This window comes from Pleurodeles waltl, chromosome 2_1, assembly GCF_031143425.1.
Source record: "Pleurodeles waltl isolate 20211129_DDA chromosome 2_1, aPleWal1.hap1.20221129, whole genome shotgun sequence".
In the NCBI taxonomy this organism is placed as follows: Eukaryota; Metazoa; Chordata; class Amphibia; order Caudata; family Salamandridae; genus Pleurodeles; species Pleurodeles waltl.
Window position 1 is genome coordinate 338,556,797 of NC_090438.1, and position 144,179 is coordinate 338,700,975.

The 144,179-nt window shown below is 44.3% G+C and overlaps 1 protein-coding gene across 1 annotated transcript; it reads right to left on the minus strand.

Annotated features, from left to right (window-relative positions):
• Positions 1–16,550: 16,550 nt before the first annotated feature.
• Positions 16,551–63,565, minus strand: LOC138264725 (uncharacterized). Its single transcript, XM_069212566.1, has 5 exons — positions 63,434–63,565; positions 53,138–53,254; positions 50,285–50,440; positions 43,993–44,142; positions 16,551–17,790 (listed from the first exon to the last, which is right to left on the minus strand). The coding sequence occupies exons 1-5, from the start codon at positions 63,483–63,485 to the stop codon at positions 17,660–17,662; spliced, it is 606 nt and encodes a 201-aa protein (XP_069068667.1). The 5' UTR covers positions 63,486–63,565; the 3' UTR covers positions 16,551–17,659.
• Between the last annotated feature and the right edge of the window lie 80,614 nt (positions 63,566–144,179).

Here is a 144,179-nt window from a genome sequence, read left to right on the forward strand (position 1 = left end):
GCAGATTTAAAAAAACAGGCTACCCTAAAAGTCAACAGTGAAAACTAAAGCACCAAAATAAACATAAATCAAGTAAAATAAATTATCCCCTTTTAATTTTACAAACAGAACACCCACCCATTTCACCCCCAACAAGCCCACCTCTCTCCCCAAACAAATGGACCCATAGCCAAAAGTCAAAAGTCCACAATGAAAGTCCCCAACGAAACTCCAAAGTCTAAAACCTAGTTCAAACTTGGTTTCGATCCTCCCTCCCCGAAAATGAAAAAAAATAAAATAAAAGCCTCAGAAGAAGGCACTCTTGGTGTGAGTCCAGAGCTGGTTTAGGCTCCACTTGAGCCTACCCAGCTGGCTCTCTACCCACCTGTCCAAGTGGTCTAGCTGTTGCAGGATGGGCTGCAGTAATGTCCTCTGTAGATCAGGAGGAGGGTGGAAGCAGGTCCTGACAGCTGGCGGTGGCACCGGCAATAGAATGGCCTGAAGGCTGGAGGCTGGGACTGGATTGCTGAACTGGGTCCCAGGTCAGAGGCAGCTTGTATTTCCGCTTCTTCATCCTCCAGAACCACCAGCTGCCAGTATTTGGCCCGGAGGTCTGCAGCCTCAGCCGCCAGAGACGGGCCGCTATCTCATTCCTGGTAGGTGGTACTGGTGGACCATCAGGAGTAGCTATATAAAGAAAAGCAAAAACAAAAAAGACAAATTGCAAACAATGCTCTGTACAAACACTTGTTTAAAATTGAGTAGTGGGTGGCACAGTAGCATTACATTGCTGCTCCCTTAGGTACATTGTAATTTGTCGTTATAATTTGGGAGGGTCAAAGGGCAAATTTGATTTTTTTACCCATAAATGCCTCACATAAAAAGCACTCACTGTCGGGCAGAAAAGAACAAAGGCAGAATAACACCAGATTTTTTAAAAACAGTGATTTTATTTTTGTTTCTTATTAAAGCTTTTCTAGTAACTAAACAGAAATGTTTAGTGAAAAATAAAATTAAATTACCTTTCATCTATGAGTAAGACATTATGCACTATGGAGTACAAGATGTTGTGCTGCTAAATTAATGGAGGCATGCTAGCCAACATTTCAGGTATGTTGCAACTGTTTGCAGCTGGGGCAGCTGTAGTTGATAAGTATCTATTTTTAATTTCAAAGACCCTGCTCTTCTCCATATGCCTTTCACTTTCTACCCTGACTCCAAAGAGGCAAATGAAGAATAAATAAGGTACTAGATCACACATGTCACATATTAAATGTGGATATTTTTATTCTCTCTGCCGTACGTAGGCAGTGGGGAAAATGACGCACTGCACTACAGGGAAAGGAACAGGCTATGTAGATTGTATTTGTCATGTTCGTCACAGAGTATCCCTTTCACCAAACTTGAAATCAAATCTGGCACTTAATCCCACTTTTCTCATTGGCCTCGCCTACCACCACAAATTATTTTGCTGGACAGTAAGGAATGAAACTTGACTTACTCTACTGCATGGCAAGGTAGAGGGATTAGGCAGGTAGGTAGAGTTTTTGCTATAGAATAGAGAGGTGTCACTGACCATCGAATCGTCATGTGCCTAAGCTTTGGCTTATTCAGTCACTGTAGTAGAAGCAAGTCTAAAGGGAAACATTTTAACAGGTGTAAAATAATTCTATTATGGGAAACCATGAAATACATTTTGGAATCATTTCACATGGGCTTAGAAATGTGGCACATGCCAAGAATGGATTTCAGGTTTTTGGTAGGCTGGGACGGAAGAACTTAGGAGATAATAAAGGAGTGAAGTACCAAGAGGTGACTGAGTTGATGAAGGAAAATAAACCTTGTGTGTTTGACTTGCAATGCTTAGAAAACTTTGCAAATGTGGGATTAACTGAAGCAGAAACACACCTCATAGCCAACACTGCATTCACAAATTGGACCATACTGCATTTCGGTCCTGGGTGGCAAAATGCCATGGACAGGGAGGGGGTTGATAAATTATGATGGGTGGGATACATATCTGACTCACTTAACAAATACAATAAATCAAGGGATTAGAACAAAAATCAAAATACCCCCCACTTTGAAACATAGCTTTGATAACCAGAAAACAAAGTAGGCGATGAAGATGAGAAGCATACCCCTCTCCAGAAGAGCTCTCCTGTTTATTCATCAAGCAATCAGTCAATCATTCTTTCCTTGTTCCTACTATATTGACCCTTAGCCACCATGATTTCAGCTTTACTTCCATCAATTCAGTATCCACTCTTTCTGTCAATCATCCTTCCCCATTCACCCATTTACCCAATATTCACTCAGACATCCTTTCACCAACCCCACGCATCCTTATCTTTCACTCATTTCACCCATCCTTTCTTTTAACCTTTCGTTCTTTCCGGTTTCTATCAAGCCATGATTTTAAGCATACAATATATAAGCTTTAGCTGAGTTGCAGCTAAAAGAGGCCATAACTCAACCACCACTGTAGCTGGTAAAATGGGGGCTCACGATCACAGGTCACAATAATGCCCTTGTAGCTAGTGAGTTTAATATTAATTGTAAATAAGCAAGCAATGTGACTACCACCGCCTGTCCCTGCCGCCGCATGTTGCCCTCCAACTTTCACTCCTCCTGCAGCGGCACTTGAGCCAGTGGTACTGGTCGATGGTGTGGCTAGAAAAAAACATTATACATTTTTTAGATGCCACATAGGACTCCCCTTAATACTTTTAATCAAAGCAATAGAATTGCAATACATCACTACAGTTTGGTTAGCAGCACTGCAGTATTTTCAATCAAAAATATCACTTTAGGCCTTTTGTTGGTTCACAATTTTGGTAAAGACAGGTAATCAAGCCAACCAAAAACTACTCATAATGGAGGGGCAGAGCTATAGCCTATCATGATGTTGACTCTGAATCATTGAAGCACAATGAAGGGGTGGAATAATAATGGTCAATGAGAGACATATATAGTGCTTGTTGGTAAATGCAATGGGACCTCATACTTTCCAGCCATGCTGCACTGTCACAGGAACTGCCAGCATACTGTATAAATTAATTACACAGCACAACATTGGAGGTATGGGGTGGTCCATGACCATGGCTACTCTCTTATTAACTGTTAGAGCATGAGCAAGAAAAATAAATCCTTTTCAACAAACATACGTGGTGAAAGTTATTTATAACACTAGCTTACTGGGGCCTGCAATCTTCACCGGAAAAAATGTCTGCTATAAAAAAAAATAAAAAAAAAGGGAAAAAAAATTACTTCAGAATAACAGGAATTAAACAAAATTTGGATAGTGGAGTTGAAAAAAAGAGACAGTATAAAAATATAAACAAACAAAATTAAAAGTAGTATAATAGTGGGCAGAGGTAAAAGTTAGGCAAATGATAATAATAAATAATAGGAAGTATTGTGATGAGCAGAGCCTACAGTATTGGCGCCTCCTCCCCACCCTTGGGTGCTCATGTAAGAAATAAATAAGATAAAAAACTAGATTAGTGATACAGTTAATCTCAACAAAAGTATTATACCAGACAAATGCAGTTACATTGTACTTATCTAAATCAGATCACTTATGGTACTAGAATTGACTGCCCTTGGGTGCTTATGTAAGAAATAAAGAAGATAAAAAATATAGATTAGTGGTACAGTTAATCTCCACAAAATTATTATAACAGGCAAACACAGTTACATTGCACTTATCTAAATCAGATCATCTATGGTACTAGGATTTACTATTTTTGAGTTGGCCTCACTTCTAAAATCCCTATTTCAAATTTCCTTAACCAAAACTTCATTTAAAACTAATGCATTGCAATGAATCATCTTTGATTTGTTTCTCATTTTAAACCCAAACCCCTTGATGGACCAACTCAGTCTCCCTTTTTTTGCAATGCATAGATGCATACAAGTACTACACAGTGTAATATTGATTGGGACTGTACGAGCTACATAAAGCAAGTCACAGAGAACACTAACTCACTGATATCACTAATTTACTATGGTGACAGGAGAACAGAGGAGTATGCATTGCAAAGGATTCTTAAATAATCAGCCAAAGCGAGTTCTGACGAGTACGATGAGGTAGAGCCCACCACCTGCCCAGCTCAAACTGGATAGCTGTAGGAGGCTGGCTTGGTTTGTAGTGGGTACCAAAGGTACTTACACCTTATACCTGGTCCAGTTCTCCCTTATTAGTGAAATGTATTCAGTGTCTAGAAGCCAGGCTCACTAGAGGTAGTGAGGGCTAGTCATGCAAAGCGAATGCAATACCATTGTAGTTACACAGTACTTACACACATGAAAGACAATATTCAGTATTACCAAAATAAAGGTACTTTATTTTGGTGACACAGATGCCAAAAATACCCTAGAGACTATACTCCCTTAGGAGGTAAGTAATACACACATTATATACACACTAGAATGCAGTAAAAGATGTAAAAAATGTTAGAAAACAGTGCAAATAGTGAAAATCACAATAGATAGCAATGGGCTAGGGGGAACACAAACCATATGCTAAAATAGTGGAATGCAAAAGTCGGTTTCACACCTAGGCAAGTGTAGTGTGTAGAGGCACTGGAAGTGTAAGAAAACACCAAAGGTAAATAATAGACCCCATCCCAGAGTCCAGGAAAGCAGGAGTAAATCACAATAAGTTTCCTAGAACACCCAAGAACATGTAATAGAAGATTATGCAAGAACCAGAAGAGACTGCAAGACACCAACAATGGATTCCTGGACCTGAAGACCTGTGGAAGAAGGGGACCAAGTCCAAGAAGCACTGAAGAGTCCCAGGAGAACAGGAGCCCCTGCTAACCGGGCTCAAGGTGCAAAAGAAGAACCACCGGTGGAGAAGAACAGTCAGTACTGCACCCAAGAAGATGGATGCAGGTTCCTGGTTTGTGCAGATGATGTACTACGCTGGATGAACGATGGCAGTCTGGTTTGCGTCACTGGATTCCGCCAAAAAGCATTGGCACACACAAAGCATGCTGTTAGTGTAAAATGGCGCAGCCCGGGACCAGGAGGGACCTGGTGACCTCTACCCAGGAGGGGGAGACATAGGTGGCTCTCAGCAACTCAGAGAGCCCTCAGAAGACCAGGCAGTACGCACAGGAGTCCCACAGCACGGGGACAAAGAAGGTTCAAAAGGTGGTCCATGCAGCACTACACCAAGGTATCCCACGTCGCAGGAGAACCACTCCGGAAGCTGTGCATCACAGAATAGATTGCTGGGGACTGTAGCTGCACAGTGCAGGAAGAACTTTGTGGAAGGATGCCAACAAGCATTGGTAACTAAAAAACACACGTACACAGTGGTACTGTCTTGCGTGGGGAGGCAAGCTCTTACCTCTACCAAGTTGGACAGCTGGACCTTAGGACCATCGGGACCACTTCAGTCCACCACCCATGTTGCTGGATCCATGCACTTCTTCAGGAGAGCGGACCCAAGACACAGGTCGTTGCTTCAGAGAGGTGTCTGCTGAAGCAGGGAAATGACTCCTTCACTTCAAGGGAGATTCTTTCATTCTTCTCGTGCAGGCTGAAGTCTGAATGTCCTCTGAGGATGCACAACCTGGAAACAGTTGTAGTTGCTATTAGGAGCTGAAGATACAATGTTGCAGAAGTAGTCTTTGCTTCTTTGCTACAGTTTGTAGAGTTCCTGGAGGGTCCAGGTGCAGTTGTCTAGTAGAAGGTGAAGTAAAGGATGCAGAAGATTCCTGCTGGAGTCTTTTAACCTGAATGTGAGGAAACACCAAGAGGAGAGACCCTAAGTAGCCCTTACGGCGGGATTGGTTAGCTACACAGAAGCACCTATCAGGGGAGGGTTCTGATGACACCTGCTGGTACTGGCCACTCCCAGAGTGCCCCATCACCTTGGACTCCAAGATGGCAAAACCCAGGGACACTGTGGAGGAGCTCTGGTCACCACCCCTGGGGTGGTGATAACAGGGGAGTGGTCACTCCCTTTTCCTGAGAGTGTGTAATTATACAACCAATGTTAGAATCAACATTGGGGTATAATTCCAAGATATTATACACCTTACATGGCCATATTCAGAGTTACCATTGTGAAGCTGGACATAGGTATTGACCTATGTCCGGTGTACACGTAAAATGACATCCCGCACCCCCTAAGTCCAGGAAAAATGGTCCTGGATGATGTGGGAGCACCTCTGCTAGTTCAGGGGTGTCTCACACACAGGTGCTCTGCACCCACCCTTCAGGATTGGAAGGCCTGACATATAGGTGACTTAGAAGTGACCTGGTGCAGTGAAAATTACAGTGAAAGGTTGCTTGCACCTTTTTACACAGGCTGCAATGTAACTTACCTCTAAGTGTGAGCAGCATGCTATTTGGAAAAAAAGTTAGCACTGTAGAACCCAAACACAAAAAATATAGGTGATACTCACAGAGCCCTGGAATCTCGACGCCTAGCAAGTCAAGCAGGTCTTGCTTCGAGTATAGGATATTCACCCAGCGATGTGTCAGCTGCTGGGTGATGTGCTGGACCTGACTGGTGCACTGCACACCTGCACACCCTCCCGCAATACAGCCAATTCTCCCACAGAGAGCAAACATTTCCAGGCCTGCTGCCAGCATGGAGGGGAGGTGGTGCTCAATTATAAAAAACAGTGTTGCCACATCTATCTCACAAAAAACAGCCCAGGCTGCACAACTCGGCGGCACCGCTATCCACAGGGTAGGCATCTGCTGTTGGTTGTTCAGGGGCTCTGCCGCTTTCCTGCTCGCTTCCCTGCTCTGCCATGGTGCTGGGTGGGGTGAAGAAAAGAAACAGGAGAAGGAAGGAAGGAAGAAATAAGAAAGTAAAGGGAACAAAACAGCAATACAAAAAGACAGAAAAACATGAAAACAATAAAATAAAACATAAAAATACACAGACACAAAAACACAGACTAATACAGTAAATACAAATTAGGGGTAGCTTAATGAGGAGGGCAGAGGATTGAAAAGATAAGAAAGAGATTCCCAAAAAATTAAAAATAGGCCCAGCACCATGAACAGAGTAAGAAAACAAGACGGTCCTGCCCATGCGAACCACGTGATGCCGTGTGCGTGAGATTTTGAACACAAGGACGTTTTCCGTGTTGCTTTCTAAATAAAACTCACTGCGAACAGGCGCAACAGGAAACTCCACCCACCCGCGGAACACAGCGTAGCATGGCAGAGTTTTTAGACTACTTCATGAGTCCCACATATCATGACTCTGCAAACGTAGCCCAGGCCTATGAAGGACTCCTACTCTGCTGCACTGCTGCCTGGCTGGCTCCTGCCATCCTGTGCTGCCCTGCTGCCCGCTGATCTCTTGCCTGGGTGAGAAGGACTGGGCCTGCATCATGTGAACTCAGAGTGACTCCTAAGGCTAGATGACAGGCCTCCTGATCCAAAGTCTCAGGTACATAAAAGACTTCTAACCACCCTTCTTCTGCACCTGGACTCTGCCATCTGTAAGTCTATCCTGACAAGAGGTGCAACCCCATTCCTGGACCCGTGGAAGTGAGCATAAGGGTTTTGCTTCAGTGGAACTGACACATCCCCTACTGCAAGAGTAGAAACAATTTGTCTCCTTGCTGCCTGGAACAGAACCATTGCATCATCTCTACACCGTGGGTCAGAACCAATGCAACCTCTTTGCCTCTCCAGCACTCTGATAGAGCAAAAATGTGCCATACAATAGTAGATTTGGTTCAGCACAATACAGCAACTTCCCTTGCTGCAGTGCATTCCCTCAAAGTTTAGTAAATCTTCCTCCTGCTATGAGGAGGTTGTGGCCAAGGCGTCAAGATGGCGGACGCACTTTCATAGTGCTCCGGACCCCCCCGTCATCCGCCTTGAATCTACCCGAAATCCTCCTACCACGTGAGCGGCCCCTCCCGTCGGGAGGACATCCGGACCGTCTGCCAGAGGTGAGCTGTGAAACCAGACCCGGGCCCAACCCGAAGACCTGGGTGGAACTGGAAGTCTGCGGCCTGTGGTCGGCGGTGAGAGGAGCTGAGCGCACCTGGGACGCGGAGGCCGGGCGGGAGTGGAGCCTGCCGAGACGACCCCGAAGCAGGGGAGCGTGGGCGATTCCCGACCCTCTGTCCCCTACCTTCCTTCCTTTCTCCACTCTCTTCGACGGACGAGGAAGAAACTGGGGTCGTGCCGGGAGAGGCGGGCCCCCCGGCTGCGACCAGTGGTCGTGACAGGCGGCAGGGCGGAGACCGGCCCAAGGCGAGACCGCAAGGAGAGGAGGCCGGGGTGAGAAGTCGCCTGCCCTGCTTCCTGCTTCCCCCGGCGGCCGGAGAGGTGGCCCGGGGTCGGCACCGGGAGCAGCTGAGCCCTGGCTGGAGAAGCGCGATTTGGGGCACAGACTGGCCCAGATCACGGCCGCAGAGAGAAATAGCCGGGCCGACCAGAAACAAACTAACGCCCATAGAAGGGAGCGATCCGCCGCCAAAACAGCCACAGGCAAAGGTATTGGAACTGGGGCCCCCTGGGACTACAAAGGGGTGGAGGGAAGAACACAGGTACCCCGGTAGGGGGGGCCCCTCTCGGTGGACACCCTCCGCCCCCACGGTCTCCTTCCCTTTCATCCTCCCCCCCCCGGACATGGGGGGAGAGGAACACCTGACGCCAGAGCCACTCCTCGGGCCCCCCAGCTCCATTGCCTTGCAATTTCTGGACCGGGGCCACCCAGCTGCGGCTCACCCCTACAACAAGAACCCTCTGGGCGACAGACTGGAGATGAGGAGCCGAAGGCCCCTACGGTGCGATTAACGTGAAACCTAACACCGGTGGACCCGCCCTGGGCCCGAGCACCAAACCGCCGGTGACAGGGGGAGACAGAGGTGGAAAGCCGCCACAATCTACTGAACGGAGAGAGACACTAGGCGCCTGAGACCGGGGCCGTAAACGACAACAAGATCCTAAGCGAATACTGCTCCTGATTCTGACATTGAAAACGCAATAATAATCATGGGCAAAGACAAAGCGGCAAGACAATCAACAGCCCAAACACGTATAGAACAATATGCTGCAAACGCGGCGGGGACCCGGGCGGAGACCCATGCCCCGAGCGGAAACGAAGACCAAATGCCGACCTCCAGAGAACTATAAACAATCCTCCAAGCCATCCATACGTCCTAGGCCACGTTAGAGGCCAGAGTTGGAGAGGCCAGGGAGGAGGTGACTCTAGTGCGCCAAGATCTTCGCAATGCCACGGCCTGAATCACAGAGGCGGAAACCAGAATATCTACGGTAGAGGACGCAATAAAGGCCCTTAGAACACATGTGTCCATATTCACATCTCGAACATCAGAGCTGCACCGAAGAGCTGAAGATGCCGACAACAGGTCAACACGTAACAATCTTAGACTGGTTGGACTCATGGAAGACATAGCCACGGCGTCCCTCACTACATTTCTGGAGGAATGGTTCCGCTCCTGGATCCCGAAAGGCCACCTCACCCCGTGGTTTGCCATCTAGCGAGCCCATAGAGCCCCACAGATGAGGCCTCCGCAGGGGACCCCGCCGTGACCGGTAATGCTCTGCCTCTTTAATTTCAGAGACAGGGACATGATTCTAGAAGAGGCCCGTGCCAAAGGAGACCTCCTCTGCAATAGAGGTAGAGTCCTCCTCTTCCCTGACTACACTCGAGATGTGCAACAAATGAGACGCTCCTTCCTGGACATCAAGCAAAAGCTAAGGGCAATGAACATTCAATACCGAATGCTGTTCCCTGCGAAGCTACGGGTAGTCCATGGAAACAAGACCCACTTCTTCGAACAGCCAACTGCAGCGTGGACATGGCTAATGGAAGAACTACCGCTTAAACCGACTGGCGAACAAACCGAATGGTCTCTGAGTGGAAACAAAACCAACTACCGGCCAAAGCGGACAATCACCAAGGGTCACCGCACACGGTCAAGAAGACTCAGAGGGGGACTGAGCTCCCGCTCGAACTCCCCACTGGTGGCCGCAACTCCCACATCTAACAACCCGAAAGACCAGAGCTCACCACAGAGATTGGAAGAGAATGAAAGAGACTTGGAACAACAGAGTCTGTCCCGTGCTGGAGATTACTCGCCGGGAACCATAGACTTATCCTGCAGCCCTATAATATAACTTGGACACTAGAAGGGATTTTCCAAACGGGGAGAGAGGGGGAGGGAGGGCAAAACATACCAAAATAAGGATGTCAATGACAACTAATACCGTTAAATGCCTTCAATTCATTGATCCGACATTATGGAGAGGTCCACCACTGCTCAACCAGTTAGTTTCGGTTACTACCTCGCCTGGTTCAAGGCGTGAGGTTCATGGGTAAGGGCGACAGATGCTTCTGGGGGGAAGTATGGGGTGGGGAGGAAGTTGGAGGGTTCCAAAAGATACTGTTCACTATCATATTGACAGGTTTATTGTTTCTAAGTTTGGCCAAAATACAGGACAACCGACAGACAAACCATAATAACATAATAAAGCCCTCGGAGATATGTTGGGAGACAGGGAAGAGAAGGACACCCCAAATCTAAAGCAAACATACTCACGGGGTAGATCCAAGACAATCTTACACACAGACCCTAATGTATCCAACACAGACCATCTCATGGAATGTAAATGGATTGTTAGATAAAATTAAACGCACTGCAGTATTTACCTTCATACACAGACACCAACCCGAGATACTCCTCTTGCAGGAAACACACCTTGCTGGAGAACACTGCCCCTTCCTTGCGAGAAGAGGATTTGATAGAATCTATCATGCTGGGTTCATGCGGGGCTCGAGAGGGGTTAAGATCCTTCTGCACCGCTCCTTCCCTTTGAAGGTGATGCAGACATGGAAGGACAAGCAAGGCCGATTTGTGGCCATTACTGGTACAGTAAAGGGGTGGACAATCAATATAGTCAGTATATATATTCACCCAATGATACAACGAGGAACCACTAAAGAACTGACCCAGCTTCTGTTGGACCTGCCCTCAGGGCTGACAGTGATGGGGTGACTTTAATGCAGTCCCGGACCCAAGACTAGACGTGGAAGTCCCAATAACCACTCACAGACGAGATATGGTGACGGGCCTTACGAACTGGATGACAGCAATGGGACTCAGTGATACATGGTGTCCGCGACACCCACGACAAAAGCAGTACACTCACACCTCGCCGGCACATGGCTCACAGTCCCGAATTGACCTAATACTACTACCCAGCATAGACTGCAATGCCCTATCACATATTGAAATACTAGCAAGTGGCATATCCGATCACGCACCACTCCAACTAGTTCTAGGCCGGGCCCGACATAGGAACCATCCCATGTGGAGGCTAAACGCCTGGTACCTACAGGATGAAGAATTTGTAGAACAGCTACAAAAGGCGCAGACCGACTGCTTTAGCCTGAACGAGGGATCAGTGTCTTCTCCTGGCGTCTTGTGGGCCGCGGGGAAGACAGTCCTGAGAGGGTCAGCTAGAGGCCTGATAAGAAAGCTAGAAAGTCTAAAAACTCAAACTATTAAATTACTAGAGAAACAAGCAGCAGAGCTAGAACAGGCACAAGAAAGGAATCCCATCGAGAGATGGGCAAGACATTTATCCCTGATAAGGGAGGAAATCAGAGACCTGTCCCTAGAAGCAGCAAAAGCTCTCTGGCGAACGAGCACAGCAGGAATATATGGATGGGGGGACAAAACAGGGAAATTACTACACTGTCTGATCTCCCACCACAGGGCCTCGCCCATTATCTCCGAAATATGGGACAGAGATCAGGGCAAGGTCGAGAAACACCAAGACATAGCAGAGGCCTTTGCCCGCTAATACAAAACACTATACAAGGCCTCGGACGCAGTTGACCCAGCCCACGGCCATAGACTACCTGACACAATTCCCCTGCCCCAACTGCCTCCTTCAGAGATGCAGATCCTAGACGAGCCTTTGACAGAGGAAGAGATAAACAATGCCATCTCGAGACTGGGAACTGGGAAGACCCCAGGTCCCGATGGCTTCCCGTCAAAATACTACAAGAAATATAGGAAGGAGCTAATACCACACCTGATGGCCCCTTTCACAGAAGTGGAACTACAAGGGCGTCTCCTGGAAGGGCTGGATGAGGCTACCATAGTGGAGATTCACAAATCTAACCCTCCGTCAATGCACTGTGCAGACTATAGACCGATCTCATTGATCAACTGTGAGGTCAAAATCCTTCCCAATATACTAGCAACGCGTCTCAAAAGAGTGTTACCACAGTTGGTTCATATAGATCAATGTGGATTCATGGCAGCCCGCGGCACCCATCACTGTATCTGCCGCCTTCATGTAGCCCTTGACAAAAGACATAGGGGGTCATTCTAACCGTGGCGGTCCGAGACCGCCAGGGAAAAAATGACCAAAGCACCGCCAACAGGCTGGCGGTGCTTTTTTCCCAATTCTGACCGCGGCAGTACCGCCGCGGTCACACCGCCGGGGTCGGCGGTTTCCCGCCGTTTTTCCACCCGGCGGAGCTAATCCGCCAGGGCAGCGCCCCGTTACCGCCAGCCTGTTTCTGGCGGTTTGCACCGCCAGGAAGAGGCTGGCGGTAAGGGGTGTGCTGGGGCCCTGCCATGCCACTGGCATGGGCAGTGCAGGGGCCCACTAACAGGGCTATGGCCAGCTTTTCACTGTCTGCATAGCAGACAGTGAAAAGCGCAACGGGTGCAACTGCACCCGTCGCACGGCCGCAACACCGCCGGCTCCATTAGGAGCCGGCTTCTGTGTTGCGGCCTCATTCCCGCCGGCCCAGCGGGAATGTCGGAATGGGGGCCGCGTGAGTGCGGCCGCATTGGCGGGCGGCAGTAGCCGCCCGCCAAGGTCGGAATGACCCCCATAGACTACCCTGAGACTTAGCACTGCTCTTCATTGACTTCGAGAAGGCTTTTGACTCTGTAGACTGGAACTTTCTATTCATGGTGCTGCAGAAAGCGGGACTGGGACCATGGTTCTGTCAACTGACCCAGCGCTATACGCAGACCCCTCAGCCCGGGTACAAATTAACAGAACTGTATCAACACTCTTTGAAGTCAGAAGGGGAATGAGACAGGGATGTCCGCTGTCCCCCCTCCTTTGCCCTAACTATCGAGCCTTTGGCCCAGATGTTCTGAATAGATCCAGAATATTGTGGCTGGAAATGGGAAAATGCTACAGAAGGTAGAATAGCCCTATATGAGACGACGTACTTCTTTACATGGGCACTCCAAGCGTGTCTGGTCCACACAGCCTCCAGCTCCTTAAGAGCTTTGCAACGGCTTCGGGCCTGAAAATGAACCCCGCCAAATCAGTACTAGTACCCTTGGTGAACACCCAAGACTGTTTTGACTGGCAAGACACAATACCCCTCCGCAGACTGAGCTTTAAATACCTGGGCGTCTGGGTGACCCTCCTGCCGGAACTGACCTGGGCAAAGAACGTAGACTCGCTGCTAACACGAGTCAAGGCTAGACCTACAAAGATGGCAGGCTCTGTCACTGAACATAATGGGAAGGGTGGCCTTGTATAAAATGATGATCCTACCCAGACTACTATATGCCTTCCAGAACTTCCCCCTCCCCATCCCACGCTCATGGTTTCGGACCCTAGAAACAGTCACAACACAATTCCTGTGGGGAGGAACCAGGCACCAGGTAGCCATAAAATACTGCAGGAGAGGAACACACGAGGGAGGCCTGGGGATGTCTGATCCATAACTATACTACTTGGCGACTCAGACCCTAATGGTACATGACTGGTTTAATGGAGGGTGGACGGACCCGACATGTCAGGTGGAGCTGAACACTCTAGGCTTCCCACATATCCTAGATGCGTCATATGGTGCACCTCTCCCCCATGGCATGGGCGAGACAACAAGAGCTGTCCTCCTGGCGTGGAGGGCTGCACTGAGACACACCCAGTGGAACGCTATAATCACCCTACAGACTCCGTTGTGGAGAGGGAGGTGGTTGAGATCCACCGCCGCACTAGAGAGATTTGCAGAATGGGACCTATTAGGGATCTCACTAGTGGGCAATGTCTGGAAGGGAGAAACACTAAAATCCTTTCAGGAGCTCCAGACAGAGTTCCAACTATCCCGAAAACCAGTTTTTTAGATATCCCCAACTCAGACATGCCATAGGAACACAACTCCCCAAGGGCCCGCTACCAGAATTCAATCCCCTTGAAACCAAACTACTAATGGGAAACATAGGAGGGAAAGGGGTTTCACAACTATATAAAATGCTGATCAATAATACACCAGGAGACATGAACTCGATGAGGAGCAGGTGGGAGAACTGGACCGGGGCCTTCGAAGATTCGGAGTGGGCGGAAGCACTAGAAGCCCCCAAGACCTTAGTCATATTGGCAAAACTACGCACTATACAATTTTATTACCTACATAAAGCATATTTAGCACCTAACAGGCTCTCACGGGCTGGACTATGCACAAATAGCCGCTGCCCCCGATGTGACAGGGAACAAGCAGATTTTTTCCATATGGTCTGCCCTACAGATCTATTGAGGTAAGGTTCTGGGGGACTTAAATAAGACAATAGGGACAGAGCTCCAACTCTCTGCCAGTATGGTACTACTGGGGATTATGGAGGGGATGCTGAGGTCGCGGACCAACCAAACTTTCATTGGGACGGCATTGCTTGTGGCCAAAAGAGACATAGCCACGACATGGACCTTGTCCACTGGCCCATCCCTGCAGAAATGGAGAAAAGGAGTAGACTGGTGTGCAATCCAAGAGAAACAAATATATGAGTTGAGAGGATGCCCCTGGAAATATGAGAAAATATGGGGCCTGTGGCTTGGGACACTGTCATAGATTGGACTGGGCTGTCCTCCTCCTCATCGAGCGAAACCAGAATAACACACGCGCTCTCCCCCGTGGGGAAAGGAAAGCGCATATACATGACTAATGTATAACACAGAACTGCCTGGTTGTACCTGCACTAAAAGGTTGTTATTGTCAAACTTTTCTGAAAACAAGAAAAATTGGTTATAAAAAATATAAAAAAATCTTCCTCCTGCTATGAGAAGTCAAAGGACATGTAAAGCAACATTCTATGTACAAACACTCGTGGCACATCTGGAGGGCTGCAAAAAGAACTGATGATGGATGGAATGTCAAACAATGTCAAACATTTACCCCCCCAATCACAGACCATACCAGTTTGAACCCAGCGATATGCAAATCAGTCTTGACCCTGATCCCCATACGAACAGTGCAGCCCGAACTGCCAGGCCAGGTCCTCCTTGGACCAGAATGAAGCATCCAGGGCCTTGTTTTGGATTACCACCCCCCATCAGCCAGGCTAGCTTGAATCAGGAGACATAACAAGCACCAGATCCACGTCTGGGCATACCCCTTCCACTTAAGGTGATAAATGCAAAAAGAACAGATGATGAATGGAATGCTTCACAATGTCTAACATTCACCTCCAGTAACAGATCTGGTCCTCAATCCATGGTGGCCTGGAAGTTCGGGCTGGACTGCCCTCAAGGTGAGCAGGGAAAGACTGATTTGCATTTGGATGGGCCCTGCCTGGGGTGGCATGATGGAAAAAAAATGATGGATTACAATGCAACCGGAGTAAGGGCCAGTGGCTGAGATTAATTCATGCATTCCATCCATCACCTTTATGTTTTTATAACTGTGTAGCTGAACATGCACTAATTACAATGTATAATATGAACGGAGTTAGAAAAGCCCCCTTCATAACCAAGGAATGGGTGGCGGGGCAAGTGAGCCAGTCACAGCAATGTCATAACTGTGTACTTTCTCTCTTTAAGGGTCAGTCTAGCAGGTATTGAAGAGAGCAAATCATTTGTTTTGAAAGCTGTGGTAAGTAAATGTCTGAGCTGAGCTGAGATAGGAAACTAGGTGAAGAGGCAAAGACCCAAGCAAAGAGACAGGTTATTCTAAAAGGGCATGCAGAGCATAAAGGTGAGCGTCAAGGAGAAATTGTGGAGCAGAACCTGAAATGGCAATAAGAGTGAAGATGAACTGGAAAAGAAAGTCCATGGATGTTTCAAAACAAGAAAGGAGCTGAAAAGAAAAAGGCAGGCAGTATACAAAATTGGGAAAAGAGGGATGATGTTTTGAACGAGCATCTAATGGGTGATGTAAAACAAAGGGGTGTTGGAACTCATTTGAGGGAGCAGATGCATACAAAGAGAAATAAGCTTCAAAGGATAGTTTTTGTGCAGGAAGTTATTTTTTCTATGGCACAAGTGCATTGCTATTGGCGGTAGGCTTTCCAGCGTGTGCCAGTGCTGCGAGAGAGCAGAACAGTGCCATATCTTTGTAAATATGGCACAGTTCTGCCCTATCCACGTAGAGTAGTGCAGCAACTAATCTTGCTGCATTGTGCGGGGGTAAATTATCCCCATGGTCCTCATTCCATTGTGCTCATAGCACTGAAGAGCTTTCTTTTATCCTGATCTTGACATCAACTGTTCTATGTTGCTGTGTATTTACGTTTATTCTGTCATAAAATTACAACACTTAGTTAGAAATAAAAGATATAGCTCCATCACAGAAGTAGCAGTGTAAGCAAACGTTTATTTATTTTTTCAACATGAAGTATGAAACAGTTCTATGCTGTATTTCTATTATGGGTTTTGCCACAGCACATCACCTACTGGTTGCTGGATTACAGAGAACATTCAAATTTAGGATATGAAAAAATAATCCTGTGTTCTAATATTTAGAGATCACCAACAAAGGGAGAATGCTTTGTCTTTATTTGATGTTAGAAAAGGTATTCATCTCTGAATTCAAGAACCAGAACCCAATCCAGAATTGCTGGGAACACCTCGTAATGTCTCACTAATAGATTGTCCAGAGAGTGAGCACTGATTGGAAGAATGAAGCACATAAACTCAGACCCCAATAGCTGATTATCAGAATTCTGCTTCAAAGCGTCCAGCTGCATCCCCAGATAAAAAGGATAAACCTTTTTCTTGATGGCTTTGGGACAGATCTATTCATATTTAAATTGTGCTTAGTGGTGGAAAGGAAACCAAAAAAATGAGGGGGGTCTGAAGTAAAATAGTTAACTTGTGTTTGATGATGCTGCAGTTTGTTACAGTGCCTACGTCTCCCATGTCAACATAAAAACGTGATATGTAATTTGTATGTATATTTATTGTCAGGATATACATTGATTGTATGGCCACATACATTTAAAGTAGTCATACCCTCAGGTAGTGTTAGAAGGGATTGCTATTTTAAATATATAGGTAACCGTTGATTTTTAATGTACTTCATGATTACTCATGAAGTCAGCATTAGTAGCCCATCAGAAGGAGCTATATCTCTGATCACGAGTCAATATCTTTGAGTGGGTGGTTACAGGGCCTGGGCTAGCATCACTCAATGCATTAAGCAGAAGAACCCTCGGAGGTGCCAAGGCACCAAAGATGGCTGGATAGAGATGCCAATAGTCTGCAAAGAACATGGTGGCCTTAACAGTACATTGTCTTTTTGGATTATGTGTACGAAGGAGTCTGGCAGGCATTTATCTGCTTCATTCTTACAATGTTGTGCCTCAGAAAACCAGACTCTGAAGTCCGGGTACTTGTAGAGTTTAGGGGTGGTGCTGCAGTCAACTACTAGGGTAGGTGTGCATCGCAGATGTGACCGATGATCTCAAAGCGTCTCGGCAGGAAAACACAGTAAACCATAACTGCTGGCTTGTGTTCCAGGCAAGTTGGAAAGTCCAAATTTGCAGAAATCTGGAGTAGTGCATGCTTTCCCGCTATACTGTCTCCCGGGTTCACCTATAGAAAAAACACACAACAATGAATTATTAATGCTGACACATCAATATTTTCTGCATTTAGGAAGGAATGTATTCCCTTCCCAATCCCCACAGTCTCAGATTGTCCACTAAGAAACACAGTGCTGATTATTGGAATCCACCAGACCCAGGTTTCAGGGCCTGCGATTCCAGGATGGATTGTGAGTGTCGCAGAAGGCCCCTAGGTGACTGTGGTATAAGAATTAAGAGTACTCCATGGGGCAAGGACAGTGACAGTCTGACTAATAAATTGTAATTTAAGCTTTTTATTGTCAACAATAAACGTAACCATTCATTTTAATTTTATACGATTAGCTAATAATCCATGTTAATCTGTACTGTCTTTTTAGTCCATGTTTACCCTGTTCTTTTACAATGAATTCTGAACACTTTGCTTTTTTAAATCAACTGAATACCAAGACCCTAGTTAGCTCAGTTGTTTTTATGTAAGTGCAATCATGACCTGTATTAACGTCATTTCAGAAAATGCATTTTATTGTAATTTCTGTATGTCTTTGTACAATCTCTGCGGTTGGAACTGGGCATTCTGCCATAGCGTTCAATATGCTATTTCACCTCAATAGTGTGTCTAGGAGTGTGATTTCATAGAAAGTAATCCATCACTATGATTATTTCTACCATTATCCTCTAGGCTACCCGTGTTGCAAAGTGAGGATATATATGAGTCATCTGTCTTTTTGCAGAGGCTACAGCAGCATCAAGTGAACCCTTGGTGCCTGCTGGTTCCAACATAAAATTTGAAAGAAGCTGTCTGGGTTTTGCCACCTTGGAGGAGTTGCACGATCTGACCTGCATTTAGGAGATTGTCTGGGGGAACCTGTCCTCTCAAATAGCTGAAACATGCACACATGCCCAAAATTTAGGTATTGTTTCCTTGGTGCTGTTGGCCATCAGGTGTGCTATTGCTGCGTCTCTCACCAGTAGTGAAGTGCAGAACCTGATATGGTGAGAATGTAGCTCACTGTGCTTCCATAGAATAAACTGTCATGATGAGCACCACCACTGTTAGGAAATCTGGATCATCTTCATCCTGCTCTATTGCCACTCATTCCCATTTGTAGTATTTCATTATTTCAGTATTATTCTTGTATGAGTTCTCTTGTGATGTCCTCTATGATGGGTATGTAGTCATAGCAGAAAAGTAAGAACTTTAGAAGATGAGGGAATAATATTGTTTGGCATCAACTTACCTGTCCTTTCATTTCTTCTACCAATATGCAGGACATACACAAATAAACTGAAAACCAGTACCCTTGATTTATCACACTTAGGTGCAGTTTTTAGGCTTTGGGTTGACTGGCATTTGAGAGTTTTGGGAAATAATCAAATGTAACATGGCATATTATAATCTTTATCAAAGACATTATTGGGTTGCTTCACCTGATGAAGCTTTGACCTCTATTCCTAAATTTAGTATGGATTTGACACCCTTTTACCCAGCAAAAGAACCATCCCTCTGAGTTTCAAACATTTTGGTAGCTATACATAATCAATATTTCAATCACCTTTAATTCTCTGGATGATTAGGCTAGATGGACACCTTATGAGTAGGGCTTGGTGAATTTAATTTCTCAAATCAGCGAGACTGGTTGTTCAGGGCCTGATTCACAGACGTAATCTAACACTTTAGTGTAGGTTTACAAATCTTTGGATATTCACAAACTACAATTCAATAGTAACTTTATGGCTTCAGAGAACACTGCAATTGGTGAGGGGGACTCTGCACACAAAAAGATAGGCCTATTATACCCTTTTATGTACGGAGTTCTCCTTCCCAAATGTGGAGTCTGTGCAATCATGAAATTACTATTAAATCATAGGCTGTGAATACAAAAAAATAATAAACTTAAACAAAACTGTAAGTTTAACTTTGTGAAACAAGCCCTAAGTTTCTTATATCCCTATTTGTCACCCAACCTACTTAATGGATTAATATGCCCTTCCTTCAAATTCACCTGTGGAGTGGATTCTGACCCAGAAAAAAATTAAGTAAATTGATTCTGCCTTTTAAAGGGTCTCCACAATATTTTAACCATCCCTACACATTATAGTAATGAGCTGGTGTCCAGTGGGTACCCTCCTTTTATTGATGAGCTTAGTTGTCAGAGCAGTATTTATGCAACCTTGAAAAAATGCTTGACTTACTCTAGTTTAGTTAGTCCTATTCATGTATCTGCTGATTTAGATTATGTAAAATTGCGGCACACATCCTCAGCATTGTTATGTATGGAAGTTTGCCTACTAGCTTCAGGAATATGAACCACCCTTTTACCCCCCATCTTCATACAAGCAAAACAGGCCCTGGCACATGTAGTGCCCTTTACTAGGGACTAGGGAAATATGCCAATTAGGTACATGCCAAGTAGGTATATTCCAATTCAAACCATGATTTAAGGAGAGGGCACATGCACTTTAGTACTTGTCAGCAGTGGTGAAGTGCTCAGAGTCCTAAGACCAACAAAATAAATCAACAAAAATGTGAGGCAATCAGGCAAAAAGTTTGGGGGAAGTTAACCTTAAGATTGTCAGGTATAACACTTCCCCCCCAGCTTAAAGTAGGGAGAACTAGCCAACCTCCTGGGAGCTTCATCACTAAGGCGGAAGAGCTTAGAGAGACCATTAGCAATGGTTTGGTCTGACACAATTCTGTGTTTCTCTGTAAAGTTCATTCACTTTAGAGAGATGGTCCACCACAACAAATTTAGATTCTCACACCTCATTTGCCTTTATCACCTGAGGGGCCTGTGGTCTTTCTGAATCCAGAAGTGAGTCCCAAACAGGCATGGTATCAACTTCTTCAGTGCCCAGACCATATTAAAGGCTTTTTTTCAATAGCACTCCACCTCTATAACCAGGGCAATAACCTCCTGGAGATGAAAGCTACAGGCTGGTCTTGTCCATAAATGTTTAGCTGTGACAGTACTGACTCTATGCCATGCTGTGGTGCATCTGTTTGAACAATAAATTCCTGGGTAAAGTCAGGGACATTGAGCACAGTCGCTGTGCAAATAGATTTGTTTAAGGAGTCAAATGTTTTGTTCCATGCCTCAGTCCAAATTGCATATCTGGGCTGCTTTGTGGAAGTTAGCTCAGTAAAGTGAGCAGCAATGGTTCTAAATCCATTGACAAACCTCCTATAGTGCCCTCTGAGGCCCAGGAAGGCCCTTACCTCTGTTTGGGTTTTTTCGGGGGCGGGGGCTGGGCCAAGATAGTTGCTATCTTGTCCTGAAGGGGCTACATCTTACCCCTTCCATCAGGTGTCCGAAGTACACCATACACCCCTGCCCTATCTGACGCATGCTGGCCTTAATGGTTAGGCCTGTATTCCACAGAGCCTGAAGCACTTCCTACAGGTTAAACAGGTAGTCCTTCCAGCTGCTACTGAAGACAGATTTGTCATCCAAGTAAGCAGCACTGAAGGCCTCCATACCAATTCAAGACTTGGTTCACTAGCCGCTGGAAGATGGCAGGCACATTCTTGAGTCCAAAGGTCATCACTTTGAACTGTGAGCGGCCCTCTGGAGTGGAGAAGGCTGATCTCTCCTTGGCTCTTTTAGTTAGGGCAATCACCAAGTATCCTGAAATAAGGTCAAATATACTCAGGAACTGGGCAGCCTTTGATTGGTCAATTAGCCCATCAGCCTGGGTAATAGGATGAGTATCAGTCTTGAACCTGAGTTCTGCTGTAGTGCCTGGTGGAACTGCTTTTGGTATCAGAACCTCAGGGATGGCCCAGGGGCTAATGGAAGGTTCAGTCACCCCCTCTCCCAGCATTTGAGAAGCCTCATCCTTGGGATGGCCCTCTTCTTATTATACACCCTTTAGATTTTATTCTTGATGGGGGACTGTCGCCTCTGTCATAATCATGGGTACACAGGTGGGTAAACCCAGAACTGAGGGAAAATAGAGAGAAGAACTGTCCCAGCAATTGGTGACAATCCCTCTGCTGTTCTGAAGTCAGGGTAGGGGTGAGGTTTATTACTTCCACTCACCCACCCTCCTCTTTGGAGGCTAGGAGGTCATGGAAAGGTTCACTCTCCTCTTCCTCCCCACCATCTGTCACCAGCAATATGGTGACCTCAGACCTCTCATAGTAGGATTGGAGGTGGTTGATATGAAGGACACTTAGGAGGTATTTGGGGGTCTTCACACCTACAAGTAGGTGGCCGCTCCCTTCCTCTCAAACACCTTATTGGACCCAGTCCTGTAGGGCCCTGGCCTCCATTGGCTCCATACCCACACTTTTTGTCCAGGCTGAAATTTCACAGTGGTAGCCGCATGGTTGTACCAGTGCTTCATTACCTCCTGACTTACCTCCAAGTTTTCAGAGGCTTGCTTCCAAAACTTGGCCATCTGGCTCCAGATGGCTAACATGTAGCTGACCACATCATGGAAAGGTCTCTTGGGAGCTTGCTCCCATTCTTTCCTGACCAGACTGAGGAGTCCCCTTCCAAGGTGCCCATACAGCATTTTGAAGAGGCTAAAACAAAAGACATGCTAAGAAGACATCCCATTTACAACTCGTGGGCTCTGGTAGGCCCTTGATCATGCCTTTGAGGGTCTTGTTTGATCTCTCAACAAGGCCATTGCTTTGTGGATGGTAGAGGGCGGAAAGAATGGTACATCAGAACTAGGATCAACCTGTTTCCAGAGGTGGTCTGGGGATCCATGGGCACAACAATGTTATTGCCCACCCTTTTAAATGGGGTCCCAATGAGAGCTAAGATATTCAGGAGAGCTTTCAACGTCTGCCCTGTATACCTGCTGGCCTTGTAGGTTAAGCAGGTCTTGGAGAAATCATCTGAGGAAACCTTCATCTGGGGCCAGTAAAAGTGGAGAGCAAACCTGGCCAAGGTCTGTGTCCTGGCCACGATGTCCTGCCAGAGGTATCTCATGAGCCAGCCACAGTAAAAAGGCCATGTAGTGCTGGGGAACCATCAGGGCCCTTGTTCCCCCATAGATAGGTGCCTTAGGCTCACTAAAAGAGCCTGTCAGGGTTAAATTCTGTTCCCTCATGTCCTTCACGGTTGGGCACTCTCCCTATGCTTGACATAATTCCTCCTATGTGGTCCTCCTTCTACTTGCCACCCATGAAGTTCAAGCATGTCACCAAGGGAGACAATGCCTTTCTCAGTGGCCTCTGGGGCAAAATGGGGGAAAAAAGCCAATTTAAAAAAATGGGAAGAATTAAAAAGAATTGTAATGGTCTTCAGATATGAAACAGTAGTGTATACCAAGTTACTGTATGGCAGTGTACAAACACAAGTTCTATCTCATTGCTGATCACCAATGTTAGAAATGGGGGCCATATTTATGGAAAAGTGACAGAGAGCAACACAGCATCTCATGTTTCTGCACTACACTGCATCACAGGGAAAGGGCAGAAATGTGCTGTATTTAAAAGAATGCTGCACATTCCTTCCTTTTCACTTGTGGTGGTGCCCTTTTAGCAGCCTAGAACAAGTGCAGGCACCCTCGTAATATGGTGTAAATGTGCCTGCTTTAAATGCAGGATTGTTTTTGTGAAGGAAGAGATACCTTACTGCACAAAAACAAGCCCAAGAGGCAGAATGCAGCATATATAGAAAGATGAAGTAATGAGAAGAATTAGAGATATTTATCCTTGTTACACCTCCCTGGGAGAACACAGCATTTTGACATGGACCAGTGAGAGCTGCTGAACAAAAGTGTCCTGATCCCGGTTGCATTGATGGAGGTGCAGGGAGCAGAGGAGGCGATGCACATGTGTTGTTGCCCACAGCAAAGGAAATGTGTTGATTGTCCCCACGCAGGCAAGGAGATGCAGCAATTTTCACCCGTACATCAGAGATGTGGTTGTACCAAGCTGCCATGGCTTAGAAGGCGATGCGCCTGAGTCAACCCATACAATAAAGCAGATGTGTCAGTTTTCCCCATGCGGAGGCAGCTATGTGGTGACTCAGAGGTTTAGCAGTTCTGAAGGCAATGTGCCAGTTCTGACCTTGCAGTGGCACTGATACAAAATAATTGACCCTTGCAGTAGTGGTAATGCATTGGTTCCGATCCTTGCAACAGTTGGCAAATTTTAGGTGCTATAGCAGGTGAGTTAGAAGTCTTTTTGTGTCCCTGATACTTCACAAGGACAGGAGGCAAGCGAGCAAGTCCTTGGAGTCACTTTTTTTTTTTAGTCCTCATATTACAATAAAAGTCAGGAGAGCCTTGCCATGTATCTGCCTTTGTCAGGTCCCAACCCTGAGAGAAGACACCTGAGATGCTGCCTCCATCAACATAAAGTGAAGAGATACAGAAGGGGTGGGGTCATCTCCCCTCCTCTTCTCAGTTGCGTCAAATTAATCATTGGAATCTTACCATGATCACCTAGAAAAAAGTGGTCCCGTACCTATCTATTCAGGAGAATTGATTCTATAGAAGGTCAAAAAAGGTTCCCACATTCTCTGATGTTTGGACTGGCCTTTACTACAGTCGCGGTCAGAGACTTTCTTCACTGACAATAACCATTCAATATGAGTGGGGGGACTGAATATCCACTTGGAACATATGTCCCGCCGTGCTATAAAAATTAAATAGAAAAAAAGATGTGCCAAGGGTTTCATCAGATTATCATGCATATTTCCCCCAAAAACCCTCATATAGTCCAAATATAATCATTGGTAAACTAATTTCTGCTTGACCGTTTATAATGGATAGAATTGTCTTACCCACATTTTCCCAAAAGTTTTAAATTCTCGGACACCACCACCAAAGATGTATGTCATCTGCACCCTCTAATCCACACTTTAGGCAATCACTCCTCTTTTGAAAACCCATTTTAGCAAATTTTCTAGGAGTCCAATAGGCCCTATACAAAGTGAACACATGATTCCTCCTCAAGGAGGCAGGTTTCACCACAGACCAAAGTGTCTTAAAAGATGTTTGACAGAGGTGGAAAAGGTCAAATGTCGGTAAGTCAAATTTCCACCCCTCTACAGGTAGGGAGAGAGAGGCATCCTTGGTCTGTATTAGTATCCAATACCATCTTGAGACTTTTTTCTTTAGCCTCTGGGTGCCTATGATTTCACGTTCCCAATCCGTGACAAGCCCACCCTCAGGCTCTGCCAGGTTTTTGACCACTTATGACCAGATAAAACTAACTACCTCCCTCTGTAACTTTAGTAGCCAATCAGCTTTAAAAAACAGGGGGAGGATGTTAAAAATTAATGGAAATTTTGGGAGTATCACCTTTTTTATTAAATTTGTTCTGCCTAAAATCGAAAGTTGAAGTTGCGACCGTCGGGTAAGAAGCCTTTTAGTTTCCCTAAAGAGAATTAAAAAAATTCACCTGGGCCATCTCTGCCAGGTTTTTGACCACTTTTACCCCAGGATAACGAATTTCAGCTTTCTCTAATCTACTGTCTTGTGGGCCATTCCAGGTCATCACTTCAGATTTACCAGTATTGACTAGGTAACCAGAGATTTCCCAAAACCTTGCTAAAGTTTCAAAAAGTACTGGGAATGAACTCTGAGGGTCCCGCGTATAAATCAATAGGTCGTCTGCATATAAGGCTTCCTTCAAAACCCATCCTTGATACTGAAAGAGTATTATTCTATGGTCTAATCTGATTCTCCTGGCCAACGGTTCAATATATAGATTGAAAAAAAGGGGGAGAGGGGCCATCCCTGTTGTGTTCCTCGTTCAATTCTAAACTGAGAGGATAAGGAGACATTGATGAAGACCCCAGCTAGAGGTGTTTTTTAAAAGGTTTTAACCCCTTCTGTGCCCAGGACGTAATGGTTACGTCCTGAGGCACAGTGCTGCTGTGCCCAGGACGTAACCATTACGTCCTGTGCACAGAGCCCAGAGGGAGCGCTCTCGCTCCCTCTGTGGGGTTCCCCCCCACCCCCCCAAGTCAGGGATGGAAGGGGAAGCCCTTCCCCTCCCACCCCGACCCCCCCCAACGCCCCCTGTGACGTCAGCGCGCGAGCGCGCGCTGATTAGTCACAGGGTCTCCCCCATCGCGCTGGAAGCAGAGCTTCCAGCGCGATTGAAAAAGAAATGCTTTTGCATTTCTTTTTCAATCCCATGGGGGAGGCCCCGAGAGGCTTCAAAGGGAAGGAAATGTATTTCCTTCCCTTTGAAGTCTCTCACAGGTTTCAAAAGCCAGATTGCTTGCAATCCGGCTTTTGAAACCCCACTAGACACCAGGGATTTTTTTTTTTTTTCAGTGAAATTGGCAAAAGGGAGCGACCCCTTGGGCAAGGGTCGCTCCCGGGGGGGCATTTTTTTAGGAAGGCCTTTTCTGCCCCCCCTGGGGGCAGATTGGCCTATTATTAGGCCGATCTGCCCCCGGGGGGGGCAGAAACCTCTAGGCACCAGGGACCTTTTTTTTTTTTGTGATGATTTCTTTTTTTTTTAGGTGGGGAGCGATCCCTTAGGCAAGGGTCGCTCCCCTACGGGGCAATATATATTTAGGCCATTTCTGCCCCCATTGGGGGCAGATTGGCCTATTTTGATGAGGCCAATCTGCCCCCAAGGGGGGCAGAAACCATTAGACACCAGGGAGTTTGTTTTCGCGCACGAATTTCACGCAACGGGAGCGACCCCTTTGGCAAGGGTCGCTCCCAGGGGGGGCATTTTTTGGGGGAAGGCCTTTTCTGCCCCCCCTGGGAACAGATCGGCCTATTATTAGGCCGATCTTCCCCAGGGATCTTTTTTTTTTTTTTTCTTTTTGTTATGTTTTCTTTTTTTTTTAGGTGGGGAGCGACCCCTTAGGCAAGGGTCGCTCCCCTAGGGGGCAAATTATATTTAGGCCATTTCTGCCCCCCTTGGGGGCAGATTGGCCTATTTTGATGAGGCCAATCTGCCCCCAAGGGGGGCAGAAACCATTAGACACCAGGGAGTTTTTTTTTTGCGTGAATTTCACGCAAGGGGAGCGACCCCTTAGGCAAGGGTCGCTCCCTGGGGGGGGGGGATTATTTTAGGCCATTTCTGCCCCCCTGGGGGGGGTAGATCAGCCTATTTTGATTCGGCTGATCTGCCCCCAAGGGGGGCAGAAACAACTAGGCACCAGGGATTTTTTTGTTTTTCTGTTTTACAGATGGGGAGCGACCCCCTTGGACAAGGGTCGCTCCCCTGGAGGGGCAAAATGTATTTAGGCCATTTCTGCCCGCTTTGGGGGCAGATCGGCTGATTTTAGGTCAATCTGCCCCCAAGGGAGGCAGAAACCACTAGGCGCCAGGGCAAAATTTTTTTTTGTGTTTTTTGTTTTTGTTTTTAGAGATGGGCAGCAACCCATCAGGCAAGGGTCGCTCCCCTGGGGGGCAAATTGTATTTAGACCATTTCTGCCCCCCTTGGGGGCAGATTGGTCGATTTTAGGTCAATCTGCCCCAAGGGGGCAGAAACCACTAGGCACCGGTGATTTGTTTTTTGGCGCCAATGTCACGCAAGGGGAGCGACCCCGTAGGCAAGGGTCGCTCTGGGGGGTGGGGGGTGGGTGTTCGGGGGCAAATTTATTTTAGGCCATTTCTGCCCCCCCTGGGGGCAGATCGGCCTATTATTAGGCCGATCTGCCCCCGGGGGGGGGCAGAAACCTGTAGGCGCCAGGGCAATTTTGTATTTTTTTTGTTTGTTTTTTTTAGAGATGGGGAGCGACCCATCAGGCAAGGGTCGCTCCCCTGGGGGGCAAATTGTGTTTAGACCATTTCTGCCCCCCTTGGGGGCAGATTGGTCGATTTTAGGTCAATCTGCCCCAAGGGGGCAGAAACCACTAGGCACCGGGGATTTGTTTTTTGGCACCAATGTCACGCAGGGGGAGCGACCCCGTAGGCAAGGGTCGCTCCGGGGGGGGGAACGGGGGGGCGTTCGGGGGGCAAATTTATTTTAGGCCATTTCTGCCCCCCCTGGGGGCAGAAACCTCTAGTTGCCAGGCCAAATTTTTTTTAGTGTTTTTTTTTTAGTTTGTTTGTTTTTTTAGAGATGGGGAGCGACCCATCAGACAAGGGTCGCTCCCCTGGGGGGCAAACTGTGTTTAGACCATTTCTGCCCCCCTTTGGGGGCAGATTGGTCGATTTTAGGTCAATCTGCAGCCACTAGGCACCGGGGATTCGTTTTTTTGGCGCCAATGTCACGCAGGGGGAGCGACCCAGTAGGCAAGGGTCGCTCCGAGGTGGGGGGGTGGGGGGGTTTGGGGGGGCAAATTTATTTTAGGCCATTTCTGCCCCCCCCAAGGGGGGGCAGTAACCTCTAGGCGCAAGGGCAAATGTTTTTCTGTTTTTTTTTTGGTTTTTGTTTGTTTGTTTTTTTAGAGATGGGGAGCGACCCATGAGACAAGGGTCGCTTCCCTGGGGGGCAAACTGTATTTAGAGCATTTCTGCCCCCTTTGGGGGCAGATTGGTCGATTTTAGGTCAATCTGCCCCCAAGGGGGCAGAAACCACTAGGCACTGGGAATTTGTTTTTTGGCGCCAATGTCACGCAGGGGTAGCGACCCCGTAGGCAAGGGTCGCACCTGGGCAGGGGGGGTTTGGGGGGTCAAATTTATTTTAGGGCATTTCCCCTCCCCCTGGGGCCGGCTGAGCTAGAGGCCAAAATCCACATGTAGGCACTTTGCAAAAAACACCTCTGTTTTCTGTGAAAAAATATGTTGCGTCCACGTTGTGTTTTGGGCCATTTCCTTTCGTGGGCGCTAGGCCTACCCACACAAGTGAGGTACCATTTTTATGGAGATACTTAGGGGAACGCTGGGTGGAAGGAAATTTGTGCCTCCTCTCAGATTCCAGAACTTTCTGTCACCGAAATGAGAGGGAAAAGTATTTTTTGGCCAGATTTTGATGTTTGCAAAGGATTCTGGGTAACAGAACCTGGTCAGAGCCCCGCAAATCACCCCATCTTGGATTCCCCTAGGTCTCTAGTTTTCAAAAATGCGCTGGTTTGCTAGGTTTCCCCAGGTGCCGGCTGAGCTAGAGGCCAAAATCCACACGTAGGCACTGTTTTCTATGAAAAAATGTGATGTGTCCACGTTGTGTTTTGGGCCATTTCCTGTCGCGAGCGCTAGGCCTACCCACACAAGTGAGGTATCATTTTTATCAGGAGACGTGGGGGAACGCTGGGTGGAAGGAAATTTGTGGCTCCTCTCAGATTCCAGAACATTCTGCCACAGAAATGTGAGGAACATGTGTTTTTTTAGCCAAATTTTGAGGTTTGCAAAGGATTCTGGGTAACAGAACCTGGTCCGAGCCACACAAATCACCCCATCTTGGATTCCCCTAGGTCTCTAGTTTTCAGAAATGCACAGGTTTGGTAGGTTTCCCTAGGTGGTGGCTGAGCTAGAGGCCAAAATGTACAGGTAGGCACTTTGCTAAAAACAGGTCTATTTTCTGTGATGTGTCCACGTTGCGCTTTGGGGCGTTTCCTGTCGCGGGCGCTAGGCCTACCCACACAAGTGAGGTATCATTTTTATCGGGAGACATGGGGGAACGCTGGGTGGAAGGAAATTTGTGGCTCCTCTCAGATTGTAGAACTTTCTGCCGCAGAAATGTGAGGAACATGTGTTTTTTTTTAGCCAAATTTTGAGGTTTGCAAAGGATTCTGGGTAACAAAACCTGGTCCGAGCCACACAAGTCACCCCATCTTGGATTCCCCTAGGTCTCTAGTTTTCAGAAATGCACAGGTTTGGTAGGTTTCCCTAGGTGGCGGCTGAGCTACAGGCCAAAATCTACAGGTAGGCACTTTGCAAAAAACACCTCTGTTTTCCTTCAAAAATGTGGTTGTGTCCACGTTGCGCTTTGGGGCGTTTCCTGTCGTGGGCGCTAGGCCTACCCACACAAGTGAGGTATCATTTTTATCGGGAGACGTGGGGGAACGCTGGGTGGAAGGAAATTTGTGGCTCCTCTCAGATTCCAGAACTTTCTGCCACAGAAATGTGAGGAACATGTGTTTTTTTAGCCAAATTTTGAGGTTTGCAAAGGATTCTGGGTAACAGAACCTGGTCCCAGCCACACAAGTCACCCCATCTTGGATTCCCCTAGGTCTCTAGTTTTCAGAAATGCACAGGTTTGGTAGGTTTCCCTAGGTGGCGGCTGAGCTACAGGCCAAAATCCACAGGTAGGCACTTTGCTAAAAACAGGTCTGTTTTCTGTGATGTGTCCACGTTGCGCTTTGGGGCGTTTCCTGTCGCGGGCGCTAGGCCTACCCACACAAGTGAGGTATTATTTTTATCGGGAGACGTGGGGGAATGCTGGGTGGAAGGAAATTTGTGGCTCCTCTCAGATTCCAGAACTTTCTGCCACAGAAATGTGAGGAACATGTGTTTTTTTAGCAACATTTTGAGGTTTGCAAAGGATTCTGGGTAACAGAACCTGGTCCCAGCCACACAAGTCACCCCATCCTGGATTCCCCTAGGTCTCTAGTTTTCAGAAATGCACAAGTTTGGTAGGTTTCCCTAGGTGGCGGCTGAGCTACAGGCCAAAATCTACAGGTAGGCACTTTGCAAAAAACACCTCTGTTTTCCTTTCAAAAATTTGGTTGTGTCCACGTTGCGCTTTGGGGCGTTTCCTGTCGCGGGCGCTAGGCCTACCCACACAAGTGAGGTATTATTTTTATCGGGAGACGTGGGGGAACGCTGGGTGGAAGGAAATTTGTGGCTCCTCTCAGATTCCAGAACTTTCTGCCAAGGAAATGTGAGGAACATGTGTTTTTTTAGCCACATTTTGAGGTTTGCAAAGGATTCTGGGTAACAGAACCTGGTCCCAGCCACACAAGTCACCCCATCTTGGATTCCCCTAGGTCTCTAGTTTTCAGAAATGCACAGGTTTGGTAGGTTTCCCTAGGTGGCGGCTGAGCTACCGGCCAAAATCTACAGATAGGCACTTTGCAAAAAACACCTCTGTTTTCCTTCAAAAATTTGGTTGTGTCCACGTTGCGCTTTGGGGCGTTTCCTGTCGTGGGCGCTAGGCCTACCCACACAAGTGAGGTATCATTTTTATCGGGAGACGTGGGGGAACGCTGGGTGGAAGGAAATTTGTGGCTCCTCTCAGATTCCAGAACTTTCTGCCACAGAAATGTGAGGAACATGTGTTTTTTTAGCCAAATTTTGAGGTTTGCAAAGGATTCTGGGTAACAGAACCTGGTCCCAGCCACACAAGTCACCCCATCTTGGATTCCCCTAGGTCTCTAGTTTTCAGAAATGCACAGGGTTGGTAGGTTTCCCTAGGTGGTGGCTGAGCTACAGGCCAAAATCCACAGGTAGGCACTTTTCTAAAAACAGGTCTATTTTCTGTGATGTGTGCACGTTGCGCTTTGGGGCGTTTCCTGTCGCGGGCGCTAGGCCTACCCACACAAGTGAGGTATCATTTTTATCGGGAGACGTGGGAAAACGCTGGGTGGAAGGAAATTTGTGGCTCCTCTCAGATTCCAGAACTTTCTGCCACAGAAATGTGAGGAACATGTGTTTTTTTAGCCACATTTTGAGGCTTGCAAAGGATTCTGGGTAACAGAACCTGGTCCCAGACACACAAGTCACCCCATCTTGGATTCCCCCAGGTCTCTAGTTTTCAGAAATGCACAGGTTTGGTAGGTGTCCCTAGGTGGCGGCTGAGCTACAGGCCAAAATCTACAGGTAGGCACTTTGCAAAAAACACCTCTGTTTTCCTTCAAAAATTTGGTTGTGTCCACGTTGCGCTTTGGGGCGTTTCCTGTCGTGGGCGCTAGGCCTACCCACACAAGTGAGGTATCATTTTTATCGGGAGACGTGGGGGAACGCTGGGTGGAAGGAAATTTGTGGCTCCTCTCAGATTCCAGAACTTTCTGCCACAGAAATGTGAGGAACATGTGTTTTTTTAGCCAAATTTTGAGGTTTGCAAAGGATTCTGGGTAACAGAACCTGGTCCCAGCCACTCAAGTCACCCCATCTTGGATTCCCCTAGGTCTCTAGTTTTCAGAAATGCACAGGTTTGGTAGGTTTCCCTAGGTGGCGGCTGAGCTACAGGCCAAAATCCACAGGTAGGCACTTTGCTAAAAACAGGTCTGTTTTCTGTGATGTGTCCACGTTGCGCTTTGGGGCGTTTCCTGTCGCGGGCGCTAGGCATACCCACACAAGTGAGGTATTATTTTTATCGGGAGACGTGGGGGAATGCTGGGTGGAAGGAAATTTGTGGCTCCTCTCAGATTCCAGAACTTTCTGCCACAGAAATGTGAGGAACATGTGTTTTTTTAGCAACATTTTGAGGTTTGCAAAGGATTCTGGGTAACAGAACCTGGTCCCAGCCACACAAGTCACCCCATCCTGGATTCCCCTAGGTCTCTAGTTTTCAGAAATGCACAAGTTTGGTAGGTTTCCCTAGGTGGCGGCTGAGCTACAGGCCAAAATCTACAGGTAGGCACTTTGCAAAAAACACCTCTGTTTTCCTTCAAAAATTTGGTTGTGTCCACGTTGCGCTTTGGGGCGTTTCCTGTCGCGGGCGCTAGGCCTACCCACACAAGTGAGGTATTATTTTTATCGGGAGACGTGGGGGAACGCTGGGTGGAAGGAAATTTGTGGCTCCTCTCAGATTCCAGAACTTTCTGCCAAGGAAATGTGAGGAACATGTGTTTTTTTAGCCACATTTTGAGGTTTGCAAAGGATTCTGGGTAACAGAACCTGGTCCCAGCCACACAAGTCACCCCATCTTGGATTCCCCTAGGTCTCTAGTTTTCAGAAATGCACAGGTTTGGTAGGTTTCCCTAGGTGGCGGCTGAGCTACAGGCCAAAATCTACAGGTAGGCACTTTGCAAAAAACACCTCTGTTTTCCTTCAAAAATTTGGTTGTGTCCACGTTGCGCTTTGGGGCGTTTCCTGTCGTGGGCGCTAGGCCTACCCACACAAGTGAGGTATCATTTTTATCGGGAGACGTGGGGGAACGCTGGGTGGAAGGAAATTTGTGGCTCCTCTCAGATTCCAGAACTTTCTGCCACAGAAATGTGAGGAACATGTGCTTTTTTAGCCAAATTTTGAGGTTTGCAAAGGATTCTGGGTAACAGAACCTGGTCCCAGCCACACAAGTCACCCCATCTTGGATTCCCCTAGGTCTCTAGTTTTCAGAAATGCACAGGGTTGGTAGGTTTCCCTAGGTGGTGGCTGAGCTACAGGCCAAAATCCACAGGTAGGCACTTTGCTAAAAACAGGTCTATTTTCTGTGATGTGTCCACGTTGCGCTTTGGGGCGTTTCCTGTCGCGGGCGCTAGGCCTACCCACACAAGTGAGGTATCATTTTTATCGGGAGACGTGGGAAAACGCTGGGTGGAAGGAAATTTGTGGCTCCTCTCAGATTCCAGAACTTTCTGCCACAGAAATGTGAGGAACATGTGTTTTTTTAGCCACATTTTGAGGTTTGCAAAGGATTCTGGGTAACAGAACCTGGTCCCAGACACACAAGTCACCCCATCTTGGATTCCCCCAGGTCTCTAGTTTTCAGAAATGCACAGGTTTGGTAGGTGTCCCTAGGTGGCGGCTGAGCTACAGGCCAAAATCTACAGGTAGGCACTTTGCAAAAAACACCTCTGTTTTCCTTCAAAAATTTGGTTGTGTCCACGTTGCGCTTTGGGGCGTTTCCTGTCGTGGGCGCTAGGCCTACCCACACAAGTGAGGTATCATTTTTATCGGGAGACGTGGGGGAACGCTGGGTGGAAGGAAATTTGTGGCTCCTCTCAGATTCCAGAACTTTCTGCCACAGAAATGTGAGGAACATGTGTTTTTTTAGCCACATTTTGAGGTTTGCAAAGGATTCTGGGTAACAGAACCTGGTCCCAGCCACACAAGTCACCCCATCTTGGATTCCCCTAGGTCTCTAGTTTTCAGAAATGCACAGGTTTGGTAGGTTTCCCTAGGTGGCGGCTGAGCTACAGGCCAAAATCTACAGGTAGGCACTTTGCTAAAAACAGGTCTGTTTTCTGTGATGTGTCCACGTTGCGCTTTGGGGCGTTTCCTGTCGCGGGCGCTAGGCATACCCACACAAGTGAGGTATCATTTTTATCGGGAGACGTGGGGGAACGCTGGGTGGAAGGAAATGTGTGGCTCCTCTCAGATTCCAGAACTTTCTGCCACAGAAATGTGCGGAACATGTGTTTTTTTAGCCAAATTTTGAGGTTTGCAAAGGATTCTGGGTAACAGAACCTGGTCCCAGCCACACAAGTCACCCCATCTTGGATTCCCCTAGGTCTCTAGTTTTCAGAAATGCACAGGTTTGGTAGGTTTCCCTAGGTGGCGGCTGAGCTACAGGCCAAAATCTACAGGTAGGCACTTTGCTAAAAACAGGTCTGTTTTCTGCGATGTGTCCACGTTGTGTTTTGGGGCGTATCCTGTCGCGGGCGCTAGGCCTACCCACACAAGTGAGGTATCATTTTTATCGGGAGACTTGGGGGAACATAGAATAGCAAAACAAGTGTTATTGCCCCTTGTCTTTCTCTACATTTTTCCCTTCCAAATGTAAGACAGTGTGTAAAAAAGACATCTATTTGAGAAATGCCCTGTAATTCACATGCTAGTATGGGCACCCTGGAATTCAGAGATGTGCAAATAACCACTGCTTCTCAACACCTTATCTTGTGCCCATTTTGGAAATACAAAGGTTTTCTTGATAGCTATTTTTTACTCTTTATATTTCAGCAAATGAATTGCTGTATACCCGGCATAGAATGCAAACCCACTGCAGGGTGCAGGTCATTTATTGGCTCTGGGTACCTAGAGTTCTTGATGAATCTACAAGCCCTATATATCCCCGCAACCAGAAGAGTCCAGCAGATGTAACGGTATATTGCTTTCGAAAATCTGACATTGCAGGAAAAAATTACAGAGTAAAACTTAGAGAAAAATGGATGTATTTTTCACCTCAATTTCAATATTTTTCTTTTTCAGTTGTTATTTTCTGTAGGAAACCCTTGTAGGATCTACACAAATTACCCCTTGCTGAATTCAGAATTTTGTCTACTTTTCAGAAATGTTGCGGTTTCTGGGATCCAGCATTGGTTTCATGCCCATTTCTGTCACTGACTGGAAGGAGGCTGAAAGCACAAAAAATCTTAAAAATGGGGTATGTCCCAGTAAAATGCCAAAATTGTGTTGAAAAATTGGGTTTTCTGATTCAAGTCTGCCTGTTCCTGAAAGCTGGGAAGCTGGTGATTTTATCACCGCAAACCCTTTGTTGATGCCCTTTTCAGGGAAAAAACCACAAGCCTTCTTCTGCAGCCCATTTTTCAATTTTTTTTAAAAAAAACGAAATTTTCACTGTTTTTTGGCTAATTTCTTGGCCTCCTTCTGGGGAACCCACAAAGTCTGGGTACCTCTAGAATCCCTAGGATGTTGGAAAAAAAGGACGCAAATTTGGCGTGGGTAGCTTACACGAACAAAAAGTTATGAGGGCCTAAGCGCGAACTGCTCCAAATAGCCAAAAAAAGGCTCGGCACAGGAGGGGGAAAAGGCCTGGCAGCGAAGGGGTTAATTGTCTCCTAAGTTATTATGTTCCATCACTGCCTGCAAAAAGCGCCAACTCACCCGATCAAGGGCTTTTGCAGCATCAATTGTTAAAATGGTGAGAGGCTTATTAGTGACAATAGAAATGTCAATTGCAGAGATCAAATCATGAACCAAATCATTTAAATACTGATCTTTCATAGAACCTTTCTGGTTGTTATGAACCAGATCACCAATCACCTTATCTAGTCACCTTGCAGGTACTTGTTTAAAAATGTTATAATCATTATTTAGTAGTGAGATGGGCCTATCTGACTCACATCTCCTAGCATCTTTCTGCGGTTTTAATATTAAGGTTATGATGGCTTCATTCCATGAAAGTGGAACTGAGGTAGACCCTATAAATATCGAGTTCATTAATTGAGTTAAAACTGGAACAAGCTTTTTTTTAGAAGTTTATATAATTCAGCCGGGACCCCATCTGGGCCCGAGGCCTTCCCTTTTTTCAGACCAACAATAACATTTTCTTTCTCTTCACATTGAATTCAGTGATAAAGGGCCTGAATCTTGTCTGAATCTTACCTTGGGAAGTGGTCCTCCCTGAGCCAGTTTTCAATCACATCCACCGGAGCCACAGCATCTTCCTTATATAGTTCTGAAAAGAATTCAACAAATGCTCCTGCAAAACCATGCTCTTCTGAGGACTGCCTACCCGACCCATCAATTATTATACTTTTAATATTGTTTCCCAGTATTATCACACCTGGTTTTCCAAGCTAATAATCTCCCACATCCTTCTCCGTACTCAAAATGTGCCAGTTTACTAGCTTCCCATTTACTTCTCACCATTGATTCCGAAAAGGTCTCAAGTGAGTTTTTTGCTCCCAAAATATGATGCTGTAAGTCAGCCTGTGTCATTGCATCCCTGGCAGTATCTATCTGGTTTTATAGGCTGCATAACTAATCAATCTCCCACAAATAAAAGCCTTATATGTCTCCCATACAGTAGTTATCAATGCCAAAGCTAAATTGGTCTCAAAGAAGCCCTTAGAGTCCCTTTTCAGCCATTGTATGACCTTATCCTCCCCCAAAAGGAATCTATCTAGTGTCCATCTGTGGTGTGCGTGTGGACTTGTAAGGGATATGACCAACTGAACTGCTGAGTGGTCCGAGAGGTGAGCTGGCTGGTGGGAGACACCCACTAATTTATCACGAATTCTCAGATCTATCAGAAAAAATAAATTCTAGAGGCATGGCCATCATTTTTGTTTGAAAACGTGAACTCGTTAGTCTGCCCCATTCTGATTGGCCAGGGTTCAACCACGCGATCATTCTTGATTATATTGTGGAGACAGTTCCTCATTTTAGCTGTGTTGACAGTTGGTCTAGTAGTAGATCTATCTACAGTGGGATTAAGCAAAACATTGAAGTCCCCTCCAATTATTATCTAATTCATGGCTCTATCTGACAATTGCGCAAATAAATCCTAAGTGGACCAGGATCATCCACATTGGGTCCATAGTAGGAAACCAAAGTATGCACAACTCCTGCTAGCTTAATATTCACCAACACCTATCTCCCCCTAGGGGCAGCACTCACATCTGTCAAATGACCTTGAGTCCCATTTTTCACAATAATTGCTACTCCTTTCACATTACAAGATTGTTGAGTGCAGGTAAACTGAGTTTTCTTCCTTTAACCTGAGTGCAGTTTCCTTGATAATTCCTTGTTTCCACTGCTTTCACCTTGCTCTTCTCTTATTTTCACTGCGTTCTCCTTACTTTTTCCCACATTTTTTGAGTGCCTTCCCCTTGCTCTGCTATCATTTTTACTGCTTTCTCCTTGATTTCCCCCCAATTTGTGAGTAACTTCTCCTTGCTCTTTTATCATTTTCACTGCTTTCTCCTTTCTTTTCCCCCCTGTTTTTTGAGTGCCTTATCCTTGCTTTTTTCATTTTCACTTCTTTCTTATTTCTTTTTCCCAGATTTTGAGTGCCTTCTCCTTGCTCTTTCCGCATTTTCACTGCTTCCTCCTTGCTTTCGTCCTGTCTTTTGAGTGCCTTCTTCTTGCTTTTCCATAATTTTCACTGTTTTTCCATGCATTTCCTATGTTTTGTGGGTGCCTTCTCTATATTTTTGCCTCAGTGCCTCTCCGACCTGCGGTCCGTTTTTTCCTGCCTCCCTTCTAGCCACCCCACCAACTTCCAGTGCCCCTCCTTCCTTCTGGGACCTACTTAATGGAGGTTGCAGCATGAACCCATTGAACAGGTTCCAGATCCAGCTCTTCACATGCTTCTTTATCATTCTTGCTCCTGTCTACTCCCTGCTTTCCCCCCCAGTTTTTTAATTACCTTCTCCTTGCTTTTACCTTATTTTCATTGCTACCTCTTTGTTTTTTCCCCATCTTTTGAGTGCATTCTTTGTTCTCTTTCCTTGTTTTCACTCCTTTCTCCTTCCTTTCTTCCCAATTTTTTGAGGGCATCCTTCTAGCTATTCCCTTTTTGACTGCCTTCTCCTTCTGAAGGCCCCTCAAGACCTGGCTGTTAGTATGAGCCTCTGGGACCTGCAAATGCCTGGATACCCTGTTGGGTGATTATCCACGCTTCATAAATCCTGATTGATTGAACAATTGCTATCCAGTGACGCTTTGAATTGGTTGAGAGTTCACAAAAGGGCTTTGAAGTGCACAACAGTCCTCCCTTCTTGCCCTGGCTCCAGACTCATTAAAGGGGGCTACACTACCCTTTGTGTGGGACAGGACATTGCCTATTCAGGTGTGTCAGCCCTTCCCTGCTGATGATGGCCCATCAGGATGTTGATGTCCCATCAGTCACTCCTAAGCTCCAACATGTGTGGCTGTCTAGAGGGAATGCACATGTCCAGCTCCCACCCCATCCCAGATATATATTGGTGACAGACTGCAGGCACACAGGGTTAAGAGAAGGAAAATCCCAACTTTCTAAAAGTGGCATTTACAAAATTGTAATGATAAATTCAACTTTGTCATTAAAGAGGATTTATTATTACAGTTTCATAGGTACTAAAGATGACAGGTTTACGCCTTCCATTTCAGGAACTACAGCTCATTTAATGTAATAAGGAATCTCCAGAGTTATCTTATGGGAGGGGCAGGCCGCACAATAGTAAAAACTGAATTTAAGAGTTTTTCACTACCAGGACAAGTAAAACTTAAAAATATGAGTCCTGCCTTTTAACTACATTGCACCCTGCCCTCCATGCTACCCAGGCCCTACCTTAGGGGTGATGTACATGCAATAAAAGGGGAGTTTAAGGCTTGGCTTGGCAAGACGGCTTAAATGCCAAGGTACATGTTTTAAAGTGCTACTTGAGTGGGTGGCACAAGGAGTACTTCAGGCCTACTAGAGCCTAAAACAAACATTCACATGAAACTCTGTTAGTTAAATTATGAGATCAGGCAGGAAGTTCTGCATTTGAACCAATCAAGAGCAAATATCATGAATTTCGACATGAAGATGGTGTAAAAATCTGTGTAATAAGTGCCCCCAATATATATAGTTAGAAAGTGCAGCCCAAGTGAAAAAAAACACCAAATTTAACAATTAGGATAACCGTTTTGTACAGTCATTAGTTCATTGATACAAAAATGAAGAGAGACACATCTAATAGTTAGACAGGTACAGCCACAGGACAATTGCCCTTGAGAGATAAGCACTAGAAGAGTATGTCTTTTTATATGTCAATGGTATTTCAATCCCACCTTGAATGCAGAGCAGGGGTCTCATCAGGACACAAGATGACCTGGGAGATGGTTGCCCAAGGTAAGGCTGGATTTTTTTCTAAGTAATTACAGAAGCACAGTTTCATCCAAATGGGATCTTAATACTCAGTGTTATTGGTGAGTCAGTGAATCAGTCAAAATTAAGGTACTCACAGAGCAGGTTGATAAGACCAACGGCTGCAGACTTCAATTTACAAAATGCTGAATCTATGATTAGGTAAAGCTTCCAGTGTGCGCAGATGCATCATCTTCAGTGGGAAATCCATGGTCTATGGATTACCCGCTGAAGACACCGGTCATCGTGTGTCCTGATGGGACCCCTGTATTCAGGGTGGGTTTGAAACGCCGTTGACATATAAAAGGAGATATAGCAAAAAATGTGAGGAAAGAAGGCAAAAAGTTTGTGGTAAGTGCCCTAAGGCTGTCAGGCCTAACATATGTGGGTATCAGACATAAGAACCAACCTTCTACCCACCATCTTCATGCATTGAAGGTACAGCGGCCATTTGGGTCAGAAATGTAATCCCTGGTTTTGATTACTCTTTCAACCAGTCTCAGGTTTTCTTGTCTAGCAAAGTGGAAACCTAGCCATGCTCAATATTATGTTATAGAGCACAATATTTATTTCCAAGCACTGACTGGACACACTTTTTATTTTAGTCCTGAGACGTCCTACACATTATGGGGGTCATTACGACCCTGGCGGATGGCCGTATTTTGGGGAAAGGTACTGCCAACAGGCTGGCGATATCTTTCCCTAAAATATGACATTGGCGGTTTGGCTCTAGCCAAACCGCCAATGTACCACTCTGTCCACCAAGATGGTAATAGCCGACGGGCTGAAGACTTCAGTCTCCAGCCATGCGGCCGGCACAATCCCACCATCAGGATTATGACCCTGCCTACAGCCATGGTTTTCGTGGCAATCTTTCTGCCACAAAAACCATGGCGGTAGGCACTATCAGTGCCAGGGAATTCCTTCCCTAACACTGATAGGTGTCTCTCCTGCCCCCCTCCCCCTCCCCCTCTCCAGATTCCTCCCACATCTTTCCCCTCCCCCTCCTGACACCCCGACATAAAAACTCCTACACACACACACACACACACATACACACTCATATACACATGCATACCCACATCCACCCACGCATCATTACATTAACATACATTGAAGCACAAACGCATTCACAACACACAACGTACGCATACACTCACATTCATGCATTCACACAAGCATTCCACATAACTCAGGCACGCATGCACGCATACAAAAACAGACACACACACACCCCCCCACACACACACAACATCCCCACACCCTCCCCTTTTGGAGAACCCTACTTACCTGCTTGCAGGGGGTCCTCTGGCTGGAGACAGGATGCGGCGCTGCTGCCAGCAGCAGCGTCCGCCAGCGGAACACCACCAGGCCGTATCATGGCTCATGATACAGTCGACGACGTTCTCCTGCTGTGGCGCTGCTGCTGATAGGAGCGCCACCTTACTGCAGTCCCCCCCATGACCGTAGCCGGAATTCCGCCATCCTTCTGACGGAATTCGGGCTACGGTCATATTATGGTGGACGGTAGGTAGCCACGGTGACGGTCTTTTGGAGGCCGTCGCCCTGGCGGTAAGGGGATTTTTCTGCCATTGTTAAAATGAGGGCCTATGTGTCCTTAACAATTTAAAAAGTGGATTTGATGCACAATGAGCTTACATAGCTGTGTTTGTTACTGGCTCCAAAACAAAGCAAATTTCAAGGACCTGGTTTTGTTATCATGAAAATGTAATTGTTGTGTACTTCATACTCATAGTGATGTTGTGCTGTGTCATGCGATCATGTCATGGCATGTTATGCCATATCATGTTATGTTATGCCATATCAAGATATGTTATTAGGAATTTACACATTTGTTGTAATAGGTGGTCTTCTGGCAGTTTTGTGTAGCCATTTTAGTTATAGCTCCATGCATGTTAGTTAACAAACTAGGCCGCTGTGCACTTTGACCTAGATATATTTTATTCGGCCTTGCATTGGTATTATTACAATAACCAGTTTTACGGTCTTGTTTTATTTTCATCTATCTAACTGTTTTTGCTTAGCCCAGCACTGTGTTCCCAACAAAGACATTCTTGATCACTTTGTGCTTCAGTCAAGGCTACAGTTTGGTACATTGCCTTGCCGGTGAACGTGGTCGAAGTTTAGTCTCCAACATTCGTAGAAAATACACATCCTTACGTAGGGATATTTTCTTAGAACATCAGCTGTGTTATTATAAAAAAACTTCCTAGTCCCATTACATGTTAAGAGGGAGATTCCAGCCAGGGAACCACGACTGTACTGTATGCTGGTTGCTGAATGCTTCGCTGCAGATACTAACGCAGACTACAGCCCTTTGCTCAGGTATGAGGGTTGATGTCCTCCTGGGGGAACCTGAAAGGCAGAATTAGAGCTTAACATGCTTTGCTCAGATTATGATTTAGATAGGAAATAGTCCATAGATTCTAGTGACAATATGATAGCATTATTCTCATGCTTCACTCTCCTCGTCACCATTTTAATATTGTCATGTTGTGTAGTCCTGGTTATTGTAGCTCACGCTTTGCTATCTAAAATGCAGTCGTTTTATTAAACCAGTCTTTAAAAATCATACTGCTTCTTACTGTCATTTATATATGAGACCAAATTGTGAATGAGAGAACCAGATGCGACCTGAGTGACCACGACTTCCCTAAGAAGTATAATATGTCATGCACTCAGCTGCCCAATCATCTCTATCACTGCTAGTTAGCTGGAGCAAAACCCAGATTTAGAGCGACAGGTGTCACCCGCAGTGGGTCAGGCTCAGTCTCTCACACCGTGGGCGATCTTGCTGCTCCAAATCCAGCAGTCTCATTAGAATAATGAAAGCCTATGCGACAGCAGCAGACACTGGGCATTCACAAAACAGTAGGTGTCAGATTAAGAACTGCAGCATACATGTTAGAGGAACAAAGCTGAGGTTGTGATATAAGATGAACATTTATTCAGAGGAATGCATAGCCATATCTCCTAAATATTTTATTTTGGTGCACACAGGAGCAGATTTATTAACCTTTCAGGCAACGTAAGTCAGCAAGGTGACTTTCTGCTCTACCTTGCATGAAAGGGAGAGTGACACAATTACCAACATCTACTAAGTTTTGGTGCACTTCTGCACACTAGAGTTTCCCTAGCATCAATACAGGCATGCTTGCTCCATGGTGCAAGCGTGGCTGCATTCCAGGAAGGATTGTTTTCATGCAGGAGTATACAAAATCAATTAGAGACATTTGTTTTCTGTGTATTTTGTGAAATGTAGAACTCATGGGAAGAGGAAGTAATGAGGCACAATAACGATATTTCTTCTCTTTATTCCTCTCTTGGGTTGGTGCACCAAATTGGCATAGAGTCAGGTTTACTGTCTTTAGTAAATCTATGTTTGCATCAAAAAACATTGGTAGATACGGGGGATCGTCTGTGCTCCACCCATGTAACAACTATCTGATGCAGTGTAATGCATGCAACACAGCACAAGGCAATGCATTACATTTCTTTCTTTTTTCAAAGCCATGCAAGGCAATGCAAATCTGCCCTTTTGTGGATTTGTAAATCTCTATTAATATTTTGCACTGTGGATGCACCAAAAAAGTGTGTTGCAACCATGAGACAAAATATTAGTAAATCTGGTAAATCTGGGCCATAGCCTTTAACTGGTTACATTGACAAACACCAACCAATGTAGTGAAGACTAAGCTAAGAAAAGACCCTGATTATTTTGTTGTAGTGCAGTGCTGCAGCAGCCATCTGGGCTTAGAATGGATGTAACAAGACAAACACATTAAAGACGTTTTAGATTCTGTTTCACGAACCCTGAGACCACCATAATGTGTACCTTGGTTTAGCTTGCCTATGATCTTATACAGTGTTCCCTTTCTATTTGTTCTAAGTGAATCATGTAGAAATACCATACGCTTACAGATACATACATATACACATTTATGGAAGATTTATCTAGAGTCGTTTGAACCCCATTTTTTCATGCTTACGTAAGACCAATGAGAAAGACCACTTAGATAACAAAACCAGTATTGATACTAAATGAAAACAGCTTGATCAGATATCGGTGGTATTTGGCCAATGGAACATGATTTGTATCATGTATTTGGTAGAATGGTACACTCTAAAGATATTCAGTGTTAGTGTTGATTGGGCAAACAACATTATGGCCGAATATACAAACCATTTTACCAGTCGCAAACGGCCCATTGGGACATTTGCAACCAGTAAAATGTGTATTGCCATGCACAAAAGGCAAAATGTGAGTCATTAACTTACTACTGAATTGCAATTTGCTTCTCCAATTTTGTAGGTCGGGCGTTTTGAGGGCGTCCCTTCCTAATACCGAATCGCACTGGCATGTATGAATGTTTTGCAACCAGACTGTGGTTGCGAAACATTCATACTTTACTGATTCCGTAGAGGAGGCAGTAACCCATTCGGAAATCAGAGACCCTCTTCCCCTTTGTGAATGTGGGTGAAAACATTTTTTTCAGTTTTCTTTTTGTAATGCATCCCATTTTCCTTTCAGGAAAACAGGCTGCATATCAAAAAGAAAGATTGCTTTATTTAAAAATCAATCACAGACATGGTGGTCTGCTGACCCCAGCAGGCCTCCATCTGTATGACTGTAGCCATTCACAATGGGTCGCAAATTGTGACCTGCCTCATGAATATTTATGTGGAAGGTCAATTTGCGACCCACTGTAAATCATTTAATGTGTCTGAGACATAGCAGTTTGCAGTTTGTGATTACCTAACTGTGAATTGTAAAGATTCACAATTAGGAAATTGCAGACTGGATTCTTTCTACATCTGGCCCTTAGTTTGAAGGAAATGATTGGAAACCAAGTAGTTTGGTGCAATTGAATATATAACAAAAAATTACAAACATCTGCATATCTCACCAGGTCTGGCAACAGTTCCATAGAAGCTGCTACAGGTGGTCTGTTTCCCGATGCATTGAACTTTCCCAGTCACTGTGCATTCATCAGTGGATTGGTCATTGAAGCACTCTTCACATTTATATCCATTAAGCGTCTCTTTGACAGCAGGCACTGAAACAATCCAGGACAGGTATTCAGAAGCATAGCTATGTTGATAAAAGCGGGCTAAGTCATGGCAAAATCCCCACACCTATATGTTAAGACAGACCTCTTTCTTTAAAACTTGGGGGCCAGATTTTTCAACTTTATGTTTTCCCACACACACACATTCACATACACGCACACCCCAACCATGGAACAGGATGCAACTTATTCTTGGGCTTTAGTTTAAAAGAGTCTCTGCCAATGTGTTGTGTATTTTTAAACACCTGTTGGCACATGTTACAAGCAACAGCACACAGACTTTCCAGACTTTTTTTTACAATCAACTTTTATTAATTTTAAAAGAGAAACCATGCTAAAACCATATAGTTTGTTCATCCACCACATACATATATCTTGAACCAAGGGGATAATTACATAATTTGCCTCATTAACCAGTACCTACTCCATTACTAAGTCCAGAATAAGTCCACCACTGACCCCATATTGTGGTATACTTACGTAGGCAGCCCCTGACCAGATAGATGGGTTTGTCTAGTTTGGAGTACCAGACCATTGCAATATGCCAGTGTGCAACCTTGGAGGGTTGTTTGGCATTCCAAGGGTCAGCAAAATCCCATTTAGCAAGTAGTGTGTCCATGCCCAGCAAGACAGAGAAATGTTAAAACATCTGCAAAGTGTGCTCCACAGCTTAGGCAGCAGACCATCACAGACACCACTGTGGACACAGTAGGAATCTTATTTCCAACTTCCAAAATGAATGATCCTATCAGGAAGTGAGTAAATGATTTTTGGATCTCTGCTTTCTTGTTGACAACTTTGAGACTATGAGCAGGTGTATGGCTAACTGCACCACATAAATGCCACCTGCCCTTGTGTGGAGAAGGGGAAAAGTGATAGCACAAAATGCAGAAGGCTGTTTCTTTCTATTCATCTCTAGCCTGTCTTTCAATGCAGCTTCTAAAGGCTATGATGTCTTCACTGGTAGCTGTTCAAAACATCCAGAACCTAGTGTAAGAAGTTTTTAAATCCCCCTTCTTCAGAACCACCCTGAGATTGATCTCTCGGTTGAAGACAACACACACACTACATTATAACCAGAACAAAAACAACCTGATGCAGACAGAGAAACTGTCTGCAGTTGTGGACTGCCTGGTGCTGTATTTAGAGCCTCAATCAAAGAAGACTCATCATTTCAGTGTCTACGGTCCCTATTCAGAGTCAGGACTATTCTTTAATGTGGGTGACACAATTTCATTCTTAGGTTAATGACAAAAGCCATGGGGAAAGCAGATAGGGAGTTACTGCACAGTAGACTAAGTAAAGAAGACAGTCATTCTTAGAGTGCCTTTACAGGGTAAATTTTATCTAAATTCCAAATATTGGAACTGTTAGAAGAGCAGTCCCATGATATTTTAATGCATGTTATTATACACCTTATTTTCAGGAGAAACTAAAGGATCCAGACAAGTCATTTCTCTCACTAAGACAAGGAGTCTCTTCTCCTGTAAAGCTTCATGCATAAAGAACATAAACCGTGCACCCGAACATATTTGTTCCCATTAGTACCTTGATGTACAAGCAATCCATGGCTACTATGTGCTATACAGGGAGTGCAGAATTATTAGGCAAATGAGTATTTTGACCACATCATCCTCTTTATGCATGTTGTCTTACTCCAAGCTGTATAGGCTCGAAAGCCTACTACCAATTAAGCATATTAGGTGATGTGCATCTCTGTAATGAGAAGGGGTGTGGTCTAATGACATCAACACCCTATATCAGGTGTGCATAATTATTAGGCAACTTCCTTTCCTTTGGCAAAATGGGTCAAAAGAAGGACTTGACAGGCTCAGAAAAGTCAAAAATAGTGAGATATCTTGCAGAGGGATGCAGCACTCTTAAAATTGCAAAGCTTCTGAAGCGTGATCATCGAACAATCAAGCGTTTCATTCAAAATAGTCAACAGGGTCGCAAGAAGCGTGTGGAAAAACCAAGGCGCAAAATAACTGCCCATGAACTGAGAAAAGTCAAGCGTGCAGCTGCCACGATGCCACTTGCCACCAGTTTGGCCATATTGCAGAGACATGGCCAAGGTAAGAAAGGCTGAAAGACGACCACCACTGAACAAGACACACAAGCTGAAACGTCAAGACTGGGCCAAGAAATATCTCAAGACTGATTTTTATAAGGTTTTATGGACTGATGAAATGAGAGTGAGTCTTGATGGGCCAGATGGATGGGCCCGTGGCTGGATTGGTAAAGGGCAGAGAGCTCCAGTCCGACTCAGACGCCAGCAAGGTGGAGGTGGAGTACTGGTTTGGGCTGGTATCATCAAAGATGAGCTTGTGGGGCCTTTTCGGGTTGAGGATGGAGTCAAGCTCAACTCCCAGTCCTACTGCCAGTTCCTGGAAGACACCTTCTTCAAGCAGTGGTACAGGAAGAAGTCTGCATCCTTCAAGAAAAACATGATTTTCATGCAGGACAATGCTCCATCACACGCGTCCAAGTACACCACAGCGTGGCTGGCAAGAAAGGGTATAAAAGAAGGAAATCTAATGACATGGCCTCCTTGTTCACCTGATCTGAACCCCATTGAGAACCTGTGGTCCATCATCAAATGTGAGATTTACAAGGAGGGAAAACAGTACACCTCTCTGAACAGTGTCTGGGAGGCTGTGGTTGCTGCTGCACGCAATGTTGATGGTGAACAGATCAAAACACTGACAGAATCCATGGATGGCAGGCTTTTGAGTGTCCTTGCAAAGAAAGGTGGCTATATTGGTCACTGATTTGTTTTTGTTTTGTTTTTGAATGTCAGAAATGTATATTTGTGAATGTTGAGATGTTATATTGGTTTCACTGGTAATAATAAATAATTGAAATGGGTATATATTTTTTTTTGTTAAGTTGCCTAATAATTATGCACAGTAATAGTCACCTGCACACACAGATATCCCCCTAACATAGCTAAAACTAAAAACTACTTCCAAAAATATTCAGCTTTGATATTAATGAGTTTTTTGGGTTCATTGAGAACATGGTTGTTGTTCAATTATAAAATTAATCCTCAAAAATACAACTTGCCTAATAATTCTGCACTCCCTGTATGCTTTCCCTTGTATTGAAATCTGTAGAATTCTCACAAAGCTCCTAGCTTATCAGCGTGCGTTGCATGATAAAGCGATCAAGATGTTTTTGCTTTTTTGACATAATAGTTTATGTCTCAATCATTAAGCAGGCAAACAGTATATTATTTTACATTGCAGCATTTGTATAGATCTTCGAAACCCTGACAAAGGCAAACGCACTCAAGGTTCTATCTGAATAACATGCCCTTTTACAAGGACATAGTTGAAGTGGTGTTGGATATAGTAATCCTATGAATGTAAGGTTCAGAAGCATTTTGTCTAATTGATGTGACACACATTTCAACAGACATGCTCTGTTTTGTTGCAATTGTGAGAGTAGGTGCAGCCAAGCATATCTACTTACCAATTTGAGAGAAGTGGTAATAAAGGTATGAAGAGTCAAGGATTTCATGCTATCCCTAAATGGATATGATTGTCCATTCTGCATATTTGAGGAGGAATTATCTTTGAGAAATTGGCTAAGTGGATAATGGTGAAGATGGGTTTGCCAGATTGTTTTTTTATGGGAAGTACAGTCAGTGATTCAGCTACCCTTGAGCTACAGCTCTTGCTAGGTAATATATGAGTAGTTTCAGCTGATGGAAGCATGATCTATTATAATGGAATGTTCTGTGAGCTACAAATATGGCTTTGAAAAGTGACCTGTTAAGCTATTACAAGCAAATTACCTGAAATGAGAATTGGTGTGACTAAGGCCAGCTGTTTGACAGACGCAGTTTTAGGTTCAAGGTAGTTTCTAAACTATTAAAAGGGAAGCATCAAGATATAACCCATTGACATGGTCAAGGTGGAAGATTGCTAATGACATGGTTGCTTGGGCTTTTTGAAGAATCCATGTGAAAACCTTATTTGCTTTTTGCTCACTTAAGTTGCTTATGGTGTAAGGGTTAGATTGGAGTCTATGATCACATCTAAGTTCCTCGCTTGATTGAGTGGGGTGGTGTTTAGAATACTTTCAGAGATCAATTGTCTGTATGCTCATCCTCAATGTTTTCAAGTCAATGAAAAACTCAAATGAACCTTTGAACATCAGAATGATATGTGCATCTTTTGCATTACAATAGCTGGTTAAATTAACAGGGGTATTCACAATGGAAACTCACAACCACAACCATGAGAAAGGTATGTGCAACATTACTCTCACTCTTTAAAGTGACTTTCTACAGACACACACCCTAGTGGGGTACAATGGAGTGGTGTAGGGGATAGTGGAGTATGTTACAATGGCATACAGTGAAGTGGGTAGGATGAAGTGGTGTAGAGTGGAGTTGGGTAGAGTGGAGTGGTGTACAATGGAGTGGCATACAGTAGAGTGGGGAAATATATAGTGGCATACAGTGAACTAGCGCACAGTGTTTTGGCATTGAGTGGAGTGTGTACATCGGAGTTACATAGAGTGGAGTGGGGTAGATTGGGGTGGTGTACAGTACAGTGGTGTAGAGTGTGTAGTGGTATACTGTTGAGTGGCATGGAATGGAGCAGCATAGAATAGAGTGGCATAGAGTGATGTGGCGTAGAGTGGAGTGGGACACAGTGAATTGGTATAGAATGGAGTGGCATAAAGTCGAGTGGTGTAGAGTGGAACATAGAGTGGCGTAGAGTGTATTGGCATACACAGAAATAGTAGAGTGGAGTGGCATAGAGAGAAGTGGTGTAGAGTGTAATGGCATAGAATAGAGTAGCGTAGGGTGGAATAGAATAGAGAGGAGAGGTGCAGAATGAATTGGTGTATAGCACAGTGGCATAGAGTGGAGTGACGTAGAGTGGAGTGGCATGTAGTGGAGTGCAGTAGAGTAGAGTGGTGTAGAGATGAATAACATGTAGTGCTGTGATGCACAGTAGAGTGGCATAGAGTGGAGTTGAATAGTATTGCGTGGAGTGGTGCAGAGCGGCATGGTGTGGCATAGAGTGATATAGCACACAATGAAGTGGCGTAGAGTAGGGTGTGATAGAATAAAGTAGCATACAGTTGAGTATCATACAGTGGAGTGGCATAGAGTGAAAAAGAGCACTGTGGAGCAGCATAGAAGGGAGTGGCATGGAGTCCAGTGCCATAGAGTGGTATAGCGTAGAGTGGAGTGTCATATATCAGAGTGGCATAGAGTGGAGTGGCATAGAGTTGAATACCGTAGAGTGGAGTGGTATAGGGAGTAGTGGTGTGGAGTTGAGTGGCATAGAGTTTAGTGGCTTAGAGTGGAATAGCATAGAGTGGAGAGGCGTAGAGTGAAGTGGCGTAGAGAGGAGTGGCTTACAGTGGAATGGCATAGAATATAGTGGCATGAAGTGAAGTAGCACAGAGATGAATGTTGTGAGGAAGAAGAATAGTGTACAAGGGAGCAGCATAAAATGGAGTGGCATAGAGTAGAGTGGTGTAGAATGGAATAACAGAGTGGGGTGGCATAAAGTGGAGTGAAGTAGATTGGAGTGACATAAAGTGGGGTCGTGTACAGTAGAATAGCATAGAGAGGAGTAGTGTTCAGTGGCATGGAGTCTAGTGGCAGAGAACAGAGTGGTGTGCAGCAGAGTGCTTTAGACTAGAGTGGCATTAAGTCAAATACCATTGGTTGGAGTGGTTTAAACAAGAGTAGCATAGAGTAGAGTGGCACAGAATGGAGTGGCATAAAGTGGAGTGAAGTAAAGTGGAATAATGTACAGTGTTGTGGCATGCAGTGTTGTGGTGTATAGTGGAGTAGTGTTGAGTGGACAAGTGTAGAATGGAATGGCATACAGTGGATTAGCAGTACCGTACACATCACCTTAGTTACAGATGCCAGAGTCATATACTATATCTACCCTGCACATTTCCTCCATTACTGATTTTTTAGATGCACACTGTACCGCTACAGCACAGTCCATGCACATATATTCTCTTAAAAATGTTGGGGTCATAGACTGTACTGCCCTGCACATTCCCTCAGTTATATATGTGACAGCCACAGAAAGCATGTACTCTGCACATCTTCTATGATATTCATGTCAGAGTTACAAACTGTACATACCTTTCACAACCCCTCCATTGCAGAAGTCAGAGTTGCAGCATGTCCTGCTGATCTGGAAGGAGACCATTGAGTTTTTAATTGACAACTCTCTATCACAGGCTATGTTTTGGGAGGGATTCAGACAGCCCTTGAACGCAGTCAGAACAGTATTGCTCCCTGTTGGCAAAAATGAATATTTTGATTTAACATAAAACAGATCTCAGTATTATTTCCGGAGCAGATATTGTTGTCCAGAAGAAGGGGTTGGACAAACAGGTGCACACAGAAGAAACAAGGGCTCAATCTGTCAACATAGCTTTACATAAATGTTTTTCATCAAATGCCATTTTTAAGTAGAAAAACAACTTTCATTTGAAGACTTTATGAATGGGTTGTCACACCTCTCCAATCCCACCACGTTGGCTACTCATTGATATTCTGCTAATGATTGTTAACTCACATGCTCTGTATGCTCTTTTACAATTGATTTGCATATATGTTACGTTATGTGTATTTATAAACCACGTTTTCCCTCTCCCGAGGGTATCCTGGCATTTAGCAGGTAAGTGTGCCTGCCCCTACCCATGGTACGTTGTTTAATTGAAAAGCTAGGTCTTCAGCTACTTGTAAAGATTGTAGTTCTGTATGGAGTAGGAGACTGGATGCTTTAGGAGTTATGTAAGAGAAGGCCCATCTCCCTGATCCTGTTCTATGTATCTGTGGGATGTGCTAGTAGGATTCCTGTTGAGGTGTCTGGGTGGTTAGTGGAAAGAAATGTGACTACTCAGGCATGTGTGCCCTAAGTTTGTAGTGCCTTAAATGTGTGTGTGAGGAGTTTGAAATTAGTGTGTCTGTGTATTGGGATCCAGTGAAGCTCCCTGAGATATGGTTTGATGTGAGTTCTATATGGAAAGTTGAAGAAGAGTCTAGCTGCTGAGTTCTGGATGATTTCTAGTATTTTAGTGAGTTGCTAGGTGATCCCAGCATTAAGGGTGTTGCCGTAGTCCACCTTGCTGGTGACTTGGTCATGAGAGACAGTTTTTCTAGTGTTTTTTGGGACCAATTTGAAGATCTTCCTTGGCATCTTTAGATGTGGAAGCAGGATGTAGTGATGGTGCTGACTTGCTCCATCATGTCCTCTTTGCTGTTAAATATTATTCCTATCTTCCCGGCTTGGGTGCTGTGTATAGGTCATAGTTCATCTACCAGCTGAAGTCCCATGGTGAGGTGTTCTTGCCAAATAGCACTACTTCTGTTTTGTCATCGTTGAGCTTGAGGCACTTGGCTTTTATACAGTTAGCCACTTTGGTCATGTAGACGGAAAACTTGTTTCTTATATTGGGGATCTTGTTCCAGAGGGAGAGTATGAATTACATGTCATCAGTTTTGGAGAGGATGTTAATGTTGTGTGAGTTTATCAGATTGATCATGTATGCATTGAAGAGGGAGGACTTGAGCAATCAAACTTGAGGCACTCGTCAGATGAGTTTGCAGGCTTCCAAAGAGTAGGATGCCAAGTTGACAGCATGTGTTAAATTTGTTAAGAAGGAACAGACCCTGCAGAGAGCTGGTTCTTGGATGCTGATCTTGTGCAGGTGCCTCATGAGGATGGGGTCTGAGACTATGTGTAATCCTTTAGAGAGGTCCATGAGGATGAGAGCTGACATGTCTCCTTTCTTAAGGATCATGTGGATATTATCTGTGGTGGCCATGATTGCTATTTCAGTACCGTGGTTGGACATGAACCTGGATTCCAAGGTACTGGTGGTTGCTGAGGGGTCAGTAAGGCAGTGGTTGATTATTTTCTCTAAGACCTTTTGTGGGTATGTTAAGAGGGAGATGGTTAATAGTTTGGACCCATGGCTGTGTAAGTAGATGGTTTCATGAGCAGGGGCATGACAGTGGCATGTTTCCAGGTGTTCAGGAACGTGGTAGGCCATTGGAAGCATTAAGGATGTGCGTTAGTGCTTCACTGATCAGTAGGGCTCCTTTGGTAAAAGTACTTTGGGTGCAAGAGTCAGATGTGGCCACTGAGAGGGTGGTCTTAATGGTTGCAGTGATTTCAACAATGGTGATGGTGCACCACAAGAACAGGATTAATTCTTCCTTCATGATGAGAAGTTCAGTATCGATGGTGAGAGGGTTCGTTGGAGAGTTGAGGTTGCTATATATGGAGGTGTTTCTGTTAGAGAAGAATTCTGAGTGCTTGTTGCAGATGTCTTGTGAGGGGGCATGCTTATGGGACAGCAGCAAGCACAGTGAACTCTTTTATTATGATGAGTTTTTCCTTGCTGTTGTTTCATTGGCCTGAGATCCTGTATGTACCAACCTGGCTGTCGCTGGGCTCCTGCTGTTAGGTTGCACTTGAGGGGTTCTAGGGTGTCTGCGCATGCAGCAACACAGCTGTTAAGGTTCTTGGTGGCTTTCATAAAGTTACTGATGTGCTCAGGCTGGTGTGTTGACGAGGTGGAAGCTGACTCCCCTTCTATGATATATTTTTGTCTGTGGTGGGTAGTACCATTGGTGGTAGGTCTGTGGTGGTGTGAGCTGGGCATGATGAAGAGTCTGAGGTTTTTCTAAAAGGTCCATAGAGTTTGGGTTAGTGTGGTTATACTTCTACCACAATTTCACCCTCCAATTGATTCTTTCCTGTGATTGTTTGTAAATTATCACTTTGAAAACTTGCAGACAATAGAATTGGGGTTGGCAGGTTAAGGAATTTGTACCAGACAGCACATATTAACCAATCACGGTTGTACCATGTACAGAAGGACATTCTGGAGATCAGCCAGGAAGCTTGGAGCCAACCCATAAATGGCTCAATTTCTGGCAATGGGAATAACATGTTACAGGTATGTGGGAAGTAACACTTACCCACTGTGTTGTTCTCTAGGCCTTTGACACAGCGAGTGACACCGGGAGGGCATTGCTTGAAGATACCTGAGCAACTACTGTCATGGACATTGAAACAATGCTCACAAAGTAGGCAATCTGCAGAAATAAGAAATACAATCTGGATTTATATGTATAATTTTATTTAATTTTTAATTTCAAAAGTGCAACACAAATTTAAAGAAGAGACACATACCTGGTTTTCGACTTAGAGTCTTCAATTTAAATTGTTTTAGGAATGAGGAGAAGGAAAGACAATTCTAGTGCTCAATGATACAAAATACAATGCAAAATAATAAGTGGACAGAGGATGGGATTTTTTGTGGCAGAGAATTCCATCTTTGGAGAGCAGAAGAGTTGGGTAATCTAAACATGTAAGGGCGCATGGAGGAGAACTGAGGACTAGAGACAAGCTGAAACTGAAGCAGAATGAAGATTGCAACTGATAGACAGAGGTACTTAGAGACAAGTGAATACAACAGTGCAAATTTAATAACATTTGATGCAACATAGAGGAACAACCAAAGTTCATGCTCTGCTTTTCGTTAAAGGGAGAGAGCAGAACATTGCCAGAGCTACAAAGATGTGGCACTGTTTCACTCTTTCATTTACTGGAGGACTTTGGGCTGCTTTGTGCCAGACACACTTCACTTGCACCGTAGTGCTATGTTATATAATTGGTATTTGCAATGCGTACATTACCCTGGAAGGGTATCCTGGCACATGTGAAGGGGAGAGTACTAGCCTGTCTGGGACCTAATCGAAAAGAAAGAACTTTGATTTCTTTTTGAATTCGAAGATAGAGCTGGAAGCTCTGATGTGGTGGGGGAGTTCTTTCTAATTTTTGGACAAAGGTAGGAGAAAGGCTTGACCTCCCACTATGGTTCAGCAGCTACATGGGTGAAAAGGAGGCTGGAAAAGGGAAGGTGTCTGGCTGGGGAGATGAAATTGATGTGTCTGTTGAGGTAAGCTGGGAATTGGTGGTGAAGTACATGGGAGTTGTGTGAGGTGCTTGAAATGGGCATGTTTGCGGATTGACAGCCAGTTGAGATCTTTGATGTGGTTAGTTAGATAAGGGTATGTGGTATGGGCTTTCCTGAGTGACGCTGATAGCTGTGTTCTCTATTACTTGGAGGTTATTGGTGAGTTGGGCTGTAATGCTGACGTACAGAGTATTGCGTAGTCGAGCCTGCTGGTGACAAGAGCTTGCATTACAGATCTTTTAGTGTTGACCGGAGCCATGTGAAGACTTTTCTGGGCATTTTAAGGGTGTAGTAGCAGGTAGAGGTGATAGAGCTCACTTTGGAAATTTTGCTGTCAGTCATTGTAACCAGGTTTCTGGTAGCACTTAATGAATGGGGAGTAAGATAAAGAATGATGAGTGAACTACCAGAGAGAAATGTCTTAGCCAAATAGGATCACTTCTGTTTTGAGATTGGGGTGAGCTTTATTTCACCCAGTGTGCTACAGTTGTTGTGCAGCTGATGAAGTTTATTTGGGTGGCAGTAGCATCTTTTGATAGGGAAAGGATGAGCTGAGTGTTAGCCCATGAAGAGATGTTGTTGAATTCATGGGAGCTATTGATGCTGGTGAAGGAAGGTTTCTAGGTGCTCAAGAGAGTAGAGTTCAGGGAGGAGACTTAAGGGATGCTGCAAATCAGTTCAGAGGCATCAGGTAAGTACAGGGGTCTGCTTATCATTTGAAAGTATCCTGCGAGGAAAATACTGATCCATAGAAATGCTAGGCCATAAAGTGCAGCCTAATAGAGGCATTAGATGAGTATTGGGTGAGAGACCATGTTGAATGATGCAATCATTTCTGACTGCTGCTGTCTCTTTTTTGTCCATGATGAGGGGGATGTTGCTGGTGGCAGAAATGAGGCCAGCTAGTGTGCTATATATTGGTTTGGGTCCAGGTAGTTGGGGTAGTTGCCCAGTCTTGTGTTGGTGAGCTTCTCTAGGTCCTTGGCTGTGTAGGGGAAGGGAGGAGAAGGGCCTGTAGATGGGCAAGGTTACAGGGCCCATTTAAGGTTTTTTGAGGAGCAATAGGATGGTGGGTTGTTTCCCGGAGCCTGAAAAGAGGGAATGGAGAATGAGGTGTTAAGGAGGGGTAGGAGGACTATGCAGATGGAGTCAAGTCCTTTGGAAAAAATATGTAGTATGGATACAGGTCCAATGGGTCTCCTGATTGACTAAAGTGCATGGTGTTAGTGGTTTTCATTTCTGAGATGTCTGGCAAGCAGGCTAGTGCTGTTTCTGAGGTCATTCTCTCTGCAGAGTTATGGGCTTCATGAGTAGCGTGGTCTGGTTGGGAGCTAAAGAAATTACGTAAAAATAATATTTCTAAAGCACACTACTATCCTAAGGTGATTAGGTGACTAAACTCAGCGAAACTCAGCAAAAAGGTGGCCATAAAGACACAGAGAAAGTAAAGATAGAAATATTGTTTACAGAGCCAGGTTTGTAGGGCTTTCCTAAAAGCTAACAGCTGAGTCTCTTTCTTGAGGTCGAGGGGGAAGGGAGTTCCATAGTTTGGTAATCCCTGTCACAAAACTCCTCCCACTCCAAGATGATTTTTGTAAATTTAGAGACAATTGGTTTGAAGGTCACAGCATAGTTTAGTGATCTAGGTGAAATATACCAATGAAAGCTTTGTCTGAGATATTTGTGGCCTATGGCTTAGAGTGCCTTAAAGGCAATACAAAGAGCCTTGAATTCATTGTGCTTATGGACCTGAAGCTTTTGGAGGTGAGTGAGTGCGGAGGACACCTGCTTGTGTTTGAGAATGTCAAGAAGAAGGTGAGCAGCAGCATTTTGTAGAATATGTATTTGTTTAAGGCATCTTTTCTGAACGTTTGCAAAAAGGGTATTACAGTAATCGATTCTTGAAGGAATGTGTGCCAAAGTCAATGCCAAAGAAGAAAATTGTATAAGAGTAAAGCATATTAATGATAAGGAACAATCAAGATCCATCCCCTTAGGAGAGATAAGTTGGTATGACATCCACTCACCTGGAATGAAATGTATATAGTCACAAAGATCTCAAAGTTACGGTCATCAAATATCGGTAATATACAACATCCTATTATTCTCCTCAAAGGCCTAGTCAAACTAGTGCTGCGAAAAGAACAAGCTTGCATTATAGGAGCACACCTAATAGCCAGTCAAATGTATGTGCCTGATTATGACCTTGGCGGATGGGATGCTCCGTCCCAAACGTGACAGTCACATTTGTGATGGAGTATCCCATGAGAAATCAGACGCTATATGTGTCTTGCTTGAAATATCATACCAGCTTATCTTCCTTACTTTGACGGATCCTGATCGTTCCTTGTCATTAGTATCCTTTACTCTTTTTATACTTTTTTCTTCTTTTGTTTGGAAATATATTGGTGAGTGTCAATTATCACATACTTAACAAACTACAATCTATGTTTGTATTTTCCTTTTGACACAAGTTTGATCCTCTTGGAATTTTACAGTGTTTAAAAGGTTTCACTTGTGGTGATTAGGTCAGCCTGAGCTAGGTGATGGTTTTGGTATATGCCCGACTTTGGGGTAAATAAAAGCTTGTGTAATTGCATTGTAGCCCTCATGAAGTCTGCTGGTGTACTTCCAGCATAGATGAAATTCAAGTTGGCTAGAAAACATCAAAGACTTCTGGAAAATTACATGAAAATAAAGTATTTTGGTGGAACATTCAAATCGGAACTATTATTATTTTAGGAGTGCCAAAATTTTGTTTATGTTCTGGACTTGCTCCTACAGAAGAAGAATTGGTGGCTGTTAGACTTTCAGGTTTAGGGTGGTCATCCCCCAACTTTTTGCCTGTCTGCCTCCCTCCATTTTTCTGATACTGCTTTTGCTGATTTTAGGATTTTGCACACTTTACAAGTGCTAACCAGTGCTAAAGTGCATGTGCATGTCTTCCATCAACATGGTAACATCGGTTCCTACCAGATTGACATATTTGATTTACTCATAAGTCCCTAGTAAAGTGAACTACATGTGCCCAGGGCCAGTAAACTAAATGCTACTAGTGGGCCTGCAGCACTGATTGTTCCAACCACATAATTAGCCCCTTAACCATGTCTCAGGCCTGTGTGTGCAGTTTCACTGCCACTTCGACTTGGCATTTAAAACAAGTTGCTAAGCCCTAAATTCTCCTTTTTCTATATATAAGTCACCCCTAAGGTAGGTCCTAGGTAACCCATAGGGCAGGGTACAGTGTAAGTTAAAGGCAGGACATTCACTTATGTGTTTTATATGTCCTGGTAGAAAAAAACTCACAGATTTGTATCCCACTATCGTGAGGCCTGCTCCTCTCATAGATAGCATTAGAACTGCCCCCATCTACTTTTCAGTGGTAGATTCTTATATGGAAGGGGTAGCCATGTCATATTTAGTATGGCCAAAATGGTAATAGAAAATCCTGCTTACTGGTGAGGTTGGATTTAATATTACTGTTTTAAAAAAAAAAATTTGGGGAAAGCACCTAATACCATGTGTGCCTTACAGCCTGTCTCCAATCCATGTCTGGTCTGTGATTGTTGACAACTCCCCTTGTGCATTCCACCCAGATAGCCATAAACACAGGACACTCAGTCACATCTGCATTCAGATGCATACTGAATGGATCTCCCTGGGTAGGTAGGGTTGAGGGTCTTTCTCTTACATTTCAAAAGCTAGTGGCCTTCCCTCATGCAAGGAACTGATAACACCCCACAGGGATGCTGGCAGATACGACTGGGCTGAAAGGGGAACTTATGCACTTCAAAACCTCTCTTTGAAGTCTCACCCATGTCAAATTCATTTTTGGGTATATAAAATGGGCCTCTGACCCCACCAAATCAGACATTTCTGGATCTACACCTGAACTCTGTCAGAGGAGCTGCCTGGCTGCCCAAAGAACGCATCTGGACAGCTTTGTTGAGAAGGACTGCTGCATTGCTGCCCTGCTGGCCTTTGACTTCACTGGAAGTACTTTGCCTTCCCCAAAAGTGCTCTCCAAAGGCTTGGATTGAGCTTGCCTCCTGTTCTGAAATCTCAGGTCTAACAAAGACTTCTCCAGCTAGCTTTTAGTTAGTTTTCCGATTTTAGCTATACCAGGCACTACTTCAGCGACGCCATCACTGAGGCCGCAGACTGCTCTCACTCTGAGAACATCGCTGCATGCAACGACCGCAACCTGCAAAGCAAGTTCAACATTGACACCGCACCACTGACTTCACGCAGGGTCATTGCAACACTGCAAAGTCAACACAACACATATTGACCGACTGGCTACATTGACTCCTACAGGTCACAAAGAACCAACGCATCGTCTGTGACACTGCACCAGCTCCCCCTGCAACCAGACGGAACTGACCCCTCGCCTTCCCCTGCTTCCAATGCGGAACCAATGCCTCATCTCTCTAAACACCGTAAGGGACTGACACCGTCGTGGCCCCAGCGACGCCCCATCTCCACGACTCTTTGTGACATCTTTTGTTCTTCATTTTCAGAAGGTACTGCACCTGGGGATCCGTGCGACTGTGTAACTGGCACCTGTGGTGTCAGATTATCAGCAATGCCTTGACGGCCCCAGTTGGAGCTATTGTGTTTCTAAATGCTTTAGTGGGATTTAATTTTTACAAAATTCATAACTTTCTTTGTGTATATTGGATTTTCATTGTTTTGACCATTATTCAGTTAAATATCATCTATTTTTCTTAACCTGTGTGTTGTATTTTTGCGGTGTTTTCACTGTGTTACTGTATGAATTATTGCACAAATACTTTTCACATTGCCTTCAAAGTGAAGCCTCCCTGCTCTGTGCCACGTTACCAGAGGATGAGCACAGGATAATTTAAGTTGTGTTGTGACTTAACTAACTAGGATTGTGGTCCTTACTTGGACAAGAGTGTATACCAACTAGAGACCAAATTTCTAACAGTGGCTCCTATCCATTTCAAACGCCCCTCGCCCCTCGCTAATTGCAGTATACTCCAGTCACCTTCATTTGTTTAATTCATTCCTCAGAGTATTTGGTATAAGAGTGTAGGCTTAGATAATTAGGTGAATTTGTCAGTAACAACATTAACGTTTTTAATTTAAAAATCACAGAAATTTGCCAGTTATAATTAGCAGCACTAACTATAACTTGGCTCCCACCATGCACTGCTTATGACCTCACATATGACATCACTGATGACATGTTCCATCACATAATATATGACATCACTTAGGATATCTGATGATATCTCTTGGATGATATCATCCAAAGTTTGTTTTCCAGTATATTGCTACATAAATTACTATGGCATTACAGTAGCACAGTTCACATCAACTATCAACCAGAAATACATGGGAAACCCTCTTTGAGTACGATGTTCACTCTGTATACAGCTATTCAGAAAAAGCCAAAAGAGTGACTTCTAATCCCAAACCAAATGTCCTACTATGGACACTTTTTTATCTGTATGAAACCCCTGACACTGACAGAACCTATCTTAGTAAAGTATGTTGATATCAGTAGAGAACTGACTACTGTATATATAGGCCCTCATTCTGACCTTGGCGGGCGGCGGAGGCCGCCCGCCAAAGTCCCGCCGTCAGGTTACCGTTCCGCGGTCGAAAGACCGCGGCGGTAATTCTGACTTTCCCGCTGGGCTGGCGGGCGGTCGCCTTCAGACCGCCAGCCAGCCCAGCGGGAAAGAGGCTTCCACGATGAAGCCGGCTCGGAATCGAGCCGGCGGAGTGGAAGCTGTGCGACGGGTGCAGTTGCACCCGTCGCGTATTTCACTGTCTGCGCAGCAGACAGTGAAATACATGTAGGGGCCCTCTTACGGGGGCCCCTGCAATGCCCATGCCAGTGGCATGGGCACTGCAGGGGCCCCCAGGGGCCCCGCGACCCCCCCTACCGCCATCCGGATCTCGGCGGTCCGACCGCCGGGATCTGGATGGCGGTAGGGGGGGTCGGAATCCCCGCGGCGGTGCAGCAAGCTGCGCCGCCGCGGAGGATTCAATGGGGCCGCGGTACACTGGCGGGACCCCGCCAGTGGTGCCGGTCCGACCGCGGCTTTACCGCCGCGGTCGGAATCCCCATTGGAGCACCGCCGGCCTGTCGGCGGTGCTCCCGCGGTCCTCCGCCCTGGCGGTCAAAGACCGCCAGGGTCAGAATGACCACCATAGTGTTTACTCTATGGAGAGAATTTATTCTTAGCACACTGTTTGTAAACAGTGTAACATTAATGAGAAATACACTACTGCTTATTAAAATATATCTACTAAGAGCAGTGTACACTCTGTGCAACAGTCAAAAAAGACACTATGGGCCTGATTCTAACTTTGGAGGACGGTGTTAAACCGTCCCAAAAGTGGCGGATATACCACCTACCGTATTACGAGTCCATTATATCCTATGGAACTCGTAATACGGTAGGTGGTATATCCGCCACTTTTGGGACGGTTTAACACCGTCCTCCAAAGTTAGAATCAGGCCCTATATGCTAAAAATAACCACATTTGACTATGGTAAAGATCGAACTACCTGTACACTTCATACTATGGTGAAAGCTTTACAAAACCCCCATCTTCTAAAGCAAAAGGAGCGCATGTACATACATTAGTAGTTGATGCACTCAGTCCTGTATCTTATGCAGAAAATGTCATGCTGACACACTCCTGTCTAATAACTGATCTGTTTACAAATGTTACTATCTACTACATAGAATCTTACTCCTATTGAAAACTTTTTTGCTAAACCAAGAAATTGTGTAGAACATAATGAACACAAGTCAACAGTAACCTGCACACAGAGTTACTCTTCAGTACATACATTTATAATGTGGTCAGTACCTCTACATACCTATGGTGCACTAGGAGCAGTTGTGTTTTGTAAATCCTTACACCCATCAACTGGCCCTCAGCTGTAGAAAACTATATAGAAAAGTAATATTGTAGTTACTCACTACTATGTAAACTATGAAGCAAACTAATATTAATTAGGTGACATTTTCAGTGATGTAATCAGTGATGTCATATATGATGTCACTGAATAAGTCATGAGTGATGTCATATGTGACGTCGGAAGCAGTGCATGACACGTCACAAGCTATAGTTAGTGGTGCTAACTTTTTGTGTTTTTTAGTTCAAAACTTTAATATTTTAACTGACAAATTCACCTAAGTATAATGTTACTCTAGCCTTTGGTTATTTTAGTGACTTAATAAGGGTTTTGTTTTTTAAAAAAAACATAGCTCTTTTAAACACACATAACAATAATGTTACTTTAACTTTTGTTTTTTTCCAGTGAATTTCAATTTTTTTACCATAAAGTAATGCTTAATTACCATACATAAATGTAACCCCTCACAGAGAATACACTTGAGGTTGAGTTGGGGCACAAGTCTCATTTTCCTTGAAGCGTAAGAATATAAATAGGTCCAGGTATTGGTATAGATTTTGTTTCATACTTCACAAGAGTAACTCAGCCATCATAGCGAGTAGCTTTTTTAATTGAAGAGCTCAACTCAGGAAAATAATTTTACCACTAGGCTAAATGTGGCAATGGGATCGATATTACAGCAAAGTTAATCTTTATAATCTGGTTCATGTTTCAGATAATTCTGGGGGAAACGTCCAGTATGTATTGTTCATCTCCATTAAAGATTATTAGCAACAGTTCAGTGCTAACTGCCTGACAGAGTACTGTGGAAACAGCTCTTTCCGGGCGTGTCTTTACACTGCAGGCACAGATGGCCTATCCAATGGCTAGTTACAATAGCTGATTGCTACCACTCAAATATACATGTCTTTAGGTCCTGCAAGGAAGCCCGCTCACACCCATGTCATTTCAACATAGAGCTGGCAAAAGTTCCTTAAAAGCGTGCAAGCTGTGGCCACCCAGCAGAAAACTACTGGACCATTTGAAACTAGATGTCTTAGCAGCTTGATACTTTGAAACTTCCCTGCTATGTCTGAAAAGTACAGAAAGCCAATTGAACAAAGGTAGCATATGCTGCATTAGAGAAGCCCAACAATTAATTTGATCTGGCGATTTTTTGTTTTTCTCAAAGAGAAAAAAGAAAATTAGTAAAAAAAGTCTTTCTCATGAACATATGTATGTGTGTATATCTTCACATTTTAACTTGGAACTCACAGACTGATTTCCTGGGATCGTATAAATGTCACAGGTTTCTAGCAGTATGCTTGGATACTTTTGTGAGTTCCTAAAATTCAAATCTTAAAAAAATAAAAACTGCACAAATGTATTTTCTAAATTTACTACTTCATATATCTAATTTCTTAATTAATTGGACTCACTGTTTTAAAACAAAAATATGGTAACTGAATGTTTGAAGAAAATAGGAAAAAAAATTAAATGAAGACAAGAAAGTTCTTCATTCAGAGATGGCAGTGTGAAAAGACAGCATCTCTTTTGTTTCGACCACTTGCTAATCAGTTGAGGTCCATTCTAATAGTGCAAATATCCAACACTTTATTTTGTGCAGATTTTCCTTCTACAGAGAGTTTACTGCACTGTAAATCTAGAGTAAGACATGTGTATTTCCTTCAGTGATACACTGAGGACAACGGAGCACAAAGTAGGATGAGGGTTCTGTCAACTTGCAGAATCCGTTATTTTCTATGTGGGCAGCAGCCACCTTCCATCTTACTGTCAACTTTTATGCAAACATATGTTGATCATCTTATGGTAAACATGACAACAGGTATGCTGAAGATGGTTATGATCAGTCTTCCCTTGCACTTGGTACAATGTTTGAGATTATTATTGAAAACGCAATCCTGATAATGTTAATAAAGTTAGCATTCATTAATAAACTAGTGCTGGGTTTCTATGAGGTTATTAGACTGAGTTATCACAGTGAGCTAGCAGGACTAGTTTCTGGGTACAGTTACTGCAACTTAAAATCTTAGCAAGAGTAATATGGCAGACCCTCAGTAAGGTGTGACATCCTCTGAAGACTACAAGTCATTGAGGCACGTTTAAGGTATAGATTACTCTAGAGTACATCAAGGGTGAGCCTAGAGAGCACTATATGTTACATTATGGCAAACATCCATAGCAATTGAAGGTAAAGACGGGAAAATACAGGAAACAACAGAGACAAAGGAAACATGTCAATGATGTGAGAGTAGGAACAGCCAGCTGAGGATATATCTCCTTACAGCAGATTTCTGACAGAATTAAGCATTATCCCGATCACTACTTTCTTAATATCTATGTACACATGTTAACAAAATCCAAGACTATAGAAGTTTCTGGCAATCTTACCTCCTGTTATCAGTGCCTGGAACATGACAACAGCTGCAAGGGTGGCCCTCATGGTGCTAACAGATTTAGAAGTAGGGTGATGGAGTCTCTGCACTGGAGCACTTTTAAGGGTCGTTGATCCATCTCATGCCCAGAACATACCTTTTATGCTATCACAGAAGGGGCGGGTCCCATGACACCTGAGCTCTGTACACAGAAAAAAACTTGATGTTGCTGAACCTTTCATTTGCAACTGCCCTTCTCTGGTTGCTGGGAACAGCCCTAAAATGTGCTGATATAAATGGTAGGATATGATGTAATGCAAATTTATTGAGTACATACCAAAGTGTCCTGAGAAATGGTTATGATTATAAGTGCAGGGCTAAATTCCAATTCATTAGCATAATAATGATTCCTTAGCATAATCATAATCATGAATCATAGGTAAGTTCTTCCTGAAATATTTCCCATAGGGAGAGGTACTTTTTGGGTAAGTACCACACCTCTGACACTTTTTGGCTTATGAATGCTTAAATGTGTGGAGAAGAAGTGAAACATGAAGGATTTGTCAGGGTAAATATTGATTTTTCATGTTTTTCCACATTACCTAGGGGTAAAACCTAGATAAAGGACATTTACCACACCCAGGAAAAACTTCAATTTGGAGAATTACCTTTTACAGGGTGCAGTAAATACCTCATCCCTGTCCATTCCACATGTGATTGGGGCCTAAGTCTTATGCGGATGTGTTGCAGATGTTAATTTATATTTGTAAATTATCTCATTCATACATTGATACTTTTTTGCTGGATCACTACAGAAAGCTTAAGCTGTCTGATGCAGAGAGTAGTGCAACCACTATTTTAGTATATACTTAGGGTAAGCTTTGGGCCTGCCCTTGTTCATGATTTGATGGCTTTCCTATTTATTTCAATTCTCCAGTCCTGAACCATTGGCTTTTGTTGTAACCATTACATATCAATAAAATAATAGCTTATGACTAATTTTTAATATTCTCCCCTCTCCTGTTCATCCCTCACCCCGGCCCTTAATTTAACCTTATAAAAGAGGTTGTCAAACAGTAGGGTGTGCTCCCTGGTTGTCAAAGGTTGCAGTCCCAAGGAGGGCCAAAATGCTTCAGCAAAGAAGTTTAAATGAAGATCGCATGGAAGGGCAGCTTTCTTTCTTTGTAACATTTCCAGGATGTCTTCAATTACAACAGACTTGAAGTTCATACAAAAGTATAGGAACTGTAATCCAAAGTGTTATTGGGGCTGAGGTTGAGTGTGTTGGCAGGGTCAAAGAAGTAACTAAAAAGACAAGTTAAACATCCTGTGATTCTGGGCATATCAATTATTCTCCTTTGTCTAAAAAAATGAATGTAGGCAGATAGTGCTGCATGCCTCATTTGCGGTGGGGCTGGACCTACGTTCAGACATTGTCCGCCTGTGTGTGTGGATCTTGCCTTGTACTGGGGGGACTGCCTACCTCCCATACTATACATACTTACTAATCTTGTAGGCTTGTGAATGCCTATAACAAATATCCAGATATAAAAAACTAATTTCCCATTAGTATGTGAATGTCACCTAGAGACAAAACCTGAGGGGGTGAGGAGATGGCACAGTGATGACAGCATAATTATTCACCACAGTGGTGATGGAGCTTTGGCATGACAACTGAATTTTGAGGTAAGGAAACCCAAAAACAATATTGCAATTAACATTTGGACACACCTTGCAGGCAGCCATAGGCAAACTGTCCTTTGAACAGCACAGGGGGATCATGGATTGCCTAAGTGAACCAGACCCTGAACTAGATGGTGTACTGTTGACAGACTGGAGGAAAAGGTACTGATCCTTAGAGAAAAAGGACCTGTCTGATATCAGAGTTCATACAATGTCATGTACACTGATTCAACTGCCATGGTGCAGGATGCTGCAAGGATGATTCTGGAGACCAAAAACTCTTGCACGCCACGGGAATCAGATGCGCTTTGCAATACCTGCTAGGTTGCATGTGGATCTCAGGCGAAAACCGAAATACTTCATAGACCTCAAAACTGCATTGAACTTTGCTAAGGGACGTCTTTGAGCAGGAGATGATGCAATGTGCCAAGTCTCCTAATTGCTGGCCAGGAATACAAAACTATTGATTAAAGCTTCCAATACACTGCACTCCATTTATTAAAGCTTCCAATACACTGCAAACTATAGGACTAAATCAGGAATCTAGGTGACATGTTTAAGTTGACAATATAGCAGTTATTGAGTTCTGGTATGTGTGATTTTAAGAACATATAAATATAAAGGAGTGTGAAATGTGTGTTATTGCTTTTGCATAATTATGTGAAATTACTTCGAAATGACTCAACATTATATGTAATTCTGTGAAATGTACATCCATTATTTCCTGATACATTTTAGCATGAAATTCATCCTTCATCAATTTTTGATGCAAGGGTAAATTACATTTTGTGTGCCCCATGTGGCTAGGGTATACCCAGACGTGGGTCCCTTACTTGCTGCGCCACTGGATTCAAGCTAGCCCGGCTGATGAAGGGTGATACCCTGAAACCGGTCCCAGGATGTTTGTTTCCTGTCCAGGAAGGACCTGGCTTGGCAGTTCAGGTTGAACTGTTCCCATGGGGAACAGTGTCAAGACTAATTTGCATATGGTTGGGTCCAAACTGGGGTTTGGACCCAGATCTGGATTAATTCCAGATCTGTGACTGGGAGTGAGTGTTTGAAAAGTTTCAACACACTGTCCATCATTTTATTTTGTTTTGTAATGTTGCCTTGTGCGCCCTAAATTTCAACTAAAGCACAGTGGGAAAATCAGCTGCTTGTGTTCTGTAGTATGTTTGCATTTGCAGTAAATTTGTACTGCGAATTGCGTGTTCACAACAAATCCTTACCCCAAATTCTGTGTAGTTAAGCAAAGCGGTATAACAACCTAATTTTGAGAATCTCACATACCAAACGTAATGCAAAATTACAGAAATTATGCAAATTACTTTAAGTGTCACCTGATCATATCTCTCATTGGTGGGATAGTGTCCTGCTCCCACATGTGTGGAACTCAATGAGCTGCTGAATGAGTGCTTGATACACTAGGGTCTTTTGGGGCATATTTTCTAATAGTTGAGGTTCTCACTATGGGATAGACAGTGAATTTTGGCAATGTGGGAGAATTAGTGCTGTAAGGAATGGATTGTTTGGGAAGGAATTGGAGGCTGTTCCATATGCATGTGCAGTCAGGATAATCAGCATGCATACTTGGAATGATGTGATCCTCATGGTAATGAATATACATTGGGAATCCCATGGTCTTATGACTGGTAAAACTTGTCATATATACTACTTCACTATTCAAGGGGGGGTTAAATGATGATTTAGTGATATTGACATGGTGTTACTGTATGACAATGGTTAATATGTATTCAAATTTACATCCACCAATGCATCACACAACTCATATTCAGCCTCAAGTGTGGTCTTGAAAGGCAAAGAATTCTGATAGCAGCAATCTAAATCACATGGTAAGGTGTGATTACTTTTTTGAAAAACCATTGGAAAAATCAGCCAGACAACTACCCAAAACATAGGTGCAAATGTATCACAGATTTGCACCAGTGCAGAGTCCTGCAAAGTAATGCAAACCAGTGCCAAGTCTTTATAAACTTTTCCGTTACTAGCAGAAAAACTTGTTATGCACTGGAAAGTATCTTTTAAGGTAATGCAAATAGTACTTTGCACTGATTTGCATCACTATGCGTTAAAGAGGTATCCCAGGAGTGTTGCATGACATGCCCACCCTACTTCCCATTGCGAAGCTGCGTCTCTTAACATCAGTAGACATTGCTTGGGCCATAAAATTATACCTCTTTGAGTTAGGTATTAGCTATGAGAAAAGTATTAATTTCTCCTATGTTTTCATAGTCTGCTTGAGAGAGTCATTCTACTTCCTACATCTAATGTTTGAAAATGTTTAACTGCTTAGTGACAGAGACTTTTCCCCCTGTGCAAAGCCGTTTTGAATGTTTGCGGCACTTCATGCTTAGGCCTTTATAATATTTTCCACAAAACATATCCAGTGCCTTGATCCTGAAGTGACACAGCAACCAGAAAGGGGAGCCTAGGGCTAGGGTAATTCACCCCATGTTCCGCCGGAGAGAGATCTGGTCAGAGCCGTTTCACGCAGCCAACACTAAATATAATTTTGCACAGTCCTTATTTTGACCTTACATTTTGTACAGTTAACACAGTAAGGGGACCTTATTGTATCATTTGAGCCTTACCCAAAAACATTGTCAATTCATGTATAGTGGTTCCTTCAAAAGGGGCAATTGCATTTAATTCTGTTTTTCTTTTATTTGTTTTATTGTACTAGTATTTTAAGTGTTCTCAATGGGTTATCCGGGTACAGGCCAAATACAATCCATCACTGCAAATGGAAGTGATTGCAAAAAAGTATGTAAAGAACATTTTACCATCCACAGCTGGTCCGGGACACACATTCCCTCAGGCGTAAACTTTCAAGCAGGTACTCTACGTACAAGTACAAGAAGCCCCAGCTAAAAGAATGTTACTATGAATCACTATTCACAACAACATTTCCTTGGAAGAAAGATTTACAACCCCCTCACAGGCTGAGTGTTTGATCCCTGGAAGCCACTCTCCAGTTTCTGCAATGCCGGATTTTCAGTAAATCAGCCCACCATTCACTATGTACTGTGTTTTTCTGCAAGACACACCACAACAGAGTCAAACACACAACTGAACTTCAAGAGAATGCTCATTTATGACTGGGTGACATTAAGGCCCCCATTATGAGTCTAGCAGTCTCATGACCACCAGACTCGCGGTGGTGGTACCACCACCAACAGGCTGGCAGTGGGAACTCCAGATTCTGACCGTGGCGTAGCCGTCATGGTGATACCACCCACAACACCAGGCTGCCGCAAGCTGGCAGCCTTACGGTCCCAGTAGTTTTCATCCTCCAGGACAGCACCATTTGCAGCGCCGCCCAGGAATTACAATTCCCCATATCACCAGCCTTTCCATAGTGGTTTATACCGTCATGGAAATGCTGGCAGAATGTGGGTGTCAGGGCCCCTATGCATATCCCCATCATGCATTCCACTGCCTGAATTACGATTAGTGGAATGCATGATGTGTGCTGCTGCACCCACCGCACCGCCACATTGGCACTGGCTCCATTAGGAGCCAGCGTCAATGTTAAGGCCTGCCAGCCCTGCTGTGAACTCCTACTAGGGCCAGCGGGGTTCAGGCCGCACAGGTGGCCTGAAGGTAGGATACGTTTAGTGGGCGGCCTCCCCATAATGAGGGCCTAAATGTCATTGCCTGTTGTTTTACCACACCGTTCAGCTCATAAAAGAGATACAAAATGGGGAAATGTATTCTTGAAAAGCTGGGTTTAAGATTCTGACAATAAAAACCAGTGTTTATTTAACACTTGAAAAGTATTTACCATTCAGGAAAAAAACATTAAGGGCCTGATTTACAGTTGGAGGATGGGGTTACTCAGTCCTAAACGTGATGGATATCCTGTCTGACGTTGTGTGATTCCATTATATACTATAGAAATTATAATATGGAGGATGGGATTTCAATCACGTTTATTACAATGTAACCCTTCTGCCAAACTCTAAATTAGGTCCTTAGTCATTGCATGGGGTAAAATGGAGACACTTCTCTTGTCATAGATGAAGAAATGTATTTTGTTAAGCTGTTGAGGCTACAATTTAGCCAAATATTCTAGAATATCTCCTCTCTACAACAAATTAAAAATGTAACGCTAAACTTTGGATGAACATACTGCTTCAGTACAAGTGAGCATCCCTCTTTGGCTCCAAAGTCATGTAATAAATAGTTGATTTAAATCTTGTAGATATAAACAGTCAAGAACTTCATCACAACCACTAGCAATAATCACAATTAAGGTTCCATCTGACCAGTATTTTACTGGCCTGGTTGATATCTTCATGATCAGACAGGTAACAGATTCTAAACATCATTAAAATCTGGAGTTTTGTTAAACAAATAGCAGAACAGCAACACATGCAAGATAAAAACAGGTGAAAGAAATGTTAATGCTGTCAAGGCTGTATTCCTAAATAATATTAAAGAAAATAGAGACAGGAATGTTTTGTTACGAATAATGACAATGTCCATTAACTGTTCTTCAGAATAAAACAAACTTGTCAATGATGTCCTTATATAAAGCTAACAAATGCTAGAACCTCTGTTCCAGCTAGGAACTGATGGGACATGCAAGGAAAAAACAATGTAATTATCTCTCATAGTCATTTCTATGAGGGTCAATTGTAGTGCTACTTATAGTGATAATGAAATAGGGAGAGGGCACCCACTTTCCAGTTCTCATTCCACTTCACAAGGGGATGGGCAAAGGAAAGTAAGAGATAATCTGAGCCTCCAGGTTCATAAAATGTAGCGTAGTTATTGATTGAAGAAATCCCAACTCTAGGCTCAAACAAGTGCACATCATTAAAGGTTTCTGTAAAGGGCAAAGTTGAAGAACTTGCAATTAAAGTTTAAGAATAAATGTGGCTGGGCTCGTCTGAATAAAATGAAGTAGTCAATACTGGTTCTTGTAATGGGAAATGTATCTTGCATGCTTAAATCTCTAATTTCACCAGTGTTTTGATGACCAAATATTTTCACTCACTTCTGATTGGTCGTCAAGCAGCAGAGTTCATTATATGATACTGGAAACAAGAAATGACCAGGAAAAGTGTGTGAAATAAATCTCAGTACAGCTGGAAAAACACTTACTTGGTTAATCACTATTGTGATAATGGGAGATAAAGTCAAGCATAACAGTGCACCAACTGTAAGCCAATATCACTCCAGAGGCAAGTGTTATTCATTGAACCACTGAGAAAGCAGCCTAAATTGACAAATGAATCTAATGTCAACATAACATGATATTTCAAATATATATAGATGAGATTATATGTGCATTAAGATTCATAGTGTCACTAGAAAGGTGTGGGGAGAGCCAGATATGTAGCAATATTTCCCCAAACCACCCTCAGGTTATTGCGATCCATCCTGTCAATGTATATCAATGTCACAGCTCTGGGATACACCTGTGCCGTCTAGGACATGATGACTTCTCAGTTTTTAACTGGGTTCACAAATGGGTATGCAGTTCTTTGATGACTAGGCAGTAGACCAAATTCTGCTTACCTGTCCAGTTCAGTTTAGAAAAGGCATAATTTGCAGGAAGCACAGTCCTTTACCCACCAAGGTGGCATGCTTTATCATCGGGTTATTCAATCCAATAAAATGAGGACAAGAAGCTACCCCAAGAACATCATCCAAAAAGGTAATAAGAGGGCAAGGAGAACGGAGAATCCCTTCTAGAAATTATCTCTAAGAATGAACAATAGACATTTATGTGTATATCTACATTAATTCCTTTACTTAACAACATTAAGAAAAACATTAATAAAAGATGAGGGATTTTGAATACTGGTGATCTCTCATTCCAAAATATCTCTTTGTGTTTTGTACATTAAAAAAAACCAAAGGACATTCAGAAGAATACAAGACCAAAAATAGAAACACAGGAAAAGAGAGAATTACAACACCTTGTGCTGCCCCCCGTAACTGGACTCTGTGCCTACAGAAATTACAACATCTGTCACTTCACAATACAAACTAAAGAGACAGACATCAGTCTCCAAAAAGCTGGTGCCTTCTGAAACACAGTAATTGTAAAACAAAGAATTGTATATGTCTCATTGCATGTCCACGAAATCTTCAACACATAAGGATGACCACACGGACTGTGAAGACATGTTTAAACAGAAACAGGAGCTCTATTCAGTGCAAGTGTTCTATTAGAAGAATGATGAATCATTTCCGTTAAATGAATCACATCACAAACACATGACCTGGGTCATCTTGGAAAACATTTTTGAGAGTAAAAGAATGTTCGATAGAGAACAAAGGTGGATTTATAAATTAAACACACAATGATGAACTCCATGTTATCTAATGTATAAAAAATAGATTTTGACAGACAGTCCAGCTAAACATTTTGCACAACAGTCCAGCTCAACATTTGTCACCTTGCAATCTCTTCTTGGTCGGACCACCAGCACCACCAGATCATTACTTTTCATTGGTCTGGCAGTGCTGTCGGTCTTAATCCTCCAAGTCAGCTAACTGAGCAGCACTGCCCTGGGTATCACAAGTCCCTTCTCCGTCTGCAATTACATGGCAGTAGCCCTGCCATGTAAAGGCTGACAGAGACGGGGTACAGGGTGCCCCGGGGGGGCCCTGCACAGACCATGCACCTTCCACACTACAGCTTTGCTGACTTATGAGCCGGTGTCAAAGTTGTAGGCCATATCCCCACTGGGCCAGGGGGCGGAAACTCTGTTTCAATCGGCTGACCCAGGTGGAAATGCTTAATGGGTCCTACAACAAGGGAACTGCACTGGCGGTAACCTGACCTTGGGAGTTTGGCAGACAGCCTTTTTCATCCGCCAAAATCAAATGATGCCCTATATGTCTTTAATTTAGAAGATGGCACCTTCATGGTCACTCTAATTATCTCCCAGGCATGTGCGCTCTCAATACATGCTTATTTATACTCCCCAAAATGGCATTCACTGGTGCTCACTGTAGCCTTCCTATTTGATTCAATAGGCCCTATATACAAGATGGCATGTCTATTGTGCTTTACACTCCCACTAGGGCCTTTTCAAATGTGACCTCCATGTCTTAAATTTGGGATCATGGGGACTGGTAGACACACAGAAGAAACTTCATTACGGGTGAGTAAGTGCTACAGAACAGGTTACAAGTAGGAGTTGTCCTTAGTAAAATCTCTGGTAACCTTATTTAGTTCTATGACAGAATATTGTGGAGAACAATATAGACTCACCAAAGCATTGTTAGAATAATATAGATGTCAAAAATATCACCATCCTATTATAATCAGTTACAAAAATATTTTTAAAATATCTAAATTTACCAATATCGAACTCACAAATGTTTAAAAAAGTACCTCGTCTGACAGTTAAATATATAGACAATGTCAAAAATATTAACTTGTACTTTGGTAAGGGACGTCATTGAGCAGGAGATGATGCAACGTGCCAAGTCTCCTAATTGCTGGCCAGGAATACAAAACCATTGATTAAAGCTTCCAATACACTGCACTCCATTGATTAAAGCTTCTAATACACTGCAATACACTGCAAACTATGGGACTACATCAGGAATCTAGGTGACATTTTTAATTTGACAATATAGCAGTTATTGAGTTCTGGCATGTGTGATTTTAAGAACATATAAATATAAAGGTGTGTGAACTTTGTGTTATTGCTTTTGCATAATTATGTGAAATTACTTCTAAATGACTCAACATTATATGTAATTCTATGAAATGTAAATCCATAATTTCCTGCTACATTTTAGCATGAAATTCATCCTTCATCAATTTTTAAAGCAAGGGTAAATTCAGTTTTATGTGCCCCAAGTGGCTAGGGTATACCCAGACGTGGGTCCCTTACTTGCTGCGCCACTGGATTCAAGCTAGCCCGGCTGATGAAGGGTGATACCCTGAAACCGGTCCCAGGATGTTTGTTTCCTGTCCAGGAAGGACCTGGCTTGGCAGTTCAGGTTGAACTGTTCCCATGGGGAACAGGGTCAAGACTAATTTGCATATGGTTGGGTCCAAACTGGGGTTTGGACCCAGATCTGGATTCATTCCAGATCTGGGACTGGGAGTGAGTGTTTGAAAAGTTTCAACACACTGTCCATCATTTTATTTTGTTTTGTAATGTTGCCTTGTGTGCCCTAAATTTCAACTAAAGCACAGTGGGAAAAATCAGCTGCTTGTGTTCTGTAGTATGTTTGCATTTGCAGTCAATTTGTACTGCGAATTGTGTGTTCACAACAAATCTTTACCCCAAATTCTGTGTAGTTAAGCAAAGCGGTATAACAACCTAATTTTGAGAATCTCACATACCAAACTTAATGCAAAATTACAGAAATTATGCAAATTACTTGAATTGTCACCTGATCATATCTCTTATTGGTGGGATGGTGTCCTGCTCCCACATGTGTGGAACTCAATGAGCTGCTGAATGAGTGCTTGATACACTAGGGTTTTTTGGGGCATATTCTCTAATAGTTGAGGTTCTCACTATGGGATGGACAGTGAATGTTGGCAATGTGGGAGAATTAGTGCTGGAAGGAATGGATTGTTTGGGAAGGAATTGAAGGCTGTTCCATATGCATGTGCAGTCAGGATAATCGACATGCATACTTGGAATGATGTGATCCTCATTGTAATGAATACATTGGGAATCCCATGGTCTTATGACCGGTAAAACTTGTCATATATAGTACTTCACTATTCAAGGGGGGTTGAATGATGATTTAGTGATATTGACATGGTGTTACTGTATGACAATGGTTAATATGCATTCAAATTTACTTCCACCCTTGCATCACACAACTCATATTCAGCCTCAAGTGTGGTCTTGAGAGGCAAAGAATACTGATAGCAGCAATCTGAGTCACATGGTAAGGTCTGATTACTTTTTTGAAAAACCATTGAAAAAATCAGCCAGACAACTACCCAAAACATAGGTGCAAATTTATCAAAGATTTGCACCAGTGCAGAGTCCTGCAAAGTAATGCAAATCAGTGCCAAGTCTTTATAAACTTTTCCGTTACTAGCAGAAAAACTTGTTTTGCACTGGAAATTATCCTTTAAGGTAATGCAAATAGTACTTTGCACTGATTTGCATTACTATGCGTTAAAGAGGTATCCCAGGGGTGTTGCATGACATGCCCACCTTACTTCCCGTTGCTAAGCTCCATCTCTTACCGTCAGTAGATATTGCTTGCGCCATAATATTATACCTCTTAGAGTTAGGCATTAGCTGCGAGTAAAGTATTAATTTCTCCTATGTTTTCATAGTCTGCTTGAGAGATTCATTCTACTTCCCACATCTAATGTTTGAAAACGTTTAACTGCTTAGTGGCAGAGGCTTTTCCGCCCCCTGTGCAAAGCCGTTTTGAATGTTTGCGGCACTTCATGCTTAGGCCTTTATAATATTTTCCACAAAACATATCCAGTGCCTTGATCCTGAAGTGACACAGCAACCAGAAAGGGGATCCCAGGGCTAGTGTAATTCACCCCATGTTCCGCCGGAGAGAGTTCTGGTCAGAGCTTTTTCATGTGGCCAACACTAAATATAATTTTGCACAGTCCTTATTTTGACCTTACATTTTGTACAGTTCACACAGTAAGGGGACCTTATTGTATCATTTGAGCCTTACCCAAAAACATTGTCAATTCATGTATAATGGATCCTTCAAAAGGGGCAATTGCATTTAATTCTGTTTTTCTTTTATTTGTTTTATTGTACTAGTATTTTAAGTGTTCTCAATGGGTTATCCGGGTACCGGCCAAATGCAATCCATCACTGCAAATGGAAGTGATTGCAAAAAAGTATGTAAAGAACATTTTACCATCCACAGCTGGTCCAGGACACACATTCCCTCAGGCGTAAACTTTCAAGCAGGTACTCTACGTACAAGTACAAGAAGCCACAGCTAAAAGAATGTTACTATGAATCACTATTCACAACAACATTGCCTTGGAAGAAAGAATTACAACCCGCAAGCTGGCAGCCTTACGGTCCCGGTAGTTTTCATCCTCCAGGGCAGCACCATTTGCAGCGCCGCCCAGGGATTACAAGTCCCCATACCACCAGCCTTTTCATAGTGGTTTATACCGTCATGGAAAGGCTGGCAGAATGTGGGTGTCGGGCCCCTATGCATATCCCCATTGTGTATTCCACTGCCTGAATTACGATCAGTTGAATGCATGATGTGTGCTGCTGCACCCACCGCACTGCCACATTGGCACTGGCTCCATTAGGAGCCAGCATCAATGTTAAGGCCTGCCAGCCCTGCTGTGAACTCCTACTAGGGCCGGCGGGGTACGGGCCGCACAGGTGGCCTTAAGGTAGGATACGTTTAGTGGGCGGCCTCCCCATAATGAGGGCCTAAATGTCATTGGCTGTTGTTTTACCACACCCTTCAGCTAATAAAATAGATCAAAAATGGGGAATTGTATTCTTGAAAAGCTGGGTTTAAGATTCTGACAAAACAAACAGTGTTTATTTAACACTTGAAAAGTATTTACCATTCGGGAAAAAATATTAATGGCCTGATTTACAGTTGGAGGATGGGGTTACTCAGTCCTAAACGTGATGGATATCCTGTCTGACGTTGTATGATTCCATTATATACTGTAGAAATTATAATATGGAGGATTGGATTTCAATCACGTTTATGACAGTGTAACCCTTCCGCCAAACTCTAAATTAGGTCCTTAGTCATTGCATGGGGTAAAATGGAGATGCTTCTCTTGTCATAGATGAAGAAATGTATTTTGTTAAGCTGTTGAGGCTAGAATTTAGCCAAATATTCTAGAATGTCACCTCTCTACAACAAATTAAAAATGTAACACTAAACTTTGGATGAACATACTGCTTCAGTACAAGTGAGCATCCCTCTTTGGCTCCAAAGTCATGTAATAAATAGTTGATTTAAATCTTGTAGATATAAACAGTCAAGAACTTCATCACAACCACTAGCAATAATCACAATTAAGGTTCCATCTGACCAGTATTTTACTGGCCTGGTTGATATCTTCATGATCAGACAGGTAACAGATTCTAAACATCATTAAAATCTGGAGTTTTGTTAAACAAATAGCAGAACAGCAACACATGCAAGATAAAAACAGGTGAAAGAAATGTTAATGCTGTCAAGGCTGTATTCCTAAATACTATTAAAGCAAATAGAGACAGGAATGTTTTGTTATGAATAATGACAATGTCCATTAACTGTTCTTCAGAATAAAACAAATTTGTCAATGATGGGCTTATATAAAGCAAATAAATGGTAGAACCTCTGTTCCAGCTAGGAACTGATGGGACATGCAAGGAAAAAACAATGTAATTATCTCTCATAGTCATTTCTATGAGGGTCAATTGTAGTGCTACTTATAGTGATAATGAATTAGGGAGGGGGCACCCACTTTCCAGTTCTCATTCCACTTCACAAGGGGATGGGCAATGGAAAGTAAGAGATAATGTGAGCCTCCAGGTTCATAAAATGTAGCGTAGTTATTGATTGAAGAAATCCCAACTCTAGGGTCCAACAAGTGCATATCATTAAAGGTTTCTGTATGGGCACAGTTGAAGAATTTGCAATAAAAGTTTAAAAATAAATGTGGCTGGGCTCGTCTGAATAAGGTGAAGTAGTCAATACTGGTCCTTGTAATGGGAAATGTATCTTGCATGCTTAAATCTCTAATTTCACCTGTGTTTTGATGACCAAATATTTTCACTCGCTACTGATTGGTCGTCAAGCAGCAGAGTTCATTATATGATACCAGAAACAAGAAATGACCAGGAAAAGCGAGTTAAATAAATCTCAGCACAGCTGGAAAAACACTTACTTCGTTAATCACTATTGTGATAATGGGAGATAAAGTCAAGCATAACAGTAAATCAACTGTAAGGCAATATCACTCCAGAGGCAAGTGCTATTCATTGAACCACTGAGAAAGCAGCCTAAATTGACAAATGAATCTAATGTCAACATAACATGATAATTCAAATATATATAGATGAGATTAAATGTGCATTAAGATTCATAGTGTCACTAGAAAGGTGTGGGGAGAGCCCAGATACGTAGCAATATTTCCCTAAATCACCCTCAGGTTCTTGCAATCCATCCTGTCAACGTTTATCAATGTCACAGCTCTGGGATACACCTGTGCTGTCTAGGACATGATGAGTACTCAGTTTTTAACTGGGTTCACAAATGGGTATGCAGTTATTTGATGACTAGGCAGTAGACCAAATTCTGCTTACCTGTACAGTTCAGTTTAGAAAAGGCATCCTTTGCAGGAAGCACAGTCCTTTACCCACCAAGGTGGCATGCTTTATCATCAGGTTATTCAATCCAATAAAATGAGGACAAGAAGCTACCCCAAGAACATCGTCCAAAAAGGTAATAAGAGGGCAAGGAGAACGGAGCATCCCTTTTAGAAATTATCTCTAAGAATGAACAATAGAAATTGATGTGTGTATCTACATTAATTCCTTTACTCAACAACATTAAGAAAAACATAAATAAAAGATGAGGGATTTTGAATACTGCTGATCTCTCATTCCAAATTATCTCTTTGTGTTGTGTACATTCAAAAAAAACAAAGGACATTCAGGAGAATACAAGACCAAAAATAGAAACACAGGAAATGAGAGAATTACAACACCTTGTGCTGTCCCTCCTGTAACTGGACTCTGTGCCTGCAGAAATTACAACATCTGTCACTTCATAATACAAACTAAAGAGACAGACATCGGTCTCCAAAAAGCTGGTGCCTTCTGAAACACAGTAATTGTAAAACAAAGAATTGTATATGTCTCATTGCATGTCCATGAAATCTTCAACACATAAGGATGACCGCACGGCCTGTGAAGACATCTTTAAACAGAAACAGGAGCTCTATTCAGTGCAAGTGTTCTATTAGAAGAATGATGAATCATTTCCGTTAAATGAATCACATCCCAAACACATGACCTGGGTCGTTTTGGAAAACATTTTTGAGAGTAAAAGAATGTTCGATAGAGAACAAAGGTGGATTTATAAATTAAACACACAATGATGAACTCCCTGTTATCTAATGTATAAAAGATAGATATTAACAGACAGTCCAGCTAAACATTTTGCACAACAGTCCAGCTCAACATTTGTCACCTTACAATCTCTTCTTGGTCGGACCACCAGCACCACCAGATCATGACTTTTCATTGGTCTGGTAGTGCTGGCGGTCTTAATCCTCCAAGTCAGCTAACTGAGCAGCACTGCCCTGGGGATTACGAGTCCCTTCTCTGTCTGCGATTACATGGCAGTAGCCCTGCCATGTAAAGGCTGACAGAGACGGGGTACAGTGTGCCCCGGGGAGGGCCCTGCACAGACCATGCACCCTACACACTACAGCTTTGCTGACTTATGAGCTGGTGTCAAAGTTGTAGGCCATATCCCCACTGGGCCAGGGGGTGGGAACTCTGTTTCAATCGGCTGACCCAGGGGGAAATTCTTAATGGGGCCTACGACAAGGGAACTGCACTGGCGGTAAGCTGACCTTGGGAGTTTGGCGGACAGCCTTTTTCATCCGCCAAAATCAAATGATGCCCTATATGTCTTTAATTGAGAAGATGGCATCTTCATGGTCACTCTAGTTATCACCCAGGCATGGGCTCTCTCAATACATGCTTATTTATACTCCCCAAAATGGCACTCACTGGTGCTCACTGTAGCCTTCCTATTTGATTTAATAGGCCCTATATACAAGATGGCATCTCTATTGTGCTTCACACTCCCTCTAGGGCCTTTTCAAATGTGACCTCAATGTCTTACATTTGGGATCATGGGGACAGGTAGACACACAGAAGAAACTTCATTACGGGTGAGTAGGTGCTAAAGAACAGGTTACAAGTAGGAGTTGTCCTTAGCAAACTCTCTGGTAACTTTATATAGTTCTACGACAGAATATCATGGAGAACAGTATAGACTCACCAAAGCATTGTTAGAATAATATAGATGACAAAAATATCACCATCCTATAATAATTAGTTACAAAAATATTTTTAAAATATCTAAATTTACCAATATCGAACTCACAAATATTTAAACAAAGTACCTTGTCTGACAGTTAAATATATAGACAATGTCAAAAATATTAACGCATACAATAACAACTAGAACAATATTATTGATAAGCAGAACATAATATTTTAAATTGTAAGCTCCATTTGATAAATATAAAAAATATAAATAAATTAACTACTAAAAAATGATACATCAAAACACGAGACAGAAAAGTATTGTGACATAAAACCAAATCCATTAGTCATACATTTACTACTAAAAATAAACACATTTTAAAAAGACAAACATTAATGCAAGAAAAAATACTATTACAATACATAATAAAAATAAACATAATGAATTCAACTTTATATATAATAATAAATAATAGTACAACAATATAACAAAAATACACATTTAAAAGTGAAACAGAAACACTATTAGCCTCTAACAAAAAAGGGTATAACTGGAACAAAAAACAAATTGAAAAAGGAAGATAATATGTTAGATCATGAACTCCTGTTTAAAACATAATAAACATAGCATTATAAAAAAAATAAACAAACTACACACAAATCATACAGTAAAACAAGAAACATAAAATGATTCTGACATAAAACCAAATCTTTTCACCCTAAACTTACTATTAAACGTAAAAGTAAAAAAATCACAAACACCATTTAGCATCCACCAAGAAAGGAAATAACAGTTAAAAAAATCAAACCGGACACAAAAGAGCCATTAAACCAGCAACTCTGTCCAAGTGACTCCCACAGTCCAGTGACTCTTCAGTCCAAGTTTGGTAGAGGAAAGTCCCTGCCTCCCCACGCCAGACTGCATTGCTGGGAACCGCGTGTTTTGCAGCTACTCCGGCTCCTGTGCACTTTTCCAGGATTTCCTTTGTGTACAGCCAAGCCTGGGTCCACGGCACTCTAACCTGCATTGCACGACCTCCTGAGTTGTCCTCCGGTGGCGTGGGACTCTCTTGTGCAACTTCGGGTGAGCACCGTTTCACTCCCATTCGTAGTGCCTGTTCCGGCACTACTGTGGATGCTGCCTGCTTCTGAGAGGACTCCTTGTCTTGCTGGACGCCTCCTCTGTCCCCTCACGCAATTGGTGACATCCTGGTCCCTCCTGGGCCACATCAGCATCCAAAAACCCTAACCACAAGCTTTGCAGCTAGCAAGCCTTGTTTGTGGTCTTTCCGCGGAAAAACACTTCTGCACGACTCTTCACGACGTGGGACATCCATCCTCCAAAGTGGAAGTTTCTAGCCCTTGTCGTTCTTGCAGAATCCTCAGCTTCTACTGTCCAGTAGCAGCTTCTTTGCACCCACAGCTGGCATTTCCTGGGCATCTGCCCACTCTCGACTTGATCGTGACTTTTGGACTTGGTCCCCTTGTTCCACAGGTACCCTCGTCTGGAAATCCATTGTTGTTGCATTGCTGGTTTTGGTCTTTCCTGCAGAATGTCCCTATCACAACTTCTGTGCTCTTTGGGGAACTTTAGTGCACTTTGCACTCACCTTTCAGGGTCTTGGGGTGGGCTATTTTTCTAACCCTCACTGTTTTCTTACAGTCCCAGCGACCCTCTACAAGGTCACATAGCTTTGGGGTCCATTCGTGGTTCGCATTCCACTTTTAGAGTATATGGTTTGTGTTGCCCCTATCCCTATGTGCTCCCATTGCATCCTATTGTAACTATACATTGTTTGCACTGTTTTCTATTGCTATTTTACATATTTGGTAATGTGTACATATATCTTGTGTATATTTGCTATCCTCATACTGAGGGTACTCACTGAGATACTTTGGCATATTGTCATAAAAATAAAGTACCTTTATTTTTAGTATATCTGTGTATTGTGTTTTCTTATGATATTGTGCAAGTGACACTAGTGGTACTGTAGGAGCTTCACTCGTCTCCTAGTTCAGCCTAAGCTGCTCTTCTAAGCTACTATTATCTATCAGCCTAAGCTGCTGGACACCCTATACACTAATAAGGGATACCTGGGCCTGGTGCAAGGTGTAAGTACCCCTTGGTACTCACTAGAAGCCAGTCCAGCCTCCTACACCCCCCTCCAGCTTCCACTACCCAGACCCAATTCCCTCTACCTCAGCCTATCCGAAGCACAGCTTCAGACCAGCATGCACCCAAATCACCACACAAAAGTGGCTCAGGCAAAAATAAGCACCACATTTCATCTCACAGGCACACACACAAGCACCATCCCCATGCAAACACACCAACAACCACTGCTTCCACCGTGTCCCCCTCCTCCTCCTCGTCCACAACCCTCCCAGTAGCGTCTCACTCACACCTGCATGAACTACATCTTCATCCACTACCTCCATCACCAGCACGACCATCACAACACAGCCTTCACAAGCAGTCACCACCCCCACAACCATGCACACATCCCCTATGTTCTCTCCAAGTGTGTCCGTGACCCCTCCTCCCAAAGTACACAAGCGTAAGAACCCACCCACCCAACAGCCATCCACCTCACAACAGCATCCATCCCATGCACCTTCACCCAAACTCAGCAGACGTACACCTCCTAAACCACTCCCTCTTCCTCCACTCCCAATCCCTCTCCATCTTCCCTTCCCAGTGTGTCTAAAATACTTTTCCTGGAAACATTGACCTCTTCCCTACGCCTCCCCCATCCCTTTCCTCAGGCCAGGGTGTCCAGATCCCAGGCCAGCACCTCAGCCACCAAGTCGGCTGGCGCTTTGGTACCTGCAAGTTCCAGAGGATCAAAGGGAGCACCCATCAGGGAAGCCAGTGTGCCACCGACACCTGCAAAGGACCAACCCATTCCGCCACATGCCAAGGTGAGGAAGGGCCCAGCATGCAGCACGGCTAAGGAGCACGACCCACCCAGCAAGGCCTCCTCCAAAACTCAAGCTGCCAGTGCCAAGGTACAAGCAGCATCTGCCAAGGTGGGGAAGGCACTTCGGGCCTCGAAGGCTTCAGGTGAGAGACTGGTGCCTACCACCAGTACCGACAGCCCTGCAAACTGTACCGCAGCAAGCATCGCCGCAGGCACCGCCACCTGCACCACTGCTGCCACAACAAATGTCAGCAGCAGCATCCCCAGTGGGCAGCCGTCCGAGGCTGCAGGAGATGGCCTGGTTTCTCCCTCCACCACTACCAGCAACTGCACCACGGCCAGCAGCAGCCCCGTCGCAGGCAACGCTGCAAGCAACATCACCTGCACCGCCATATGCACTGCCACATGCCCAGCCAGTGCTACAACAACTGTCAGCAGCATCCTCTGTGGACAGCCGTTGGAGGTTGCAGGAGACGGCCTGGAGCCTCCCACCACCACTTGAAGCACCCCCCCCAGCACCGGCACTACTACCAGTTTTCAGTCTTAGTCACCGCAGGATGGAGTCTGACCCTGTCTCCATGAAGTATCATGCTACCTGTTCCCTGCAAATCTCATGCCTCAGACACCCAGGTGAGGGGATGTGAACTGCCACACCCCAAGTGCAGCATCACTGGGCACAAGTCCCCCTTCAGAACCAGAGGAGAAATGCATTTACTATCACTATCCTTGGCAGGATGAAGCAGACTGGGCACAAGGCCCCCTCCAGAACCAGTGGAGAAATGCATCCACTATCACTATCCTTGGCAGGATGAAGCAGACTGGGCACAATGCCCTGTCCAGAACCAGTGGAAGAAGCCATCCACTCAGCCCCTTCTTGCCAGGATGAAGCACATTGGGCACAAGCCCCCCTCCAGAACCAGTGGAGAAATGCATCCACTATCACTATCCTTGGCAGGATGAAGCAGACTGGGAACAATGCCCCTTCCAGAACCAGTGGAAGAAGCCATCCACTCAGCCCCTCCTTGCCAGGATGAAACACATTGGGCACACAGCCCCCTCCAGAACCAGTGGAGAGATGCATCCACTATCACTATCCTTGGCAGGATGAAGCAGACTGAGCACAATGCCCAGTCCAGAACGAGTGGAGAAATGCATCCACTATTACTATCCTTGGCAGGATGAAGCAGACTGGGCACAATTCCCCCTCCAGAACCAGTGGAGAAATGCATCCACTATCACTATCCTTGGCAGAATGAAGCAGACTGGGAACAATGCCCCCTCCAGAACCAGTGGAAGAAGCCATCCACTCAGCCCCTCCTTGCCAGGATGAAGCACTCTGGGCACAACGCCCCCTCCAGAACCAGTGGAGAAATGCATCCACAATCACTATCCTTGGCAGGATGAAGCGGACTGGGCCCAATGCCCTGTCCAGATCCAGTGGAAGAAGCCATCCACTCAGCCCTTTCTTGCCAGGATGAAGCACATTGGGCACAAGGCCCTCTCCAGAGCCAGTGGAGAAATGCATCCACTATTACTATCCTTGGCAGGATGAAGCAAACTGGGCACAAGGCCCCCTCCAGAATGAGTGGACAAATGCATCCACTATCACTATCCTTGGCAGGATGAAGCAGACTGGGCACAATGCCCCGTCCAGAACGAGTGGAGAAATGCATCCACTATTGCTATCCTTGGCAGGATGAAGCAGACTGGGCACAATGCCCCCTCCAGGACCAGTGGAGAAATGCATCCGCTATCACTATCCTTGGCAGAATGAAGCAGACTGGGCACAATGCCCCCTCCAGAACCAGTGGAAGAAGCCATCCACTCAGCCCCTCCTTGCCAGGATGAAGCACTCTGGGCACAAGGCCCCCTCCAGAACCAGTGGAGAAATTCATCCCACTATTACTATCCTTGGCAGGATGAAGCAGACTGGGCACAATGCCCCCTCCAGAACAAGTGGAGAAATGCATCCACTATCACTATTCTTGGCAGGATGAACCAGACTGGGCATAAGCCCCCCCCCAGAACCAGTGAAAGAAGCCATCCAATCAGCTCCTTCTTGCCAGGATGAAGGACACTGGGCACAAGGCCCCCTCCAGAACCAGTGGAGAAATGCATCCACTATCACTATCCTTGGCAGGATGAAGCAGACAGGGCACAAGGCCCCCTCCAGAACCAGTGGAGAAATGCATTCACTATCACTATTCTTGGCAGGATGAAGCAGACTGGGCACAAGGCCCCCTCCAGAACCAGTGGAGAAATGCATCCACTATCACTATCCTTGGCACAATGAAGCAGACTGGGCAGGATCCCCACCACCCCCTAGAACCAGTGGAGAAATGCATCCACTATCACTATCCTTGGCAGAACGTAGCAGACTGGGCACAATGCCCCCTCCAGAACCAGTGGAAGAAGCCATCCACTCAACCCATGTAGAAAGGTAGCCTTTTTCTAGCCTTGTTACCCCCGCTTTTGGCCTGTTTTTTAAGTATATTTCAGGGTGTTTTACTGTCTCACTGGGATCCTGCTAGCCAGGACCCCAGTGCTCATAGTGGAAATCCTATTTGTCAATGTGTTTGATATGTGTCACTGGGACCCTGCTAGCCAGGACCCCAGTGCTCATAGTTTGTGGCCTAAATGTGGTCCCTGTGTGGTGCCTAACTGTGTCACTGAGACTCTGCTAACCAGAATCTCAGGGCTTATGCTCTTTCTGCTTTTAAAATTGTCACTGCAGGCTAGTGACCATTTTTACCAATTCTGATTGGCACACTGGAACACCCTTATATATGTACCTAGGTACACAGGGTATTGGGGTTCCAGGAGATCCCTATGGGATACAGAATTTCTTTTGCCACCCATAGGGAGCTCAGACCAATATTACACAGGACTGCCACTGCAGCCTGAGTGCAATAATGTCCACGTTATTTCACAGCCATTTTACACTGCACTTAAGTAACTTATAAGTCACCTATATGTCTAACCCTCATCTATTGAAGGTTAGGTGCAAAGTTACTAAGTGTGAGGGTACCCTGGCACTAGCCAAGGAGCCCCCATATTGTTCAGGGCAATTTCCCCGGACTTTGTGAGTGCAGGGACACCATTACACGTGTGAACTACATATAGGTCAATACCTATATGTAGCTTCAAAATGGTAACTCCGAACATGGCCATGTTTAAGTTCATGGAATTGTCCCACATGGCAAATATGGTATTGGGGTGCCAATCCCATGCATCTCTGGGGTTTCAACATGGATCCCGTGTACTGCCAAACTAGCTCTCTGGGGTTTTCTCTGCAGCTACCGCTGCTGCCAACCCACAGACACGCTTTTGTCCTCCTGGGGTCTGGACAGCCCAGTCCCAGGAAGGCAAAACAAAGGATTTCCTCTGAGAGAGGGTGTTACACCCTCTCCTTTGGAAATAGGTGTTAAGGGCTGGGGAGGAGTAGCCTCCCCCAGTCTCTGGAAATGCTTTGAAGGGCACAGATGGTGCCCTCCTTGCATAAGCCAGTCTACACCGGTTCAGGGATCCCCCACCCCCTGCTCTGGCGTGAAACTGGACAAAGGAAAGGTGAGTCACCACTCCCCTGTCCATCACCACCCCAGGAGTGGTGCCTAGAGCTCCTCCAGTGTGTCCCAGACCTCTGCCATCTTGAATGCCAGCAGGTGATGTCAGAGACCCCTCCTGATACCTGCTTACCTGGTTAGGTGGCCAATCCTCCTCTGAGGGCTATTTAGGGTCTCTCCTGTGGATTTCTCTTCAGATACCGAATGCAAGAGCTCACCAGAGTTCATCTGCATCTCTCTCTTCAACTTCTGCCAAGGATCGACCGCTGACTGCTCCAGAACACCTGCAAAACCGCAACAAAGTAGCAAGATGACTACCAGCAACATTGTAGCACTAATGCTGCTGGCTTTCTCGACTGTTTCCTGGTGGTGCATGCTCTGAGGGCTGTCTGCCTTCACCCTGCACTGGAAGCAAAGAAGAAATCTCACATGGGTCGACGGAATCTTCCCCCTGCTAACGCAGGCACCAAACTTCTGCATCATCGGTCCTCTGGGTCCCCTCTCATCTTGACGAGTGTGGTCTCTGGAACACAGGAGCTACATCCAAGTGACCCCGACAGTCCAGTGGTCCTTCTTTCTAAATTTGTTGGAGGTAAGTCATTGCCTCCCCACGCCAGACAGTAATCATGTGTACTGCGTGAATTGCAGCTGCTAGGGTTTCTGTGCACTTTTGCTAGGAATCCTTCATGCACAGCATAGCCCAAGTCCCCAGCACTCCGTCCTACATTGCTCAACTTGCTGAGTTGACCATAAACTTCGTGGGACCCTCCTTTGTAGTGTGGAGATGACTGCCATGCTCAGATTTCTTGAACACCTATTCAAGTGCTTCTGCGGGTGCTGCCTGCTTCTGTGTGGGCTCTCTGTTTTGTTGAGTGCCCCCTCTGTCTCCTCCTCCAAGGGGCGACCTCCTGGTCCTTCCTGTTCCCAGGCACCACCCATTTTCTTCAACCATGGCTCTTGCAGCTAGCAAGGCTTGTTTGCAGTCTTTCTGCGTAGAAACAACTCTGCATCCTCAAGCATGCCATGGGACATCTTCTGACCAAAGAAGAAATTCCTGGCACCTTCCGTTGTTACAGAATCTTTGGCTTCTTCCACCCAGAGGCAGCCCTTTTGCACCTTCATCCGGGGTTTAGTGGGCTCCTGCCCCCCCTGGACACTTGCATAACTCTTGGACTTGGTCCCCTTCCTTTGCAGGTCCTTAGGTCCAAGAATCCATCTTCAGTGCTTTACAGTCAGTTGTTGTCCATGCAGAATCCCCTATTTCAACTTTACTGTCTTTCTGGGGTAGTAGGGTAACTTTACTCCTACTTTTCAGGGTCTTGGGGTGGGGTATCTTGGACACCCTTAGTATTTTCTTACACTCCCAGTGACCCTCTACACACTACACTAGGCCTGGGGTACATTCGTGGTTCACATTCCACTTTTGGAGTATATGGTTTGTGTTACCCCTAGGCTTATTGTCTCCTATTGCATCCCATTGTATTCTATAGTGTTTGCACTACTTTTCTAACTGTTTACTTACCTGATTTTGGTTTGTGTGTATATTTTGTGTATTTTACTTACCTCCTAAGGGAGTATATCCTCTGAGATACTTTTGGCATATTGTCACTCAGATAAAGTACCTTTATTTTTAGTAACTCTGAGTGTTGTGTTCCTTATGATATAGTGCTATATGATATAAATGGTATAGTAGGAGCTTTGCATGTCAGCCTAAGGTGATCTGCTATAGCTACCTCTATCAGCATAAGCTGCTAGAACACTACTAACCTAATAATAAGGGATAACTGGGCCTGGCACAAGGTGTAAGTACCATTACAAGGTGTAAGGTACCCACTATAAGCCAGGCCAGCCTCCTACATTGGTGGTGCAGCGGTGGGATAAGTACTTGTAACTGATTTACCACTTTGTCATTGGTGCTTTTCATAAGAAAAACATATACCAAATACTTTAGAATATACACAGTTAACCAAAACAGTTTAACTTTCTTGCTTTAAACTTTCAAAAAAAGTTTCTTAAAAGATTTGAGAAGTTTTGAAAGTTTGAAGAAGTTTCTCTCTTTTCTTTAAACGTTTCTAAATTTCTTTCTCTCTGTCCTAAACCCTTTTTAACAAACATGTCTGCAGTATAACTTACTCCCACAGTTGTCCAGGCAACCTATGCTAGTTTAAACTTTAAAAGTTTGAGGGGTCTCTGCACTGAAAGGGTTTAAGCATTGGTAAGAAAAATACCAAAGATCTTCTCCTTAGCCTTCTCCTAGAAAGTGACCAGAACCAGTCTGGCCCATCCCAGGATCAGAAGGTAGAGGACAGGGTACCCAGCAAGACTCAGAGGAGGGGAGGGTTCATCCAAAGACCTGTCAGCTAACAGGCCATTTAGTGACACTGGTAGTGGGAGGGGGTCACACACTAGTAGGGCACCTTTCACTCCTAAAGGCCAGGTTACTAGAGGCCAGCCAATTAGACACAGGTCTCACTCTGCTAATTCCCACATTTCTTCTGTGTCACAGAATTCCCAAGCCTCCCACCCTGAGGATTACATTATGAAAAGGGATCTCAGAAAGCTGAGGTTGGAAGAGGCCAGGCTGAAGCTAAAACAGCAGCAGCTGGCCTTAGACAGGGAATCTCTGGATGTAGAGTGGGAAAGGCAGAGGTTGGTGTTAGTTCCCCATGGTGACAGCAGCAGTGTTTTTGATAACAATCCTGTGAGAGAACAAGATTCCAGAAACCTACATAAGATAGTCCCCCCTCACAAGGAGGGGAATGACATTAACAAGTAGTTTGCTGCACTTGAGAGGGCCTGTATAATACAGTTTGTCCCTCAAAGGGAATGGGCTGCTATCTTGTGGCTATCTTTCACTGGTAAGGGTAGGGATAGGCTCCTTACTGTCAGAGAAAGTGATGCTAATAACTACAAAGTTTTGAAAGATGCACTCTTGGATGGATTTGGCTCAACCACTGAAAAATACAGGATTAAGTTCAGAGACACCAGAATGAGTCCTCTCAAGACTGGACAGACTCTGTAGACTGTTCAGTGAAGGCCTTGGAGGGGTGGTTACATCACAGTAAGGTGACTGATTATGAAAGCCTGTATAATCTAATCCTGAGAGAGCATATTTTGAACAATTGTGTGTCTGACTTGTTGCATCAGTACTTGGTAGACTCAGATCTGACCTCTCCCCAAGAATTGGGAAAGAAGGCAATCAAATGGTCTCAGAACAAGATTGGTTAGGTAGCCAATCCTCCTCTGAGGGCTATTTAAGGTCTGTCCAGTGGGTTTCTCTTCAGATAACGAATGCAAGAGCTCACCAGAGTTCCTCTGCATCTCTCTCTTCAACTTCTGGCAAGGATCGACCAGTGGCAAAGAAGAGGGACCGGGAGTTTTTGTGGTCCAGTGTACAGTCTCCCAACAATGTAATATACAAAAAAGGTACACTGTTCCAAAAGTACTCGACTAACCTAGGGCACACTGAGGTGTCAGGAGCAAAAACCCTCAAGCATCACAATGGATGGCTGGCATCATCATTGGGAAATGCTCCTCGCCAGGCCGGCGCTGCAACGCCTGACGGGCTCCCCTAAAAGGGAAGCACTCAGCCGTTCTGTTCTGATACAAACTAATCAGACAGGAATGCCTATATTAAGGCACCAGCATACGCTCGGAGAGAATAAGATGTAAGACTAAAATTGGTTATTCATCCCGAAAAAAGAAACATTCCTTTAATTAATATACTCGGATGAAGACCAAGACTAAAATCAAAAAGGAAAGTAATAAACTGAGTATTGATGCTCAATTACTTTCAAAGAGCAACGAACTATCGGGGTCTGTAATAATCACAGTACCCTCAGAATAAGGTCGACATGTTTTGCGTCGTGTGGTCCTCAAGGATCCAGTGACGCTTCATCAGGACCAAAAAAAGGGCAATTATTAAGGAAATTCTTCTCCAATTAAAAAGGAAAAATGTGACGAAAATTAAATATATATACCGGTCACTTACATTTTTAAGTCAAACTGGCTACGTCACTATCAGGTCGCCCTAGGGGACAGAGAAGTATCAAAACAAAAAAATATATTCATACAACTCATAATATCTATTGTGAATATCATGGTGTAATATGTGTTTATCATAAGGTTGATCAGGCAGTCTTAAAAGTAAAACATGGGCTTACCATCCCTTAATCAGGATAGGGCTCCTTGAGAGGCACGTTTCAGGGACTTGGAAACACGTAGCCTATTGGTAGATGTAAGTCATCAAAAAGCACAAAAAAACATGTAATCCATGTTGTACACATAATATAAGTAGCACCCAGCACTCTGTAGTCAGTGCGTCGTATTATGAGGTAAGATTGGTGACAAAAGTAACCAAGCAATTATGTGCATTAGAGTAGTTAGTATCAATCATTAACAATGAGTAAACCAACAGATTATAGTGCACGTCACCATAAGTGCAATATAATTAAGGGAAATAGCCATGATAGTGCCCACACTCGTGTAACCTGGAAGTATACATTAGAAACGCTAGGTCGTTATGTCTGTTGCTTCAAATAATTAAGGCAAAATGTCCATTTACTATAATGCGTGGTATTAGTGTACCACTAGGCATTTGTGAGCTCGAAAGACGAGCTAAAGAGCGTTAAATATCGCGTAAGTAGCAGCCGCAGTACTCACATAAGTATTCCAGGTCCGTAGCTGTGGACCTACCCTCCGTAAACGGCGTCTCGCACAAGTACAGAGCGAGCGCCGTCGGAGCTTAAAAAGACGCCGCGGACCCGGAAGTAACTGTGTTTCCACGGGTTCCGCGTGTCTCAAATCATGGAAAGGGAGAAAGGGCTCCCGAAACCCCAAGTGAAAACTGAAGAAGGACTAGCAAAATCAGTCCTAGTTAGATCACCGATGTGTCCTGCTCGCGTTCTGCCCGAATTGTAACACACATCTCTCCTCCTAAATCGGAGGTGGACAACGGGGGATGTGTGTCTCCCTCAAACAAGAGTGCATTTCCACAGATCTACAAGGTGACTAAGTAGAAAATGTATAAAATTAAAGGTTTAAAGCTGTTAGTGTGTACGTCAGTATATAGTTGTCAGATCTGGAGCCAAACTTTTTATTCCTTGGCAAGGGTACAGTTGCTCATAATGTGACAAAATTCATTTAAAGGTATTCTCAAGGTAAATAATACCACATTATATACCAAGAAATATGTGTATGAAATTTATTCCAGTTAAAAATCGAAAAATGAACAAACAATGTGTCTACATAAAAGTCAAGTCAGGTCAGTGAAGTCCAAGGTATGTCATCGTTCAGACCATATATATAGGTACCTAGTTTGAAAATCCATCTTTGTTCTGTTCTGAAAAGATGGCTAGTGTCAAACGAGTGGTTTTTAGGTGCCTCTATTACTACCCACCACATATCATCTGGTGTGTGTTTTGCCTCCAAAAAATGTTCACTGAGTTTGGTAGTAATTCTATTGCAACGAATATTACTCCTGTGTTCGTTAATGCGGATTTTTACTGGTCTTGATGTCATGCCAATATAACGTAAATCACAGGGGCATGTGATCATATAGATACAATTCTTAGTGTTACAGTTAGTGTGTTTATTGGGATGCCAAGTCCCTATGGGATTTAGAACTATGGATGTGAAATGTTTAGTTAGAGTACAGACGTTGCAATTACCACAAGGGTGGTGGCCCGTAACAGGCGGTAGGTCCCATAATGTTTTCTGCCTTTGAATATCGAGCTTGGGCTGTGGACGGGTATGTATAACCATATCCTTGATAGTGGACGTACGTTTGAAAGCAAAAAGAGGTTTAGGAATATCATTACCTATACTAGTCAAAATAGGCCAACGTTTGTTAATCAATTTCTTGATAGAATTGGATAAGGGTGTGAAAGTAGAGACACACGTTATCCTGGTCTGAGGATTCTTGTCGATAGTCATTAATAGTGCTTCCCTGTTATTATTCTTCGCCCTTTTCCGTGCTTGATTAATTATTCTCGAAGGGTAATATCGTTCCAAGAGTTTTTCTTGGAGTGAGTCAGCCTGATGGTTAAATTCAAGGGACGAACTGCAGTTCCGCTTGAGTCGTAAAAATTGTCCCACCGGAAGGTTATCCCGTAGGGCTTTTGGGTGATGACTTGCATATAACAAAAGTGAGTTTCGATCAGTAGGTTTATGATAAACTGTCGTGGTCAGTATACCATTATCAATTGAAATCATTAAGTCTAAAAAAGGTAACTGTGTGGCAGAAACAGTAGATGTAAATTTCAAGAAAGGATCAAGTGTATTAATCCATGTTGTAAAATGATCAGTCATGGACAGAGGACCTTGCCAGATGATAAGGATATCATCGATATAGCGACGCCATAACTTTATGTTGTCCTGGTAAACATTCAAAGAGGAAAGGATGAACTTTTTTTCGAAGTAATACATGTATAAACAGGCAAGACTAGGGGCAAAAGTGCTTCCCATTGAAGTCCCTCGGATCTGATGATAAAACTGGTCCTCAAACTGAAAATAATTTTCTGTCAAGGCCAGTCTAGCACAGTGCATAATGAAGGAAACCGGAGAGGTCAAGGAATCAGATTTTTCTCGTAGAGCTGATTCAATGACTGCTAAAGTCGCTTCTTGAGGGATATTGGTGTAAAGTGCTTCTACATCCAATGTGATGATTCCTTGTACCGTTCCTAAATCATTTATGGTCTCAATTAAATTGAGGACATCTTTAGTGTCTTTTAGATAGGTGGAAGAGTTCCTCACTAATGGTTGTAGGAAGTGATCACAGAACGTTGATAGAGGTTCTAAGACAGAACCAATTCCTGAAACTATAGGGCGTCCAGGTGGTGGTGTAATACCCTTGTGAATCTTAGGTAGGCAATAAAAGTATGGAACACGTGGATGGGGTGTGTCCAAAAATTCAGCCTCTTTTGATGATATCCATAAATTATTCTTGGCTTCTTCAATAAGAACTCTGATCTGTTTCTTTAATCTAGTAGTAGGATCACTTCTTATCTGGGCATAGTAAGTAGAGTCGCTTAGCAGGCGCAGACATTCTTGTCTGTAGTCAGTGGAGTTCATGATTACTATTGCACCACCTTTATCAGCCTGTTTAATGGTAATGCTAGTATCAGAAGCTAAAGATAGTAGTGCTCTCTTCTCATTTGTAGGTGTGTTATTATATGGGTGTTTAGGACATAATTTTTCCAAATCAGATAATACAGCCTTTTCAAAGGTCACTACTTCACTAGGCATCATGGCTAGTGGAGGAACGAACCCAGATGGTTTCTTTAGGCCTGAATCCATAAGTGATGTTTCAGCAGGTTTGTCTTTGAAGAAAAAATGTAAGCGAATTTTACGAAAGAGTTGGGAGATTTCGATATATAAGCGGAAGAAATCTTCTTCAGGGGTAGGGGCAAATCCCAGGCCCTTGTTGAGCACTTTAGTTTCTGCTTCTGTGAGGATTCTAGTTGATAGATTAACAACTAGGTTCGCACTGGAGGGTTTTTCACTTGGCTCCTCGTGACCATCTGTGGTTCCTCTCTGGACCACTGGATGTGCCTTCCTCTTCCTCTCCTTCTGCCTCTGCCTCTGCCCCGGCCGCGGCCTAAAAAAGGCATTTATGGCATCATAGGGCGAGGTTGAAAAAAGGGAAATGGTGTTTGCCAAGGCATAGGATGTTGCACCGGGTAAGGAGGATAATTGTAAAAAGGCTGAGGTTGATTATCATCGGTGCTCCACCCATCTGATGATGAGCCACTGCTGATTTTGCGACTCTTCTTATAAGAAGAGGTAGAATCATCAGATGATCGAGATTGGTTATCCCCCTCAAAATCTTCTTTAATATACGGATAAACCTTCTCCCTGCTAAATCTTGTGATGTCCTTTTGGAGTTTAGTAATCTTTTGTTGTGTTAAAAACTCCTTATGCTCGTTAAGTTCAGTATTGATTTCAGAAAGACGGCTTTTGAAAGATGTCAAAGTGACAGACGTTTTTAGTCCATTTTCCATGGTGTTAATTTGAATAGTAAGAATATCCGCTAAGCGTTTGGAAGTGTTAATGATTAAAATCAGCCAATCCCTAGTACATTTCCAGGCTATTTGTGCCCAGTCTTTTCTAAAAGCCAGATCTTGCAAAAATATCCGAGGGATATTAGAAACCAAAAGGCCATTAGGTGCAATATTTGCCCGTAAGTATTCAGTCATGATGGTACCATGCATGACTGTTTTAATTAATTCCTTCTTTAAAGCAGAAAGTTTGTCCCATTCAGTTTTTAGACTACCAGATGGAGTTGACCCATCGTGATCAAGAATAGATGGTGCTTGTAAAATTGCTGACACCATATCGTCGTCATAGCTAAGTCCCTGGAAATCATCCATTTTGAGGATTTCAACAGGGCAGCAATTGAAAAAGACTAAGGTCCCACAGCAAGCAGCTGTACATGAATCTAGAGGCAAAGAAGAGGGACCGGGAGTTTTTGTGGTCCAGTGCACAGTCTCCCAACAATGTAATATACAAAAAAGGTACACTGTTCCAAAAGTACTCGACTAACCTAGGGCACACTGAGGTGTCAGGAGCAAAAACCCTCAAGCATCACAATGGATGGCTGGCATCATCATTGGGAAATGCTCCTCGCCAGGCCGGCGCTGCAACGCCTGACGGGCTCCCCTAAAAGGTGTGTTTATGACCTGATGCCCCTGCAGTGTTCTCTCCATTTTGAGGCAGGAGTCAAGTGTGGGCTTCGTCCATGATTTTTGGCCCAGTGGGCCATGGAAATTTGCAAAGGACAGTGTACGGCCTTCTGTACATATTGTAAACATTTGTATATACTGTTTTTATAATCAATAACTATATCTACATATTTCAAAATATCACTGTTTGAACTCAATTACTTTTGTACTTGCTTTCTTTTAGGGGGTAACGGGGTGTAAATATACAGAAAACAACACAAAAGGGAAGACGGTTTATAGGAATAAGCGCTCACAATAAGTCACCAAGTTTAAATATATTCATTCAATCATAGGCACGGTGCTCCTGGCAGGAGGATCCTCCCCACTCCTCCCATGTTTCTCCAAAGGAAAACACAACATAGGCAACAGATGTGAAGGCACTCGTGAATTAGATAAAAGGTCAGTAGTCCATATGTTTACACCTTAATGTTCTTTTCCAAGACATCAAATACAAAGTGGACCAGGAGCATGGATCCAATTTATTCTTGAACCAAGATATCCATATAAAGCAAATAACAGCCAACACATGTTTCGTCCTGAGAGAAAATAATCTCAAAGACTTCCTCAGGGCTGTAAAAGATACAATTATGACCGAAATTACACATAAGCACTCTGTGTAACATACGGAAATACATATAGTAGAGAGACACATCAACCATAAATATCCAAAACCAATACCCACGTGACTTTTGTAAAAACGACAAACTAAAAGCCACCTAAGCTTTTAAGTGTGATAATTCGTGAATAGTAATCAAACATGAAGTCACCAATAGAAATACTAATTAGAAATATGATACAAAATTAAGACTAAAAAACAGTAATTTATTACAGTGAGAGAGCGTTGCTTATATAAACGATATTAACATGAAATGTTTATGAATTAATGTGTGATACTGCCACATAGAAACTGTAATAGTAATTTGCTTAAACATGCACCTAAAATGTGACCACGGAGAGTGGCCGCCAATGTATAAGTGGACTAATAATGATGACTAAAATCTTTTTTCTTCAAACTAGAAGACGAATGTAACCATGCTAGATCCGTTCCCATGAATTTTTCCTTGCTTATAGAATAATGTTAAAAAACTAAATGAAACAGTGTAGATTAATGTAATGTACAAGGTCATTCAAACCGGTGAAGACAATGGAGCTACTGACCAAAAGATGTGCAAAGAATTAGAGAAAGATGAAATCATACCGGATGTGCCACCTCTGAAGACATTGAATAAGAGGACCAATCAGAGACTTGTAAATCAATATGGGGTGAAAGAGTAGGTGGCCTAATGTGTTTTCCGATAGGTTAAAGATAGTGGGGTATAACAAATGTCCACTAAAATTTTGGGGGAATGTGCTACGAAAAAGGGATAAAAACCCACGACACGGGGTGCCATTTCGAATTAGGTAGGGAATGCTATTGATTTTATCCAGAAACTTTGTCACTCTGTTTGGTGACTTACTTGGTTTTACTTAAACCATCCTTGTCCTTAGATTGCCCATTTACACTTTACCTCCTTATGAGGGAAGTGTTTTTTTCTCCCAGAGCTGAGTTCTGACAGATAGCAATTGACTGATGCCCTGAAGACGAAGACTGAACCTGTGTGCTGACCTAAACTTTGGAGGGTAATTATGACGATGTATATGTGATTTGTCTGTTTGCTTTTCCTTTCTAGGTACCAACTGCTTACTTTTTACAGAGACCATAGTTAGATGTTTTCCAAATTGGTGTTCTAAATTGTTTTGCATGAAGCCCAACATGCTAATGCTAATCAGTGGTTAGGATAGGTGTTCACTAAACTGACGCAAATAGACAAACGACTGAAATTATGCTTTGTTAAACTGACGCGTTATTGACACTCTGCTAAATTAATATATGTTCACGCCGTGTTATGTTCTGATGTTTGTGATTCTCGCTTTAATGAAATCTTACCAAAGTTGCCATGTCGTGACTATGCTATTATGTTTCTTGGTTTTGAGATTAACGCATCTGCTCTTAGATTTGTAATCAATAGGGAATAAACTTATAAAATTCTACTAAACTGGTGTGGCTATTCATGGCTGAAAGCTCATGGTAGCGTTTTGAATTGATTAATGACTTTGACTAATGTGAAATGTATTGTTGTGATAAATATTGATGATATCATAGACGTATTGATTGACATATTGATTAGCTCTCTGGTCCTAAGGTGTCTCTCAACTGGGTCAAAAGATTCATTGGCCTAAAACGGGTCCTGATCTGTAATAAATTATCATAAAGGGACGCGTTATCAATAGCATAGTGTATAGCATGAAAGTCATGACACCTGCGTGAAAATCATGATGCTGGAGTATTCATCAGAAGGCCCGCATTCATAAGCCAAGAAAAGAGTCTATGTAACCAAAAAAAAGTATTTACTAGAAAGTCCTTCAAAATTGAGAAGGAAAGTCACCCAAATTATAAAGAGATCACATCTAAAAAATGGTTGTTCATACCTTAAAGTAATATTTACGAGAGAAAATGCGCGTTTCCATATGTGCTAAAGTAGCTCTCCTGGGATCTCAAAATATTAATTATCTACAAATAAATATATGTACATAATAGCCAAAATAACCACAAGTCTAAATCAAAAATGTATAACTCGAGTTAGCAAAGTTGTGCATTAATGAGAAGGACACCTACTCCTAATCAGTCCGTGTGAGCACATAACGGTGTGTCAGTAAACACCCCCGTAGCTGAAATCATACAAACTCAGGATGTCGGTTCCTTATCCTTAGTACTGTCTCGACCAGTAATAGTGAAGTAAGTAGCATCTCCAAAACTTCAAGACAAGATGTCACAATTCAACAGGGCACCCCTTCTTTTTTAGCAGAGGTCCAAAGGATCAGACAGGGTTAATGGGAAACAAATCGACGCAAGGTAGACCCCCGCAAAACAAGGAGGGGCAAGAGAGGAGGAACACACAGAAGTAAGAAAGGGAATGAAGGCCAGGTCATGGAACAAGGAGAAATAAAGGATACAAATAGGAGTTCTATTGCCATTGTAAACCTTTCCTACACAGAACAAAATATGGTGTCTCATTACTTAGTAAGGGCCTTGGATTTTGTCCAAGGGATTTTGGTGATTTCCAGAAAATGAAAATTGATTTCTTTAAGTACATTAGACGCTTAAAACTTAAAAAGCATTTTACCCTCCACACTGACAACAGGGATGATGATATCTTCTAGGATATTAACAGAGACTATTATCCTCTTTCTATTAAGGATATTCATGATACAGAGACACTACTATCTATTACAGACTATGAGCAGGACCCTACTACCGTATCACAGATTCTAGCAGATCTTGATATTCCATCTGACACATTACACAGTGGGCTAAGAACTAAGTCCAGGTGGATACCAACCCTTAGTAGTGGTAACTGTATAGACACATTCTTTAAGTTAGTATGGCGGAATTTAAATACTTTGGAGTCCAAAAATAGAACCCATCACTATATGCTTCATAATAATCTAAACCATGAGGAACTTGCGACATTAAGACACTTACAAACATGTACAGATTTTATGATCAAGGAGGCTGATAAAGGCGGTAATATTATTGTCATGAACACTCAGGATTACGAACAAGAGATCTTTAGACAGCTAGAAGATGCCACATGTTATGAGAAAATTGGGTCAAATCCTATTCCTGGACTTACGAATAAGATAAAAAAAAATTTTAAAGAGTGCCTCGACCAATCTTTGCTTAAAGAGGACGAGTACATGTACCTTTGAGTCTTCAGACCCAGATACCCATGTATATATACCCTACCAAATTTTTTAAAAAAAACGATTTCAGGTAGGCCTATTGTTTCAGGTATGGGTGGCCCGACGGAGAGACTCTCAGAATACATGGACATTTTCTTGCAGCCCTTTGTGATCAATCTTCCCTCTTTTATCAAAGACACTAAGCAAATCTTGAGAGTATTAGCAGATATCAATTGGGAACCATGGATGACTTTAGAAACACTTGATGTAACATCTCACTACACAAGTATAAATCATGACTTGGGAATGATAGCCCTGCGCCATTTCCTTCACAATAGATCAGCGATCCTATACGGACATACCGAAATGTTACTTAATATGGTGGAGATGATTCTGGATAACAGTTTCTTTGTATTCAAGAAAGAATGGTACCACCAGAAACAGGGGGTGCCATGGGATCCAGATTTTCACCGGCTTATGCAAGCCTCTTCATGGGGTATTTTGAGCAGAAGGTTATTTGGAGTATGGAAGGCAACACATGGAATACGGATATACTTTTCTGGGGAAGATATATTGATGACTGCACAATGATATGGACAGGAGATATACAGAAACTTAACAACTTCCTAGCTTACTTGAATTCTAATGACTTCAATATTAGATTCACTTGGGAACACAGTACGACCAATATTGCATTTTTGGATGTGGAACTTTTCATTCATAATAATAGCGTTGAGAGTCGTCTATTCAGAATAAGTACAGCCTGTAATTCCATATTGCATGCAACAAGTTCACATCCCAGACACCAGATAAATTTGATTCCATTTGGTGAAATGGTGTGGGCAAGAAGGAACTGTAGCTTGGAGACTGACTTCTTACAATGCATAGAGGATATGGAAGCTAGATTTAAACTACAAGGCTATCCGCCGCAAATCCTTGAGAAAGCACGCAATAGAGTCATGCGCCTGGCTAGGACAGATACTCTTAGACACAAAGCCAGATCAACAGATACCAACATTCGGTGTATAGTGAACTACACGAAAATCTATACACTGTTACGTAAATGTATGATCAAACACTGGCATGTACTAACAGCAGATGCAAACCTTATGGGAGCAATTTCTGATACCCCGGTCTTTACATATCATAGGGGTAGGACCCTGAAAAACAAATTGTGCCCCAGTTACCCTGTTGTACACCAACATGAAGATTGGCTTACCAGCCGAAACAAAGGGTTCTACAAATGTGGACACTGCGGAATGTGCAGATGGATTAAATCGGGCATTTCTACCTTTAACAGTCAGGCAGGTGACCAATTCCGCATTACCTCGAACATCTCATGTAACAGCAGTTATGTTATAAACATGATTGTCTGCAAATGCGGACTACATTATGTGGGTAGCACAATCAGATCACTTAGGACCAGGGTGAGTGAACATTATAGGGCCATGAGACAAGATGATGACCGTATCCCATAGTTACACGTATGAGACAGTGCCCCAAACAGGGTCAGATGAAGAGTTTTGAGTTTTTTGGCTTTGAACACATATTTAGAAATCTCCGAGGAGGGAATAGGGAATTAGCACTTAGAAAACGGGATTGTTAACAGATTCTTAAACTAAAGGCAGTAGAAGGGGGCCTCAACACGAATTATGAAATGGAGCATTTTCTGGGTGAATAATTTGGCATCCATGCCATTTAGTTTCCAATTTTGATGTTGAGGTTCACTGCGGGGAAAGAAGAAATGAATATACTGTTATTTTGGCTTCAATCATGTTGGACAAAGAGTAATAGGGGAGGTCTCATAAGAGAAGTAAATACTAATTTATACGTTTTACTGATATAGTTTAGCTTGATTTAGGTACAGCTGTATGATTAAGATGGATTTTAACAAGGTGGGGAATGTACACTTATCATGTTTGTGGGAAGTTTTCCAACTTTGGAGAATTATTTAGACCTACGATGAAGTTTGATAGACATGACACATGTGTGAAGCATCATTACTTATTATGTTTCTATTGTATTTTATAACTATTAGTCATTTGGGTATTAGGATCCCATATTATATTATGGTGGTCCTCTGTATGTGATACAATATTATTGGGCTCGATCAGTCATTAAACTTTTCTGTCAACAGGTGTTGACTTGTGGGGTGTTAAAACCCAGGTTTTCAATTTTTTCCCCTGTCCCAGTCAGGTTACGTGCAGACCCTTCAATTTCATTAGATTTGTCTCGATCAATCTACTTGGAAATTTGTCAATTTTCTGGCATTTTGAGTCCTTCCTGGATGTTCAACTTCATGGTCTAAACGGCTTACACATCCAAGATGGCTCCCACGAGGAGGATGCACAGTCCGTCTTCACTTTCTTTTCTTTTACGACTGAATAGATAACAAAAAAAGAAGGACTCCTCTTAGTACCCAGGATTTTAAGTTTTGGTGTGGTACTTGATAATTTGCTGATTTTCTGGCATTTTGAGTCCTTCCTGGATATTCAACCTCATGGTCTAAACTACTGATACATCCAAGATGGCGCCCACAAGGAGGATGTACAGTCCGTCTTCACTTTCTTTTCTTTTACTGCTGAGTAGGCAGCAATAAAAGAAGGACTCCTCTTGGTGCCGGCACGTCATTATGCCAACCGGGGAGTGCCACTTTACTCTCGGGACACGTTATGTCATGTCCTCGTGATTCCCTAAGGTAAGTGAGGGGATCTTGGCTTATGATGTTAACGGTTCTTTGTGACCGTGGTAATATAGATGCAATGAGATCTTTTCTGTAATGCCCTCGTTTGTTTGATTTCAGCTACGGGGGTGTTTACTCACATACTGTTATGTGCTCACACAGACTGATTAGGATAATCTGTTTACCGGGTAGGTGTCCTTCTCATTAATGCACAACTTTGCTAACTCGAGTTGTCAATTTCTGGTTTAGACTTGTGGTTAATTTGGCTATTATGTACATATATTTATTTGTAGATAATTAATATTTTGAGATCCCAGGAGAGCTACTTTAGCACGTATGGAAACGCGCATTTTCTCTTGTAAATATTACTTTGAGATATGAACAACCATTTTTAGATGTGATCTCTTTATAATTTGGGTGACTTTCCTTCTCAATTTTGAAGGACTTTCTAGTAAATACTTTTCTTTGGTTACATAAACTCTTTTCTTGGCTTATGAATGCGGGGCCCTCTGATGAATAATCCAGCATCATGATTTTCACGCAGGTGTCATGACTTTCATGCTACACACTATCCAATAATAAATTACAGTTTTTTAGTTTTAATTTTGTATCACATTTCTAATTAGTGTTTCTATTGGTGGCTTCATGGTTGATTACTATTCACAAATTATCACTTGAAAGCTTAGGTGGCTTTTCGTTTGTCGTTTTCACAAAAGTCATATGGGTATTGGTATTGGATATTTACTGTTGATGTGTCTATCCACTATATGTATTTCCGTATGTTACACAGAGTGCTTATGTGTAATTTTGGTCATAATTGTATCTTTTACAGCCCTGAGGAAGTCTTTGAGATTATTTTCTCTCAGGATGAAACACCTGTTGGCTGTTATTTGCTTTATATGGCTATCTCGGTTCAAGAATAAATTGGATCCATGCTAACCCTCCTAGTCCACTTTGTATTTGATGGCTTTGAAAAGGACATTAAGGCGTAAACATATGGGCTACTGACCTTTTACCTAATTCACAAGTGCCTTCACATCTGTTGCCTGGGGTGTAAATGTACTGTTGATGCATGTTTTTGTGTGTATGGTGTTGTGGGTGAGGGTGGGGGTGTTGCATGTTACGTGTGTTTGTCACTCTCTTTTTCCTCCCCCCTCCCCTGTGTGCTAGGTGCAGTACTCACCATGGTTTGCCACCGCCTTTGATATCCATTGTGTATGAGGAGGTAGACCTGCAGCTCGGGCTCCATGTCGTCCTGGTTCTTTGTTGTTTGTTGAGAGGTGAGTGTTGGTACTGCTCCGGAAAAGCTGGGGGATTGGCGGGTTGTGATAGGGTGGGCGGTACATTGTCTTCCGCCTGTCTTTTGGCGGTGACCACCGCAGTGCTTGTTGTTACCCCATGGCGGTCTGTGTGTTAAAGTGGCTGTCTCTGTTGGCGGTTTCTGCTGTGGTCGTGATCCCATTTTTTTTACTGACGGTATTACTGCGGCCTTAACACCGATCGCCAGGGTTGTAATGAGGGCCATAGTGTCTGCTGTCCCCAGCATGCCACCATCCCTGTGAGAGCGGCCATACCCAATGAGTTGGTAAATTGAGACCTACCTCATGAATATGGATGAGATAGGTCTTTGCAACCCAATTGGGAAATGCTAAATGTGTCTGAAACACATTTGTACATTTCATTCTAAGAGTCTCTAATTGCGACTCGCAAAAAGTCACAATTAAAGACTCACAAAATGAAATGGTCATACATCTAGCCCCTCATGTCTTAGGTCTTCATTATGAGTTTGGTGGGCCATGGACAGAATATGGTTCAATAAGAATTTATTGAAATAACTGCATATATTGCAATAACTAGGATGATAAAATACAATAAAAACAAACAGATTACTAACACAGTAAAACACAAGAATAGTCCTACCATACTGTCACTAGGAGTGATGTATATATTTCCCCTACACTATGTCTGAGCACAGCGTAATAAGCCTAATCTGCCCTTTGGGTTTCCCCCCTGGGGGTACATCATCCCTCATACTTGGAGGAAGAAGCCTGTAGTCTAGAGAGACACCGTCCCCATGTGTACCAGGGGTCCGGCTGTCTAAGCAAGTAGGTGCAGCGAAGCAGTCAGCATGCAGTCGTGGTCATCTGGCTGGACTCTCCCTCTAACGTGTCTGGGAAAAAAGGGGTGTTTTTCTAACAAAACAGCTGACATTCTAAGAAATAGTCCCCACGTATGAGTGTGTGTTTTCTGTGAATGTTAGAGACACAGCACACAACGTTTGTTGGCAACCCTCTCTGACTGTAGCCTTATAGAAAGCACAAAGTGAAAAATGTAAATTTCGCACTACTCACCCGTTAGGGTCTCAAGGAGCTGTACGCATACCGTTGTGGAACCCCTCCTAGCTTTTCCCTGTGAGGCACCCACTCCTGGACAACCCTCAGAGTGAAGGAAGGCTTCTAAGTGCTGTTAGGGCCATTGTGGAGATTAAGCAAGCTATTGCCCAGAGTGGGACCCATTAATTAGATTAGGCACTGAGGCAAGAATTATCTGTTGCAAGGGAATTGAGCCCAAGACCTGCCAAGGCAGGAACTGAACCCTGGTCCAGGGTGAGACCTCTGCATCCAGGAATGCCCTCTAACCTTTGTGCCACACTTCTCCACCTCACCAGTGAAATAAATATCCTACTAAGAACGCAATGCTTTCATAAGCGAAAGTACAATGAGATAAAGAAAATAAAACAACATTGCAAATGTTGCTATTGCTAGAAAAACAAAGCAATGCTGAATAAAATGTACAGGGTTAAAGTGGACAGTGACAGGTCTAGTCAACTTAAAAAATGTGTCTAAAACATGGCTAAAAAAGCTATACAACACCCTCCCCTTGCTGGTCAAAGGTGGTTTAAAAGCGAAAGGTATAAGAAATTGAATAACTTGTATGTTAACAATATATATATATCTCAATAGTGACAAGTTAAGAGACACAGAGGTTGAAAAATTAAATAGTCAGTGTCACTTTGGAAATCGTCAACTCCTTCTGGGACAATTGAAGCCAGGAGATGTTCTACTTTGGCAGGTGGTAAAATATCCAGATCATGTCCAAGAAAAGCCACAGAGCACTCAAATTCCAAAGTCTGAGCTTCAGCTGAAGCAGCACATTCCGTGTCATGCCCTCCGTAGAGTTAAGAGTCGGGGAATCCACAAAAGGCAATTCATAAATGGCTTCCCGTAGCAAACGTGCTCTCAACATGCATGTCTGATAATGAGCCCTCATTGAGAACATCAACAGATCACTATCCAATGAAAGTAAGCGCTGCGTAGAAAGACAGACTTTCTGTGCACATTCGAAGAGACACCAGAGGCATCAAAACACGGGCTGCACACAATTCAAAACCCATTGGAATGAAAAAGACCAGTCATACTCCAGTTGTTCCAGTAGTAGTGCTCCAAAATACTGAATTATGCGTTCACGACACAGTTGAGTTGGTGGTAGCATTTTCAGTACTCCTTGCTGTGATGGGACAGCCACTGCGCAGTAAAAGTAGCAACAGCAAAATGCCACCTATTGTAGCCAAAGTAATCGGAAATCCCCCGAAAACACTCAAGAATATAGAATGTATGGCTGATGGTATCAAACTGAATATGGAGGAGAAGGTGTGAACAAAACCAGAACTAACAGCCTCAAAAAAGTGGGTGTTTCCAGTAGCACTGGAGGCATTAAATATTTGTCCCACAAATTCACCAAAGTGTCTCGGAAAGTTTGTAATTAAATGGGACTGAATCTCCACTGATGACCTCACAAACTGAAATGTATAGGTCTCGCGTGCAGATGTATGCACCACATATTTTTGGAACAATAAAGCCTTTAGTCTGCTGAGCTTGTCAAAATTCACATCAGAAGTAGTAATATGAGGCCAAACGTCTGCTACTCCTTGAAACTGCAAAGAGGGAAAAAGGACATTCCTGCAGCACGTAACAATTTGGTAGACCAAAACATCATAAGCTATTCAGGCTCACATTCCAGAACAGCTCTCATTTTTAAAGAGCACATAGCTGCCATTTGAGAGTACCTAGAATGCAGGTCTAATCAAGGGGACTGGAACTCCCTTCAGATAACAAGTCAAATTTGTTGCAGAGGCATTACACATCCCGTGCAAGGACAGCTGTTTACAAACCATCGAATGGCTCACAGAAGTCTTGCATTCACTACTGAATAGAAAGACCTCTTTCATACCATTGAAACATTTGCACGCGAAAGGAAGCTCCCACACCTCGTGTATGTAGCTATCTCCCAGCCTTTCAAATTTACCCACTGGAATGTGTTTCAAACAAGATGTAAATTGAACTGCTAAAATGGGCAGATTCATAACCCAATTTATTAGCCACTTAGCAGATGGTACTTTAGCCACAGTAAAAGGCAATTTTTCTAACTTTTCAATATTCAACATGACATACGTTACTTCTTTCTTAGCCGTTATTTGTTGTTGTCATCTTAAATTAAAGTCTCCCTTGTGCTCGTGTGTTGCCAGGGAATGTGACCTGCTTTCAGTGTCTGTAGTGTCCAACCTAACTGAATAATAGATCTTAGCTGATTTTGTCCATGTTGCAAAAATGATACATCACTCTGTACTATATCTATGGCAGAGAATACAGGGGGTCATTCTGACCCTGGAGGTCATGGACCGCCAGGGCCAACGACCGCGGAAGCACCGCCAACAGGCTGGCGGTGCGGAAACCAAGCAGCGCCGCCATGGGGATTCCGACCCCCTTCCCGCCATCCTGTTCCTGGCGGTTCTTACCGCCAGGAACAAGATGGTGGGAACGGGTGTCGTGGGGCCCCCTAACAGGGCACCATAAAGATTTTCAGTGTCTACTTTGCAGACACTGAAAATCGCGGCGGGTGCCACTGCACCCGTCGCACCCCTTCAACTCCGTTGGCTCCATTCGGAGCCGGCTTCTTTGTTGAAGGGGCTTTCCCGCTGGGCCGGCGGGCGGCCTTCTGGCGGTCGCCCGCCGGGCCAGCGGGAAAGTCAGAATGACCGCCGCGGTCATTTGACCGCGGTACGGTCTTCTGGCGGTTCCCGCCAGGCGGGCGGCTTCTGCCGCCCGCGGGGGTCGGAATGACCCCCACAATGTCATTTAAGGTATATATTCGGTCGGACAAGGTTTTAATCCTATTATCTACAATGGCTAATGCTTTCTGTAAGTTTTCCTTTTCTATCTGCCTTAACCGGGCAGGTACCTCTTGTTGGGAAAGCTTCCAGATTTCATTATATGCATCATTTAAGAAGCGTTTTCTGCATGGTATCCTGGGGCCTAACAGGAAATCCTGCAAATCTGTGTGATCGGACAGGAGACTTAAATTTTCTTTAACAGCATCTAGTAAGGAAAACTTCATCCATTGCTGCCATAGTTTCCCTACACTGTATGTTTTTACTATCCCCAAGTGTTCTGAGGTCACATAGTGAGGGTCCGCCCTATTCATTCTAAAACCCGCCGAGGAGTTAACAAAACACGTATGGCACTCATTGGTGTCCACAGGCCACAATAACCACCCACTAGAATGTGAAAATGATATGTTAAATGTACCATTCTGGACCCATTCCTTCAGCTGACCCTCCGACGCACTCGTATACTTTTGCCATTTGTAAAATTTAGCAGGGGTGGGAATACTGGGTGCATTCAGTTCCCTAATGTTTGCTAAGCCTAAACAGTTTGCTTGTTGTACTATTTCATTTAAAAATATAATTTGAACAGGAGTCATACATGCTCCAAATAAAGCTTCTCTTCCTCCTATTTGCCAATTTTTTGTTCCCCACACACCTTTTAAGTCAATTGACTTCAACCAGTACTCATAGCCTTCTATAGCCAATTGGGAAACAAATGTTTCCGAGTATATCAATTTTGTATCTTTCAATAAAAAATATTGATTTTCTATTACCGGCAATTTAAAATAACATGACTCAGCATTCTTGACATTGTGCCCACAAAAATATGCAAATGTCTCAGTATCCATTTTAGAACTGCCTATTGTTGGAGTCGGGCAGTGTTCCCATTGTGTATATTTAAAAATGGTGTTTGTTGTGCTTGCTCTGTGAATGTAATAATGTTCATAATAATTATAACAGAACATGTTTCCATAATTTCCTTTAAACTGGTACAAATCCTAATTTTCAAATACTGTATAATACTTTAAATCAGACATCATAGTATCAACAGTTTTCACATCCCGATCATCAGAAACCACTCGGGTGTGGTCACATCTGTCATGGAAATTTAAATACATGTGGTATTTGAATGACCTCAGTAGGGCCACGTATATTGAATAATACTTTGGGGGCCATTCCAAGTTTGGCGGGCGGCAGTCGCCGTCCGCCAAACTTACGCCGCCACTTGGCCGCTCCACGGTCAAAAGACAGCGGAGGCCTTTCTGACTTTCCCGCTGGGCCGGCGGGCGCCTGCCAAGGAAGCGCCCGCCGGCCCAGCGGGAAAGGCCCTGCAACACAGAAGCCGGCTCCGAATGGAGCCGGCGGTGTTGCAGTGGTGCGACGGGTGCAGTTGCACCCGTCGCGATTTTCACTGTCTGCTATGCAGACAGTGAAAATCATGCTGGGGCCCTGTTAGGGGGCCCCTGCACTGCCCATGCCAGCAGCATGGGCAGTGCAGGGGCCCCCAGGGGCCCCACAACACCCGTTCCCGCCATCCTGTTCCTGGCGGGAAAAAACGCCAGAAACAGGCTGGCGGGAAGGGGGTTGGAATCCCCATGGCGGCAATGCTTGCAGTGCCGCCATGGAGGTTCAGCCCAGCCAGGGGAAATCCGGTGGGAAACCGCCAGATCCCCTTTTCTGACCGCGGCTTTACCGCCACGGTCAGAATGGGCAATGAAGCACCGCCAGCCTGTTGGCGGTGCTTCCGTCGCCCGCGGCCCTGGCGGTCTTGGACCGCCAGGGTCGGAATGAGGGCCTTTGTCCCAAACTATTCTGTCAGGAATTGGTATGGCTGTAATGTTCACCAGTGACAACTCTCTGCAAATTGTGTGCGATTAAAAACTCACCTCATCCACCAGTTCTACTGTGGAGCGTTCAGGAAGAAAATGACCATGCATCAGGCTTAAGAAGACAATGACAAACCCAATCCAATGGGTAAAGGCAAACATAGGGGGTTATTACAACTTTGGAGGAGGTGTTAATCCGTCCCAAAAGTGGCGGTAAAGTGACGGATATACCACCAGCCGTATTACGAGTCCATTATATCCTATGGAACTCGTAATACGGCTGGTGGTATTTCCGTCACATTTGGGACGGATTAACACCTCCTCCAAAGTTGTAATAACCCCCATAGTCAGTAAAAGCCATAGATAAGTCCATGGATGAATGAGATAGTTAATTTTAAGCCAGTGTATCAGCTTACATGCTCTTGACAGTTCTGTTGCAGTAGAGGCTGATGAGTCACTGAAAGTGTCATTAACGTTGACAAAATAACCAGAATCTGTCTGTGAAAAAACTGGAGCTGTGTTTTGAAGAAGAGAACTTGCTGAGGGCTCCCTTGGTGGTTCATAGTAAATTACCACATTTGTTTATGTAGAATTTGCAAGAAATTGCTCATTATTATAATTACTGATTGTAGAAGTAGTTGTAATGGAAACTAATGAAAGCTAATTTTCCACCCTCCCAAAGCTCGGAGAGGCATCAACGTTACTGTTGAAGACTTGCAGGGGAACATCCTGATCTGTAGTGGGAGGGATTCGGGCACTGGTCAGGAGTCCTCTAGGTCTGCTGTGCAGGATCGGCCGCATGGTGTAGCTTGATATTCTCGATGGAGACAAAACAATTTTCTTTAAAGCCAGGCAGCAGTGGTAAAATCCCAGTTCTGATGCGAGGACTGGAATCGGTGCACGATAAGAAGGACCAAATTCCTTTTTCACAGAAATTCTTTCACGTACTAGATCCCTAAGTTTAGGAATCCAGCCAGGAGATGTTACTGGTACATCCCTGATTCCAAAGGAGGCAGCATTGGCAAATGCATTGTCATCATGGGACTGTTGTAAGTCCTACAAGACAGTGACACGTTCATTTATGTCAAAGGGTGTACCTGCCATGTCCACGCCAGGACCATCAAGATCTGGAACATACATTTGAGTTCCAAAAATACATTTGTATGATGTATGCCCCCCCAGGGACCTTTTAGGCAGATTGTTAAGGGCTCTCTGAACTCCATATAGGTGTGAAAGCCAGCTATGACCCATGCCTAATACTCTAGCTGTCAAGGATTGCTTTAAATCTCAGTTTAGTTGCTCCACAACACTATTTCCCTCTGGATGAAATGGAGACGAGTGATGCCATTGGACCCCTAACAAAGCCATGGCAACCCTGTAAGCCCTTGAGGCAAAAGCAGGGCCCGGTCCGAGTAGAAAGCCGCAACATCATATCTACTGATAAAGAATCTCAAATCTTTAATAACAGTGGAGAGTTAGCAGAGTGTTTTGGCCAAACCCACAGAAATCTCAAGCATGAGTTAACAGTGACTGGAATGTATTTGTATGTGCTGTCTGCTGTCAGAGGACCACAATGGTACAGGTACGCACATTGTAAAGGTTTATTAGAAATTAGGAGAGGTGTCTGCGGTGGAAGTTTCACAGTGGACTCACAGTGGACTCTTTTATTTGCTGGCAGATGTCACACACAACAAAGGACATACTGGTTGGTCTGTTTATCTAGACCTGGCCACCAATATTGTGATTGTAATATTGAAATTGTAGCCGCCACACCAGCATGGGCAGAAGTAACTTCCTCAAGCGTGGCTTTTACTAACTCAGGTCTTAGGTCTTATTTGGGAATTACTCAAACTCCCACACTGGTATTGTTGTTTGTGCATCAAACAAGGCTGCAATTGAGTAAGAATATTCATAAGGATACGCTTTAGGGAAAAGCATGCCTTCAAGCGAAGTTGCCATGGCTGCCAGTGTTTCATCATCCACTTTTAGCTTAAAATGAGTTACTGCAGCAACAGAGGCCATAGCTACTGCTGATTTGGCTGCTTCATCAGTCAGGGTATTGCCTTCAACGTGTATTCCAACACACTGATGTTCTAGTGTATGTACAACATGGACATTAGGTAGCGTTTCTTTCAGCTCCACTACTTTCCCCCACAGAATTCTGTTTTTAACGGTGTTGCCTTTTAAATCTCTGAACGCATTTTGGTGCCAGCAATGCAGATATTCATTGAAGGACTGAACACAATAGTACGAATCACAGACAATCAATGTCATCTGCTCAGGATCCGTATGTTCCAGTGCCATCACCAGAGTCTTGAGCTCTGCAAGTTGTGCAGTATAATCTCCTATACTATTTTGTGGATGGAACTTGCCATCCTTCATGTAACCACTCACGACTGCGCAAGCAGTGGAGTATTAATATTTTGTTCTTATCTCTAGCTGGGCTGAACCATCAGTGTACAAACTTTTATGATATTGTACCTTGGCAATGTATTTGATGGAACTGGATACTCAAGTTCACATTTTAAGAATTCTTGGGTCTGTAATTTGGAGTCAAAGACATAGGGGGTCATTACAACATTGGCCGTAAAATGCGCTTACCGCCATGCAGAAGACCGCCAATACACCGCGGCGGCGGTGGTAGTCTGCCACAGCTATTATGACACACATCTTGGAATCTGCCGAAATTCAGAAACCCACACAACACCGCCACACCAAAGGTCAGTGATAAACTGGCGGAAACAAATCCTCCACCTCCACGCCAACAGAAACATGCCCATGTTATTACAACACACAAATCCACGCGGCGGTCTTTCAACCGCGGTATTCCATTGGCCGTACACACCGCTGCGCTCAAAATACACACACATCTCCAAAACACCGCCACATTGGACAATTCAAAATACACACACCTGACACACATACAAACACCACTCCCACACACCCAACACTATATAAAACACCCACCCACATCACCCACATCACCCACAAACCACTACGACCAAAAATCTATCACAAACGAAGGCCAGAGAGATAGCACAGAATAGACAACCCCATCACACAGAGGCACACAACACCATCACCCACACAACATCCACGCACAAAACACCACACACCACTACACTCACCACACTCATCACCACATACACCACCCCACACATCACACACACCAACCCATGGCACGCCAAAGACACCACCGCTTCTCCGAGGAGGAGTTCAAGGTCATGGTGGAGGAAATCGTACGGGAAGAGCCACAGCTATTTGGCTCACAGGTACAGCACACATCAATAGCCAGGAAGATGGAGTTATGGCGCAGAATAGTGGACAGGGTGAACGCCGTGGGACAGCACCCAAGAAATAGGGAGGACATCAGAAAGAGGTGGAACGACCTACGGGCGAAGGTGCGTTCAACGGTCTCTAAGCACAACATTGCGGTGCAGCGGACTGGCGGCGGACCCCCACCTCCTCCCCCACAACTAACAACATGGGAGGAGCAAGTCCTGACCATCTTGCATCCTGAGGGCCTCGGAGGAGTCGGTAGAGGATGGGACACTGGTAAGTCAAATCTTAACTATCATATCCCACACCCTACCTGCATGCTATCACACGCCCCCACCCTCACCCCCTCCCCTTTCACTCCAAATCCTCAATAATGTACCCATAACACAAACCACCCATCCCAACACCAAGCCCTGCATGACACAACTAAGCATGGACACCCATCACTAAAGCATGCCCACTGCACATACCCATAACACCCCCCAACCATCATCACACAAGCCCCCACACAGGAATGCTTGCACTGGGGTACACAAACACCCAAACATTGCACACCATTACACACACACATGCAATAATCATGCTCTTATGCCCCTGCAGGAACCCGAAGGACCGTCACCACACCAGAGGGTCCAGACAACACCACTCCACCCCCAGAAGAGGCCCACAGTGACGAGAGCAGCTCTGCCCTACTGGATCCTGATGACCAGTCCGGACCATTGTGGGCCTCGGGACAGTCGGTTCCCCTCGCACAGGCACAGCCCAACACCGACCTTCCACCCTCTGGTAACACCAGCACAGCACCCACCCAGCGGGCCCAAACCTCCCTACCCAGGACAGGTCAATCAGCGGTGTATCCACCACTACAGGGAACCCAGGATAACCCACCACCCCAACAACAACAGGGACCTGGGGGCAGTGGTAGTGGGCACACGGTCCAGGGGACGGAGGAGCAGGAACACAGGGGAACTGGGAGGGCTGCTGTGCGACAGGGGGCGGACAGGCCAAGGGAACCCACTCTCCACGAGGCCCTCTCCTCCATCATGGGAGCATACCACCACTCCCAGGAGACGATGGCGACGGTCCTGGACAAGTTGCAGGAGACCCTGAGCCTGCAGGAGGAACAGTATTTGGGGTTCAGGGAGGAGCTCAGGACCATCAGCTCCACCTTGGGCACCATCGTTGGGGTGCTGAAGGACATACAGCAGACCTTGAGGGACACCGTGGCACTTCAAGGGGCCCCTGACACTAGCCAGGACGATGAACTGCCCACCACCTCTGCCGGCGCTAGTGGACAGGACGCCCCGCCACAGGACCACCACACCAGTACCCCACCCCCTGCAGACGGACAACCACCACACAAGCGGTCCCTGAGATCCAGGAACAGGAGAGAGCAAGATGGCAAGACCCCCGCCAGGAAATGACACCACCCTGATTGCCCTCCCACTGTCCCACTTTGTTACCCTATCCATACTTTAACTGCCCCAGCTCCACTTCCTATGCCCAGATGGGCAGTGCACCTGTGACACTAATAGGCTGGACTCTGCCATGGACATTCCTCCGCCATCACCCATCCTCATTTTACAACCCCCTCTTATTTTTGAGCACTTCAATAAACACCCTTGAAACACAAAACAATCTGGAGTCAGTCTGTGATATAGTAAATATGTATTATCAATTACAGTGTCATAATGGGTTTACCATTGTAAGGCTAACATACCTATGTCACACATCACAAGTCCTTGAAGGATGGAAGCAGTTGACACGTAGGTAACCACACCTGTGAAACCGTAATAGAAGGGTACAACTCAGTAACCAAATAGTGATTGAAATCGACAAACATGACAGAGGTAGACGTGTGAAAGTTAATCTTATGTGAAATCAGAAAATGTTCTCACCTGTGCCTCACTGGAAGTATTGCTGTATGACTGACTCCCTGTTGTCGTTGTCTTCTTCATCAGCTTCATCCTCATCACTGTCCACAGGCTCCACAGACTCCACAGCTGCTACAACACCATCATCTGGATCATCCTCCTGCAGAAAAGGCACCTGGCTTCGTAAAGCCAAATTATGGAGCATGGAGCAGGCGATGATGATCTCGCACACCTTCTTCGGTGAGTAGAATAAGGATCCACCTGTCATATGGAGGCACCTGAACCTGGCCTTCAGGAGGCCGAAGGTGCGTTCGATCACCCTCCTAGTCCGCCCATGGGCCTCATTGTAGCGTTCCTCTGCCCTGGGATTCCTCACTGGGGTCAATAGCCAGGAAAGGTTGGGGTAACCAGAGTCCCCCAATAGCCATACACGGTGCCTTTGGAGTTGACCCATCATATCAGGGATGCTGCTATTCCGCAGGATGTAGGCGTCATGCACTGAGCCAGGGAACATTGCATTTACCTGCGAGATGTACTGGTCTGCCAAACAGACCATCTGGACATTCATCGAATGATAACTCTTCCTGTTCCTGTACACCTGTTCACTCCTGTGGGGGTGGACCAGAGCTACATGGGTCCCATCAATGGCACCTATGACGTTGGGGATATGTCCAAGGGCATAGAAGTCACCTTTCACTGTAGGCAAATCCTCCACCTCTGGGAAAATGATGTATCTCCTTATGTGTTTCAGCAGGGCAGACAACACTCTGGACAACACGTTGGAAAACATAGGCTGGGACATCCCTGATGCCATGACCACTGTTGTTTGAAATGACCCACTTGCAAGGAAATGGAGCACTGACAGCACCTGCACGTTAGGGGGGATTCCAGTCAGATGGCGGATTGGTGACATCAGGTCTGGCTCCAACTGGGTACACAGTTCCTGGATTGTGGCACAGTCAAACCGGTAGGTGACGATGACATGTCTCTCTTCCATTGTCAACAGGTCCACCAGCGGTCGGTACACCGGAGGATTCCGCCATCTTCTCAACTGTCCCAGCTGACGGTGCCTACGAAGGACAACTGCGAAGAATCAGTCATTATTCCTCTGGGTATGTACCCACAGTTACACACAAGACTACACCACTCAAAAAAACCTTCCTGTATGTGTGTTGAGTGTAGGCCTAGCTATGTGTGACGCAGAAGTAAATGAAGCCAAGTGGGCCCCTGAAATGGCGGCTGCCTGACCTCTAAACTGGGACAATGGGATTGTGGGGTAACTGCGCTGGCGTTGCACACCGTGGCGGTAGGCGGTCGTAGACTGCGGCGCAATGCTGCATTGGTTAACATTGGACACTATGGGTCCCAGGAGCCAATGAACAGGTGCGCCGGCAGTGATGATGCGTACCGCCGCGGACGTCACCGCCATTTTCTATCTGTTCAATCACTAGATACCTGACCTTCGACAGGAGAGGACCTACACTGCAAGTGCTGCTGTGACCTCGGTCTGGAAGCGACGATGGCTGCTTCGTCTGGGGAAAGGGCCCATGCCTTCACTGCACAGGAGTTGGAGAAACTGGTAGACGGGGTCCTCCCCCAGTACACGCTACTCTACGGTCCTCCAGACCAACAGGTTAGTACACAGGGAGCATGTTGTATGGCCTATGCCTGGGTGGAGAGGGCTGGTTGGAAGAGGGAAGGGGGCAGAGTGAAAAGAACAACAATGCATGGGAATGAATGGGCCACATGGCCAGAGTAGGGAGGGGGCCACTCACGACGATGGTGCAGTTGGTAATGACTGTTCCTCTTCCTCTGTGCATGTCATATAGGTCAGCGCCTACCAAAAGAGGGACATTTGGCATGCCATCGCCAAGGACGTCCGGACCCTGGGGGCCCACCAGAGACGGGGCACCCACTGCTGTAAGAGATGGGAGGACATTCGCGGCTGAAGCAAGAAGACGGCGGAGGCTCAGCTGGGGATGTCCTCCCAACGTGGGAGGGGTGCCCGTCGCACCATGACCCCCCTGATGTTCCGGATCCTGGCGGTGGCCTGCCCGGAGTTGGATGGGCGCTTGAGGGCATCACAGCAGACACAAGGGGGTGAGTACAACATAATTATGCTGACTTTGCGTGCAGTGGAGGTGTCTGGGTGGGGGAGGTGGGCTGTGGGTGTCCCTAGGCCAGGGCGAGTTAGGTAGGCAAGACCCCTCCGTAATGTAGGCCATATGGCACTCTACCCCACCTCAGCAGAGTGCCAAGTCGAGGTACAGTTGTCCCTGTGGCATCCATGTGCGCAGATGTCCACCATAGCCATGTAGGCCATATCCCAGAAATTGTATGTGCAAAGGGCAGGAGCACGGCGTAATGCAGGGGGCTGCTGCTTCTGTCTTGTCAGCCAACAGTAGTGGTAATCCATGCACTAAAACTCTCTTTCGTCTGTCTCCCCCCCTTTTTCTGCTCTCCCTGTCCTTTTGTATATCAGCCAAAACTGGGACAAATTGGCCAGAGCACACAGAATATCGTATCCAATAGTGTTGCAAGGATGAAAATCCCTGATGGTTTGTTGAAGGTAAGAGAAAGTATGAGCTTGAAGAAAAAGTCCAGAATCTTGTTAGTAGATGATGCCTTTATTCGTGGGTGTTGTAGAGCATAATAATCATCATAGATAAACAGCCAACACGTGTTTCGTCACACAAGTGACTTCATCAAGGCTGCAAAAAATAGTGATAAAAGCAACAGTTGGTTTATATAAGTGTATGGAATCAATAGTGAACTCTTTGGTGATCATGTGGAAAAGATTCCAAAACCAAAAACCAGTGACTAGTGTGAGGGCTTGGGAAGATTAGTATTTGAGTGAACATGACAAGCAAACAAAGTGTGAAAGGGACACCAATTTAAAAGAGACACAATATAGATAAAGTGATTCAGTATGACCATGCAGTGAATGTAGAGAACCAAAATGTCTCTGATAGTAGACTGATACGTTGTGAACAGCGTATAGAGAGACTGTGAGGCGAAGTATGATAAATACGAGAGTAGGGCAGGGTTAAGAGAAACCAAGTAAGTGGGTGAGTAAGAACACCTAAAGGGGAGATATGGAGCGGTACATAGAAAGTGGGTGACAGAGTGAAGAAAGGGCCCATAGTGGCCTAGAGCAATAATTCATACCTGGGCCGTCAGGCCAGAGTGGTCAATGTTAATAAATCTGTGGGCTAGAATAGGTGATATTGATCTAGGATGGGAAAGAAAAAAAGTTGAAAAGGTATGAGTAGCCAGAAGGGGAACACGATCCGAGAATGTCCGTAGGAATGAGAAGAGGATAGTAAGGTAAAAGATGATTGGCGGAGAAGTCATAGGAGTGAGTAGAAGGTAGAGAAGGTAGAGAGTAAAGAAAGTCACTATGTACATACCTTAATGGATTAATGAAATACAGAGTAGTAAGGCTGCCCGAGCAGAAGCAGGGTGGTTAGGTAGTTGAGCACGTAGGTAAAGACAGGTATGGCAGGCCCTGATAAGCCGTGAGACAAGACCTAAAAGGTGTCAAAAAAATGACTATGAAAGAGTCGGTGTAGAGGGAACAGAGACAAAAAATTAGCCAGAGAGGAATATAGCTGTAGTCTTGTGTTAAGAGGCCAGTAGTGACACCAGTCCTATAGGACTGCAAGGTGCACCTGGTGGGATGAGATATGTATCCAGAAAAGATAATGAGGCAAGTATGGTAGAGTGATGTCAATTCAAAAATTGTTGCGGTACGTATTGTAAAAACGGAGCGCTAATGTGTAGGACAGTAAAGTACTAAAGTACTAAAGTACAGGCGTGAAAAGGTCTGCCTCATGGTAAGTGCGGTCCATGCAACAAAAGTGGCGGACCCCCGCTGCAGTGCGAAATGTGTCAGCACCCCGGTAATAATGCCAGGGCATAAGACGGTACTCAGAACCTAGCCCGGAGAAAGAATGCGGAAATAAGCTGCAAATAAGGTAGGTAGCACGCAGTACAAACTGTAATATTATGCCGATAATGGGCGGGAGGCGAGCGTAAGTCGAGAATAGGCAATTAAAAGTTACTAGTAATGCGCGTACAAACGCGGGATAAGTCAAGGGATTTAGGTTAAGGCTAAAAAAGGGTTAAATCATACACGGTACTTATGTAAACAGTGTAAATGAATCATACATGAACTAACCATGCAGATGAATTAGAGCGGAGTGGACTAATACCCGGAAACGGAGGACATACCTTAAGGAGTCAGGCCGAAGAGGCGCAATGAGCAGTCAAGGAGCGTCTGATGGTCGTTGACGACCCGCGCTCTTATGGTGATCAGGGAGTTGGGGTGCCATGGAAATGGAGGGGGGACACGAAAGTGGGCTGAGGGGGACAGTGTGGCGGCCATCTTAGGTGTATAGCATAGAGGTCCGGACTATAAAGGACTGGTAAAGAATTAATTTAGAGAAAAAAAGAGCAGGCGATGAGCAAGTATGGATAATGGACACCATGGAAAGTGAGGTTAGAACGGGGGAAAAAGGGAGAAATGTCCTAAGTTAGCGAATGGGCCGGTAATCTGGTGATCAAAGGTGTGTACCCCCTACAGTAGCAGTAAAAGAATCCAAAAATATTGGAAGAACACGGTATAAATGAAATAAGAGTACAAATAAAGTTAAACTGGGGTTAAGGACGTAAGCATCATGCCGGAGGATGATAGTACACATAGGTAGTAGACAGAAACGGTGATAAAAGCACTGTTGAGCGAAAAAGAAGTAATGGAAGTCCAGTAAGCCGAAGGCAATAGTGAATGTGAAAGGCAAGACCACGAAATGCAAGCCCAATGCAACAAATATGTCTATACAAATGAACTAAGTAGATGCCTGGCATTACCAAAGACATGGTGCATAGTGAAGCCGACAACACGGAATATAGTTACAAAGTTCAAAAATTAACATCTATTCATAAATGGATGAGTAAATCATTTGTACATAGAGACAGATCCAAACATAATAGAACATAACAAAAAACGTTGTGTACATAATTAAGCTTGAGCATAAGGATTGTGCATAAGTAGATACGATGCAACATGAAGTACGCATAATCAGGATGGAGGAACAGGTTGGTTATGTCAGAAAGAAGTGTAATTCACGGTCCGTGTTGAGGCCTAGCTCAACTGCGCGGAGTTTTATGATCCATTTGGCCTCGCATTTACGCAGTTCCCTGGTTCTGTCTCCCCATCTTGGTGAGTTAGAAACCTGAGTAGTGCCATGGAATCTGATTCTTAGAAGATCCCCTTCCGCGTGTACAGTGTTAAAGTGAACGGCAAGGGGATAGTTGATGTTGACATTTCTGATGGCCCTGATATGCTCCTGAATGCGTTCTTTCAGTGGGCGTATAGAGCTTCCAATGTAGATCAGACCACATACACATATCAAACAATAAACAGTGTATTTCGTGTTGCAGTTAATGAAACTCCTAATGTGGTATGTTGTCCCGGTGTTGTACGAAAAGGATATGGTTTTGTTGAGGGCTAGTTGGCAGGATATGCAGCAGCCACATTTGTAGAAGCCAGTTGGCTTCTCTGGAATCCACCCCAAAGGGCGTGTGGGAGAGGAGGGGCAGAGAAAACTAGGGCACAAAATGTTCCTGAGAGTCCGAACCCTGCTATGCACGATGGTGGGGGACCCGCCTAGTGAGTCTTTGAGACACGTATCCAGCATTAGCAAGTGCCAATGTTTCTTGAGAATGCGTAGTATCGCCTTGCTTGCTGGGCTGTACTGAGTAATAAATGAGACAGGTCTCTGGCTGGTGGGATTTTTTGTGCCAAGTTTCTTAGGTCCTTTGATTAGTAACTTGTGTTGTTCCTTGTTAGAGATGCGTTTGCTAGCTCCCGAGATGAGTTTGTTAGAGTAACCCCTAGCTCGGAAGCGGTGGGTCAGGTTTTCGAGTTCCTGCTTAAAAACATCAGTGTCAGTGCAGTTACGTCGAATCTTAACCATTTCTCCGTATGGGATGGCCTTGATCTGTGTAAGGGGATGAGCGCTCTGTGCATGCAGGATAGAATTGCAGGCGGTGGGTTTTCTGTAAAGTTTAGACATAACCTTGTTGTTGGTAGTGTACAGCAGTAGGTCCAAAAATTCAATTTGAGTAGTGTCCACCTTGTGAGTAAACGCCAGGTTGAACTCATTAGTGTTGAGGTGTTCTATGAGTATATTTAGGTCAGGGATGTCACCAGTCCAGACGGCAAGAATGTCATCAATGTACCTACCCCAGTAAAGAATGTGCTGGGTGAGATGTGTCTGACAATTGGACCAAAGGTGTATTTTCTCAAATTGACCCATGTATAGATTGGCATATGATGGAGAGAACTTAGCTCCCATGGCTAAACCCTGACACTGCCGAAACCACCTGCCATCATGCAGAAATACATTGTTCTCTAAAACTAATCGTGTGAGTTCAAGAAGCATGTGTGTGTGTTCATATAGTGTTGCATCCCGGGTACTGAGTGTGCGTTGGAGCATTTCGAGACCCTTTTTCAGGGGAATGGACGTGTAGAGTGAGCTAACGTCAAGACAACAAAACATGCAGGTATCCGTCCATTCGATGTCTTCAAGTTGACACAAGAGGTCCCTAGTGTCCTGTATGTACGAAGGTAAGTTACGTACCAAAGGTTGGAGAAAAGAGTCAATGTACTCAGAAATGTGTTCCGTGGGAGAACCGATCCCTGAGATGATAGGTCTGCCAGGAGGAATTCCTCCTGGTTTGTGGACTTTAGGTAGGATGTATATGCATGGGGCACGTGGTGCCTCAATGAACAAAAACCTGTATTCTAAATCAGTCAGAAGACAACGGTTTTTTAAAGACGTCAGTTTGGTTTTGATCAAGTTGGTAATGTCAGGAAGAGGGTTTGTTTGGACCACAGAGTAAGCCTGTGTGTCACTGAGTTGTCTGTTGATTTCCGCGATGTAGTCAATTTTGTTCATAATGACAACGTTGCCTCCTTTGTCCGCCTCCCTGATAACTATATCTGTATAAGTGGAGAGTTTATGTAATGCTTGGAGTTCATTGGGGTTGAGATTTTTACTTGGTCTGTAGGTGCGGGTGTTTGTCTTGTCCTCTAAGTTGTATAGTTCTGTACTGATGGCTTTGTAAAAGACGTCGATGTGATTGTCCGGTGGTAAAACGGGGACAAACGTGGAGCTTGGTTTAAGCCCACTGTCAACTTCTAAGTTAGGTGCGATGTTGAGTTCAGTCAATAATTCACTGAAGCTGAGTGAGGGCGAGGAAGTGTTGTCAAGGGAGAGAACCGTATGGACGTCCTGGAGGTCCCTAATGGATTGGTTGCAAGTTGGTAATGTAGCCCGAGCAGTTTTGTTAATGTCTGGTTTGCCATGAAAAAACTTTTTGAGCTTGAGCTTGCGTATGAATTTAAAAAGATCTATGTGGATGGTAGTGTAATCAGGTTTGGAAGTGGGGCAGAAACCCAGACCTTTTTTCAAAACATTTATTTCATGTACAGAAAGTTGCAATTTAGACAGATTCATAACCTGTACTGTTTCCTCTGAAACGTTGGCGGTTTGTTGTAGAGGGGGACCATTCAGGATCTCTGGGTTTTCGCGGTCGCGCGAGTTGTCATTCCCTCCCTGGAGTTTACTGGGGTGTTTCCTGCCGCCCCTGCGGGTGGTTTGTGTTTAAGCCTGACCTGTTGTAGTTCTGTCGTAATCCCTTACTGTATCGGCCAAGTTCCTCTAAAAAAGAACTCGACTGTTGAGTTGTATTTTGTGGATGTGTACTAGCCGAGGACCCATCTATGTGTGATTCACTGCAGTCACTGGATAGATTAAAGATGTCAGATAAACTACCTGCGGTTGACCCAGCAGGCGTGTTAGGTTTAGTGGGTATGTTACCGGAGTCTTTGTTAAACTGGTCAAATTTCCGTGCAAAAGTATAAATTCTACCGTTATTGTAATCGTTGTCATCTCTGACAAGTTTGCGCATTTTTTTGTCTTTTATGTATAGCTGATACCCAGTAAGTATTTCCCTCATAATGGTGTAATTCTTATCTGTAGCTTCCGGGAGGTTGAGATTTTTGATCTCCTCCTCCAGGGATGCAATGTCCTGTAGTAGTTTGTTGCGTTTTCTATCAGCATGTTTAATCAATATGTTAATCATGCTGAAGGAGGTGGAGGAGATAAGGTGTTTCCATTCCCCAAGTAAGTCATGGTCAAGGTCTTCAAAGGATGGAAAGATTATCACTCGTAGTCCTCTAGGGACTTGTTTAAGTTCCAAGTAACGTTTGAGAGTGGTGATGTCCCACCAACTGGCAAGCTCCTGTTTTCTTAGTCTCTCTAGTTTAATACATTTCTGTCTCAGTCCTTCCTTGGACGGTGTAGAGTCTGTGGTGCGTTGAGTCAGGGGATTTCTAGAGAATAGCTCCGCAGCTAAGGTGTCCCGGTTATCATCAAATGAAGCCATGTTGTGAAGCCTAACGATGGGGTACCACTTCCGATCAGAAGAAATACAAATGATACAATCACACAATGTACAATTCCTAGAGTGCGGCTAACCCTATTCAGACAGAATATAACCTGGAAATAGAAGAAACACAAGGGTAGTAAGGGTGATGGATGCCGCACTTCTAGGTAGTAAAACAGTAGTTTTTAACAAATAAAATGAAAGAGCAATGTCTGGTGCAATCTGGCCAAGTGCCCTACTACCCAGAAGGCACCAAAACGGGTAACAAAATACCCACAGCCAAAACTGAGACAAATTGGCCAGAGCACACAGAATATCGTATCCAATAGTGTTGCAAGGATGAAAATCCCTGATGGTTTGTTGAAGGTAAGAGAAAGTATGAGCTTGAAGAAAAAATCCAGAATCTTGTTAGTAGATGATGCCTTTATTCGTGGGTGGTGTAGAGCATAATAATCATCATGGATAAACAGCCAACACGTGTTTCGTCACACAAGTGACTTCATCAAGGCTGCAAAAAATAGTGATAAAAGCAACAGTTGGTATATATAAGTGTATGGAATCAATAGTGAACTCATTGGTGATCATGTGGAAAAGATTCCAAAACCAAAAACCAGTGACTAGTGTGAGGGCTTGGGAAGATTAGTATTTGAGTGAACATGACAAGCAAACAAAGTGTGAAAGGGACACCAATTTAAAAGAGACACAATATAGATAAAGTGATTCAGTATGACCATGCAGTGAATGTAGAGAACCAAAATGTCTCTGATAGTAGACTGATACGTTGTGAACAGCGTATAGAGAGACTGTGAGGTGAAGTATGATAAATACGAGACTAGGGCAGGGTTAAGAGAAACCAAGTAAGTGGGTGAGTAAGAACACCTAAAGGGGAGATATGGAGCGGTACATAGTAAGTGGGTGACAGAGAGAAGAAAGGGCCCATAGTGGCCTAGAGCAATAATTCATACCTGGGCCGTCAGGCCAGAGTGGTCAATGCTAATAAATCTGTGGGCTAGAATAGGTGATATTGATCTAGGATGGGAAAGAAAAAAAGTTGAAAAGCTATGAGTAGCTAGAAGGGGAACACGATCCGAGAATGTCCGTAGGAATGAGAAGAGGATAGTAAGGTAAAAGATGATTGGCGGAGAAGTCATAGGAGTGAGTAGAAGGTAGAGAAGGTAGAGAGTAAAGAAAGTCACTATGTACATACCTTAATGGATTAATGAAATTCAGAGTAGTAAGGCTGCCCGAGCAGCAGCAGGGTGGTTAGGTAGTTGAGCACGTAGGTAAAGACAGGTATGGCAGGCCCTGATAAGCCGTGAGACAAGACCTAAAAGGTGTAAAAAAAATGACTATCAAAGAGTCGGTGTAGAGGGAACAGAGACAAAAAATTAGCCAGAGAGGAATATAGCTGTAGTCTTGTGTTAAGAGGCCAGTAGTGACACCAGTCCTATAGGACTGCATGGTGCACCTGGTGGGATGAGATATGTATCCAGAAAAGATAATGAGGCAAGTATGGTAGAGTGATGTCAATCCAAAAATTGTTGCGGTACGTATTATAAAAACGGAGCGCTAATGTGTAGGACAGTAAAGTACTAAAGTACTAAAGTACAGGCGTAAAAAGGTCTGCCTCATGGTAAGTGCGGTCCATGCAACAAAAGTGGCGGACCCCCGCGGCAGTGCGAAATGTGTCAACACCCCGGTAATAATGCCAGGGCATAAGACGGTACTCAGAACCGAGCCCGGAGAAAGAATGCGGAAATAAGCTGCAAATAAGGTAAGTAGCACGCAGTAAAAACGGTAATATTATGCCGATAATGGGCGGGAGGCGAGCGTAAGTCGAGAATAGGCAATCAAAAGTTACTAGTAATGCGCGTACAAACGCCGGATAAGTCAAGGGGTTAAGGCTAAAAAAGGGTTAAATCATACACGGTACTTATGTAAACAGTGTAAATGAATCATACATGAACTAACCATGCAGATGAAATAGAGCGGAGTGGACTAATACCCGGAAACGGAGGACATACCTTAAGGAGTCAGGCCGAAGAGGCGCAATGAGCAGTCAAGGAGCGTCTGATGGTCGTTGACGACCCGCACTCTGATGGTGATCAGGGAGTTGGGGTGGCATGGAAATGGAGGGGGGAAACGAAAGTGGGCTGAGGGGGACAGTGTGGCGGCCATCTTAGGTGCATAGAATAGAGGTCCGGACTATGAAGGACTGGTAAAGAATTAATTTAGAGAAAAAAAGAGCAGGCGAGGAGCAAATATGGATAATGGACACCATGGAAAGTGAGGTTAGAACGGGGGAAAAAGGGAGAAATGTCCTAAGTTAGCGAATGGGCCGGTAATCTGGTGATCAAAGGTGTGTACCCCCTACAGTAGCAGTAAAAGAAGCCAAAAATATTGGAAGAACACGGTATAAATGAAATAAGAGTAAAAATAAAGTTAAACGGGGGTTAAGGACGTAAGCATCATGCCGGAGGATGATAGTACACATAGGTAGTAGACAGAAACGGTGATAAAAGCACTGTTGAGCGAAAAAGAAGTAATGGAAGTCCAGTAAGCCAAAGGCAATAGTGAATGTGAAAGGCAAGACCACGAAATGCAAGAACCCAATACAACAAATATGTCTATACAAACGAACTAAGTAGATGCCTGGCATTACCAAAGACATGGTGCATAGTGAAGCCGAGAACACGGAATATAGTTACAAAGTTCAAAAATTAACATCTATTCATAAATGGATGAGTAAATCATTTGTACATAGAGACAGATCCAAACATAATAGAACATAACGAAAAACTTTGTGTACATAATTAAGCTTGAGCATAAGGATTGTACATAAGTAGATACGATACAACATGAAGTAGGCATAATCAGGATGGAGGAACAGGTTGGTTATGTCAGAAAGAAGTGTAATTCACGGTCCGTGTTGAGGCCTAGCTCAACTGCGCAGAGTTTTATGATCCATTTAGCCTCGCATTTACGCAGTTCCTCTAAAAAAGAACTCGACTGTTGAGTTGTATTTTGTGGATGTGTACTAGCCGAGGACCCATCTATGTGTGATTCACTGCAGTCACTGGATAGATTAGAGATAAACTACCCGCGGTTGACCCAGCAGGCGTGTTAGGTTCAGTGGGTCTGTTACCGGAGTCTTTGTTAAACTGGTCAAATATCCGTGCAAAAGTATAAATTCAACCATTATTGTAATCGTTGTCATCTCTGACAAGTTTGCGCATTTTTTTGGCTTTTATGTATAGCTGATTCCCAGTAAGTATTTCCCTCATAATGGTGTAATTCTTATCTGTAGCTTCCGGAGGTTGAGATTTTTGATCTCCTCCTCCAGGGATGCAATGTCCTGTAGTAGTTTGTTGCGTTTTCTATCAGCATGTTTAATCAATATGTTAATCATTTAACACTTTACACGGGGAAGGGGATCTTCTAAGAATCAGATTCCATGGCATTACTCAGGTTTCTAACTCACCAAGATGGGGAGACAGAACCAGGGAACTGCGTAAATGCGAGGCCAAATGGATCATAAAACTCCGCGCAGTTGAGCTAGGCCTCAACACGGACCGTGAATTAAACTTCTTTCTGACATAACCAACCTGTTCCTCCATCCTGATTATGCCTACTTCATGTTGCATCGTATCTACTTATGTACAATCCTTATGCTCAAGCTTAATTATGTACACAACGTTTTTCGTTATGTTCTATTATGTTTGGATCTGTCTCTATGTACAAATGATTTACTCATCCATTTATGAATAGATGTTAATTTTTGAACTTTGTAACTATATTCCGTGTTCTCGGCTTCACTATGCACCATATCTTTGGTAATGCCAGGCATCTACTTAGTTCGTTTGTATAGACATATTTGTTGTATTGGGTTCTTGCATTTCGTTGTCTTGCCTTTCACATTCACTATTGCCTTCGGCTTACTGGACTTCCATTACTTCTTTTTCGCTCAACGGTGCTTTTATCACCGTTTCTGTCTACTACATATGTGTACTATCATCCTCCGGCATGATGCTTACGTCCTTAACACCCGTTTAACTTTATTTTTACTCTTATTTCATTTATACCGTGTTCTTCCAATATTTTTGGCTACTTTTACTGCTACTGTAGGGGGTACACACCTTTGATCACCAGATTACCGGCCTATTCCCTAACTTAGGACATTTCTCCCTTTTTCCCCCGTTCTAACCTCACTTTCCATGGTGTCCATTATCCATACTTGCTCCTCGCCTGCTCTTTTTTTCTCTAAATTAATTCTTTACCAGTCCTTTATAGTCCGGACCTCTATTCTATACACCTAAGATGGCCGCCACACTGTCCCCCTCAGCCCACTTTCGTGTCCCCCCTCCATTTCCATGCCACCCCAACTCCCTGATCACCATAAGAGCGCGGGTCGTCAACGACCATCAGACGCTCCTTGACTGCTCATCACGCCTCTTCGGCCTGACTCCTTAAGGTATGTCCTCCGTTTCCGGGTATTAGTCCACTCCGCTCTAATTCATCTGCATGGTTAGTTCATGTATGATTCATTGACACTGTTTACAAAAGTACCGTGTATGATTTAACCCTTTTTTAGCCTTAACCTAAATCCCTTGACTTATCCCGCGTTTGTATGCGCATTACTAGTAACTTTTGATTGCCTATTCTCGACTTACGCTCGCCTCCCGCCCATTATCAGCATAATATTAACGTTTTTACTGCGTGCTACCTACCTTATTTGCAGCTTATTTCTGCATTCTTTCTCCGGGCTCGGTTCTGAGTACCGTCTTATGCCCTGGCATTATTACCGGGGTGTTGACACATTTCGCACTGCCGCGGGGGTCCGCCACTTTTGTTGCATGGACCGCACTTACCATGAGGCAGACCTTTTCACGCCTGTACTTTAGTACTTTAGTACTTTACTGTCCTACACATTAGCGCTCCGTTTTTACAATACGTACCGCAACAATTTTTGGATTGACATCACTCTACCATACTTGCCTCATTATCTTTTCTGGATACATATCTCATCCCACCAGGTGCACCTTGCAGTCCTATAGGACTGGTGTCACTACTGGCCTCTTAACACAAGACTACAGCTATATTCCTCTCTGGCTAATTTTTTGTCTCTGTTCCCTCTACACCGACTCTTTCATAGTCATTTTTTTGACACCTTTTAGGTCTTGTCTCACGGCTTATCAGGGCCTGCCATACCTGTCTTTACCTACGTGCTCAACTACCTAACCACCCTGCTGCTGCTCAGGCAGCCTTACTACTCTGAATTTCATTAATCCATTAAGGTATGTACATAGTGACTTTCTTTACTCTCTACCTTCTCTACCTTCTACTCACTCCTATGACTTCTCCGCCAATCATCTTTTACCTTACTATCCTCCTCTCATTCCTACGGACATTCTCGGATCGTGTTCCCCTTCTGGCTACTCATAGCTTTTCAACTTTTTTTCTTTCCCATCCTAGATCAATATCACCTATTCTAGCCCACAGATTTATTAGCATTGACCACTCTGGCCTGACGGCCCAGGTATGAATTATTGCTCTAGGCCACTATGGGCCCTTTCTTCTCTCTGTCACCCACTTACTATGTACCGCTCCATATCTCCCCTTTAGGTGTTCTTACTCACCCACTTACTTGGTTTCTCTTAACCCTGCCCTAGTCTCGTATTTATCATACTTCGCCTCACAGTCTCTCTATACGCTGTTCACAACGTATCAGTCTACTATCAGAGACATTTTGGTTCTCTACATTCACTGCATGGTCATACTGAATCACTTTATCTATATTGTGTCTCTTTAAAATTGGTGTCCCTTTCACACTTTGTTTGCTTGTCATGTTCACTCAAATACTAATCTTCCCAAGCCCTCACAGTAGTCACTGGTTTTTGGTTTTGGAATCTTTTCCACATGATCACCAATGAGTTCACTATTGATTCCATACACTTATATAAACCAACTGTTGCTTTTATCACTATTTTTTGCAGCCTTGATGAAGTCACTTGTGTGACGAAACACGTGTTGGCTGTTTATCTATGATGATTATTATGCTCTACAACACCCACGAATAAAGGCATCATCTACTAACAAGATTCTGGACTTTTTCTTCAAGCTCATACTTTCTCTTACCTTCAACAAACCATCAGGGATTTTCATCCTTGCAACACTATTGGATACAATATTCTGTGTGCTCTGGCCAATTTGTCTCAGTTTTGGCTGTGGGTATTTTGTTACCCGTTTTGGTGCCTTCTGGGTAGTAGGGCACTCGGCCAGATTGCACCAGACATTGCTCTTTCATTTTATTTGTTAAAAACTACTGTTTTACTACCTAGAAGTGCGGCATCCGTCACCCTTACTACCCTTGTGTTTCTTCTATTTCCAGGTTATATTCCTTTCGTAGATCAGCATCAACAGGCGGAGGTACAGTGGCACCGGAGCACGAGGGAGCTGCATCCCTCATGGCCATGGAGGGCCACACCACGGACTCTGAATGCACCACTGGGACGGAGGGAGAGGGGAGCTTCACATCGGCACTGGATCACCAAGCAGTGACACGGACTCGTTCGCCGATGGGGGCTCCCTTGTGGTGGCGGCACCATCTGTGCCCCCCAGCTATACAGTTACAGCCGCCACCTCCTCTACCAGCACCGCCCTCCCAGAAGCCCCTCAGCGTTCGCCCCATGCCCGCTCACCCAGGAGGGTGGGCATCACCTTCACCCCAGGCACCTCAGGCCCTGCCCCAGTCACCCCTGATGCCCTCAGTGAGGAGGCCATTGACCTCCTCAGGTCACTCACTGTTGGCAGTCTACCATTGTATTCCTGCAGGGCATTCATTCTGGTCAGGCTGTCCTTCAGCGAACCCTGCAATCTCTGGCCTCAGCACTGATGGCAGCCATTGTCCCTGTGTCTAGCCTCCCCCCGTCCAACTTCCTCCACCCAGACCCAATCTCCTGTACCCCAGCCCATCCCAAGCACAGCAACAGACCAGCATGCACACAAGTCAACACACACAAGTAGCTCAAGCAAACATAGGCACCACACACACCACAGGCACTCACACAAGCCTCACCCACGTACAGACACAGCAACATCCACTTCCTCCACTGTGTCCCCCTCCTCCTCTTCTCCCTCCTCCCTCCCAGTGTCGTCTACACACACACCTGCATGCACAACATCTACAGGCACCATGAATCGCACAAGGAGACCCAGCACCACAAGCCGCTCACCTGCACTCACCACCTCCACTCCCATTTACACGTCCCGTGTGTCCTCTCCCAGTGTGTCTGTGACGCCCCCTCCCAAAGTACACAAACGCCGGCAATCACTCACCCAACATCCATCCATCTCACGACAGCCTCCAGTACCTGCACCTGCACTGAAAACAGCTAAAGTGACACCTCCTACAACCACCTCCTCTTCCTCCACTCCCAGACCCCCTCCAGCTACCCATCCCAGTTTTCGTCAGAAACTGTCCCTCTGTAAACTTGACCTTTCCCCCCCCTCCAATTCATCAGTCCTGTCGTAGCGCCTCAGACAAAAAGCCTCCAATACCAGTGGTGCCTGTTCAAGGTTTGTGGAGTGCACCGGCCACCAGGGCAGGCAGTATGACACGGAGCCAAGGCACTGGTAGCCCACCCCCTGTAAAGACTCCAAAATTGGAGAGTGGACGACGGGACCGTGTTAAGACTCCTGGTGGGAAACCAACTGACATGGGTTCCAGGGGGATTGGAGAGTCAGCTTTGACTCCACCAAAGGTGGGGAATGGCCAGAGGAAGTCTGCCCAGCCGGTTGTGAGTGTCACAGCGGAGAAGTGCACCATCATTTCCGGCGGTCGAGACACAACCGCCAGCACCGTCGTCACTGGTCCAGAGACCACCGCCAGAGTCATAGCCCAGGAGGGCCCAAGTATTGTCACTGGTCCTGAGACCACCGCCGGAGTCACAGCCCAGGAGGGCCCAAGTATCGTCACTGGTCCTGAGACCACCGCCAGAGTCACAGCCCAGGAGGGCCCAACTATCATCACTGGTCCGGAGACCACCGCCAGAGTCACAGCCCAGGAGGGCCCAAGTATCGTCACTGGTCCTGAGACCACGGTCAGAGTCACAGCCCAGGAGGGCCCAACTATCGTCACTGGTCCTGAGACCACCGACACCGCCAGAGTCAGTGCCCTGGAGGGCCCCGGCTGCCACAGCCCCGCTGGCCAATGATGGAACGTCATGCCACACACCAATGCCCAGTGTAGAGAACGTCATGCCACACACCAATGCCCAGTGTAGAGAACGTCATGCCACACACCAATGTTCGTATCAGAACCGCCATGTCAAAGCACCGCTGAACAGGGCAAAGACTGCAATGGCAAAGCACATCTGAACAGGGCAAAGACCCCCATGGCAAAGCACCGCTGAACAGGGCAAAGACCGCCATGGCAAAGCACCGCTGAACAGGGCATGCACCGGGTAGGAATGCATGGACCGCCACATCAGGCATCCTTATCCCATGTGCAGCTGGGACAGTGACAGGACAGGCACTTTCACGGGGAGACTCATCCAGTCTGGGCACCAGTCCCCCCCAGTACCAGTGGAGACCTGCATCTACTTGAGAGACTGTGGCTTTGCACTCCCCAGGATACATCAATGGGCATGGTGCCCCGTCGTGGATCTGGCTTTGCAGTCATCCGGCTGAGGTGCCCCCCCTTCACTTCCCCCTGAGGTGCCTGTAGTATTTCTATCTGATGCCCCGGCAGTGTTCTCTCCGATTGTGGTCAGGTATCGTTTGTGGGCCTCGCCCGTGTATTTTTGGACTGATGGTGCAGACATTGTTATGTACATATCTGCACTACTTCTCGTATTGTATATAATTATGACTGATTTTCAAATATATATCTGTATATTTTTGTATGACATGTATATTGCCACATTACAGTGTTTGGCCAAATTTTGCATTGTCTTTTCATTCTTCTGGGGGGATTGTGGGTTGTTACTGTGGTTTTTTGTGAATGCATTGGTGTGTATGTTGTAATATGCGAGGGTGGGGGTGGGGTTGTTTGGTGTGTGTCCCCCTAACTTTTGCCTCCCCCTCCCCCATGTCGTAGGTGCAGTACTCACCGTTGTCTTTTGCGCCTATGTAGCTGTTGGTCGTAGAGGAGCAGGAACACAAGGGCAGGGAGTATTTGGAGTTCCGGGTCCATTGAGTCCTCGTTCCTCGTTCCTCGTGGGATGTGTTCAGATGAGCGTTTTCCCATTGCAAAGCTGTTTCCGTTGTTTTCCACGGTGAATCTGCCCCGGAAAAGGTGGTGGATTGGCGGGTTGTAATACTGTGGGCGGTACATTGTCTTCCGCCTGTCTGTTGGCGGTGACCGCCGCGCTGCTTGTCTGTACCGCTGTGGCGGTTGGAGTGTTAAAGTGGCTGTCTTTGTTGGCGGTTTCCGCCAGGGTCATAATTCCCTTTTTTTGTCCGCTGGCCTGTTTGCGGTATTTCCACAGCTTTAACACCGTCGGCCAGGGTTGTAATCACCCCCACAATCTACATCAGTGGGTATCAGATACGTTGCCCATTGGATCCAACATGGATGTAGTGATTTTGCGTTTGAACGCTCGCTTTAGTAACACCCTCTAGGGCTGGAAGAAGGGACACGACAATAATGCGCTTCCTCTGGGCAAGAGGTCTCTCTCTAAGGACTGCCAACTGGACCGTATTGAGAATTTTCTCAGTGGGAGCAAAGCATTGTTCAGCTGTAGAGTATAATTGTGATTTATATGCAATTGGGACAGTCTCACCCTCATTGAATGTCACATAGGTGAAAGCAATGGCACCAGCAATTACTCTGATGACCAAATGTTTTTTATTGTCCTTTTTATGCAAGTGTTTTGCTTCAAGCATGTCTTTTTGCAAAGCTTTTAAAATGCATGTGTGTTTTACTGTATGAAATTTTCCAGTAAAATCAGGACGTATTCAGTCGTACAATGGTTTGATGCATTGTGCATAATCTGGAATACATATTCTGCCAAAGTTTAAAAAGCCCAACACTGACTGGAGCTTTTTTATTGTGTTTGGAGGTTGTAGTTGTGTGCATTTTTCTAAAAATTGGTCCACCAGGCTCCTGCCTTCATCCGACAATTCGTATCCCAGAAACAGGACCATGAGGAAAGTTATTTCCTTTTTTTTTAAGTTGAATTTGTAACCAATTTTGGCAAATCCTACAACAATGCGTACTACCTGTGAGATAAATGTCATCCACATATGACAACACCTCTGGGTCAATGTTATGTAAAATAGATGGTACACTAGCTGAGAACAGTCCTGGGATGTTCTTGTACCCCTGTGGGAGTCAGCAGAATTTTTTCTGAGAGCCAAGGGTGCTAAAACTTGTTAGGTTCCAATTCCGGGCACTATGTTTTGGCAGAAAAACCCATTGGATATATCTATGGTTGTCTTGTATTTTCTGCACACTATGTTGTTCATAAGTGCTGTGCTGTGTGCATTTTGTATAGCAAATGTTTTGTGTGACTATTGAACTTGCTGTAGTCTAAGACTATTCTATATGAATGGTCAGGTTTAGCGACTAGAAAAAATGAATTATTCATGGATGAGACTGAGAGTTCAATCACACCCTGGTACTCCAATTGATTGAAGATTTCCCAATTAGCATCATATTTTATAGGATATCGGGGTTGCGGTTGGGATTTTATTGGCATTACGTGGTGGGGGAATCTTTCTCCCATTCTACGTGATTGCGATACAATGCAGGGTCCTGTGCCACTGCCAGATCGATGGCATGTATATCAACAAGCTTTCTGGGAACAAAGGGTGAGAAGGATTTTTCAATCATATCCTCTCCATAAGGGGGATTGCGGATGAATTCTGGTGGCCAATATTTTTCAGCCAGAAAAATATCATAAATAGAGACAACGCCGTCCTAAAAGATAGTGTCAATTATGAGTTCAATGTCCCCTTGTAACGGAATAGTTACTCTATACACCCTTTCGGGTGTGGAGGCATTCATGCCCGCAGTTTCAACTTGTAAGAAATCATCAGCTGCTTTCACCTCCAGATGCTCTTGAAGATCCTGGCGAACAATTATGACCTCTGCTGCACTGTCGAGAAGTGCCAGTGCCCACTCCTGTTCTTCAGTAAAGCCCCCTTCTTGAGTGGCATGTCGAATTGTAACTGCTGACACTTTTTTCTTTTTAAAATGGTTTTTTTGTTGGGGAAGTTTCTCTTCTTTTTTAATTGAAGCTTCAGACAAGTGTTGTGAGTCCTTTCTTAGTTTCACATACTCAGTTCACTGTTCTGACCACCCACCCCTCTCACTGCGTTCTTCCGGTGAGTCCTGAAAGAAATGAGTTTGGCATGTATCAGTATATTGATATCTGTCAGGCGTTTTTATATTATCCCTATTTCTCAGGTTATACCCATTTTGTGGGGTCTCCGCGTGTAGAGATTCTCCGCTTTCTTTTTTAGGTGTTTGTTGTTTTTAATCTAAGTGTTTTTTGGCACCTTCAGGTGCTTGATTGGTAGGATCTTTATTAGATCTGCTTTGAAATTGTGGTTTAATCAGTCTGGTCCAAAATACTAGAGTAGGTTTCTGTGATAATCTTTGGTAGCTCCTGTCCTTTATTCTGTGGAGCAACATCATGGAGCCGCATGCGCACTGCTAGTGCGACGGCTTCCCCTTTAAGATTACTTAATATGATTGAGGATACCATGGCAACATTGCCCATTAATTGCATCCACAAATCCAGGGCTGGGGCAGCCCCATATTCATCTTGAATTTGTTTTAACACCTCCAGAAGATTGGCAAGTGTTGGTGTACTGTGTGCAGTAGTATAGAGCGTGGCAAATACCGTGCCCCATGTTTTGCAGTTATCAACTGTGGGAACCATCCCAAATGGCAAGCACATAGAGAGAAATCTATGTTTATCCTGATGTCCTGTATGAGGAAAAACCATCACTGCTCAGAGGACCTAACCTAACATGTAATATTGTATGTGGTAGGGTGCCATCAAGATAGTTGTTATGGTCTTGAGAAGATAAAGGCATTTCTAAATACGCATAAGTTCTGTATGTTTGCAGGTGTAGTGGGAAAATAAATTATGTTCTATGCGCTGGATGAACCTCAACAACAACTGCTACCCATTGTGGGTTCACCAATTTAATGGTAGATGTATGTTCAGAGATAAGGACACCTATTGGAGATTAGTCTTATAAGGTTTAGGCCTGAAGAACCTACAGCTCAAGATAGGTACTACCTATTTAACTGAGGAGGAAATCCTCAATACCATGGACGTCTCCTAGTATTCAGGTGTCTTTAGCCTTAGATGAGACAGAGACACTTAGGAGGATCCGAAAATAGTGCCTGACCAAACATTAGTAGCACCATGTTGTGTAGGTTGTCATAATGCTAATGAGGCTACTGGATTTGGGAAACAGGATCAGATGAATTGTGGGTACTAAGTAGAATTCCACACCACATGATGCCTGTCGGCCTAATCCAGGTTCGCAGTGCCTCATCTCTGGCTGAGATTACTGTGGCAACCGGGCAAGGAAGACTCCTCAGGGAAATTGTGGTCAATCAAATCCCTTCCCTTTCTCTCAGTTACCAATGGGTCTCACACAGGTAAGGCCAACAGAGGCAGAATATGGTTCAATAAGGATTTATTGAAATAACTGCATTTTAGATAAAAAGGCATGTATTTTAACAACTGGGAGGATAAAATACAATAAAAACAAACAGGTCACTAGCGAAGTAAAACACAAGAATAGTCCTATTATACTGTCACTAGGAGTGATGTAGATATTTCTCCTGCCTACACTATGTCTTAGAACAGTGTGATAAGCCTAATCTGCCTTTTGGGTTCCCCGCTGGGGTATATCATCCCTCAGACCTGGAGGAAGAAGCCTGTAGTCTAGAGAGAAACCGTGCCCATGTGGACCAGGGATCCGGCTGTCTAAGCAAGTAGCTGCAGAGAAGCAGTTAGCAATAAGCATGCAGTTGTGATCATCTGGCTGGAATCTCCCTCTAACGTGCCTGGGACAAAAGGAGTGTTTTTATAGTAAAACAGCTGACATTCTAAGAAATAGTCCCCATGTATGAGTGTGTGTTTTCTGTGAATGTTGGAGACACAGCATACCATGTTTGTCCACAAACCTATCCGACTGTAGCTTTGGAGAAAGCACAAAGTGAAATAAATGCCCTACTAAGAATGAAATGCTTTCCTAGGGGAAGTACAATGAGAAAAAGAAAATAAAACAGCACTGCAAATGTTGCAATTGCTAGAAAAATAAAGCAATGTTGAATAAAATGTAACAGGGTTAAATGCACAGTGGCAGGCCTAGTTGGCTTAAAACTACGTGTCTAAAATATTTCTAAATAGCTATACAACAATGCTGCAAACAACAGCAAATGGATCAGCATGCAGGCTGAAACACACACAACTGTAGGCACACAACACAAGTCACTCAAGAACGACATAAAGGTAGAAAGGGAATTGCAGGACAAATGTATACCCAAAATAAAACAACAGTTTGGGTCTATAAAATATAAAGTTTTTAAAGTCCAATGCCATTGGCCAGTCCGTATTGTTCTGCACATGCACATCACTGTGCCGTCACTTGACTTCTAACTGGCATGGAACCTCCACAGAAAGGGGCATCAAGTGGGCAGGCAGCCACCTCAGTGATCATCCTTGGGGGAGTGGTGGGCTTCTTTTTGGGGGAGGGGTACGGGTGCCTGAGGGGAGCAGGTGTGACAGGGGAGGACTTGGAGGTGGGAGGGAGGGGTTAGGAGGTGGTCAGGTATCTTGGGTTTGGGATGGGGTGGCGGGAACAGGGGAAAGGTCAAGGTCAAACAAAAAAAAAACCTAGGTATACAGGGACGATCAGCAGAAGGGTAGCGATTTGGAGGTTGAGAGAGTGGTTGTATGTTATGTTGGTGTGGATGTTGTGGGTTTGTGCATGTGGGAGGTATGCTTGTGTGTAGGTGGTGTATGTTGTGTGGGTGAGTGTGTGCATTTGTGTGTCCTGGGGGACAGAGAGGCGGAGGTGCTGGGGAAAATAGTGGCGGATGTATGTGTGTCTGTTGAGGTGGTGTCTACATATATGCTGGATATGGCAGATATCTATGTGTCTGCTTGGGCAGTGTCTGCAGGTATGGTGGGTATGGTAGATGTCTGTGTGTCTGTTAGGGTGATGTCTGTGGGTATGGTGGGTATAGTGGGTGTGTCACTGACTGTTGTGGTGGTGGCTGTGGGTATGCTTGATGTTGTGTGTGGTCCTGTGGGGTTGATGGGGGTGTCTGTGGAAGTGGTGACTGATCTTGTGTCTATGCGTGTCTGTTGTTTGCTTACATACCAGTGTGTTTTGTGGTGCTTGTGTCTGTATGCTGTTCTTGTGTGTTGAAGTGGGTACATGTGGTAGGCAGAGGAATGGGGGATTTGAATTGGAAAGAGGGAGGTGGAGGGGGGCAGAAGGTGGGAGCTGACTGGCTGCCGTCAATGTGGAGGTCAGAGCCTGAAATGATCTCTGCAGGCCAGACATTGCACCATGAATGCCTTCTAGGAATGCATAAGTAGGCTGAAGTTGGGTTGCCAATCACTGGATGGTGTTTACAATGGCTGTCTGACCCACAGAGATACTTCTCAGGTGGTCAATAGCCTCCTCATTAAGGGCAGCAGGGGTAACGGGGGCAGGGAAAGAGGTGCCTGCAACAAAGGACACAGCCACCCTCTTAGATAAGCTGGCCCAATCAACTGGGTGGGGAACAAAAAGGAGGGTGGTGATAGAACAGGGGGTGGGGGCAAAAATGATACATGGGTATGCCCGATGGGTCTGCCACCACTAGGGAGCATCCACTGTAGGAAGATTCAGATGATGAAGATGATGCTCCAGTCTCCCTCGTGACCCTCTCCCTCCGGGCCACTGCGTCCCCCTGTGTCTGTGGTGTCTTGACCCGAGATCCTGTGTCCAGATGCGTCCCCACGCGGCTGTTCCCTGTCTCCTTTGATTCCGGGCACTGATGCTGCAAATACAAAGAGAAATATGGCATCACATCTATGATCACACTTGAACACCAGCTCTGATTAGCAAACAATACCATGATGTCAAGTAGGCCCCAGCCACAAAGTCCACCTAAATGGCCCATACATGTGCCGTACCATATGCATGTATGCATTATTCCCTATGAACTGTAAACAGTTGCAGAAAGGAAAATCAGGATCTCAGACAGCTACCATTGCATGGCTGAAGTTGTACAATCACAGTAATCATTGAACTAGTAGGAGATCCCATCAACCTCAAAGCTTTGCCCCACGGAGCATACCTCAGTTGCCTGTTGTCATACAATAGTAGGCCAATGCCACTGCATTCCCACAGATCCCACACAAGGTCATGCACACATCTATTTGTCACATACATAATGACCCAACAATAAGAAATGATGCTCCAAAATCCTGTGATGTTGCTGACAAAAGTTCAATAGCCTGTGGAAGGAGACATGGAAATACTCATGTCACACTGGAAGCAGTTCCACAATGCACACTTCACTAAGTGATATTTGTCCTAACGGAGTCATGGATGTATTACTAATGTTGCTCAGAATGGCCACACATGTGGCATTGAAATGGACACTGTTGACATCATGTGCAATATGTCAGGGAGAGATATACCCAAAACAACATCACAATGAATCAGCAAGCCAAATGGTAATCATCACTAATGTCTAGCACACCTTATAATGACATACTCTGAGTATATCAATAGACACCATTAGTCCCTTGGATGTTGGGGAGGCACAGACATTTGCAAGTACTTGTTGAAGGCCCTCAACATGTTGCCCAATTGGAAGCTACATCATTGTCTCCATTATGGTCTCCAGACCCAGATGTCTGGCTGTTGATGAATGCTTGTACCCAAACACCTGATTTAAACATACTTTCAAGTCACTCCATGAAGCATGCCAACAATCAGGTTGCAAATCTTACCTATTCCACATGTGCAGTGCAGTTTACTACATGCTGCCAAATCAATGGCATAGTGAATCGCATTGTGGCTCAAAACACTAGGCCTACCTGTCATGTCCCTCATTGCTACTGCAGTTATACATGCCAAATGACACGCTATGATACATAAGGGAATGTGTCAGCCAATAAACAATAGTGACACACTCCTGTATGTGGCACAATATGAAATGTATCCCCATTGTAAATAACTTATTCCACACACAGATTGCCATGCACATATATGTGAGGGAATACAGACATCATCCTATCAACACAGATAGGCCATGCATGAAACAGCAGCTTATAAATAGTTTGCTGATGAAAAAGGGACAGATGCTGACATGTAGGCACAAGAAATGCTGGCAACAGTGATGGCACATAAATCATGTCAATGGACTTTCCCCACTTACCAAGGGAAAGTATTGATCCGTAGCTGCACCCAAAGTGCAATGTATGCTCTTTCACGTGTATGATGGCCATCTTCACATTGCAGACTACAGTGAAAAGCCAACACCCGCCATACATTGAAGACAAGTAGCCTCTGGGAGGCAGATGCCAATATATTCATTTACCCAGACACATGGCTGAAGACAGTGATCTCTCACTTCCTTACCTTTGGCCTGTAACATTGAGAAGTAGCGGTCTTTTGCATAGAATTTATGCACACTACAACAAAAACAGTACTTGATTCATCACTGTACACAGCCATATGTCATCCCTGGAGAGGACATTGTTTGAGGATTTTGTCCTAGGTCTCTAGGCCAATAGGCAAGGCACACCAGTATACACATGACATGCCTACACAAATAATCACTCATAACCCAATCTCAACAATCACATAGCTCATCCCTAATTGTCAATGGGAGCTGTCAGAACCTATCACATTCACTTGGCAATGTTACAGGGAGGAATATGCCCTATACACCCTTGTGGCTGCTGTGCTGTCCTCAAATGCCCATCAAGGTCTGGGTGGGCCACCACCAGAATGCAGGTCATTAGGGGTGTCATGGTCTGACGGGCACACTGCCCAAATTGGGACAACAGCTCCAGCTGGACCTCTGCAATTTTCCAGGCTCAGCGTCTCAGGTCCTCCCACCATTTCCTGCAGTGGGAGGTCAGCCAGCTGCGGACCCCTAGGGTCCACACCTTCATGGCAGTGGCTCTCCATAGTTCCTTCGTTTGATAGGCATTGACCTGCATGCATGCAAAAGAGATTGTAAACATATCACAAATGGTTGAATCGCATACACGTCAGTAACACCAAGCTAGGACTTTTCTATTTGTCAATACTTCCCAAATGTGAAACACACAAGCCAGTAAATACAGGGACATGACTACAGACATATATATTTCCATCTGCAGACTAACCCACTACCCTGCTCACGGTCTACAATGACTAATCAAGCTTACTGACATCAGATCGCCCCTGCTCTAGCAACCTGTACTGTGATGTGAGCAACTTTGAAACACTACACATCTATGTGCTTCTGAAGAGTAAACTCCTTACGCATGAATGGACCAACACATGCACACTCTGTGAGAATGACTCACTGCATGCAGTACCTACAGGAAACTGCCAGAGTACAAACTTCAACTTTGCTCATGTGTAATAATCAAGGTACTGGCATGGTGGGTACAGAGAGTGTCTTTCTTGTCCATATGTTGACATGTGGCCTAACAAATGCAGACTGATGCCACTTCAGGGGGTGGGATTCTGTTCTATGTACCTATACCACGGAACACTCCTTTGGACATATGTGTCAATCCTTCAGAGATGGCATACAGCAACCAAAGACATGCATTGTACCGGTTCTGCTATGTGACCAAAGTACTGAGTCACATATCATGGCCTCCCAGGAATCAACCACTCTGCACTGTGGGATTGTCAGTTATTCAATACGCCTGTACAGGACAAATAGGACCTGTACTGTGACACAGAGCTGTGAAAGTAAGGGGTGTGTCATGAATCTAAGGCACACACTGACAATGAGGCAAAATGCACACATGGACTAGATTAATGATTTACCTCTGAACCCATTTCTAATCTAGGCAAAGGAATAAGGCATTCGCGGCAGTCTTTGCCACCAGAGCCTCATATTGGCCACATGACAGGATTTGCTGGAGGGAGTGGGCACTGTGCCACTGTTGCATGGCCACAGTGACTCTACCACAGCCTAGACTAGGTCCCATACTGTGAGATGCATTTGGCAGGCCCTGGTCTTTACAGGCTGAACAAACCTATATGACACTCCATTCCCATCACTTCCATGCATGGCAGTACATCATGTAGCCAACATCAATTTGTTAAGTGGTGTGTGGCAACCTGAAGGGCAGAGTGACTTATGATATGCCTTCCACACAACAGTTTACCAATGGCAGATGTGGGTTGAAATGTCTGTGGTACTATACACATTGCTCAGATGACTCTCAACTTACTCACACAACATACATACACAGCTCTGTTGTGTAGCCATTTTAGCTATAGCTCCATGCACGTTAGTTTAATACACTAGGCCACTGTGCACTTTCACCTAGATGTATTTTATTTGGCTTCCCATTGTTATTTTTACAATAACCAGTTTTACGGTCTTGTTTTAATTTCTTCTATCTAACTGTTTTGCTTAGCCCAGCACTGTGTTCTCAAACAAGACATTCTTGATCACTTTGTGCTTCAGTCAAGGCTACAGTTTGGTACATTGCCGGTGAACGTGGTAGAAGTTTAGTCTCCGACATTCATAGAAAATATACATCCTTACGTAGGGACATTTTCTTAGAACATTAGCTGTGTTATCATAAAAACACTTCCTAATCTCATTAAACGTTAGGAGGGAGATTCCAGCCAGGGAACAACAACTGTATGCTGATTGCTGAATGCTTCACTGCAGATGCTAATGCAGACTACGGGCCTTTGCTCAGGTATGAGTGTTGATGTCCTCCCGGGGGAACCTGAAAGGCAGAATTAGAGCTGAACATGCTGTGCTCAAATTATAACTCCAATAGAAAGTAGTCCATCAATTCTAGTGGCAAAATGATAGCGTTATTCTTATGCTTCACTCTCATCGTCACCATTTTAATATTGTCATGTTGTGTCATTCTGGTTATTGCAGCTCACGCTTTGCTATCTAAAATGCAGTTGTTTTATTAAACCAGTCTTTAAAACTCATACTGCTTTCATTGTCATTTATATGTTAGACTGAATTGCGAATGAGAGAACCGGATGCGACCTGAGTGACCACGACTTCCCTGAGAAGTATGATATGTCATGCGCTCGGCTGCCCAGTCATCTCTACCTCTTGGGAGAGACGAGGCACTGCTAGTTAGCCAGAGCAAAACCTGGATTTGGAGTGACAGGTGTCACCCACAGTGGGTCAGACTCACTCTCCCACGCTGTGGACGATCTTGTTGCTCAAAATCCAGTAGTCTAATTAGAATAATGAGAGCCTACGCGACATGGTGCCGCCAACGTTTGGTCACGCTCTAATTTTCGGGTCCTCCGGAGTATCTCTGTCTCATTATATATAATGACACCTCAATGCTGTATGCGGAGACGCCCGTGGTACTGAGGATTTCCACGACAGCTGTGTAGGTAATCTTACTACAACCGGTGGTTGTTCAAGCTTGAACTTTAAAAGGAAACCCCATTTTGGTGTGCCCTCTCTGAACTAATAGTGTTACTATCATGGCGAATCCCCAACATGTACAAATAGCTGTTAACATGAGACAACCGCTCACAGCACACTTACTAGCAAATGGCCTAACGGCCCAGGTAGGTCCAGTCACATTTGTGGTGGACGCAGCTTATAGAACAGAACTTTTTTACTCTTGGGTCACATTTCCAGCAGTTGAATGGAACACTAATGCATTTCATCAATATACACCTGCGAACGCGCCTGGACAATACAGAGCATACGCATATTTAGAGATACCTCTATCTTATCAAGAACATAATAATTGGCTTGATGGCGCCCAACCCCATACAATATTACCAGTAAGGTTAGGTCCACTAAGTAATGATGCTCCTACCTGGCCTTTATTGGCCACCTATACACCACATCCTGCGGTTGGAAATTGAGCAGTAGCTGAGGTTCGTCACTTATACATTGAATTAACAGAAATATATAGACGATTAGTACAATTCGTGATGCAAACATTAAATACAAACCCAGCACGTGCTGCTCCAGCACATCCACATGCAGTAAAGCCCGGTATAAATCCTGCGACTGTACATTCCATTATGGGTAAAGTACCCGCCAAAGGAGAGGAAACTCTGTTTTGGTTAGCACAGAAAATTAATATGCTGGAGGCAGTATTTCCCCATATGACCTCAGGATAAACATAGAATGTTAACAATGTGTTTGCCTTTTGGGATGGTCCCTACAGTAGAAAACTGTAATACCTGGGGCACGTTATTTGCCGCACTCTACACAACCGCACACAGTACACCGACACTTGCCAATTTACTGGAAGTGCTGAAACAAATTCAAGATGAATATTGGGCTGCCCTTGCCCTAGATTTGGGGATGCAATTGATGGGCAATTTTGCCACAGTGTCCTCAATCATTTTAAGTAACCTTAAAGGGGAAGCAGTTGCACTTGCAGTGCGCATGAGGCTTCGTGACGTTCCGCAACAAGATCAAGAATGAGAGCTGCCTAAAATAACAACAGAGACCTATTCAAGTATCGGTCGAGTTAGCCTAGCGGCCAGGCCACAAAACCCTCAATTTCAGGGTAAATCAAATAAAGATAACCCCAAACAAACACCTGAGGGTAATAAGAAACGCTGAGATAAAAAGCAACAAACGCCTAAAAAAGAAAGGGGAGAATCTCCGCGTACGGAGACCCCACAGAATAGGTATAATCTCAGAAACATAGATAATATCAAAACGGCTGATAGATATCAATATACTGATACACGCCAATCTTGTTCCTTTCAGGAATCATCGAAAAAGAGAAATGAGAGAGGTGGGTGATCAGAGCGAAGAACAGAGTACGTGAAAGCAAGACAGAAATCACAACGCTCTTCGGAGGTTTCTGTTAAAAAGGAAGAGAAACCGGCCCAACAAAAACAGCAATTTAAAAAGAAAAAAGTGGCAGCAGTCGCAGTCCGACATGCCACACAGGAAGAGGGTCCTCTTAAAGAACAAGTATTGGGCTCTAGCCTTGCTAGACAGTTCGCCAGAATCTTCTAGAGCATCTGGAGGTGAAAGCAACCGATGACTTTATACAAGTAGAAACAAGTACTACAATTAGAAGGAGACATTGAACACACAATAGACACACTCTTTTGGGATTGCATAGTAAAAGTGTATGATGTCTTGTTGGCCGAACAAGATTGGCCACCTGACTTTGTCCGTACCTGCCCATATGGAGAAGATGTCATTAAGCCTTCCTTCTCGCCCCTTGTTCCAGAAGAACTAGCTGAATCCTATTCCATTGAATGGGCTTTAGCACAAGCACCTGCTTTATACAGAAATCACGTAGGATGGGATAAGGAATCCCCCTACCATGTAATTCCCATTAAAAGTGAACCTCAGCCACAACCGCTGTATCCTATAAAACATGAAGCAAAAGCACCAGTGAGAGAAATACTCACGCAATTAGAGTACCAGTGTTTGATAGAACCCTGTGTCTCGCCAATGAATAACCCTTTATTCCCCGTAGCTAAACCAGACCATTCATACGGAGTAGTCTTAGACTATAGACATCTAAATATTCACACACGTACCTATGCTATACAAAACTCACATAGCACTACACTAATGAGCAACATAGTGCATAAAAAATACAAAACAACACTGGACATTTCCAAAGGGTTTTTCTGCCAGAATATAGTGCCTGAAAGCAGAGACTTAACAAGCTTTAGCACGCTAGGCTCTCAGAAAATTCTGTCGTTTACCTCAGGGGTATAAGAACAGCCCAGGACTGTTCGAGGCTCGTGTCACTCTCATTTTGCACAAAATCGACCCTGAAGCATTGTCCTATGTAGATGATATACATCTCACGGATGATGAACTACTACAACATTTAAGACGGGTAGCCCGCATTGTAGTAGGGTTTGCCAAATTTGGCTACAAATTTAACTTAAAAAAAACAAAAATAGCCTTCTTCAGCGTCCTGTTTCTAGGATATGAGCTGTCAAGTGAAGGGAAGAACCTAGCGCCACAATTCTTAGAAAAGTGTGCACAGTTACAACCACTGAATACAATTTAAAAACTCTAATCATTATTGGGTTTCTTAAATTTTGGCAGAACCTACATTCCAGATTATGCTATGCCCATAAAACCTTTATGTGACCTAATACGTCCCGATTTTTCAAGTAAATCCTTGACAACTGAATATACATGTATTCTTAGAGAATTGCAGACAGACATGCTTGCAGCACAACATTTACACACAAGGGTCAACGAAACACATTTGGTCATCATAGTAATAGCTGGGGCCATCGGTTTTACCTACGTGACGTTTAATGAAGGTGAGACAGTCCCGATTTCATACAAATCACATTTGTATTCAACAGCTGAACAACGCATTGTTCACATAGAGAAAATTCTCATGGCTGTCATTAAAGAAAGACCTCTTGCCCAAGGAAAACACATTATTGTTGTTTCTCCAATCCCAGCCCTACAGGCTGTTACAAAAGCTAGCGTTCCGAACGCAAAAGCACTACATCCACTTTGGATACAATGGGCTATGTCTCTGACAGCCACTGATGTAGACTACATATTTGACCCAAAGTTACAAACTCAGGAATTCATCAACTACTTTGCCTATTGATCAGCTCTGCACAACCTGCAATTGGAACTAGACATCAATATTCTGCTGCTTGCGCAATTGTAAGTGGCTATATGGAAGGGGATACATTTTGTCCTGTACATAACTTTACACAGACCCTAGG

What these genes read in the sequence shown, in the direction of transcription:
- LOC138264725 (XM_069212566.1), bottom strand. Translation starts at nt 63,485, where the DNA reads ATGAGGGCCACCCTTGCAGCTGTTGTCATGTTCCAGGCACTGATAACA. An exon ending in CCAGGCACTGATAACAGGAG is followed by an intron (nt 53,255 to 63,433) that starts GTAAGATTGCCA and finishes TTATTTCTGCAG; the next exon opens with ATTGCCTACTTTGTGAGCAT. An exon ending in CCTAGAGAACAACACAGTGG is followed by an intron (nt 50,441 to 53,137) that starts GTAAGTGTTACT and finishes TTTTGCCAACAG; the next exon opens with GGAGCAATACTGTTCTGACT.